This window comes from Rhinichthys klamathensis, unplaced genomic scaffold (genome assembly GCF_029890125.1).
Source record: "Rhinichthys klamathensis goyatoka isolate OS25496 unplaced genomic scaffold, OSU_Roscu_1.1 h1tg000011l_1, whole genome shotgun sequence".
Lineage (NCBI taxonomy): Eukaryota > Metazoa > Chordata > Actinopteri > Cypriniformes > Leuciscidae > Rhinichthys > Rhinichthys klamathensis.
The window spans coordinates 6,850,561-6,994,739 of NW_026606564.1; the positions used below are offsets into that span (position 1 = coordinate 6,850,561).

At 44.3% G+C, this 144,179-nt stretch overlaps 1 protein-coding gene across 1 annotated transcript; it reads left to right on the forward strand.

Moving 5' to 3' along the window:
• The first annotated feature begins 43,408 nt into the window (after positions 1–43,408).
• On the forward strand, positions 43,409–114,285 carry gjc2 (gap junction protein gamma 2). Its single transcript, XM_056264796.1, has 2 exons — positions 43,409–43,648; positions 112,864–114,285. Exon 2 carries the CDS (start codon positions 112,893–112,895, stop codon positions 114,150–114,152), a length of 1,260 nt encoding a protein of 419 aa, XP_056120771.1. The 5' UTR covers positions 43,409–43,648; positions 112,864–112,892; the 3' UTR covers positions 114,153–114,285.
• Positions 114,286–144,179: the final 29,894 nt, after the last annotated feature.

A 144,179-nucleotide genomic window follows, 5' to 3' on the forward strand; every position in this document is an offset into this window, starting at 1 on the left:
GCGTGGCTAGAGTGTATATTAGTGAGGTCCGAAGGCTGCATCCCTGGTTTTCATAGAATGAAGCGAAAATCGCTTGTGGCGCGAGCACGGCAGGCTACGCAATACTCGTTCCCTCATCTAGAGAGAACCGAGGTTACGTTAGGTAACCGATTCGTTCTCTTACGAGAGGTTCTCTCGTATTGCGTAAGCTAGCTTACGCTACGGGAACCCATTGTCAACGCCGTGCGCGCCAAGCATCCACAGCATGAGCCCAGGGGGAGAAAACCCCGGGGAGCCCTATGAGTGGGGAAACATTTTGGTCAGCAAGAGTGCGGGCCAGTGTGTATGTAATAAGAGACAGAGCGGCAGTGTCGGTCTGTGGAGAGTTTCCCATCAGTGCAGCTCACCAGGAGAGCTGTAGCGTATTAGGCCGCTAGTAATTTTGCCTGCAGGGCGGGTACTTCCAGATTGTAAAATCTGACAAAGGTGGAGGGGGAAGCCCAGCCCGCTGCCACACATATGTCGTGAATGGAAATCCCGCTGGACCACGCCCACGAGGAGGCCATGCCTCTAGTGGAGTGAGCCCTAATGCCTAACGGGCATGGCAGGTCTTTTGACGCGTACGCAGCAGCAATAGCGTCCACTATCCATCTAGACAGCACCCTTGGTGCGCCCTCCGGACGAAATGAAAAGCTGCTCAGTGCGTCTGAAAGAGGCAGAGCGCGCAGTATACAATCTCAGTGCTCTCACAGGGCAGAGGAGATTGGCGTCACATTCGCTATCGGATGTTGGCAGAACCGATAGGGAAATGATCTGCGCTCTGAACGGGGTACCGATCACCTTGGGGACATAGCCGTGTCTAGGCTTTAAAACGACCTTGGAGTCATTTGGTCCAAACTCAAGACACGCGGTGCTGACAGACAGCGCATGAAGGTCTCCCACACGTTTAACTGATGACAAGGCAGTCAGAAAAACGGTTTTGAGTGAAAGGTATTTCACATCCACGGATTGAAGTGGTTCGAAAGGAGGGGCTATCATAGCTTCGAGCACTAAAGAAAGATGCCAGATAGGAACCGATGGGGGGCACGGGGGGTTCATCCTTCTAGCTCCCCTGAGGAAACGGATGACCAGCTCGTTTTTTCCCAGTGACTGGCCGTGCAGGGGTTCAGCGAACGCCGCGACGGCCGCCACGTATACTTTGAGCGTGGATGGGGACCTGCCCTTATCCAATAGCTCTTGTAGAAACACGAGCAGCGGCGAAACCCCACATGTCCGTGGGTCCAGATCTCTGTCGGTGCACCATTTTAAAAACACAGACCATTTGGACGCGTAGAGTCTTCTCGTGGAAGGAGCTCTAGCGTGTATGATAGTGTTCATAACTCCTTCTGGCAAAGCGACGGGTAGTCGTTGATCACCCACGCGTGCAGCGCCCAGCGCTCTGGGTGGGGATGCCAGATCGTGCCGCGAGCTTGAGAGAGGAGATCTGATCTCACTGGAATGGGCCACGGGGCTGTCAGTGACAGCTGCGTAAGCTCCGGAAACCATGTCTGATTCTCCCAGCGCGGGGCTATGAGGAGCACCGAGCAGCGCGTTTCCCTGATCCTCTGCATTACCTGTGGCAATAGCGAGACGGGAGGGAAGGCGTAAAGCGGGCGTTTGGGCCAGTCCTGGGCCAGCGCGTCCTCGCTTTTCGAGAAAAATACTGGGCAGTGAGAGTTCTCCTCTGACGCAAAGAGGTCTATCTCTGCTCTGCCGAATAGGCGCCATAACATCTGGACTGTTAGAGCGTGCAGGGACCATTCCCCTGGGGGAATATTGTCTCTGGACAGTCTGTCTGGGCCGTCGTTCAGGTGGCCTGGCATATGCGTCGCCCTCAGCGAGCGCAGATGGCACTGGGACCAACTCAGTATGCGTTCTGTCAGATGGAAGAGGTTCCTGGACCTGACACCGCCTTGACGGTTTAGATAGGATACCACAGATCTGTTGTCCGAACGGACCAGGACGTGGTGACCCTGAATGACCGGGAGGAAGCGCATGAGCGCGTGCTCGACCGCTATCATTTCCAGACAATTTATGTGAAGGAGCTTTTCCTGCACTGACCATAGGCCAAACACCGGTGAGCCCTCGCAGACCGCGCCCCAACCCGTGTTGGACGCGTCTGTCGAGACGACTTTTCGGCAAGATACAGCTCCCATCATCACTCCCCGCTGATACCATTCGGCTACTGTCCAGGGCTGCAGAGCTGAGATACAGGTCTGAGTCACTCTGATCGGCTGGTGGCCTGTGGCCCAAGCCCGGCGAAACGCGCGGGTGTTTAGCCAATGTTGAAGGAGGGATATCCTCCCTCTATTCCAAGGAAGGAAATCGCTCGACTGGGCTGAAGTGAGCTCTTGGTCCAATTGATTGTGAGACCCAAGCTGTTCAGATGACTGAGGAGAACTGTCCTGTGAGACAGTAGCTCCGTGTGTGATTGTGCCAAAATCAGCCAATCGTCCAAATAGTTCAATATTCGCAAGCCCTGGCTCCACAGGGGTGCGAGCGCCGCGTCCATGCACTTCGTGAAAATACGGGGTGCTAGGGACAGGCCGAACGGAAGGACGGTTTATTGATAAACCTGACCGTCGAAGGCGAATCTCAAGAATGGCCTGTGACGGGGATTTATCTGAATCTGAAAATATGCATCTTTCAGATCGAGAGATATAAACCAGTCCCCCTGGTGCACGTGCGCAAAGAGTTTCCTGACTGTAAGCATTTTGAACGGTCTTTTCACAAGCACCCTGTTCAAAAATCTGAGATCCAAAATCGGTCTGAGGCCGCCGTCTTTCTTGGGAACAAGAAAATAACGGTTGTAAAACCCCGACTCGCTCAGAGAAGGCGGCACTCTCTCTATGGCCCTTTTGCACAGAAGGTTTGCTATTTCTGAACGAAGCATGCAGGCTGCTGCCGTGTTCACAGTCGTTTCGAGCCGCGATCGGAAGCGGGGAGGGCGGCGATCGAATTGTGTGACAGAGCGGGCAGAGAGGGGGCGCGCGCACGGGCTCGTGGGCGCGTTTATTGACTCTAACACTCGAGCGGGCTGTGCCCGCTTTATGAGAGTGGACTCTGACAGGGACACGGGCAGTGTAATGCTTGTGTGTAGGGGTGAACACTGGGTTGTGGGCACATTTTCTACACATAAAGCATGTTTGCTCTTTAAGAGAGTTCTCTGGGTCGCCGTAAAAACGGCGTTTGGATGCAGGCAAGCGGGTAGTACCACCGGCTTGTTGGCTGCTGTATACACAACTGCAGTAGCCTGAGAGAAGGGGACTGACAGGGGGCGAAGCTTCAACGGCGGTCCGGCCGCGGCGGGACTGAGCCGTCGTTTTCTCAACGTAGCTAGGAGGACTTTGGTTTCTCAGGTTTCAGCGCGATCCGAGGCCCGCGGGGGGGCGGCGGTCTGCGGCGGCTGTCTGAGCGCGATCTAGGGCGGCCGCCCTGTTGACGCTGAGAAGTCTGGCTGTGTTGAGCTGGGCGCTGTGCAGGGTCTCGTGCAGGAGGCTGGTCACGTGGGCGGCCTGCAGAGGAGCTAGCGCGACGAGGCAGGAAAAGGTTCATGGCTTGGGTGGCTTTCTGGACTTCTGAGAAGCGGTCGATAATGCTACTCATCGCAGAACCGGAGAGAGCGGCGCGTTGAGGAACGTGGCGCGTTCAGTTTCTCCCATGTCGGCAAGCGTTAGCCATAGATGTCTCTCGGTCACAGTCAGCGAGGCCATGCACTTCCCCAGGGCTTGGGCTGCAGCTTTTGTGGCGCGAAGGGAGAGATCCGTCGTGCTCCTTAGGTCTGACACAGCCTCTGGGTGCCTGTTTTTCTCATCCCACTCCCGAAGAAGGTCTGCTTGGAGGATTTGCAAAACGGCCATGGAGTGCAGAGCGGATGCGGCTTGGTCGGCGGCGGCATAAGCGTGGCCAACACAAGCGGAAGTGGTTCTGCAGGCCTTAGACGGGAGCGCGGGCTTAGACCGCCATCTCGCAGAGGGTGGGCAAAGGTGCGCTGCGACCGAATCCTCGACCGGAGGGATGGAAGAATAGCCCTTCTCGGCGGCGCCATCCACCGAAGAGAGAGAGGTGGAGGCATGGGAGCGGGTCCTGGCCGAGAGAGGCGCGCTCCACGACTTAGTGAGCTCGGCGTGGAGTTCCGGCAGGAAGGGCGTGGCCCGGCTCTGTAGAAAGCAGCCGTCGAGTCTGTTGGGGGCCTGCTCAGGGGGCGGTGACCACTCGAGTCCGAGGCGGTCGACGGCCTGTGTGAGGAGGCACATTAATTCCTCTTCGACTCCGGCGCGAGTCCTGCTGGATTCGTGGGCCAAGGAGGAGGCGAGGGAGCCTGACCACTCCTCGCTGTCCGAAGCCATGACGGAACAGCAGTCCTTTACCTCCGCCTCGTCATCCGAGACGGCAGCAGTGCGGCCGCTCGGCGGCAACTGCGCGTCCGGGGAGGGCGGGGGGGGTGAAAGCGAGGCTCGAGGGAGAGGCTCCGGCGAGACAGTCGCTTCCAGCACCGGTTCCGGCGGCCTTTGGGAGCGGCGCTTTTTCTTGCGCGGCGAGACGAAAGGCGGCGCGGTGGCTTCGGCTTTGAACGCTTAGAGTCGAGCCCGCAGGGTCGACATCGGAAGCTCAGAGGTCGCATCCGCCGTCAGCGAGAGCGAGCTCTGCGTGCTCCAGTCCCAGGCAGAGAGCGCAGATGAGGTGGCGGTCTCCGGCACTGAGAGGGGCGCGGCATGAGCCGCAGGTGGTGCGAGGCATCTTTACAAAGACGCTCGTGCTCTTTTGTGATAGTTCACTGAGGAACTAGCTAGCTCTAAAAAGGATACGTCACCGGATGGCGTAGCTTGCCGGATGGCTGAAGGTGGCGAAGACGGCCGGCTTCTTCAAGTGCTGTCCAAGCTCGCTAAAATGCCCCTCAGACGGCGACGCGGCTTCTGTGGATCAGATGCGAAGAGCTTCGCTGAAGAGATGAAAATCAGGGATGCAGCCTTCGGACCTCGCTAATATACACTCTAGCCACGCCCAGTTTGGCGGGCTGTGACGTGATGAAGGCGCGAGCGCCTCTCATTGGACGCGAGTTCATTCTGTCCGTCCATAGGCTGCAGCAGTTGCCACAGAGCAACAAATGAGCTCGCTAGCTAGCCCGCTCAAGGTCTGCAGCTGCTGCACTGCGTTGACAATGGATACAAAATTAAGGATAATTTTTGGCTTCAATATTTCAGAAAAGATTAATCTTTCCCGTAGCGTAAGCTAGCTTACGCAATACGAGAGAACCTCTCGTAAGAGAACAACATTTTTAACAAAAACAAAAGACAGTTATGTCCTATGGCTATGATTTTATTAATACAGTTGTCAGATTTATTTTATACTCTCAAGCATTCAGAAATCGTACAAAATAAAATTAAGCAGTTTTGTTACTTCAAATAATAATTTACAAAGATGAAAACACTATAGGTCCTAATAATAACACACCACACCACAGACCACAAATATTTGGTCTGTCACTAAGGACTATTTTGGTAATCAAGTAATCACTCAATTATTTTGACGATTAAGATAATATTCAGAGTAATATTAGAGTAGTACCGATATTTAGATAATATTTGTGTGGTAATAAAAATAGACCCAAGTGAACAACAGCCTTTAAAATGACTTAAAATACAATATATATTAACAGTGTTAAAATACATAATGTAATATAAACATAATTTATGTACATTACCAAATGCCTGCACTGGGCGCCAAAGGCCTGGCGATTGTTGTTGTGACACTACAGCAGAAGATTAGCCAAACAACATTTCATTCAAATTGTACTGTTCTCCTTGCATGTACCTCCAAATCTGCTTCCATTTTGGCCGTGTCCAGTTTATGGCTCATTTCTAATTTAATCTTATCCAGTTTGATTGCATCCTCTTTCTTTACAAACAATACACGAGTTCGTGCCGCTTCTGCTTGAGCCTGGGCAGTGGCTGCAGCCATGCTAGCTGACATCCTTGATGATCTCGATGATCGTGATGATCGTGATGAACGTGAGCGCTTTGAGCCCGCCTCAGAAGCTCGGTCTTCTGTGCTCATGGTTTTCTCTGCGTTTTCTTCAGCAGAGACTGTAGGTTTCTTGTCATGGTTCATGGTACAAATATGACTGCAATCTTCTGCCATGTAACTTGATTTGCTTGTAGGATTAACATCTTTTTACTGTACGGTTCTCCTTGCATGTACAGATGCAATTTAACAGCCAGCCAAACTCCATCCATAAAGTACAGATGAGCCAGGATTCATCTTAGTCTTTGCCGTTTAATAAGATGCTAGGTACATTATGAATTAGGAGTAAAACTGTAAATAATAGCAAATAAACAATAATCAGAACAATAATACAATGACTAAAGACCATTCATGTAGTTCTGAAACTCTTATCTGAAAATACCCCAAATGAAATCTGTAACATCAATTTACTTAAATGGAATTATCAAGTAACAAAGAAAATAGCAACAAATACAAATATTGATTCATATAGTGAAGTTATCACATCAAAGTAGAATGGAATAACACATTAAATGCTATATTGAAGAAAGGCTAGGCTAATAGCTAAAGGCTATCACAAAAATAACATTAAGTCAAAGCTTCAAATAAACCTATCACAAATATATGCAAATATATATCATCAAGCATTATGTAATGAAGAATTAACTTACAGATGATGCTTTTACAAACGCAAAACAAAGGATGGCTTCCGAAGATCGAGGAGAAGCTGACTGCATGAAATGCGATCACTTATATTTCTAGAGAACTACCACAGGGGGGCGCCAGAACTAAACAACTATACAAAACAATACAAGTGACAAGTAAACTTGAAGCAGAACACAAATGTCCACTTCATCTTTAATATTTGGCTACTTCCTTAAATGCTCCAGTTAATTTCTTAATTTCTTGAACAAGAACATGTTAACATCACAACATGCAAACTTAGAGGGAATATGGCAGATGCGTTGGTTGGTGGCGGTGAAACACCTGGAGTGAGTGCCTGGACACTTGTTCTAGGGGAACACCTGCCCGTAGGAACGAAGGGTCCGACCACAAGCTGAGAGTTTGGCGACAATGCGGGGTTATTTGGACCCGGCATGAGCCGCTCTGCCACGCCCATCTCGGGACTCGATCGTGGAGCCAGTGTTGGAGCGGTCTCATATGAAGCAATCCGAGCGGCGTTACCGCGGCTGCAGATGCCATATGCCCCAGGAGCCTCTGAAATAGTTTTTATGTTGCTAATTATGTATTCCGCGTTATGTACAGAAAAAGACGGTGAAAGCGCGCTTCTATTTCGTGCTGAAAATTCTCCGCCTCTTAAAAGCAGGTGTAACTTAGGAAGCGGGTTTCCTGGCATATGCTTCCTGGTGAAATGGCAGCAGTAATCCGAGCAAGACGAAGACATAGGCTAAAAAATATTTTTGCCACAAGAATCACACTTTTTCAGTTGAGTGAAAACGTTAACGTTAAAATCATTAAGCGTTACAGATTAAGCAGCTACGCAATATTACAGTTACTGGAAGAAATCAAAGAACACATCGAATCTCTGACTCAGCGTTCACATTCCATTCCAGCAGTTGTTAAACTCCTCGCTACATTACAATTATTGGCATCAGGATCATTTCAAACAGTCATAGCATCAGCAGTGAGAGGAGGAGGCCCATTCAATTGCACGTTTAAATACGCGCAATTTACGGTATAGTCGGTGGGGACAGGCGCTGATTACCTGATGAACTGCAGGTTTGGTACATAACACGCACACTGCGCTTTTACATCAAGCGCTTTCTGCGTCTTGGCCATGGCACTATTAATGCTGCGTTCGCAAATGTACGTACATCTGGCCCTGAGTGTATACGGGACAAACAGGTAAATTGATTGTAATACTAATCTACAACATTAAGTTAATTATATTAACTGATCCAAATATTCATATTCAATTATAACAAGTTATGATTGATTATTAATATTTCTTTAGAGCTAATTTGCTACACCCCCCTGGGAGTTGGTGCCCTACGCAAACTGCGTAGGCTACTCTGCGCATAGGTCAAGTCAAGTCATCTTTATTTATATAGCACTTTTCACAATACAGATTGTATCAAAGCAGCTTCACAGTGATAACATGAAAATAATTACAAGAAGTTTGTTTCTAGAATAAAATTGCGTCATAGTCCACATGAAGTAACGCAGAACAAAAATATTGCTGAATAATTAAATGTCCCCAACTAAGCAAGCCAAAAGCCAAGGCAACAGTGGCAAGGAACCAAAACTCCATCAGACAGAATATAGGTAGTGGCGGTAATCACTTAATGAGATTAGTCTCGATTAGTCTCATTAATAACTATTAACTAACTGACAAATTATAAAAACAGTATCGTCTGTCTGAGACATAATCAGTCATCTTTACTCTAGATAAAGTCATAAAATGCATCAATATTTACTCAGGTGTTACCTAGTCACTATGCAGGAACTAGGGGTGAACTCAGGTTGATTGGGACACTTTTCCCAAAGGCAAAAAGTGTCCCAATCAACCTGAATTCACCCTACTAGTGATCTGGACCATTGTTTTAAAGTAAAAAACATCTTTCATTTTAAAATAATGGTCCAGATCACTAGTAGTCCTTGAAGAGTGATTCTTCAAGGACTACTTGAAGATTTAAATTTTATTAGTAATTCTATAATTTGTCATAATTACCAATTAGTTCTTAATGATGCCAATCTCATTAAGTAATTATTGATTACCTAATAAGGAACTATCTTAGTCCTAAATTCGATATTACTTACTGATTAGTGAAGCTTGTTTCCATATTAGTTAATAGTAGTAGCTGAAGTGTTAATGTAGTACTACTCATTAGTCCTGCATTACTTCCCCGCATAGTTACTTATTAATGACGGACCATTATTCTAAAGTGTTACCGAAAAACTTACTTTACGTTGAAATACCCACCGCATAATACGCTGTGTCGTGCACTTTTCACGACAGTTTCAAAGTGAAATGTCCAGTGAGTGGCGTTAAAAGCGTGTTTCCTAACTGGGCAAGTGGGCCCTAACTCCCAAGGGGCACGTCAAGTCCATGGGCTTGTAAGCCAGCGCTATCGCATCCACAAACCATCTGGAAAGTGTCTGCTAGAGCACTCAACATACACCCTAAGGGCCCTGTCGGGAAAGAGTGGGTGAGGTGCCTGCTCGTTTTCCGCAAGCGGAAGAGCTGACAGTGCTATCACCTGCGTTCTAAATGGGGTGAAAAGCACTTTTGGTAAGTGTCCTTTCCAGCGGGGCCAGTAGTGCCCTAAGGACTGTGGAAAGGTCCCGCCCCGGGACCGAACTTAAGGACTAAGTCGTGCATCCCAATTGACCTATAGCCATAGGTCAATTGGGATGCACGACTTAGTCCTTAAGTTCCTCAGGGGGGCTTGGAGGCTGAACCCTCCACTCTCATGTTCGGTTGAACCCTCCACTCTCAAGCCACGCCCCCAAACGCGATGAGCCAATCAGTGCGCATAGCTAACCCAATACAATCGGACATTCTCTGCTTCCACGTCCATTGAAATGCATTGCAGTTTGTCAGTTTTCATCCGTTGTTATATGTTTTTTCTTGTCATTTTAAGTTTAAAATGGTCAAACGGTGTGCTGGGCGACGGTGTTTTTTTTTTACCCTTTCCCAAGCCACATCTCAACCGAGATAAGTGTCTGCTCTGGATTAAGTTATGCGGTAAAGTTAGACCACAACACCAACTAAACGTGGATAAATTAAACAAGAATTAAACAAGGATGTCTACATCTGTTCTAAGTCAACAGCGTATTTGAACATTATCTTTAACATCTCTAACGTAACGTTAGCTTAAAACGTTAACATTAGCTTCTAGTTGCGTTGTACATCATGTCACTTAGCTTCATTACCGTATCTGTAAATAACTGAGATAACAAATGTTAGCAATGTTGTGCTGAATGATTCATGTAAATACTGCAGTGCATGAACAATGCTGATCCTCTATCTTGTTGTCTGAGATGGTGATGGCAACGATATGCGGTTTATCAAGTTTACACTGTGACCTGTACATTTTTGCCTGGAGCTGAAGCTTTTCATCGACCTTCTCAACAATAAAATTATTAATATAACCCTCCAATGCATAGGTAATGCCCTTTTGGTGAGTTCGAGATGATATATAATCTTTCTGTCTCCAAAAATCATCAATTGCCTCCTGTGAAATGTCTCCTACTGTGACAGCTGCCATAGCGCCTGTCACCGAATGTTGACTGTTTGTCCGAGTGAGTGGAGGGGGCGTGGCTTAGCCATAGTTCAATTGATTGCCCGGCTATCGGGGTTTGATTTGCCGTGATGGCCGCCACATAAACTTTGAGTGTGGAGGGGGCACTCCTACGTGAGAACTGACACAACATTGCATTCAGCGGAGTCTATTTTCAGAGCTAGGCACCAGCTTGAGAAAAGGGACCATTTCTGGGAGTAAAGACACCTTTAAGAAAGGGCCCTTGCCTCTGAGATTGTTCTCATGACTTCCCGGGAAAGACCTGACGGCTTGCAGACATGCAGGTCCCACAACTCCAGTTGGGGGTGCCAGATTGTTCCTGCTGCTGCTGACAGTAGCTGGACTAATTTTGGGAACCATGGCTGGTTCTGCCAGCGAGAAATAAATTTGGCAGTGGGAGTTCTCTTTGGTTGCAAATAGGTCCACATCCGCCTGACTGAAGGTGCGCCATATCGCTTTGACCGCCCGGGGGTGGAGTCTCCATTCGCCTAGGGAAGGTCCGCCGCATGACAACATGTCCGCTCCCACATTCGAGGAGCCCGGCACGTGAACTTTGTTGAGGGCAAGACCTTATAACTCCTTGGTGGTTTATGAAGGCAACCATCAGCGGCCAATTTACCAATCCACAAACTGACACACACATTTTACCAGCAAACGGACACATTCTACCCTTCTTCTCTCTACTTTCAGAGGCAGAAGTCTCCAAACTCCTCCTTTCCAATCGCCCTACCACCTGTCCGCTTGATCCTATTCCCACTAATCTACTTCAAGCTATTCCTTCCTCAGTTGTACCCACACTCACGCATATCATAAACACCTCTCTTCACACTGGTACCTTTCCCACAGCTTTGAAGCAGGCTCGGGTAACCCCACTGCTTAACCCTCTGGGGTCTAAGGTGTTTTTGGGGTCCTTGAGATGTTTTGACATGCCCTGACATTTGTGCTTTTTTCAGTTGCTTATAAATATATTAATGGCACAGGTGAAATTACACTCTATTTAGCACAAACAGGGCTACCATAATATGTGAGCAACATGTATGTACATGTTTGTATTTTAGAGAGAATATTGTTTATGCATGGTTATTGAAAAAACTCAAAATTAAAGTTTCTGAAATAAGGCCACAAAACACATACTAAATATGTGTTCACAAGACTTTTGACTAATGGATGTTGCCGCCAATAGATTGTTTTAAATTATGAAGAAAAAAAATTTGTTTGGAAAGGCAATATGCGAATCGGCGTGAACGGCCCAACCCCCTCATGAATAATTAGGTGGTTCTCACCTGAGAAGAGAAAGACCCGCTTAATGAGCCTTTCATTCAGGTGTGTCACACAAGAAAGAATGTGAGCACAATATATATACATACACACACACACACACACACACACATATATATAATCAAAATATAAATGAAAGTCAAAAGCACATTTTTAGTCATACCTGGAAATAAATCCTGTTCAAATAGGTTATATGGGCCATTCTATAGAATTGGTTCAAAGTTAGAGTTGGAAACATCTTGAAAAGAAAATTCTCTTTTTCCATAAATCTCTTATAAAGTATTATTTTTTAAAGTAGGCCAATACATTTTATCATACATATTTCAAAGTTAAGGATTCACTATTTTGATATAGCCTAGCTTGCATTGGAACACTATAACAGTTGATTAGTTTATTTTTGACAAAACATATGAGTAGAAACTGTCTAACAAAAGCTTATTTGATGTCTATTTTAGAGTAAAAACTTTATAATCTATCCAAAACTAGTCAACGAAATGTTGTCATTACAGACACTATTCTATATCGCGATTAGAACAAATCTCAGTAGGCTATAGCAATATAGTTTGGATGTGTTCATGTAAAAATAACTTTTACTAATGTAGGAGCGAGAGTGAATAAACGCACAGATGCGATGTACATCTGTAGTAAACATCGCGCGCGTGTCTGTGCCATTCATTCACACACAGACACGCAATTCATATTTAAACAGTCTTTGTGCAGTTTACAGACACTATTGAATAACGTGATTAGAACAAAGCACTTAAGAATAAATAACGTCTCTGGTTACTCACGTAACCGTAGTTCCCTGAGAGGAGGGAACGAGACATTACGTATGGGGAAATCCATTTTCCTCGAATCATGAAGTCTGATAGAATAACTCTTTTGCTTGCAAATAGCCAATGGCGGTCCCGCCATCACCTGATTGGCTGACACTGCTCAATATAGGTGACGGCGGGCGCCAAAAACCTCAGAATCTTAGCTGAACGAGAGTAAGGAGACTGAGAGTCCCTCCCACACGGCAGGTTACGTAATGTCTCGTTCCCTCCTCTCAGGGAACTACGGTTACGTGAGTAACCAGAGACGTTCCCTTATCGAGTCGGTCTCTCGACATTACGTATGGGGAACAATAAAACCCCCGCCGCGTCGGAGAAACCCCGCCCAGCTCTCAGGAACAGACACCGGACCTGGTTGAAACATCTATTGGCACAGAGCCAACTCGGCATCTGCACCAACGAAGGCCCCTCCCATCAAGCTAAGCACGCTGAACTGAATGGAGGGAGATTGCAGCAAGTGATTGGTGCTTAGGAAAATACTGCCGGCTATGAATGCGGACATAACAAAGGGCACAATATAGTGAACATGATAGCTATGCTAATAATAACTCGCACTGTCTGACGACTAGTCGAACCGTGGCTAGAGCGCGCGCCATCAGGGCAGTCTAGCCTAGTCCAACGACAGCTCAGCTTTCTCTCCCTGCACTGACAGACATGTGGTGCGAATGAAGGGATATTCAAATTATAGAATCTCGCGAAGGTATTACGAGTCGACCAACCTGCCGCGAAACAAATGTCTTGAATAGACATGCCTTTCGCCCACGCCCATGATGACGCCAAACTCCTAGTGGAGTGGGCGTGCACCCCTATAGGGAAACGGCTTCCCGTGAAGCATAAGCCAGCCAGTGCACAGCCTCCACTATCCAGTGAGATAGCCTCCGTTTCGACAGCGCGCCGCCTCTTAGCACCCGAAGAGCTGCTCTGAAGTTCGAAACTGGCTAGTTCTGTTCACATAAGCACGCAGGGCACGCATGGGGCACAAGCGTACTTCTGAGACTCTGAAACACGGACCTCATCCGGGCAAAATGCTGGAATTGCAACCACCTGGGCTCTGATGAATATACGCAGTAGATAATAGCCCCATAATAGCATAGCACCTCAGTAAACAACAAACACATAGCCGTAGCTACAACTGTGAGTAGACGAGTTAGCACAGAATAGCCAGTTGTACTGAAGGAAACGGGGCAACATAACAGCATAGCACATGTACGTAACAGCATCGGTCGCTGTAGCGCATCCATGCATGTACATAACGCAGCATAAGTCGCCGTAGCGACGGAACTGCGTAGAGACAGAAACTGAGATGTACAGTTCGATCAGGATGGCTAGCTGCACGGAAACGGGGCAGCATTACAGCATAACACATGGTAAATTGCACATCCGTGTACGTAAATACATTCAGAAACTGTGAGTATGCACAGTAGATTAAGATAGCTAGTTTTGCACTGAAAGAAACAGAGCAACAAAATAGCAACACGCGTCCTTATACGTACATAAGTGCAGTGTAGTCGCTGTAGCGAAAAACTGAATATGCAGTTAGATAGGATAGCTGGTTGTTGCACTGAATGATAGAGGGCAACATAACAGCATAACACATCAGTGTGCACATTTTAAACATCTGTGTGTATAATGCAGCTCAAGTTGCTGAAGCGACCGAAACTGCATGAATATGCGTACACAATGGTCCATTACATTGAAGGGCAGCATAACGCTTCAATATCTACACAGATGCAATGCAAGTCGCTGTAGCGACGACTGAGACTATGCACAAGCATAGTTACATTTTTGTGTACAAAAAACACAGCGTCAGAGGCATAGCGACATCGACTGTAAATACGTAGTTAATCGGAATAGCCGGCTGCACTGAGGATACAGGGCAACATATAACGGCATAAGTCATAGACACATATCAATGTACATAACACAGCGTCTGTGGCATCGCGCAACAACTGTGACTACACAGTAAAAGAGTAGCCAGTTGCACTGAAGGATACAGGGCAATATATAGCGGCGTAATAGTTACACATATCAGTGCGTTGTGTGTACACAGCGTCAGTTGCATCGTACAACAATTGTGAATACGTAGTGATCAGAATAGCCATTTGCACTGAAGGATAGGGCAAAATATGACCGCATAGATCATAACACATATCAGTGTGTAGTGTGCACAAACACAGTGTTAGTTGCATCGCACGACAACTATGAATACGCACTGCGTAGTAATCAGGATAGCCATTTGCACTGAATGACACAGGGCAATATATAATGTCATAAATCATTACACATAACAGAGTGCGGTGTGCACAAACACAGCGTCAGTTGCATCGCACGACAACTATGAATACATAGTAATCAGAATAGCCATTTGCACTGAATGACACAGGGCAATATATAAGGCATAAATCATAACACATATCAGTGTGTAGTGTGCACAAACACAGCGTTAGTTGCATCGCACGACAACTATGAATACGCACTGCGTAGTAATCAGGATAGCCATTTGCACTGAATGACACAGGGCAATATATAATGGCATAAAACATTACACATAACAGAGTGCGGTGTGTACGTAACACAGCGTCAGATGCATCGCGCACGAACTGTGAATACGTAGTAATCAGAATAGCCATTTGCACTGAATGACACAGGGCAATATATAAGGCATAAATCATTACACATATCAGTGTGCAGTGTGTACAGCGTCAGTTGCATCGCACGACAACTGTGAATACATACTGCGTAGTAATCAGAATAGCCATTCCACTGAAGGATACAGGGCAATATACAACGGCAAATTCATATAGTGTGCAGTGTGTACATAAACACAGTGTCACTTGCATCGCGCAACAACTGTGAATACGTACTGCGTAGTAACTAGAATAGCCATTGCACTGAAGGATACAGGGCAATATACAACGGCAAATTCATATAGTGTGCAGTGTGTACATAAACACAGTGTCAGTTGCATCGCGCAACAACTGTGAATACGTACTGCGTAGTAACCAGAATAGCCATTGCACTGAAGGATACAGGGCAATATACAACGGCAAATTCATATAGTGTGCAGTGTGTACATAAACACAGTGTCAGTTGCATCGCGCAACAACTGTGAATACGTACTGCGTAGTAACCAGAATAGCCATTGCACTGAAGGATACAGGGCAATATACAACGGCAAATTCATATAGTGTGCAGTTGCATCGCGCAACAACTGTGAATACGTACTGCGTAGTAACCAGAATAGCCATTGCACTGAAGGACACAGGGCAATATATGGCATAAATCATTACACACAACAGTGTGTAGTGAGTACGTAACACAGCGTCAGTTACATCGCACAACAACTGTGAATACGTACTGCGTAGTAACCAGAATAGCCATTGCACTGAAGGACACAGGGCAATATATGGCATAAATCATTACACACAACAGTGTGTAGTGAGTACGTAACGCAGCGTCAGTTACATCGCGCAACAACTGTGAATACTTACGGTGTAGTAATCAGAATAGCCATTGCACTGAAGGACACAGGGCAATATATAATGGCATAAATCCTTACACATAACAGCGTGTAGTGAGTACGTAACACAGCGTCAGTTGCATCGCACAACAACTGTGAACACGTACTTGCAGTAATCAGAATAGCCATTGCACTGAAGGACACAGGGCAATATATAATGGCATAAATCCTTACACATAACAGTGTGTAGTGAGTACGTAACACAGCGTCAGTTGCATCGCACAACAACTGTGAACACGTACTTGCAGTAATCAGAATAGCCATTGCACTGAAGGACACAGGGCAATATATAATGGCATAAATCCTTACACATAACAGTGTGGTGTGTACGTAACACAGCGTCAGTTGCATCGCGCAACAACTGTGAACACGTACTTGTAGTAATCAGAATAGCCATTGCACTGAAGGACACAGGGCAATATATAATGGCATAAATCCTTACACATAACAGTGTGGTGTGTACGTAACACAGCGTCAGTTGCATCGCACAACAACTGTGAACACGTACTTGTAGTAATCAGCATAGCCATTGCACTGAAGGACACAGGGCAATATATAATGGCATAAATCCTTACACATAACAGTGTGGTGTGTACGTAACACAGTGTCAGTTGCATCGCGCAACAACTGTGAACACGTATTTGCAGTAATCAGAATAGCCATTGCACTGAAGGACACAGGGCAATATATAATGGCATAAATCCTTACACATAACAGTGTGGTGTGTACGTAACACAGCGTCAGTTGCATCGCGCACCAACTGTGAACACGTACTTGCAGTAATCAGAATAGCCATTGCACTGAAGGACACAGGGCAATATATAATGGCATAAATCCTTACACATAACAGTGTGGTGTGTACGTAACAGCGTCAGTTGCATCGCGCAACAACTGTGAATACACACTGTGTAGTAATCAGAATCGCCATACAGGGCAATGAATGCTGCGGCGGGGGCTGGGCGCCAGCCACCGGGAAAGCATTGACTCCTATATGAAATGGTATAGCTCGTCCGCGGCATCATGCACGGGGACATAGATAGCCATCTCCTCGGGTTTCCCCGAGCTTCCGCTCTGCGATGCGTCTCCCGTCTATGAGGCGGGTAATAATGTTGGGGAGAGAAGCTCTTTTGCTGAGACATGTAATGTACCTTGTTATTGAAACAGAACACAGCGGTTTCAGAAACAACACATTCTCGTCGAACTCTGGGCGGGAACACGCCCTCTTCGCACCGGTCCGACGAACACGTCCCGCGCTCTTTCCTCCTTGACACGCACATCAGGAGCGCTCTTTTTTTTTTTTTTTTTTTTTTTTTTTTTTTCGACTTCCTGAACTGCCTCTCGCTTCAGCTTTACGGCCCGCGCCGAGGCCACCTTTCCGACGGCGGCTCCTTGGGCGCTGTCCACTCCAGCACCATATCTGCCACCGCCTCAGTGAGAATGGCCATAAGCTCCGCATCCAAAGAGGCGAGGGCGCCTTCAGACGGAGACTCGGACCATTGGCGTCGTCATCGTCGTAACCGAACGAGATAATTCCCGTGCTTCCTCAAGAGGGCGGTAAATGGCCTCAAGAGTAACTCACGGGCTCTGCCACGTGAGGATGGCGTGGACCTTGGGCCGACGTCAGCGCCTCAACAGAACCCGCGAATGGAGATCTCTGCCGTCTCCCGGTCCGCGGCTCGAAGGCGGCAGACTGGGGAGAGGCAGGAGACACAAGGTCGTCGCTACGTGTAACGGCCAGCCTTGCACGAAGGATCTGATGGGAAGCTCCTCACAGGCGGGACATCCCGATCCCTCGAGTGCCGCCTCTGCGTGGTCCCGACCCAGGCACAGCACACAAGTTGTGTGCGTCCGGTGATTCAATGGGTCCACCACACGGGCGACAAAGAGACATAATATAATCCACCGGAACGCGAGAGGGGGATTAAAACTCCTTAATATACTCCGCTCTGAATGCGTACATCAACGGTGAAAACAGACTCGAGTGAAGAAAAAAGATTCTGAGGTTTTTGGCGCCCGCCGTCACCTATATTGAGCAGTGTCAGCCAATCAGGTGATGGCGGGACCGCCATTGGCTATTTGCAAGCAAAAGAGTTATTCTATCAGACTTCATGATTCGAGGAAAATGGATTTCCCCATACGTAATGTCGAGAGACCGACTCGATAAGGGAACCTACTACATCAGCTGAATCCGTGCTCCTCGAAATGAAACTACCAGCACTTCTGAGGTAACTTTTCCAGGATTATTACGATAGTATTATTCCTCACAGCGCAGCAAGACAAGGTAAAGTACAAGATTCTTATTAAACTGGATGTTTTATCCAGCTGATGTGGGCGTTTTCATGGTTTGCCTCAACATTTGCGTTTGAATAGCGCACGCTCTCAGTGGGTGTGGTCACATTAACACGTCATACGCTATAATTAGCTGAAAGGAAAAAGACTGACATCTCTCTCTTTTCATACAGATTACATAAACTGAGAATATTTGTTTTTTATATAAATTACTTCATTTAAAAGAAGAGAATTTCAGCTTCATAACGAAAAATATTTCGTGCCTGTGTGACAAGTATTTACTTAGTTACAGTTCATTTTCGGACGCGTTTCAGAATGAACTTCACTGACAGAGAGAAGGCAAAATTCGCATCATGTTTATTTTTCTTTATTTGACAAAAAGAAGAACACTTTGTTTTTATTGCGAGTATCCACAAAAAAATAGACACTTAACAGGATCTAATGATGTACAACACTTATATGTAAGATCAAAATCAGCAGAGTAATTTGAGTCTCTTTTTCACTGATTGTTACGTACTCATAAAAAGAAAAAAGTGAGCTCGTCACGCCGGCGCGATAGCCGACCCCAGAGGGTTAAGAAACCCACTCTAAATCCAGCACATCTGGAAAATTACAGACAGGTATCCCTTCTTCCATTCGTCGCGAAAACACTTGAACGAGTTATTTTCAACCAGATCTCTTCCTTTCTTACACAGAACAACCTCTTGGACAACAATCAGTCTGGTTTCAAAAGCGGACACTCAACTGAGACTGCCCTGCTCTCAGTAAATGAAGCTCTGAGACTGGCAAGAGCAGCTTCCAAATCCTCAGTTCTCATCCTGCTGGGTCTGTCTGCTGCCTTTGACACAGTTAACCACCAGATCCTCCTGTCAATCCAAAAGATAAAGGGCATCTCGGGAACTGCACTCCAATGGTTCAAGTCTTACCTCTCAGGTTGGTCATTTAGGGAATCGTGGAGGGGTGTGGCGTCTAAGACCCAACATCTAGCTACTGGGGTGACTCAGGGCTCAGTGCTTGGACCACTTCTCTTCTCCATCTACATGACATCACTAGGATCTGTGATTCAGAAACATGGCTTTTCCTATCACTGCTACGCTGATGACAAACCTCTCACACCTCTCATTCCAGCCTGATGATCCGACGGTAGCTGCTCGTATCTCAGCCGTCCTGACAGACGTTTCTGGCTGGATGAAGGACCACCACCTTCAACTAAACCTTGCGAAGACAGAGCTACTTGTGGTCCCGGCCAACCCAACACTTCATCACAACTTCTCCATTCACCTAGGCTCGTCATCCATAACTCCATCAAGGTCAGCCAGGAACCTTGGGGTTGTAATTAATGATCAATTGAACTTCACAGACCACATTGCTAGAACTGCCCGGTCGTGTAGATTTGCCTTGCACAACATTAGGATGATCAGGCCCTTCCTAACAGACCATGCGACACAACTCTTTGTCCAAGCGCTTGTTCTATCCAGACTATTGTAATGCTCTCCTGGCTGGTCGTCCAGCTTGCTCTGTCAAACCTCTGCAACTGATCCAGAATGCTGCAGCCAGAGTGGTCTTTAATGAGCCGAAGAGAGCACACGTCACTCCTCTCCTCACAAAACTGCACTGGTTGCCAGTTGCCGGTCACATTAAATTCTGGCACTGCTCTCTTTTACCTAAACTCATTACTTCAGACATATGTGCCATCCAGAAACGTGCGCTCTGCAAGCGAATGTCGTCTTGTGGTACCATCTCAAAGAGGCGCAAAATCTCTTTCTCGGACCTTTGCATGACTGTTCCCTGCTGATGGAATGATCTGCCTAACTCAACCGAGCTGCTGAGTCCGTAGCCACTTTCAAGAAACTGCTGAAGACACATCTTTTTCGGCAGCACTTGATCCAGTAATACTAACACTTTCTCTTCTCTTCTCTTCTATTTTTTATTTATATAAAAAAAAAATTACATGGACTGCGTTAGATTAAACTGAGAGGGGTCATAGCACTTGAATATTGTTGTCCTACTGTTAGTTTAACTGCTTCTATTGTTCTCATTTGTAAGTCGCTTTGGATAAAAGCGTCTGCTAAATGAATAAATATAAATGTAAACCACTGTTGTCCAAGTGGACCAGGACATGATGACCTCTGAGTTCCGGCTGAAACTCCTTGAAGGCCAGAATTACCGCCATCATTTCCAGGCGGTTGATTCGTCCATAAGCCGAAGGCTATCCTGCTGTTGCTCAGGGCGCCCCAGCCTGTCTTGGAGGCGCCTGTCATGACTACTTTTCTCCTGGCAACTGAACCCAGCAGCACCCCGTTTTGGTAGAAGCGGGGCGATTTCCAAGGGACCAGGGCTCTGACACAGCCGTGAGTGACCTTGAGAATATGTCCCCGGGCCGAATATGCACAAGGATTTGTTTGATAGTCAGCATTCTGAAGGGCCATTTCATGAGGGCGTGAGACCTTTTTAAGACCTGAAGAAATCAAAATTAATACCGTACATTAGGGGTGCGCAATATTGACAAAAAAATATCTCGATACTTTCAACGTTTTGTTGATAATAATTAGATGATATTTTTGTACTGGTACCATTGCTGGTTTACATTTACATTTACATTTAGTCATTTAGCAGACGCTTTTATCCAAAGCGACTTACATCTGAGGACTAAAGCAAGCGAGACATCGTGAAGAGGGAAGAACGACGCAAGAAGTGCTCAAAATACAAAGTTCAGGCATTGCTCAGAGTAGCAAAAGCCAGACAAGGGAAGATTTAAAAGGGAAGGAAAGATTTAAAAGAGAAGAATTATTTAAAAAAAAAAAAATTTTTTAATGTTAAATACTCACGGAAGAGATGAGTTTTCAGTCGTCTTTTGAATGCTGTCAGGGATTCTGCATTACGGACGAGGGTGGGGAGATCATTCCACCAGCATGGAACCGTGAATGAGAATGTTCTGGAGAGTGATTTAGTGCCTCGCTGTGATGGCACCACGAGCCGTCGCTCCTTGGCCGATCGTAGGCTTCTGGTAGGGACGTAGACTTGTAGTAGGGAGTGAAAGTAGGACGGAGCTGAGTCTGTGGTAGATCTGTAAGCAAGCGTCAAAGCTTTGAATTTGATGCGAGCAGCGAGTGGTAGCCAATGCAGGGAGATGAACAGCGGAGTGACGTGGGCCCTTTTGGGCTCGTTGAAGACAAGGCGTGCTGCAGCATTCTGGATCATTTGTAGAGGTTTAGTAACTCATGATGGAAGTCCAGCCAGAAGAGCATTGCAGTAATCAAGCCTAGAAATAACCAGGGCCTGGACGAGAAGGTTTAGGCCTATTGTTGACAGCAGACTCACGAAGATATTAATATTTTTCATAATCTATGCAGTGCTCAGTTCACAGCAGTGACAGAAATATATTTTTTTTATTAAGGGGCAATATTTGCCACCTTAAATTGATTTCCAGGGGCATTTTCACCTATATATGGACATTTAAAAAAAAACTTATTTAGAGGTATGCATCCCCTTTTATGTCAAATACTAACATTTAAATTAAATTATTTTAGAATAATAATACAGTACCACTGTTACCAGTAAAATTAAATAAAAATCCATATTTGCAGAGCAGAGGTGACAGAAGTGGCATTATTATATTTACACCATTTGCAATTGCATAAATAAAGTTATGATAAAGTTATTTTTAATCAATATTTAAATTTGAAATGATTTCTAATTTTAACGTTTTAATTAAAGGATACTTTAAATATGAAACTAAAACCGCCAGTAGGTGGCGGCAAGTCACTGGGAGTTGAGGGAGTCATTCATTCAACCGATTTGTTCAAACGGCTGATTGTTCATTGAATCATTAAACTGATTTGTTCAAAACGTTTCATTTTGAAATTCTCGTCGGCAATATTGACAATATTGTGTCTAAAAAGAAACTCACTATGTTAACTTGTATAAAATAAAGAACACATTTGCAATTGTGCATGGGAAAACGACACTCTTGCTCATGTGATATAAGAACATAATATGATATAAATATAAGACAAAAACTAATTTGGCGACATACCTATAACTGCACACATCCCGCAGTGAAAGCAAAGCACGAGAGACAAATGCGATGTCAGCTCGCAGTAACTCGCACATCGTTAAAACAATGACAATACATAACGCACAACCCTAAGCACATAAAGAATGAACCTATAACTGAACTGACATTTACTTTCTTCTCCTTCTCTCCTCCTGTTTTACGTGCAGGACACAGACGTTATATGCTGCCGTGAATGACGCGAATTGTCATGTGAACAAGCAAATCCACAAAGATAGAATAATAACGTATGCTAATTAGATCGTTTTAATTTGGAAAGCATTTAAATATGTCTATGTCAAAGTGTCATCTAAAATTTAAGACCTTTCATGAGTAAAAATAGAACTTTTTAAGGATCCAGGGAACCCTGGGCTGTAAAAGCCTGACTTGCTGTGTTCCCTGGAGACCTTCTCCACGGTACCTTTTTCAGCAGGGACTGAACTTTGGCTCTGAGGACATGAGAGTTGCCGCCTGAGACTGATGTGTGAACTATGCCCCTGAAGGACGAATTGGAGCGAGTAACCTTGTTCCATTATCCCCAATATCCAGCTCAACACTCCGGGGATGGCCCGCCATGTCTGGAGTCGAGTGGCAACAGGTTGAAGTGCTACAGGCTGCTTCTCACACTGGAGCACTTGTTACAACATTGACTGGAGGAGAAATGCTTCATGTTCGTGAAAATGTAAAAATATTTGTTTGGTTTGCTGTGACAACAGCGATGGGTGGTTTGGGAGTGCACACTGGTAGGGCGGGCCCAGAATCGGCAACAATTACATCGTTTCCAGTGCCCTAAGCTGAAGAGGGGACTGGGAAACGAGCACGTTTTGAGGGTGGTCCGGCCTCGGCGGCGGCACTTAACCCTTTTCTCCTCCATCCTGCGGGATCAGGACTGCTTTGGCTGCACTGGGTCCAGCTCTAGCTTGGGGCGAGGCCCTTGATGTTTCGGGAAAGGGTAGCATTTATGCGAGCGGAGGCTTGGCTTGACTTGTGGCTCTGCTTTCGACTGGGGCTGGACGGCTGCTGAAACTGGCCTGGGTCGCTGCTGAGTCGGCGGGGCCGCCTTGGAACGACTAGAGGCAGTGATGGAGCTGGCTCTTTTAGGCAAGAAGTGAAGCATATCCTGCGATGACTTCAGTGCCCGGTTGCATAAAGCACCTAAAGTTTTTTCGTGATTCCCCTCAGCTAAGGGAATAACTTAAGGGTGTTGCATATAATCCCTTAAACAGTTCTCTTAGGTAAGGGAAACCGTTAAGTGTTTCACTACAGCAACCCAGGTTGCATGGACACGTTATTTGTTAATGCAGATAGCGGTACGTTTCACACAAAACAGCATAACATGGATAAGGAAAACAAAAAAGAAAACCAAATATGAAAGAGAAGGACCAGACGAGACGAAACCCAAATTGATAGTTTACTCAAATATTGAAAATTCTGTCATCATTCTCACCCTCATGTCAGTCTAAACCCATAAGACTTTCATTCATCTTTAGACACTTTAGACAAAAACATTATTCATCATTTCTGTTGATTTATTGAAAGACATAAAAGTAATCCATATGATTTAGGCTGTTTCGGTAAGGTCAAACGTGTGCACAAGCGCGAGAACCAATGCGGCTTGTTCTTGCGCGTGACGCACGCCCGTTTCCGCTTCCATTAACTATGTAAGATGTGCTTTGTGTTTATATGTGAAAAAACGTCAACATTTAAATTAGTTTATAATTTAAAGCGGCCGATCGCGTCTCGTTAGAAGATGTGGCAGTATAGATGTTTAGTTTCGGGCTGCTATTGGTTGCGTCGGGTTTATTTATTAAGCCTATCAGGGCTAAAGGCGGAGCATATATACCTGCGTTGCATAGAATTGCATCACAGATCTTCTTCCTTGCTTTTCCGGTTCCGCATGCTGAGGAGCATGTGGGAAATTTGTCTGTTTGGTCCCTCGTGTGGCATGTAGGAGATCGAGTGCTGTTTCCCACGGCTGGCGGTCTTGTATAGACTTTCCACAGGTAGGAACGTGGTTGTTTATAGTTTGTATTTGTCCTTTTATAATAAAGGGCAGTGGGTGAATTAAAATCCCTCCTGTTCTATTTACAGCGTGCACATTGATTTCGCACCTCGGACCGCCGTGACTGGATTCCTTGCACCCCAAGTATGCAGGTTATTTGTAAACGTGTCATGCTCTATGAGATTTCTTTTTTTAATTATAGTTGTCGTTTCAGAAGTGCAGTATATTTTGCCGAGTAGCGGGGAGGATTCTGTTGCTGGGGTAACCTGTCATTCGTCGTTCATCACGGAGAGCTGCTGTTCCCTTTCGTATGGGAACTCCTACGTCTCGTCGGAGGAGTTTCCAATGAATTGGGATCCCGCTAGGGAGACCAATTGCCTTCGAGTGAATTAAAACGAGCCAATAAATATTGGCATGCGGGATTTGTATTCCGCGTCCCGCCTAGCAATGCGGGTATAAAAGCGGAAGCGAACGCACATACCATTGCTTTTAGCTTCGGAGCCGACCGGTGTGTCCTCTGAGTGGATGAGCTTCAAGATTAGTAATTTATCTTCACGCTCAATGAGTCTGCTGTTTTCTCCGAGACCTCTCTGTGTTGGTTTGACGGCGCTTCAGCGATCTTCGCGATCTCCCGGGTACCGGCTGCTGCTTCACGCGATCTGCCTTTTTTTGAAAGAGCTGTTGTCACAGCTGGTATTCGGTTGAGCGCGCACAGCGGGCTTGCAGTTTCCCCGCTGTGTTGCCGCGTTTATCCCTGTGTGCTTCAGCACAATAAGAGAGCGTTTTCTGTGAAAAGAGCAACACGGGTGAAGATCGCGTCCTTTTCAGGATGACGTTTCACCCGTGTGTTTCTGGATGCGGTCGTTTCCTGTCCTCATTTGACGGCCACGATCACTGTTTCGCGTGCCTGGGCTTAAGCATGTTGAGACTGCGTTCGTGGGTGGTTTATGTTCTCTCATGAGAGCATGATCACGTCGGCGCGTTGTTCGCTTGCCTTTCTCGAGGGGTTGAGCGCTCAGCGTGCCGTGTGCCATCAAGGTATGGCCACGTTCACTGTTTTGCATGCCTGGCAGGTTTCGGGTGGAATCTCTGGTCCTTCTCATGAGGGACCAGCTATTTCATTCAGGGCACCAGGGGAGGATCAGATGTCGATCGCTGCATCGGAGAGAGGGCTGTTACACTCTGGAAATGATGACGCTGAGTTCCCACTGTAATGGTGTGTGTGCTCATGCTGAATCAGATTCAGACTTGACAGCCACACTTCCCGGGCTACTCTGGGGGCGCAGTGCAACGCATAATTGCCTTGCCCCGCCCCCGTGCCTGCCCGGATGCGTGTGAAAGAGCTTTTAGCAGTATGGAAGCATGTTGGTGCTGTGGAAAGCCAAACGTGCCAAAATCTGCAGAAAGTTTTTTCCTCTCTCACTACCCTTAGTGGTTTGACTACACAGGGGTAGTTCTGAGTCGGGGTTGAGCTGTGCAAGTTATAGCACTGGCCCTCGGTCAGACGATGTCCACACTGCTGGTCCAGAAGCATCCCACGGCTAAACCTTGTGGAGTACGAGAAATCGCCAAAGTTCGCTTTCTCGGTGCTCCAATCCTACAGGGTTTGCCGTTTTCGGCGACACTGTTGGAGACTGTGCCTAGCGGATCTCCACAGTTCAGAAGCAGGTTGAGGAGCCCAGGAGCTGACCCGATATGCTGTCGACTCATTCCTGGTTTCTCCTCAGTCTGTTTGCCGCCAAGGGTGTCAGCCCCCTGTGAAAAAGATGTCAGCCAGCTTTATGGTGACGTCTAGCTTTCGCAGGAGGACGGCGCCACCTGTCTCAGCAGCCCTGAGACGGGTGACACAGGGTTGGAGGAAGTTGCTCTCAGGGAGATGGTGTCCTCACCTCTCCCGCCCCCGGAGGAGGGCTGGGTGGAGAATTTGTTCAGTTTCTGTTCCGCTGCTGGCTCCCTGAGTCCAGTGGTACCCACTTTTTCAATAGAGCAATTTCTTCCATCTCTGGGTTACAAGAGGTGCGGACTGCAGTGAGCGACGCTCCCATGCCTCGCCATTCCTTCCCCCCTCTTCCAGCACTCAGATGGCAGTGACGCCGCTACGGCCTCGTCACTCTCGTCTGTCGCTGGCCAAGGAGGCGCGGAAGCCAGGACTCGATGCCCCCGGGCCTCGCTCCTGGTTTCCCCTCCTAGAGGGTGAGAATGACAGTGCGCGCCACCACGTTGCCTCGCTGCTCTCATTCCCCTCGCCCCAGCGCTCAGATGGCAGTGACGCCGCTACGGCCTCGTCGCTCTCGTCTGTCGCTGGCCAAGGCGCTCAGATGCCAGTGTCGCCGCTACGGCCTCGTCCCTCTCATCTGTCGCCGGGCAAGGAGGCGCGTAAGCCAGGACTCGACACCCCCCAGCCTCGCTCCTCGTTTTCCCTCCTGCCTCGGGACAGTCAGCAGTCGAACGCCCCAGAGAAAGATGGGCCTTCCCTGCTGTTTGTCCCCTGGTGGAGGCAGGTAAGTGTTGCACCACACACACAGACCCCACCTTCGGCCGCAGCAATGCCTCCGAGGGCGGGTCCCTGCCTTCCACCTCGCTGCCCCTCCGCGGGTACGCCGGTGGTCCGAGTGGGCTCGTTGGTTCAATCTCTCGAAGCCTGGCTAGCGCTTCCGAGACCGTCCAGGTGGCTCATTCGCACCATCCGGTTCGGCTATGCAATTCAGTTTGCCCGTCGGCCTCCCAGGTACAGGGGTGTCCTCTTCACCCAAGTGCGGAGAGCAACGCCCCTGTCCTGAGGAAAGAGATCGTTGCCCTGCTGACGAAGGACGCGATCAAGCCGGTCCCTCCAGCCGAGATGAGGTCTGGGTTCTACAGCCCTTACTTCATTGTACCCAAGAAAGGCGGTGGGTTACGACCAATCCTGGATCTGCGTGTTTTGAATCGGGCCCTTCACAAGCTCCCGTTCAAGATGCTTACGCAGAAACGCATCTTCGAGTGCATCCGTCCCCAGGATTGGTTTGCAGCGATCGACCTGAAGGACGCATACTTTCATGTCTCGATTCTGCCTCGGCACAGACCGTTTCTTCGGTTTGCGTTCGAGGGTCGGGCATATCAGTACAAGGTCCTACCCTTCGGCTTGGCCCTGTCACCCCGCGTCTTCACGAAAGTCTTGGAGGCGGCCATTGTTCCCTTGAGAGAACATGGCGTTCGCATTCTCAACTCTATCATCTCGACGACTGGCTGATAATAGCTCACTCGTGAGATCTGTTGTGCGATCACAGGGACCTGGTGCTCCGGCACCTCAGCCGGTTGGGACTTCAGGTCAACCGGGACAAGAGCAAACTCTGCCCCACGCAGAGGATCTCTTATCTCGGTATGGAGCTGGACTCGGTCAGTCAGACTGCGCGCCTCACCGAGGAGCGTGTCCAGTCAGTGGTCAACTGCCTCAGGTCCTTTCGAGGCAGGTCAGCAGTTCCACTGAAGCAATTTCAGAGGCTCCTGGGGCATATGGTAGCCGCAGCCGCAGTAACGCCGCTCGGCCTGTTGCATATGAGACCGCTTCAGCGCTGGCTTCACGATCGAGTCCCGAGATGGGCGTGGCAGAGCGGCACGTTCCGGGTCAACATTACCCCGCACTGTCGCCAAACCTTCAGTCCTTGGTCGCACCCTGCCTTTCTACGGGCCGGAGTGCCCTTAGTCCAGGTGTCCAGGCATGCTGTGGTTTTCACGGATGCCTCTGCCAACGGATGGGGGGCCACGTACAACGGGCATGCAGTCTCAGGTCTGTGGACGGGGCCTCAGCTGCATTGGCACATCAATTGCCTAGAGTTGCAAGCAGTACACTTAGCCTTGTGCCGCCTCAAGGGGCTGCTTCTGCACAGGCATGTACTGGTCCGTACGGACAGCACTGCGACCGTGGCGTACATCAACCATCAAGGTGGTCTACGCTCCCGTCGTATGTCGCGACTCACCCGCCATCTCCTCCTATGGAGTCAGAAGCATCTGAGGTCGCTTCGGGCCATTCATATCCCTGGTGTGCTCAACCGTGCAGCCAACGAGCTCTCACGGCAGCCGCCCCTTCCGGGAGAATGGCGACTCCATCCCCAGGTGGTTCAGCTGATATGGGGAATCTTCGGAGCCGCTCAGATAGATCTGTTTGCCTCTCCGGACACGACCCATTGCCAGTTGTTCTATTCCCTGACCGGAGGGTCCCTCGGCACGGATGCACTGGCACACAGCTGGCCCTGGGGCCCACGCAAGTATGCGTTTCCCCCAGTGAGCCTTCTCGCACAGACACTGTGCAAAGTCAGGGAGGACGAGGAGCAGGTCTTGCTAGTTGCGCCGTACTGGCCCAACCGGACCTGGTTCCCGGAACTCATGCTCCTTGCGACAGCACCTCCTTGGCCCATTCCTCTGAGGAAGGACCTGCTTTCTCAGAGACGGGGCACTCTTTGGTACCCGCGTCCAGACCTGTGGAGACTTCATGTCTGGTCCCTGGACGGGACGCAGAGGTTCTAGATTGCCTACCACAGGCTGTGGAGCGAAGGCTGTCTCCCTCCACCCTCAAAATATATGTGGCCGCAATAGCTGCCCATCATGATGTGATCGACGGGAAGTCGTTAGGGAAGCACGACCTGATCATCAGATTCCTTAAGGGTGCTAGGAGGTTAAATCCCCCTCGTAATTTGCACCCTGTACCCTCTTGGGACTTAGCCCTGGTGCTGAGAGCGCTTCAAAGGCCCCCATTTGAGCCCTTAAATGATATAGAGCTAAAAGTTTTGTCTGAAAAAACTGCTCTTCTATTGGCTCTAGCTTCCTTCAAGAGGGTCGGGGATCTGCAGGCTTTTTCGGTCGACGAATCGTGCCTAGAGTTCGGACCGGGCCTTTCTCACGTGGTTCTGAGACCCCGGTTCGGATATGTGCCCAAGGTTCCTACCACTCCATTTGTAGATCAGGTAGTGAACCTGCAAGCGCTGCCCGTGGAGGAGGCAGACCCAGCCCTGGCTTTTCTCTGTCCCGTACGTGCACTACGTTGTTATGTGGACAGAACGCAAAGCTTCAGGACCTCAGAGCAGCTCTTCGTCTGTTACGGAGGCCAGCAGAAGGGGAAGGCTGTCTCCAAGCAGAGGTTAGCCCACTGGCTAGTGGATGCTATCGTCCGGGCTTATGAATCCCAGGACGTACCTTGCCCACCCAGGTTGACGGCTCACTCCACTAGGAGTGTCGCTTCCTCTTGGGCTTTTGCGCAAGGTGCCTCACTGACAGATATCTGCAGAGCTGCGGGCTGGGCGACACTAACACGTTTGCCAGGTTTTATAGCTTACGTGTTGAACCGGTTTCCTCCCGTTTACTCGCTACGGTCAGTGGCGTGAGGGAATAGGTTCTGTCGGCTTGCTGCGCCATTCCGCCTTATGAGCTGGATCCGTGCGCCTTTTTGCTCCTTGGTTCCCCAACAAACGGCTAACCTTCTGAGCTCCTCCATCACCCCTCGGCATCAGGCGTGGCGGACCGCCTGACGCTAGGTCTATTACCTCTCTTAAGAAGTTGCTAGTAGACTGAGTGACCTTCACGATGACTTCCTCGTGATACATTTTCCACGTTCCTGCTACCCTACGGGCTAGCTCCGTGTCTTCCCCTCGACAGACTCACTCTGTCGTCCTTGCTGAGTATGCTCCCCACCCTACGGGCTGGGACTACCTCGAGGACTCCCATATGTTTTACTACCCTACGGGCTAGTTCATATGTGTATTCAGTGCCTCCCTTCGGGCTGGCCGGGGGCTCCGCAACGTTCCCACATGGGCACGTTTCCCCAGTGTTATCCAAATCCACTGAGCGGGTCTTGCGGAACAGCAGTGTGATTTCCTCTTAGATAACTCCCGCTCGAAAGAAACTGAGAAACTGCTTGGCGGGCAGCTTAGCTGGGCGCTGGAAGGGGCCAGCATCATGGCGTTTTATTTGGGATCCCAATTCGTTGGAAACTCCTCCGACGAGACGTAGGAGTTCCCATACGAAAGGGAACGTCTCGGTTACGTATGGTAACCCTCGTTCCCTGAGTAGGGAACGGAGACGTCTCGTCCCGTCGCCATGTTTGCTGTACCTTCGCGGGGGACTGGACACCGTCCGGCTCCTCAGCGTAAAGCAATGGTATGTGCGTTCGCTTCCGCTTTTATACCCGCATTGCTAGGCGGGACGTGGAATGCAAATCCCGCATGCCAATATTTATTGGCTCGTTTTAATTCACTCGAAGGCAATTGGTCTCCCTAGCGTGATCCCAATTCGTTGGAAACTCCTCCGACGAGACGTCTCCGTTCCCTACTCAGGGAACGAGGGTTACCATACGTAACCGAGACGTTTTGCTGCTGTTTCAATTAGATATCAAAAGTAAAGGATTTGCGTCAAGTTCATTCCACTCTGGCTGTGGCCGAAACGAAACTGAAAACGTATGCAGGTTGATAAGAGTATTACCTCCCTGCTGTTTTAGTGTGTTTGTGCGTGCGAGTGTGTATGTGTGAATGGTTACAAGGAGAGTGTGGTGTTAGTTTGGTAATTGTATTGTTTCTTTCTAATGTTTATTGTTTAGTTAATTTATTTTGTATCTGTTTCTATCGTGAACTGTGTATTTAATTATTTTCGGTAACACTTTATAATAACTACACGCTAATAATCATTAGTTAAGCATGAGTAAACAGTTAATTCATCATTCATAAAGCATTAATAGACATTAATAAGCAGTTTATAAATACAGCTATAAATGCTTTCTTCTTGATTTACAAGCATATCTATAATTTATTTATTAATTGTATTTTCATCCTTTATTAATGATCAATTTATTATTTCTAAATGATTAATTGCATTTTTTATAAACCAGTTATTTAAGAGTTTTCAGTGGTTCACAAGATTACTTAGAACGTGTAAGTAAATGATTAATAAACTATTTAAATGTACATTCATACATCTTATTATTCAGACATAGTGATGGTTACTTAGTGTGTTAATAAATGCTTTATTAACATGTATTTTTGCTGTAATTCAGGGTTAATTCGGGTAGTTATAAAGCATTTAGTAGTGGTCAGTTAACTATGTTTGTGAGCTCATCTAAAGTGAGGACTATTCATGCCTTGTAAAGCATTTATAAAGGAGATTTAAAGGCTGTTAAATATTTCTATGTTCTGTATCACTGTGTTGTGTTTGTTACATTTTACTGTTTAGAAGATTGATGCGCCTTTAAATCTCCTTTATAAATGCTTTACAAGGCATGAATAGTCCTCACTTTAGATTAGCTCACAAACATAGTTAACTGACCACTACTAAATGCTTTATAACTACCTGTATTTACTACATTTACTTACACTTTCTAAGTGATCTTATGAATAACTGACAACTCTTAAATAACTGGTTTATAAATAATGCTATACTTCATTTAGAAATTATTAATTGATCATTAACAAAGTATGAAAATACAATTATTAAACGCATTATAGATAAGCTTATAAATCAAGAAAAAAAGTGTTTATAGCTGTATTTATAAACTGCTTATTAATGTCTATTAATGCTTTATAAATGATGAATTAACTGTTTACTCATGCTTAACAAATGATTAATAGCATGCAGTTATTATAAAGTGTTACCTTATTTTCTGCTTATTCTGTTTTTTTTGTTCATTAAGAATTGAGTGTCTAAAAGCAAAGGGGCGGGGCTTGACTTGATTTATTTTTGTGCGGTGTAACTTCTGACACTGTGTGTGGAGGTCATACTAATCTTGTTATTCTTTTTTTTTGGTTTTCTTTTGCATTTCGTGTGCTACTTACTGAGTGTTGTGGTGCTCATTGAGTCTCCCCCTGCTGGCCACACTCAGTCTTGTTGTCTGATTATTTTTGAGTGTTACTCTTTTGATTAAGTGTATTTCTTTTGTATTTATTTGTTTGTGTTAGTCAGTGCTGTAGTTCTTTTGAACATTTTCCTTGTATTGTCTTTGTCTTGACTTATTTATTACTATTGCGACATTTAATAAAGCAATTATTTATTTATCTACGTATCTTGTCCGATTAAGGGAATAAATCTGTGCATCCTATTTATTAGGCTTGTATTCCTGGGTTAAGAATTCCCAGGTGGCGTAGTCATTACATTAGACTTATAGCAATTTCCCTTCTCGCCACAGAGGACTTGGATTGAACCTGCTCGCTACGTGTAACACTTAAAGGGGTCATGAACTGGCTTTTTTTATAATATATATTGTTGTCTGAGGTCAACTTATGACGTTCGCTTGATTTTTACATTCAAAAACATCAAAATGAATAAGTAATAGGCTATTTTCTACCCTAGTTTTGAGCCTAGCTCAAAAACGCTCGGTTTTTATGGGCGTCTCGCATTGAAGACTTGGAAGTAAACGCCCAATGCTGTGAGTGGATAACAGTTTTGCATATTATAATGAGTTTCGTGTAATGCGCGAATCGGTGGGCGGGGCTAAACCGGCCGTGTTGAAGTAGGCGTTGATCTTCTTCTGCAGGGGTGGTGTTTTATCCTCTTTGTCGTCATAGTTCCCCACTTTGAAAAACGAGTCGTTTGCTGAGCCTGGTGTCAATAAAAGCTTTTATTGGACTAACAAGGACGTTTTCAGTTCTGAAACTTACAGGATATTCTTATAATATGATGACCTCTTAGATGTCAAAAGCTCAAGGAAAATTTGATTTCTCAGTTCATCACCCCTTTAAAACCTGTTAAGCTTCACCAGAGCGTGGGCGCTCTGAAGCGTTTTTTTTAAAAATAGTTCAAAGTTACTATCATAATTAATGTTATTAACTTGACAAATTTTACATCATTAAAAAGATATAAGACTCAAGTTTCAGTAGTTGACCACTATTGTATTCTGAGAAACTTATAGTGACAGTTATGTCTTAATTTGTGTCAGGAGTTATGAAATTAAAAAATGAGCCGTTACCTTTCATATTAATTATGAGCGTTTTCTTCTCTATTTAAAAAAAAAACTCCCGTGCGATCGTCATGACAGCGCTTGACAAAACAACGTCCCTCAGGGCTTTTAGCTCAAACATGTGCAGATTTGGAGAAATATTGATAGATTCTCATCGGTTTACATCAGATTTCTATAGACAGGAATAATGTTTATTGAATTTATACCCAAATGCGTCGATGTAATCATTATGAGCGCTGGATAGTCTGATGTACTGTGTTTTCAATTCATACTGGCAGTCTGAGGGCGCTGTTTGTTCAGTAAAGTCCATATATGGAACACATGAAGAAGAGCCATAATCATGTGACAAGGAAGTCTTGCCACCATAGACATCTCTATATGATAGGGGGCGCGGCAAGATGGCGGCCATGGTGGATGTTATTTCTTAGCTGCGAAAGCCTTGGGGTGTTTTATTCCAAATATCCGTGAAGGGAGAAATTCATTTACACAATTTTATAGACTATGCTGCATGTATTTTAAGTTGGATTACTATCGAGGATAGATTTTGAAATCATTCCCCCTCAGTTCTTGGATATTGATTTCCTCTCACAAAATGAAGTCGAGTAATGTTAAGAGCTCTGATGGTGCCACTAAACGATCGGTGAAGACAAGTAAAAGTCAAGAAGAAGGGATAAGCAGTGAGATTGCGATGGCAGATCACTCGTCGTACTCCATCGTGAAAGATAGTGTGTGTGTACCACTGCCAGATACGCCAGAAAAACCTTGTTCCAAAAAAAAGAAAGACGAACCGTCGCTTCTTGAGATGCAAGATAATATTGTAGATCTCTTATCCAGAAAAATCAATGAGAGTTCGGGGCACCTGGAGAATATGATTCGGGAAAATACGCTCAGCATTGGAACCTTGAAAAAGTCAATTGACTTCGCGCTGAATGAAGTTAAAGACTTGAAAGATGAAATGAAAGTGGTGAAAGAATTCACTAAATCGCACGAGCAGAAAGTTGCTGAGCTTGAACGAAAAGTTAATGAAGCAGAAAGATATCGAAGAAGATGGAATCTGAGGCTCCACGGTGTTCCCGAGAAAACGGATGAAAATCTCAAGCATCAGGTGATTGGAATTTGCGGCTCAGTTGATCCAGAGTTAAAGGAGAGATGCCAGGTTGATGTGGACATTGTTCATAGACTGGGTCGGAAAGAACAGGGAAGAAGCCCAAGAGCGACGATAATTCAGTTCACGAACAGGTCTACTCGGGATCTACTCTGGAAAAGAGCGAAGAACTGTGAATTCCTTCAAGCACAGCGTTTACGGTTTACAGAAGATTTGATGGCGCTGGATGTGGAGAGACGAAAGCTCCTGTGGCCCATGGTGAAAGATGCCAGAGAGAAAGGTCGTAAAGCTTATTTTGTGGGGAGCAGAGCCTTTGATGATGGCGTTGAAATTTTCCCCGAATAAAGGTTTGGTTTTGTTGGTCTCTGACCTAATATTTCAATTGAGGATTTGTGAATAAGAATGATCGAGGGGGAATGAGAAAAATAAAAAAATAAAAATAATAATAATAATTTCCCAGGTAAAATTATAAACGAATAAGGAATGTGCACCCTTTTGAGTTACATATACCTAAGCTTCTAAGAATTTTTCTTTCTTTCTTCTGTAGTTGTGTTCATTAAAAGTTCATGTCTTTATCTTTTTGTTCTTTCAATGTGAGGGGTATTCGAGATTTAACTAAACGAAAGGCTGTTTTTTTGTATTGCAAGAGATTTAATGTAGATTTTTATTTTTTACAAGAGACTCATGCTTGTTCTACAGATGTGAGTTTTTGGAAATCTCAGTGGGGCAGCGAAATCTGGCATTCTTTTGGAAGTAATCACTCAGCAGGAGTTGCAATTTTAAAGGGTTCATTTAAAGGGAAAATAGTTAATAGCAAAGTTCACAATGAAGGTAGATGGATAATTCTAACGGTATCCATTGATGGTAAAATGTTTTTGTTAGGTACTGTATATGCTTCAAATATAAAAAAATATAATGTTGATTTGTTCTCTGAAATTGAAAATGAGATAAACAAAATAAGGAAAAGATTTCATGATATTGAAATTATTCTAGGTGGGGACTTCAATACTGTCTCAGATGTTAGGATGGATAGAATTCCTATTCCAATTAAACCACCTACAAATAATTCAGAGCTATCAATATTTTGTGAAAATGTAGGGTTAATTGATATATGGAGATATAAATACCCACATTTGAAAGAGTACACGTGGAGTAATGGGGATAAATCTAAACAGTCAAGAATCGATTTTTGGTTAATTTCTAATTCATTAGAACAAAATACAAACAAAGTATCAATTGAACCATCAGTATTGTCTGATCACAAAATTATTTATCTTCTCATTAAAATGAATAACGAAACATCATATAAAAGTTCTAAGACTTATTGGAAGTTTAATAATAGATTATTAGAAATTGAAAGTTTTCAACATGAAATTAAGAAAATAATACAAACATATTGGAATGAAGCTAAACGAACTAATTTATACTGTAAAAATTGGGAGCTCATGAAGTTTCAGATTAGAATTAGTGCAATTAATAAAGGCAAAGAAGTTGCCAAATCTAATAGATTAAAGGAAGAGGAAATTATTAAAGCTATTTGTAACATTACTAATAATGACAGTGATGGGAACTCTAATTTGTTAACGAATTTGCAGGCTGAGTTAGATAAATTATATATAATCAAGGCAAAAGGTTCATTTGTTAGATCACGAAGACGTTGGTTGGAGGAAGGAGAAACTAATTCCAGATACTTTTATAATTTGGAGAAAAGGAATGGAGAATATACATCCATTAGAAAGCTTAATATTAATGGCCATGAAACACAGGACTCTACTATTATTTCAAAATATGTATCTGATTTTTATGGTAAATTATATTCCAGCAATGCTTGTTCTGCAGACAAAATAGAGGATTTTTTAAAGCCCCTTAAACAAAACATAACTTGTATTGATGAAGATTTTAAAGCTCTTTGTGATAACGAAGTATCCATTTTAGAGATAAAAACAGCTATAAAAAAACTTTAGTTAATTAAACAAGTCCCCGGGTAATGATGGCTTAACTGCTGAGTTTTTTAAAACATTTCAAGATGATCTATCCGAATTTCTGTTAATGGTCTTTAAAGAGTCTATTGATCAGGAAGCTTTGCCACCATCCATGACACAAGGTCTATCATTAATTCCAAAGCCTGATAAAGACCTATCTTCACTAGATAATTGGCGACCTATTACATTAATAAATAATGATAGTAAAATTATTGCTTCCATATTTGCTGAAAGGCTAAAGTTAGGATTAGAACTTATTATTGATGAGGGGCAGTCAGGTTTTATAAAAGGTAGACATATTTGTAATAATATAAGACTTGTATTAGATTTTATAGATTATAACGAAATTATTAATGAAAATAGTTTTATTTTGTTTGTCGATTTTTACAAGGCCTTTGATACAATTGAACATGACTTTATTTTTAAAACTCTTACATTTTTCGGTTTTGGAAACAAATTTCAGAAGGTAATTAGAACCCTATATAATAAGATTAATAGTTCTGTAAAATTGGCATATGGAACTTCTCATAGATTCGAAATTAAAAGGGGAATTCGACAGGGCTGTCCAATTAGTCCATTGCTTTTTTTGTTGATTACACAAATTATGGCCATTCATATTAAGAAGGACAATTTTCGTGGTATCAAAATAGAAGATACAGAAATTAAATGCACACAATTAGCGGATGACACTACTCTTTTCTTAAGAGATTATACTGAAGTTGAAAAAGCAATAAAGTGTTTGCAGTTATTTTCATCTGTATCTGGTCTTTCCCTGAATATTAATAAATGTGAACTTATGGCTCTAGGTGCATGTGACTTTACCACAATATGCAATATTCCCGTAAAAGAAGTTGTCAAATATTTAGGTATTAAGATATAAAAAAATCAGGAAGTTAGGAATGAGCTAAATTTTATTCCTATAATTCAATCATTTGAAAAAAAAACTAAATTCTTGGCTGATGAGAGATATCTCTATAACTGGTCGTGTGTTATTGGTTAAAGCTGAAGGTTTATCCAGGTTGGTTTATAATGCTCAAGTGTTAGAGGTACCCCCCTCACTAATTAAAAGTATAGACACTAAACTCTTTAAATTTATTTGGAAGAACAAATCACATTATTTTAAAAAAGAAAATATTTGTAGATCAAAAGTTAATCGAGGATTGAATGTTTTAGATTTTAAAACCTCTAATATGATATTTAAAATAAAATGGCTTCAAAATTATTTAAAAAATAAACAAAGTATATGGTATACGGTACCTAATTATTTCTTTCAAAAAGTAGGTGGTATAGAATTTATACTAAAATGTGATTATGATGTTAACAAAATACCCGTTAAACTTGCAAGTTTCCACAAACAAGCTTTACTTTCATGGACTCTAATGTATAGTCATAATTTTTCCCCTCATAAATGTACCATTTGGAACAACAGGTGTATAAGGATTAGAAACAAATCAATTTTTTTTTTTAATTTGTTCGTAAAGGGAATTATTTGGGTTAAACAGTTGATAAAAAATGATGGTGTCTTATACAATTATAATGAGTTTGTTCATAAATATAACTTTTCAGTTGATCCTGTCCAATATTTTTTGGTTTTACATGCAATACCCAAGGAAATTTTGAGATTATTGGAAGGTCATAATAATTGTTCTCTACAAACAACAGTAGAAGAATTTACTTCTTGTATTAAATTGCAGGGTAAGGATTTCACAAGTTCTGGATGTAATAATATTTTTTTGCGGTCCCTTCTTCAATCTAAATGTATACTTGCTGTTACTATTCACTGGAATTCTTTATTTAAGAAACATATTGAGTGGAGTAAAGTTTGGATGACACCTCACAAGTATTGCATTACAAACAAAGTAAAAGAGGTTTCATTTAAAATTTTCCATCGAATTTACCCAGTTAAATCACTTGTGGTACAACGTTTTAAAGTGAACATTGAAGATATTTGTGCTTTTTGTAAAACCACTCCTGAGACTATTAAGCATTTATTTTGGGAATGTCCCAAGACCCAAATGTTTTGGAAAGAACTTAGTAATTACTTGCAAAGTAAAGTTATGACTCCTGTTAACTTTGAAGAAATTGATGTAATGTTAAAATGTTTCTCATTTGAGGGTGAAAAAAACATTTTGTTTATTTTTGATTTAATTGTTATAATTTCCCGTTACTACATTCATAAGGTCAAATGGAATGGAAAAATACCAAATTTTGAACATTTTAAAATTGATGTTAAGATATATTTAGAAACTATTTCCAAAAGTAAAAACCTGAAAGCTATGAAAACTAAACAGCTGTTTGACAAGTACAAGCTTTTTTTGTAAAAAGTCTTTCAGTAGCCTATTTATTATTATTTTTAATTTATTTACTTTCTTTATTTTTTTCTTTTCATTTCTTCTCTACCCCTGACATGTATGGTTATATGTACTCTTGTGTGTAAACTGTTTTGTTATCATTAAAATTCAATAAAAAAAAAAAAAATAATAATAATAATAATAAAAAATAAAAAATCTCTATAATTATGATATCTTTGCTTGCCACAACAAAGCTTCCAGAGATCGCTGTAAAGTGCAGATAAAGATGTTTTGAAGACAATAAACATGATTGCAATGATATTTGAGTTACCTGTGTTCTTCAAGCCATGCCATTTCATAATAATAGATTATATTTATAATGTTATGCTAATCGATATAGATTTCATCATCGTGCAGAACACTATAAATACATTTTCGGTCGGATTTTTTTTTATCTGAAGCCAAATCAGATCACAGAAGATTATTTAAAACACTCGACTTGCGTTATAAAGTAAGTTTGGAGAACAGACATGGTTTTAATCTCATAAATGGTCGTGTATTGATGGTGTGCTAAGCTAACATGCTAGCTAGCCCAGGTGCACCTGCTATACCAGCAGTTATTGTTTTATGATTTTTTTCTAAATAGGAATGCTTACTGAATTGTTTCAGTGCATTTGATACCAGTTTCAAATATTTAGTGAGAACTTTGATAAAATAAATTAGGGTTTGAAACCCTATGAATAGCCTGTGAATAGCCAGTCGTTAGTAGCTATAATGCAGACAAAAGAAATGCATATTTAGAACCATAACCAGTCTGGAGAGGTGTAAATGTGTGCAGGGGAGACTGAGACTGAATGGGGCTCGTTTTGCACCACAAAAACAATAGAGGCAATAGACTGAATAGATGACTAAACATCAGTTTGCATTGAAGATACTAAATCAGTCTAATCAAAATAAAGTAATTTGACATGATCTTGAAAAACATTTAACTAAATACAGAGTTTTAGACTTATCATTTTCAGATTTGAAATAAAGTGGTCACACATATGGCTTTAGCTTCATATGGCTTTCTAGATTGCTCCAGGGTCAACTTCAATTTTATTTTCATGAAGATGTTTCATAAAAATAAATTTCTAATAACTTTACAAAACTTTGAAGCTATTTTTTAAAAAAAATTCATTATGACAATAATTAATTCTACATTAATTATTGTCATAATGGGTGGTGATGGGACACATGCCTTTGGTGTGAGAGGCCCGGGTTCGAATCCACTGCGAGACACCAATGTGTCCCTGAGCAAGACACTTAACCCCTAGTTGCTCCAGAGGCGTGCGACCTCTGACGTATATAGCAATTGTAAGTCGCTTTGGATAAAAGCGTCAGCTAAATGAATAAATGTAAATGTAATGTAAATGTAAATGTACATTTACAATAAACTACCAGGTGTAAGCTTTCAAATGAGATCATACTTGTGCTTTTAGTCCAAAGGGTTCATGAACTGTATCTGTTTCAGTTTGGGAATGCCATTTCTGGGGATTTTTCAAAAGTGGGCTTGCAGCTTAACAGGTTAAGGGGAAGTTTTCCAAACCTTAGGTTATGCTTAGGAAAATGACAGTTAAGGGGCTTTATGCAACACATCATTTTTTAAGAGATTGATTAAGGGAAAAATAGATATGTAAGGAAAAATCTTAGGGTGTATGACGTTTCACCTAAAGAAACCGTTAAGTAACATAAAATTACACTTAAGGTGCTTTATGCAACCAGGCACTGGGCCTCAATGTAGCGTTCCGCGAAGCTGTCTACCACGTAGCCAAATAACCCAACGGGGAAACGGGGGAATCAAGAAGAGCCGTCAGCCTGCTTAGACATTAGACATTTGGAGAAAATGTCACAGTTAAAAAATTGCAGATTTTTAAATCACATACTGTACTTTCGGAGGTCCTGTGTGGAAATGCAGGTAAGATTAAAGGGAATGTTAACAGATTTTTAAGACCTCCTCTGCCTTTACAGCAGGGCACAGGATTTATCAATGTTCTTTTGCAATTCAGTGTATAGCAAAAGAGTTTTAGGGAAATTTTTTAGTTTGTTTTCTTGCAGTTTTGTGCTCAAACAACAAGTTTAAAGTGTGAGCCCACCGATTTTTGATATGAGAATGCATTTGCTACACTGTATAGCAACTTCATAGCATGCTGAGTTGGCTGCAGCCGTAGATATGTAGTTTGTGTGATGTTCTAGTGAGGTCCTTCTGCACTTGATTACAGCGCTAGCCGAACAAGAGGCTTCATATTTTAAGGGAAGTTTCTTTGGCAATGTTGGCATGAACCTTTGGGCAGTTGTTCTAAGTCACCTCAGTGGATTCATGTTTTCATCAAACTCTGTGTAAGGGCCATTGGCCCAAAGGCAGTCGAAGCCAGGCTCAATGAGAAGATGTAACCAAATGAGACTGCCACAACAAAAACTGCCTATAGGTTAGCCGCCACACTAGCTGATGGGTCAACCCAATGTGTCTGTGTGTGTATGTGTGTATTTGTCTGTGACTGAGAGAGAGACAGTATATGGAGTGGTTCTTTGGAAGGACTTTGGAGTTACATGCTTGTGTAGATTGGGGTCTTCTGTCAGTGTTTCTCTGAGGGCACTTCTCAGTCACATGGCTGAACTTGATCTATTACATAAACCCAGACATCTGTGACCCAAGACTACCCCCATCAACTTAAGATATTTGGAGAAACTAAAGTTGACATTACAAAGAGCAAAAACTAGCTGCTCACTTCAGCAGCCACTCCAACTGCATCATCCTAACAATGCTATATCTAGATTCTGGGTAATTTTTTTTGACATTATTCAACTGCTTAAAAAAGCAAAAGCAAAATGCATTCAATGACTACTTTCAAATTACATAAATTCTTTTCTCACTAAGACCAAAATTCTATGTACCTACAGGGCAATTTGCATATTTACATACTCATTTCATAACCTAATACAACATAATACAAAACTAAATCAGACAGAAGTTTGCTACATTTCTGCAGTAATACCATATTGAAATATATTCCAAATTTTTTTTTTTTTATATTATCAAAACAATTAGCTGTAGCTGAACACTTACACAGTTGGAGAAACCGTAGGAATAATTTTGTACTGTAATGTAAACATTCTGATGTAACATAAATTGAAGTGAAATTGTCATTGTGTAGCGCCTGTTGTTAGTGTTTTTAGGTCATTGTTTTATTAGTTTTATGAGTTTACAGTGTGTCTTTTGGGTGACAACCTTCTATTGTTATGGAAGAATTAGTTTATTTAAGATATGTATGAAATGTTTTGGTAGTTTTCTGGGTATTCAAAGCGCTTTACATATGGTAAGGGGGAAATCTCCTTAACCACCACTATTGTGCAGCATCTACCTGGATGATGCGACGGCAGCCATATTGCACCAGAACGCCCACCACACACCAGCTTACTGGTGGAGAGGAGACAGAGTGATGAAGCCAATCAGTATATATATGGGAATGACTATAATGCCATGATGATGGACAGAGGCCAAAGGGCAAATTTAGTCAGGATGCCTACTTTTTTTGAAGGATATCCTGGGATTTTTAATAACAGAGAGTCAGGACCTCGGTTTAACATCTCATCCGAAGGATGGTGCTTTTTGACTGTGTAGTGTCCCCATCACTACACTGGGGCATTAGGACCCATACAGACCACAGGGTGAGCACCCCCTGCTGGCCTCACTAACACCTCGGTTTTCCCAGGAGGTCTCCCATCCAGGTGCTAACCAGGCTGAACCCTGCTTAGCAGTCGGAAACGAGTCTTGGGATACAGGGTGATAGGTGCGGCTATATCTGTGATATGTTCTGTGCTGGAAGTGGGCAGAGAGGCATGGCCTTTGGAGGATGGAAGCCAACGGACCTTTGAATAGGTCAGCTGCTCATCCAGCCCACAGAGGCTTATAAAAGACACGCATGTCCATGGAAGTCCACCAGTAGTTTTCTGCTCACTGAACAAACATTGCTCTGTCATGGCATATCTATAGCAAAAGCAATGGTTGGGCACTCCCTCTAGACAACTGCCTTTCTTCTGTAGAGCTGTGATAAGCGGAACAAATTAAAACCAGAAAGATATTTTGTCTCTGTCTTTCTGGATTCATGATGAACAACAATTTACTGTTGGAGTTAGGGTTTATACAGGGCCTTAAGAAAGTTACTCATAGTTAATAATATTATAGAATGGCTGAAAAGTACAATTATCATATGTAGTCAAGTAAACAGAACACAGTCCTCTAAAAAATTCAGTTCTCTGCAGAGTCGGAAATTAATGTGGGCAAAAAAAATTGCACATTTAAAGAAAAAATATTACAAACATTGTGATGCAAGTAAAATGTTGTATAAGTAAGGGGTTAATTGACTGCTTCAGAGATGGGGAATGTTCTTTGCTCACTTTATTCCCAGTTTGAAACATTAAAAAAGGGCACATCTGATTAACAAAAGACACTATAGGTGAAGTACTAGGCTACGTCACATGACAATGAGTAAATGGCAGATTTATTGAAGTATTTCCAAATTGTCTTTATAAAACACAAATGCATACTTTATATAGAATGCACTTTTTTAACGAAGTAAGTTCTTGATCAAAAGCAGTACATACTCTATTACCCGCCTGCAATGTTCTACAAGATCACTGTAGAGTGATCATTTACAACAATTATTTTGCTGGAACACCACAGCAGTCAGTCTTGGAGTTTAAACCCTTGATCCAAGGCAATTATAGCCAGAGGAACTATTTCTCTGGCCTCCCCCCTCTTTATACTTCCTCTCTCAACAGTGGGTATGCAAAACAAGCTAGACTCAGAGATGAGTGTGAGGCTTGAGTGAGACAAACGGTCTCTCATGAGCTGTCTACAATGGGCTTGTGGGATGCGGAGCTGTCTGTCTCTTGCGCGCTGCAACTTTTAGATACTAATAAATCACAATTCCATTTGACTGTGGACAGGCGACCACAAGTGGAATGCTGAGACGCTTCCGCAGTTTTGCGGAAAATTATGACCGGATGGAGCGTGAGTCTTCTGAAGGTGTTTCCTTGGCGCAACTTCCTAAGGTCTGTATGTAGTTTTTCCTCTTGTCTATAACAAGTTTAAGTGGCAAATGATATAGCTAAAATTGTTATTTTACTTACTTTTGTAACAGGAATGATTGCATTGGTTCTTAGTATTTGGTAATTCCTCAAGTTATTTTACATTTTGAAATTATTCAAGTAGAAGATGTGTTTTAAGTTTTTATTACAAGACATATTTGAAGGTACATGAACAAATGTGTGAAATGAAGCCTACAGTAGTATAATATCATAATGACTTATGAATGAACATCATTATAATCCATTACCATAGAAATTTGGGTAACCTACATGCATTCACTTATTTATCACAAAATGCATAGCCCTTTAATTTGTTTAAATATGCTCTGTACTAATAAATATCATTTAAATTTAGCTAAATCTGCTGCTTTGACTCCTGCAAAAGGACATTCACACCAAGACAGTGTTGCCAACTGTTTTAAATGGAAAGTAGCTAAAGCCTGCTCGAAAAGTCGCTGTCGCTGTCATTACTTACAAATTGTAGTTGGTTACTGATTCCAAATTACATGACAAAAATTGTAGTTAATAATGTAATCCATTACATTACACATTTAAGGTAATATATCAGGCTACTTTTTTGATTACTTTTAGTAGGTGTGGGCGAAATGACACAAACTTATATCCCGATATGAGTAATTTTATAGTTATTTTTTTGACAGCATTGAAATTTCCTAGTCCAATACTACTAATGCTAATACAGGCAGGGCTGGAAATGGCTGAGATTCACTGCGGACTCTAGTTGGGAATTTTGTTGCTCAGGTTGCCCGGGCAACTGCCCATATGCCCTTCTCACTCAAGTTGCCCTTCTCACTCAAGTTGCCCTTCCGAGAAAAAAATTAAATCGTACAATGGATGCAGAATTTCACATAGGCCTAGATTAAAAAAAAAATCGCAAAGCCTCATTCACTTCCATTCGGGCACCGAAAGTGAAAGTCAGTATGAAGGGCAAACGCTGCACGCGACCATAGACTGCACGCGACCGGCGTAGGGCCACGCAAATTACTTAAGGCCACGCCTCCATCTCGTGTCATAGTCATAGCGCGCCGTCAAATGTGTAGCTACAACATCCACGACAAAATGAAGCGAAACTTCACGAAAAGAGGAAGAAGAAAAAAACCATGAGAGTGAATTGCGGGAACAACAATCAGGTAAACTTGTGTTCTCTCCTCTCTAAGTTTGATGTCAGCAAAGTTTGATGTTTTTCGGTCTTGCTAACCTAGCTGGGCAGGCAGTGCATCTCTTGAATCACTTTGTGGCTGACAAAAGTGAGAGTAAAATACAATTATTTATTACGTTTGATTTTGATAAACGACAAAGTGCAACGGTGTTTGTTTACTGCAGCTCGGAAAACATAACCGCGTCGCGTGTGTTATCGTGCGTTCAAATGCGCGTGCACGAAATGAAACTCGCATTTTTCAAGCAGAAATATGTGGAGACCAGACATACTGTACAATACATGCACGTGAATGATGGCACTCCCAATCAAAGTACACATTATACTTTTAAAACAAGACACTGATTATCTAGTCTCAGTGTATTTAAAAACTCTAAACAACTGCACTAATTATGCAAGATAGAAAGCAATTTATTGACAATTTGACATTGATTGACTATTGATTTATAGCCTATATTGAATTTAAAATGTTGATTAGCTGGACATGGTCAATATGGATGCACATCCCTCAGTAAATAATAACCATAAATACAATAACATGCATAATAAAAAATTAAAAAATCATACTGATGCCGAAAATGCCCAGGCTGTAGAAAGAACCAAAGTTAATCCCAAAAGCCAAAGCTCAGGGTTATAATTTATTATTTTCTTCTTATTTATGTTTACGTTAATATTCACTTACTTAATAATATTCATTTATTATCTTAACATTCTATAGAAAATACTCTATTCAATAAATATTGTGTGTTTGAACCTCATTCTGTTCTATATTGTTGTACTTATTCTTTGACTGTTTTGTTTAAAGGAGGGAGGATTGTATGGGAGCGCTGAAGTGTCAGGTGTGACTGTGGCAATGGCAAATGGTTTACATAGCTCACGACATCACAGGTCAGGTAGAGGGCCCCTTAGCAGAATTTTGCTTAGGGCCCCAGGGAGGTCAGGATCGGCACTGGGTGTAGCAGTCGATTCTGTTCCTTACCGGAATTCCTGTTCCCTTTACGCAATCATATTACAAATCATGCGTAGTTGCCCAGATGAGCAAAAAGCACAATTGAATGTACGGGAAGCCAAAAGGTTAAAAAAGGATTGTATTTTTTCCGAAATCTAAGCGTTTTTTTGTTTTTGTTTTATTAGAAGTGAGTTTTTCCCCATCTGTCAATTCAATCCAGATTATTTATATAAAAAATAAAAAAATAAAAAAAATCATAATAATAATTAAAAAACAATAAACAATAATATGAGCAACTCTTTTTCTCATGTGTATTTTGGTGACATTTAACATATTGTTAATACATTTTGTATACTGTTTACAAAGTTGTATATCATAAACCTGTCATCTTTGACGTTTGCAATCTTTATAAATAATAATAAGACCATAATATGAGGCATTGCGTTTGGACATAAACACGATCAGATAAGGCAATTTGTATGGGCAAAATTCAACTGAATATATTCCTTCATATAGCCCGTGAGTTTTGGGGGTAGTGCCCTTTTTTCAGGTCAGAGCAACTGCCCCACAAAATTCCTGTGCACGTCCCTGAATATATATATAATTTCAATGTCTTTTCAGGTGTATTTAAATATAAAATCTTCTAGAATCTATAATAACATTAAACATATTTCATGTTTCCTCCAAACAACGTTTTCTTAAGTATCAAGACACATGAAATATGAAAGGTTAGTGAACAACATTTGAACAACAATAATGAATTGTGTGTGGAACAAACACATTTAACTGAATTTCTCCTTGGAGATAGTTTGATTTTGGCCAAATTAAAGATACATCGAGTAGGAATCTGCATGTGTGGTGCATGAGGAATTTAACAGGTCACACAAACATTTTAAATACATTTATCCTCAGCTTTAAGAAAATTGTAGAAAGTTTTGGATGGCAACCTCTCAGTTTAGTGCTTTGAAAATCAACTGTTATTAAACTATTTAAAGGTGAATCCTGTTTTAAGGGAAAGGGAAGATAATGTGCATTCTAAAAATCAAAATAATTTGGATAATAATCTATCATATATAATTGACTCATCCCTTTTCTTAAACAATGGTTAAAAGGGTTGAAATGTGATGTTTTTCATTTTATAAAACTTTTTGTTTTGAGGATGTTACCTTTGGGTTTTTTTTAACCAAGTTGCTACCCAATCATGTAGTTCTATTCTAATACAAGAATTGTCTAAAATAATTTCAGCTGCTGCTTCTATTTTCCCCCCAGAAATTAAAGAGTAGCCTATTAATGAGTTGATCCTCCCCGAGTTCTTCCTCACTTTATTTATTTAATTATTGTTTAAAATAGAGATCACAATTCTCCCACGATTCTGAACAGACAGCTAAACAAAAGAAGATATGTAATTAACTAGAGATTCTGACTAAATGAAAATTTACTAGAGGTTCTGACAAAATGTTAGTTGATGTGTGTGTGCGTATATACATATATATTTAATGAATTATTTTCATTTTATATTTATTTATCGATTTAAATGAATGATTAAATGAATCACTCATAGAGACCTCACTTTTTCATTACTGGATGAATCAGTGATTTTGAACGAATTTCTTTAATGAATGATTCAATGTCAAATGTATTTTTAACAGTCACATGTCACCACCTACTGGTGCAATGATGTAACCGATACTGTAACACAGAAATAATGATCCTGTGTGGTTGAAAAGACTGTTCGTGAAGCTGTTTCATAGGCCTATCTATACATGACAACTGCTGACTCAGTGGCCGAGCCAACACAGATCTGAATGTTTGCTGTGATCGTACTTGTCAAAGGTTTAATAGACACTGTCATTTAGGAGTAAAATTGCATGGATGTTTGAATTGAGATTGTGATCTTTTAATGATTAATCATTATATGTAATATATATGTATATGTAAATAAATAATGTTTTTGTTTAGTGGACCCCCCCCCCCATTCTTTCTCAACGTTTTACATTAATTTAATACATAAAGGACTGTGTTTACGAGGATACTAGCAAAGACTGGCATTTTGACACATAATTGTGTGTATTTGACTATTCAAGCCCAATTGGTTGGCAAAAGGAATTCAGCTTAGTACTAATGTGCATTATGAGCAGTGGCTTCATGTGTGCGCTCTCAGACAGAGCTCAGAAACCATCTCTTAAAGGAGTAGTTCACTTTAAAAGGAAAATTAGCCCATGATGTACTCACCCTCAAGCCATCCTACTGTAGGTGTATATGACTTTCTTCTTTCAGACGAATACAATCGGAGTTATATTAATAAACACCCTGACACTTTCGAGCTTTATAATGGCAGTGGATTGCAACCATTGCAACCATCAGATTGAAGCTCAAAAAAGTGCATCCATCCATTATAAAATAACTCCACAAGGCTCCGGGGGGTTAATAAAGTCCTTCTGAAGCGAAGCGATGCATTTGTGTAAGAAAAATATTCATATTTAACAGGCTACAAAGTAAAATTCTAGATTCTGTCCAAACGGCCATACGTATAAAGTGCTACTTATGACGCCGGAAGTATCGGAAATATCAGCAGTACGTCGTATTACTCGCATAAGTTGCGCTTTACACTTAAGTCGAATCCGTATGTTCATTGGCCAGAAGCTAGTTATTTTACTTTATAAAGTTTGAAATATGAATATTTTTCTTACACAAATGCATCGCTTTGCTTCAGAAGGCCTTTACTAACCCCCCGAAGCCGCGTGGAGTTCTTTTATGATGGATAGATGCACTTTTTTGAGCTTTAATCTGACTGCCATCATAAAGCTCGAAATCGTCAGGGTGTTTATTAATATAACTCCGATTGTATTCGTCTGAAAGAAGAAAGTTATATACACCTAGAGGCTTGAGGGTGAGTAAATCATGGGCTAATTTTCATTTTAAAGTGAACTACTCCTTTAAGGGAGGTTCGCACTCCGTTTGCAGTGCGTATGCGGTGCATATTTTTTTCCGTGCCCATGTTAAGCATTTAAAGATTTCACACTGCACACGGTCGAGAGAGGTTGGAAGGAGGTAGTTCTGCACAAAAGTGGTTTTTTAAAGGCATTCCGCTGTTGTTTCTTATTTACTCACCTGTGCTGTCAAACTGCTGTATAAACGCAATAACATACTCGTAGCCATGCAATATGGCTGTATATCAGCACGCCTGTGATTCAGCCAAAGGCACGAGGCCGGAGGTAATCACAACGCGCTGATATACAGCCATATCGCACGGCTACAAGTGTGATGTTGCGTTTATACAGCAGTTCGACAGCACAGATGAGTAAACAAGAAACAATAACGGAATGCTAATATAATATATATTACGGTAATGAACATGCACAATATTGTTATCGTGGGCACTTCATAATACAGTGAATAATTTCAGTATTTATTACAAATCTTTCAGATTATTTGAATGGATTTTAAGAATACTTTTCTTGAGTAGTTGCACTACTTTCTGTTTCTGAACATTATTTAAATATTTTAAGCAGCCATTCAGATTTTTGTATTCACAATGGTGTTCATCGCAGCACCGAATATTAAAATACTTTTAAGACTTTATAGGCTATTTCTTTTCAAACTTTAAATTTTTTACATTTTAATTGGACTACAACTTTATGTCGTTTGAAAATGTTTTGTTTCTTTATTGTTTGGTCACACTTTACATTAAGATTAGTTAACATTAGTTCCCTTTCAAGGGAACTTCGAGCTGCGTTTGAGACGCGGTGGGAACGCTCTGCGTGATTGCGTCATGAAGCACGTGTAAAATCAGTCCAATGGAAGCCCGATACGCCATGGGTGACGTCATAGACCAGGAAACTATAAAGCACCTTTGAAAACAGACCGCGACAGCTTCTGTTGTCTTCAGCAAGCGCTCTCTGTGATTCTGTCCTTGTCTATTTATTGTTGTTTGTCAAGCCCAATATATATATCACTATCTATCATTATGGCGAGCAAAGCAATATTATAGACGTTGTGTTGTTCCCTGCCCTCGTTACATCACGGGTGGGGACACACATCAGCTTTTTGTTGCTGTTTGGGAGTGGAGCATGCAACAGTCATTTCTCGAGGGATCTGACTGTGCATTGCGAGAAGCTGTCCGTGAGGACGCTCCGCTCCCGCCGGGCGTTCTTCGAGGAGGACGGTTCGGTTCGCGTTCCCCGAGCGGGTCTCTCTGTTGCCGAGGCTCGGAGACGGCTCGTATTTCGGGGTTCGAAAACGGATCTGACAGCGGGGGTTGTGACGGGCTCCGCCCTTTCTCAGCTTTCACATGCCAGATCTAGTGTGCTGCGATTTCCAGTTCCGAGGAATTGGTATCGTTAGTGTTTTGTTTAAAAAGAAAGAGAACAAAACAAATACAAATCTTTATAAAAAGGCAGATGTTTGAGTTTTCAATGAATAAATTTTCCAGCTCATAACTCTGTTGAATAAAGAGGAGCTTTTTTAAAGAAAAAAAGTAGGTTTTATCTAGTGCTGTTGCCAGTTAAATATTTACTGGCCAGCTGAACATTATGAGATTGAAAATAAAGAAGAGTTTGTTAGATGAACTGTATCTTAAAACAGGAAAACTCTGTATCTCAGCCTCCTCGTCGGGGACTGTGGTTTTTCCCTATCTCCACACTGAGGTGTCGAGATCATGGAATAAACCGGTTTGTATTTTATGTGTTTAATCCCCAGATGTCTGACTATAGTAATGTTTGGGTATTAAGTATCATAGTATGACATTGCCTCGGGTTAAAGAGACGCTTGCGAGCTTTCTCTCTCCCGAGTCGGCGTTATCGTTATTAACCCCGACGTTACCCACCAGCCATCTTAATAATGAATACATTTTTATTAGGCAGCGCTGGTGGGTAGAGTATATAAGGACATGGATGAATGTGAGGGGCGACTCTCTGAGGAGGGTCGCAGCGCTGCCAGTTCGGTTGTTTCCTGCTGGTGGCCGCAGAGTGATATATATGTATATATATATAAGTTTTTTCTGATATAAAGATAAAGAAAAATAAAGATATAATTATGTCTGTTCTTCTGGACGCTCCGCTTTCAAGAAAACTAAGAAATAAACCATTCAGCGGCGTTCCAGAGGTTTCTTCCTCACCAATCTAATGTTCCTGAGACGGCCTATTATGCTCCTCTCAGCAAAAAAAAGTGCAAAACAGAGCGTCGCCATTCGGGCTCCTCCGCAATTGAGGGGTACCTGGGTGGCGGTCGCAGTCTAGCCAGTTAGAGACATGCAAGATCTGAGGACTGTTTTATCTCTAAAATAGCTTTGACAAAGAAGAAGCCCTGATGCCGAGGCGATCAGGCTTCTAAGGGTGGTCCCCTCTGGGGTAGGGACGGTTTTGAGAAATCGTTTCTCCTCAGCGCCCTTTGGGGTGCGACTCTCTGAGGAGGGTCGCAGTACTGCCAGTTCGGTTTCCCTGCCGGTTCGCCGTTTCAGGGCACCAAGGTGTCAGTGTCCCCAAACGAGCCTTCAAATAAGAAAAAAGAAGAGCAGTCAGTTCGGTTTCCCTGCCGGTTCGCCGTTTCAGGGCGCCGAAGTGCCTGCTTTTTTCAACGATCCTCCGAGGAGGGTCGTAGGAACTAAGCTAGTTAGAGGTAGGCAAGATCTGAGGACTGTCATCATCTCTAATAAAGCTTAGACAAGAAGTCCTGTCGCAAGAAAACGAGGCTATCAGGCTTCTGAGGGCTCCTCCGGGGCAGGGACGGTTTTGAGAAATCGTTTCTCCTCGGCGACCTCTGGGGTGCGACTCTCTGAGGAGGGTCGCAGCGCTGCCAGTTCGGTTGTTCCCTGCCGGTTCGCCGTTCAGGGCACCGAGGTGTCAGCGTCCCCATACGATCCTCCGAGGAGGATCGTAGAGCGGTCAGTTCGGTTGTTCCCTGCCGGTTCGCCGCTTCAGGGCACCGTAGTGACTGTTCAACCAAGGGACGGTTTTGAGAAATCGTTTTTCCTCTGGGGTGCAACTCTTTGAGGAGGGTTGCAGCGCTGCCAGTTCGGTTGTTCCCTGCCGGTTCGCCGTTCAGGGCACCGAGGTGTCAGCATCCCCATACGATCCTCCGAGGAGGGTCGTAGAATGGTCACCCTGCCGGTTCGCCGCTTCAGGGCGCCGTAGTGACTGTTCAAACAAATCCAGAGGCCAGTCTTGAGAGACTGGTTCCCCTAGTAAATTTCTGGCAGCGTGGAAACTACTGCCACATATTTCTCAGTGGGTCCTGCACACTATAGAAAAGGGTTTCAGAATTCAGTTCGGTTCTCGTTCGCCCAGATTTCTAGGGGTCCTCCTCTCATTGGTGGACCCCGAGCAGGCTTTGGTTATGGAGCAGGAAGTACTGTCACTTCTGCAAAAGGAGCTGTAGAAGGGGTTCTTCCTCCCAGCAGACAGCCATTACTTCATTGTTTCCGAAAGAGGATGAGGGAGGTTCCCGAGGTTTGCTTTCGGGGGCGAAGCATACCATTATCGGGTTCTTCCATTCGGCCTAGGTTTATTACCCCACACCTTTACAGTATGCGTGGATGCAGCTCTGGCTCTTCTGAGACTCCAGGGCATTCGCGTATTATACTACATCAATGATTGGTTGTTCCTAGCTCAATCTGAGTTTATGGCAGTTCGGCATCGAGATGTCGTTCTGTCTCATTAAGGATGTTGGGGTTGCCTCTCAACGCCAAGAAGAGTGTGCTCTGAGGACCACTTTTCTAGGTGTAGCAATTCTTACAGCCGTAATGGGGTATATCTAGGCCAGTCACTCACTGTGAAACAGTTTCAGACGGGTGGGTCTCATGGCAGTTGCGTCCAACGTATTACTTTTGGCCTTCTGTTCATGAGACCCCTGCAGTGGTGGCTCAGGACCAAGGGGTTTTCTCCGAGGGGAAATATGTTTTCGCATGATCAAGGTCACGCGGCTATGCCTTCGTGCTTCGGTCATGTGGAAGAACCTTGGTTCCTCGCCCAGGCCCAGTGTTGGGGGCTTCTTGTCGACGCATATTGCTATCGACGGATGCTTCCCTCACAAGTGGGGGCGATCATGAGTGGTTGCTCGGCGAATGGCGGACAACACACTGATGGTCTCGTATATCAGAGCAGATATCCTGTTGAGGCAGGGGCTGAGGCCCAGGGGATTGGAGACTTCACCCCAGGGTGGTGGAGCTTCTTAGGGAGAACTTTGGTCTAACTTAAGTCAAGTCGACCTTTCACATCGTTTGTACAACGCATTGCTCTATATGGTTCCCCCTCACGCAGCCAGCTCTTCTCGGACTGGATGCGATGGTTCTGGTGTGGCCGAGGCTGCACCTGTACGCATTTCCCCCGATATCTATGCTCCCGGAGGTTCTGGAGAGGGTTCGCCGGGAAGGGGCTCATCTGCTACTAGTAGCCCCATACTGGCCGACTCGAGTTTGGTTCTCGGACTTTGTCTCTTCTGGACGGCTCTCACATGGAGATTCCGTTCAGGAGGGACCTGCTGTCCCAGGCAGGGGGCACGATATTTCACCCTCAACCGGAGTTGTGGAAACTGTGGGCCTGGCCTCTGAGGGGGCCAGGCTCATAGAATCCAGTCTCTCGACTGAGGTCGTTGAGACATTCTCCATTCCAGAGCTCCTTCCACGAGAAGACTGTATGCACTGAAATGGAAATTATTCTCCACCTGGTGTGGTGAGCGTCAGTTAGATCCTGTTAACTGCCCTGTTGGTTCAGTTCTCGATTTTTCTGCAAGACCGTTTCTCTGCTGGATTATCTCCTTCCACCTTAAAAGTTTATGTGGCGGCTATTTCGGCCTATCATACCCCTCTGGGGGGTACTTCTATTGGGAGAGATCCTCTGATTACTCGTTTTCTCCGTGGTACATTGAGGTTGAGACCTGCACTGCACTCTAGAGCACCGGCTTGGGATTTAGCCATTGTACTTGAGGGTCTGGCTCTGGCTCCCTTCGAGCCTATTGAAGAGGTTTCAAAAAAATTCCTCACTTTGAAAGCTTTATTTCTCCTTGCTATTTCATCTATCAAGAGAATTGGAGATTTGCATGCCCTGTCGGTTGCTCCGTCATGTCTGGAATTTGCACCTGGTATGGTGAAAGCATTTCTATACCCTAGATCGGGTTATATTCCTAAGGTCCCAGTTAATGTTGGGGGCCCAATAGTGTTGCAGGCCTTTTATCCTCCACCTTTTAATACCCCAGATCAGGAAAAACTGAACCTGTTATGTCCAGTTCGGGCATTGGATGCCTACGTTCACAGAGCTGCCCTGTGGCGTAAGTCAGAGCAGTTATTTGTATGTTTTGGGTCACTCAGAAGAGGGTGCCCTGCATCTAAACAGGTTATGAGCAAATGGATAGTCGAGGCTGTATCATTGGCTTATGAAGCGGCCGGTCAGCCTTCACCTATGGCTGTACGGGCCCATTCTACAAGGAGTATGGCGGCCTCTACGGCCTTAATTTCGGGTGTTTCCCTTCTTGACATTTGTAATGCGGCAGGTTGGTCCTCTCCACATACATTTGTCAGGTTTTATGACCTTGACCTCTCCACTCCTGGGGCGAGGTTGCTTGCTTCTTAGTGTGCGCAAGGACTTCACACAGAACGGGCATTTGTCACTATGGCGTAGTGGGTATGGGGTTCCCACCGCGTCTCAAACGCAGCTCGAAGTTCCCTTGAAAGGGAACGTCTCAGGTTACGTATGTAACCCTGGTTCCCTGAGAGGGAACGAGACGCTGCGTTTGCCTGCCATACTTCCTGCATGCCCTGATCGACTTGCTTCAGACTTTTTCAGAAGCTGTCGCGGTCTGTTTTCAAAGGTGCTTTATAGTTTCCTGGTCTATGACGTCACCCATGGCGTATCGGGCTTCCATTGGACTGATTTTACACGTGCTTCATGACGCAATCACGCAGAGCGTTCCCACCGCGTCTCAAACGCAGCGTCTCGTTCCCTCTCAGGGAACCAGGGTTACATACGTAACCTGAGACGTTATTTTATTAGTTAACATACGTAAGCTGACAATTAACAATACTTCTAAAGCATTTATTAATCTTAGTTCATTTTAACATTTAATAACACATTATTAAATCAAAAGTTGTTACTGTATTATTTAATGAACCTGAGATATAATGAACTAACAGTTGTATTTTTTATCTAACGTTAACAAAGATTAATAACTTCTGTAACAAATGTAGCACTTGCTTATTTTTAACGTTAGTTAATTCATTAAGTAACATTAACTAACGAGACCTTTTTGTAAAGTTTGTGTACTGCTTTATTGTATTTTTAATGTTCAGTTATTTTTGTTATAAGAAATAAAGTAATTAAACCTGTTATTGTATGACCAATTTTTTTGCTACATATTTCAATATCGTGACAATACCGTATACCCTGATAAAAGCTTCAGCAATTATTGTAAAATATACATTTTATGGTAACACTTTAGAATACTGTATCTTACTTACTGCATAACTAATAAGGAATTATTGAAGAACTAGTAGGTAATTCTTCATTAACTACTTCTTCACTGCTGTTAACTACTAAGGAAGATGTGTTAACTAATCAGTATGTAATAGAATTTTATGATTGTGTTAAGTTACAGTTAGTTAATCAATAACTAATGAATTCTGGCATACCTCCTGAAGAACTACCATTAATTATCTACTAATTAAGGTTCAAGAAAAATAACTACTTAAATAAACCACTTAAGTAGTAACTAATGAACAGTCATACAAAACTAACCTCAGATTAGTTTTTATATTTTATATACAGTACTGTGTGTGTCTGTTTTCCTCAGCATAGAATGCCATTGAGTAAATTCATGTATTTTAGGCAACAACTGAGGGGAACTGAAAATATAGGGAACTTATTAGTAATTAATAAATAATTATTAGATAATTCTCCAGGAATTATTTATAATCTGGAACAGTATTCTAAAGTGAAAATACAGGGAACCCATTAGTAATTAATAAAGAATTATCAAATAATTATCCAGGAATTAGGCTACTTATAACCTGAAACAGTGTTCAAAAGTGAAAATATAGGGAATTTATAAGTAATTAATAAATAATTATTAGATAATTCTTCAGGAATTACTTAGAACCTGGAACAGTATTCTAAAGTGAAAATATAGGTGTCACGGAACGCACGACAACGCCTCCTCCTGGTTTCACTAGATCCCTCTCTCCTGCATACTAGGACTTCATTTCCCTAATCACCTCATCATGCTTTCATCAGTCTCACCTGTGCACCCTCAGCCACCCTTTATCTGGACTGTTCTGTTCTGTGCCCATTTGTGAAGTATTGTTTTACCCTAACCCTGTCTCAGTTTGTATCTCGTGTTTCTCTGTGCTTGGACTTGATCTTTTGTGTTTGAACTTGGACTCTGAATTCATTGTGTGAACCTTTGCCGCCTGCCTCTGACCTTTGCGAGTTTGACTTCGATTCTGGATTTCCCTTGACTACTTTTGAGTTTCTGTTGGCTTGTTCTCAGTTTGTCATCACCTTTAATAAATATCTGCAAATGGATTCGACCGTCTCCGCCTCTACGTCACAGAATACTTCACCACATCAGGATCCAGCAGATTTCAGTCGACTAACCTCTGAGGTATCTAATCAAGCTAATGTTCTCACTGCCCATCAGCAACAGCTGGTAAAATGAACCGCTCTCACAGAGAAGCTCGCAAGAACGGTTCAAACCCTATCGCAGCCAGACGTGACTGCGGTTCAACCTGCTGATCCAGCGGCACCACCTGTTGTGAGTAACACCTCTTCTCTACCCAATTTATCTCTCCCGGAAAAATTTGATGGCTCACCCTCTGCTTGTAAGGGCTTTCTGTTGCAGTGCAGTTTGTATTTCGACCAGCGGCCACAGTCCTTCTCCACTGATGGAAGCCGCGTGTCCTTCATCTGTTCCCTACTCACGGGTCGAGCTCTGGAATGGGCTACTGCACTCTGGTATGGCAGTCAGCTCTCCTTCCCATCTTATAATGAATTTCTGACTCAATTTAGAGAGGTGTTTGAACACTCAGCGGGAGGAAAGGATCCAGGTGAACTGCTGCTCACATTATGCCAGGGAAATTCGACTGTAGCCGACTACACGCTCTCTTTCCGTACCCTGGTTGCCCAAACTGGATGGAGGGAAGAAACCTCTTAAGCTCATCTATCGCCAGGGACTTAACCCAAACCTCCAAGGAGAACTGGCGTGTCGCGACGACGGTAAAACCCTGAATCAAATTATGGAGCTTGCTATCCGCCTGGACAATTTGTTACGCGCTTGACTCGCACCTCTCAGATCCAGCCTTCTTGAGTGTACATTTCCCAGAGCGGAGTCAGAACCTATGCAGATTGGCTACACACGCCTCTCCACGGGCGGAACGGGAGAGGAGACGCCGTAATCATCTCTGTATGTACTGTGGAGAAGCAGGACATCTGCGGGCCACCTGTCCGGTGAATCCAGCTCTCAAGAATTCGACGGCGGTGAGTTCTAATTCCTCTTCTAAACTGTTTACTGTGGAGAGTGTTTTAAAGATTAACGGACAAGAGTTTAACCTAAAAGCCCTGATTGACTCGGGAGCAGCAGGAAACTTTATCGATCTCACTTTTGCCAAAACTCATCGTGTTTCTCTCCTCGCATGTGAGTCCGGTGTCACGGTAGAAGCCCTGGATGGACGCCCTCTAGGGTCTGGAGAGGTTCAGTACATCACCCAACCCCTCACGCTTGGCTTCGGGAAACACTGAGACCATCCAATTCTACACAATTCACTCACCCGGACATCCAGTAATTCTAGGACTTCCATGGCTGGAGAGACATAACCCCCAAATTTCATGGTCGGAGGGGAAAATCTCCCGGTGGTCCGAATTTTGCCAGATCAATTGCAGGGCAGCTGTCCAAGGTACTGAACAAGGGAGTGGATTTTCTGAAAATTCCCTCTGAATATCATGATCTCGCTCTAGCTTTCAGCGAGACTGAGGCTTCTCAACTTCCTGCTCATCGCGCTGGTGACTGTGCTATCGAGTTTTTACCAGGGGCGGTAATTCCACGCGGAAGAGTTTACCCGCTGTCACAACCCGAGACTGAGGCTATGAAGGCGTACATTGACGAACAGCTGGCAAAGGGTTTCATTACTGCCTCGACATCCCCGGCCTCCGCTGGATTCTTTTTCGTCAAGAAGAAGGATGGGGGTCTTCGACCGTGCATAGATTATCGTGGTCTTAACGAGGTAACAGTCAAGTATCGCTATCCTCTTCCTCTAGTCCCAGCAGCTTTGGAGATGCTCCGCACTGCTCGCTATTTTACCAAGCTGGATCTAGGGAATGCATACAACCTGATTCGCATACGGAGTGGAGATGAATGGAAGACGGCGTTTTCGACTACATCCGGGCACTATGAATACAGGGTAATGCCTTTCGGCCTGTCCAATAGTCCTTCCGTTTTCCAGGCTTTTGTTAACGAGACTTTTCGGGACATGTTGCATCGTAAAGTTATTGTGTACATTGATGATATTCTGATTTTCTCTGATTCCCTTGAGGAGCATGTTCAAGATGTTCGTGCAGTTCTCAGGCGCCTGATTGAGAATCAACTCTATGCCAAGCTTTCCAAGTGCGAATTTCATCAGACACGCATCTCCTTCCTGGGTTATGTCATCAGTGCGGACGGTGTCCTTATGGATGACAACAAGGTCAGAGCAGTGATTAACTGGCCCCAACCATCCTCGGTTAAAGAGCTACGGCGCTTCCTGGGCTTCTCTAACTTTTACCGCAGATTTATCTGCAATTTCAGTGTGATTGCAGCTCCTCTCACATCTCTGCTTCGAGGGGGAGGTAAATGTTTCAAGTGGACAGCGGTTTGTACCGAGGCCTTTCCTCGACTCAAGGAACGGTTTACGTCTGCTCCTATTCTCCATCACCCTGATCCAGAAAAGGAATTCATCGTGGAAGTGGATGCGTCTAGCACAGGTGTGGGGGCAGTGTTATCACAACGGCATGGTGAGCCAGCTAAGATGTTTCCTTGTGCCTTCTATTCTCGCAAACTCAATTCTGCAGAAAGAAATTATGACGTGGGTGATCGCGAGCTTCTGGCCATGAAGACCGCCTTTGAGGAGTGGAGGCACTGGCTGGAGGGAACCCGTCAACCGTTCACAGTGCTCACGGATCATAGGAATCTGGAGTATATCAGGTCAGCTAAACGTCTGAATTCCCGCCAGGCTCGCTGGTCACTGTTTTTCTCAAGATTTGATTTCAGGATTACTTACAGACCAGGCTGCCAGAACGTCAAAGCTGACGCTCTCTCCCGTCAGTTCGATGATCCAGCCATCGAAGCCAAGCCTGAACCCATTATTCCCACTGCTCTCATCGTGGCTCCCGTACAATGGGACATTATCTCCGAGATCACCACTGCACTGAGTCGTCATCCCGCTCCACCAGCATGTCCTGCTGATCGTCTCTTTGTTCCACCAGATCTCCGCCACCGTGTGCTTCAATGGGTTCACTGCACTCCCAGCGCAGGTCATCCAGGTATTACCGCTACCATTCAGTTGGTCTCAAACCGCTTTTGGTGGGCTTCTCTTCAGTCTGACGTTATCAAATTTGTTCACCAATGCTCTGTCTGTAATACTGTGAAATCCTCCCATCTCAAGCCCGCAGGATTGCTGCAACCTCTGCCAGTCCCACAGCGTCCCTGGTCCCACATCGCTGTGGATTTTGTAACGGATCTACCTCCATCTCAAGGATTCACTACCATCCTCTCCGTGGTGGATCGTTTCTCCAAATCCTGCCGCTTCATTCCTTTAACCGGTCTGGCCACGGCCCTACAGACTGCAGAGGCGTTATTCAATCAGGTTTTCCGTCTGTTTGGCCTGCCCGATGACATTGTAACTGACCGCGGTCCCCAATTTACTTCCCGTGTCTGGAGAGAATTATGTGCAAAGCTAAACATCAATGTCAGCTTAACCTCTGGTTACCATCCTCAGGCCAATGGCCAGGTTGAACGTCTTAACCAGGACCTAATTCGTTTCCTGAGAACTTACTGCCACCAGAATCAACGGGATTGGAGTCGTTTTCTGGCCTGGGCGGAGTATGCCCAGAATTCTCTGATAAAGCCTGCCACTGGTTTAACACCCTTTCGATGTGTTCTAGGTTTTCAGCCTCCCCTCTTCCCGTGGGCCGGGGAACCCTCCGACCTCCCAGCCGTAGATGCCTGGCTCCGGCGTAGCGAGGCCACCTGGGATGCTGCTCACGTCCAGTTGCAGCGCGCCGTTCGCCGTTATCAGCATCAGGCGGATCGAAGGAGGCGTGAGGGTCCCAGATACCGACCTGGCCAGTGGGTGTGGCTTTCCGCTCGAGATCTTCGTCTCAAGCTCCCATGCAAGAAGCTCTCTCCTCGTTTCATTGGACCATTCAAAATACTCCGCCAGATAACTCCTGTTTCTTTTCGTTTGTCACTCCCTGCTCAGTACAAGATCTCACCCACCTTTCATGTGTCCCTTTTCAGACCCGCTATTGCCCCCAGGAGTGAGAGGAACCGGGAGGAGGTCGCTGCTGTTCAGGCTCCCCCCATTGAAGTGGACGGTGCGGAGGCTTTCCGGGTGCGAGAGATCCTGAGCTCCAGACGTCACGGCGGGGTTCTACAATATCTCATTGACTGGGAGGGGTACGGTCCTGAGGAACGCTCCTGGGTCAAGTCTCAGGACATATTGGATCCCACATTAACTGCTGCATTCCACCAGGACCACCCAGAACTACCTGCTCCAAGACCCCGTGGACGACCCCGTCGTCGACCAGGTCCTCGCTTCCGGAGCCGCTCGCAGGGGGGGGGGGGGCTCTGTCACGGAACGCACGACAACGCCTCCTCCTGGTTTCACTAGATCCCTCTCTCCTGCATACTAGGACTTCATTTCCCTAATCACCTCATCATGCTTTCATCAGTCTCACCTGTGCACCCTCAGCCACCCTTTATCTGGACTGTTCTGTTCTGTGCCCATTTGTGAAGTATTGTTTTATCCTAACCCTGTCTCAGTTTGTATCTCGTGTTTCTCTATGCTTGGACTTGATCTTTTGTGTTTGAACTTGGACTCTGAATTCATTGTGTGAACCTTTGCCGCCTGCCTCTGACCTTTGCGAGTTTGACTTCGATTCTGGATTTCCCTTGACTACTTTTGAGTTTCTGTTGGCTTGTTCTCAGTTTGTCATCACCTTTAATAAATATCTGCAAATGGATTCGACCGTCTCCGCCTCTACGTCACAATAGGGAACCCATTAGTAATTAATAAAGAATTATCAAATAACTATCCAAGAATTAGGCAACTGATAACCTGAAACGGTGTTCTAAAGTGAAAATATAGGGAACTTATTAGTAATTAATAAAGAATTATTAGATAATTCTTCAGGAATTACTTATAACCTGAAACAGTATTCTAAAGTGAAAATATAGGGAACCCATTAGTAATTAATAAAGAATTACCACATACTTCTGACTCAAATAAAACTTACTGTTAAAAAAACACTATTAACGTAATCACCTTTGTAAAATACACGACAATGACTCGTTTAAGCTACATGATATCTTCCTTTATTTCAGATGATATTTTGTTTTAACATGTATACTGCCTACATTTAAACTTGTTTAACAAACATTTATAATCAAAAGTTAAACCTTTAAAAGTAATTCAAGTAATCAACTGTTCTCGCGTCTCCACGGTAGTGTTGCTGGATCTCTTGCGGGAGCTGGGCTCTGTCACGATACAAAAGGGGAGAGAGAACTCAAATGCAGCATAAGGATTTATTTAACAAAAGAAAACAAAACACAAAGCAAAAACCCACAAGGGGGAAAAAACATAATCGAAGAAACATGAACAAAAACTGAATACGCAAAACAAACACCGACTAAAAACACGCAGACCAAACCAGGAAACATCTGACAATGAACCGACAAAGACTGCAAACAAGAGGAGACTTAAAAAGGGAACAAATCAAGAGGGGACAGGTGGAACAACTCAAACACTAATCAGATAACGAGGGGGAGGGATCAACAATCAAAACAGCACATGGCACAACATAACAAACACCCATGTGCAACACAAGACAGGCATGTGACATAACCCCCTCCCTACGGAGCGGCTACCAGACGCTCCATCAGGCTAGGGCGGGGCAGGAAGGAAACATCAGGGTGGAACGGAAGGGACTGATTGGAGGGACTGAAGGGATAGACCAGGGCGGGACGGGAGGAACAGACCAGGGCGGGACGGGAGGAACAGACCAGGGCGGGACAGGAACATCGGGCGGCCAGGGCGAAACAGAGAGTCCATAGGGCGGTGAGGGAGAAACACAGAGTCCATCGGGCGGCCAGGGCGGTGAGGGAGAAACACAGAGTCCATCGGGCGGCCAGGGCGGTGAGGGAGAAACACAGAGTCCATCGGGCGGCCAGGGCGGTGAGGGAGAAACACAGAGTCCATCGGGCGGCCAGGGCGGTGAGGGAGAAACACAGAGTCCATCGGGCGGCCAGGGCAGTGAGGGAGAAACACAGAGTCCATCGGGCGGCCAGGGCGGAGCAGACCCCTCTGGCGGCCAGGGCGGTGAAGACCCCTCGGGCGGCCAGGGTGGAACAGACACCGGCTTGGGAACAGACACCGGCTCGGGAACAGACACTAGAACAAAAACAGTCACAAAGACAGACACAAACACAGACACAAAAACTGGGTCCGGAACCGACATGAGCTCCGGCTCAGGAACAGGCACTGGCTCTGCCTCCGGCTCAGGAACAGGCACTGGCTCTGCCTCCGGCTCAGGAACAGGCACTGGCTCTGCCTCCGGCTCAGGAACAGGCACTGGCTCTGCCTCCGGCTCAGGAACAGGCACTGGCTCTGCCTCCGGCTCAGGAACAGGCACTGGCTCAGGAACAGACACTAGGTTCAGCTCCGAAACACCGGACACCGGCTTCTCCAATATCCGAGCCAGCCGCTCCAGATAGTCCTGGCTCAGGAAGGCAGACGGGACGTGGACAGTCTCTCGCTGGGCAGACGGGACGTGGACAGTCTCTCGCTGGGCAGACGGGACGTGGACAGTCTCTCGCTGGGCAGACGGGACGTGGACAGTCTCTCGCTGGGCAGACGGGACGTGGACAGTCTCTCGCTGGGCAGACGGGACGTGGACAGTCTCTCGCTGGGCAGACGGGACGTGGACAGTCTCTCGCTGGGCAGACGGGACGTGGACAGTCTCTCGCTGGGCAGACGGGACGTGGACAGTCTCTCGTTGGGCAGACGGGACGTGGACAGTCTCTCGCTGGGCAGACGGGACGTGGACAGTCTCTCGCTGGGCAGACGGGACGTGGACAGTCTCTCGCTGGGCAGACGGGACGTGGACAGTCTCTCGCTGGGCAGACGGGACGTGGACAGTCTCTCGCTGGGCAGACGGGACGTGGACAGTCTCTCGCTGGGCAGACGGGACGTGGACAGTCTCTCGCTGGGCAGACGGGACGTGGACAGTCTCTCGCTGGGCAGACGGGACGTGGACAGTCTCTCGCTGGGCAGACGGGACGTGGACAGTCTCTCGCTGGGCAGACGGGACGTGGATGGTCTCTGGATTGGCCTCCAGGAGAATGGCGGGCTGCTGAGGACCGGCTTCCGGGCACTCAGGGAGGTTGGAGATCTTTCCCCTACTCCGCCGTCTCTGATGGCGACGTGCCGATTTGGTGCTGGATGAGATCGTCGGTGGATGATCGAGGAGTGACCGAAGCGGAGAGTCGTTCTGGAGCTCACCTCTGGCACCTTCCCTCCTGCGACCTCCACGGTTCCCCGAAACCTTGGCCAAACGCTCCGACTCCTCCCTTTGACTGGCCATAAAAGCGAGAGCCTGAAAAATGTTCATTCTACCGGGTCCGTTGGAGGCCGGAGTCATTCCGTCATGCCAGATCCTGGAAAATTGAGTAGATCCAAAAGTTGCGATGGTATAGTCCGGGCAGTCCAAAAGATCGTCATCCATGCAATCGTCGACCTCCATCTCTGTCCCAGTGTGATACCCATACTGCTGAGTCCTCCAAAGTGGGCGGTTCATTCTGTCACGATACAAAAGGGGAGAGAGAACTCAAATGCAGCATAAGGATTTATTTAACAAAAGAAAACAAAACACAAAGCAAAAACCCACAAGGGGGAAAAAACATAATCGAAGAAACATGAACAAAAACTGAATACGCAAAACAAACACAGACTAAAAACACGCAGACCAAACCAGGAAACATCTGACAATGAACCGACAAAGACTGCAAACAAGAGGAGACTTAAAAAGGGAACAAATCAAGAGGGGACAGGTGGAACAACTCAAACACTAATCAGATAACGAGGGGGAGGGATCAACAATCAAAACAGCACATGGCACAACATAACAAACACCCATGTGCAACACAAGACAGGCATGTGACAGGCTCGTGTTCGGCGGGGAAACTGCTTAACTTCAGACCGCCGCCCTGCGTTTCACTGCCCATAAACAAACAGTGCACAGGTCTAAGAACATATTTAACATCTGATGTAAATAGATTTACTATATTTATGAATAAAATAATTTGTTTTATGCAAGGGATCAGGCGTTTCCATCACGCAAAAAAGACAGACTCAGCTAGGTAGGCTTACTGACATTGCGTCCTTGTATGTTGCCTTGCATAAAATAAAATGATTTACAGCACAGTAATGATTTTACAGATTAAATAAAACGTACACAAACCTGTTTTTCGCAGAAGAAATGCACCAAATCGGTGGCGCTGAGAACTCTCCAGAAGAGGATGCAAATGCCCGCGCTCTTGCATCACCAAATCACTGTAAAATGTGGGCTACCGTGATATTGCCGGAACTTGAATGGTGCAAAATAAGTTTAAAATGTATAAGAACTAAGTATAATAATATGCTTTTTACTTTTTAAGTACTTAAAAAAATGTATTACCTTTGTACTTTTACTAAGGTAATTTTGAAAATGGCCTAATTATAATTGTACTGGAGTAATATTTTATTGGGGTATCTTTACTTTTACTCAAGTACTTGATTTGTGTACTTCTTCCACCACTACAATGCTAAAAAAAACTGGATTATTGTAGTGACTACTGTGTATGACTGTTCATTAGTAGTTACTTCATAGTTATTTTTCTTGAACCTTAATTAATAGATAATTAATGGTAGTTCTTCAGGAGGTATGACAGAATTCATTAGTTATTGATTAACTAACTGTTACTTAACACAATCATAAAATTCTATTACATACTGATTAGTTAACACATCTTCCTTAGTAGTTAACAGCAGTGAAGAAGTAGTTAATGAAGAATTACCTACTAGTTCTACCAGAAAGACTCGGGAGAATAAATACTGTACAATAAATACATTTATTAATAGCCCAGCAAGCAATAAAGTTCTTTGGCGTAGCTCGCAATCCGAGGGTCCGGACTCTGCATTTCCTGCCTGAAGACGAAGGCAGGGGCGCAGCCGACCCCCTGTGAGGTATAGGAAGGGACCATCCTGGTGGTGGTGGGGAGGATGGAGGGGAAGGGACCATCCTGGTGGTGGTGGGGAGGATGGAGGTGAATGAAAGCGTCAGCATCTGCGAACTCAAACATGTGTAAGTACTGGTCTTTTATACCGCAAGTATTAGACGCGATTGGATAGATGAGAAGGTAATAAGTGACGTAGCAATTGAGTCTTCCTGACAGAACTTACGCTAAAGCTTACATTTCTACCAGAAAGACTCGGGAGAATAAATACTGTACAATAAATACATTTATTAATAGCCCAGCAAGCAATAAAGTTCTTTGGCGTAGGCCCCGTCCATAGCTCGCAATCCGAGGGTCCGGACTCTGCATTTCCTGCCTGAAGACGAAGGCAGGGGCGCAGCCGACCCCCAAAAATAGGTGGAAGATAATTCCACCAGGACGGAGCCCACCCCCAAAGAACGGTAAAGAAAAGTATATCCACCAGACATGCATCCTGTAGAGCCTAAAATAGAAAGAAAAGGGAGTTAATAATGGGCATGAACATGAAATGTGGAAAGCCTCGTAGCCATTAACTAATTAGTGAGAGACGACTTCATAGTGAGCCTGAAAGGTACTATGAGAAGACGTGAATAAAGCATTTATGCATTTATGTTCTGCTGCTGTATGTACATTAGCATTTTTCCATGCTGACGCTTTCATCCAGAGCGACTTATGTTTTGAGACGCACTTACGTCTGATCGAAACCAGTTTCCCTGTGAATGAATTGGAGGGAAGCAAGTGTTGTGGAATAGTGACTAACTGAGATGAGGCTAACTTAGGACATGGGGACAGGTCATGGGACACAAGCTGTTATAGAACCACAGAGAAAAGGCCACCTTGGCCATACAGAACCGGCCACATGGGACGAGGCCGTAACAGACCGCACGGAGACAAGGCCTCGATGGACCACACAGAACAGAGCCACATTGGGCCAGGCCACCTTGGGCCACGCAGAGACAAGGCCGCGATGGACCACACAGAACAGAGCCACATTGGGCCAGGCCACCTTGGGCCACGCAGAGACAAGGCCGCGATGGACCACACAGAACAGAGCCACATTGGGCCAGGCCTCATTGGACCACACAGAGACGAGGCCACGATGGACCACACAGACAATGCCACATTGGGCCAGGCCTCATTGGACCACACAGAGACAAGGCCTCGATGGACCACACAAAACAGACACATTGGCCAGGCCTCATTGGACCACACAGAGACAAGGCCGAGATAGACCACACAGACAAAGCCACATTGGGCCGGGCCTCATTGGACCACACAGAGCAGGCCGCCTAGGGCCGTACACAGAGCAGGCCTCCTTAGACCGCAAACTGGCCACATTGGACCACACGGCCATGATAGACCACAGACACAAGGCCGCCCGGCCACATGGCCTTGCTAGACCACAGAGACAAGGCCGCAATGAGCCACAACGGCCTCTAATGCCGCACATAGAACGAGGTAGACTGGACAAGGCCGCAAGGCCACACAAAACCAGGCCGCAAGGACCACAAGACCACATGGCCATTTTTTAGCGAGGCAACAATGCCTCAAGGCCGCTTGGCCACACAGACAACGGCCGCTTGGCCACATTGAACCGCGCCACTAAAGGCCACAGACCACTGGCCATTTTTTACATACAGGACAAGGCAACTTGTGCCACAAGGCCACTATAGACCACACAGAGCAAGCCACACAGACAACGGCCACTAGGCCACATTGAACCGCGCCACTAAGGGCCACAGACCACTGGCCATTTTTTACATACAGGACAAGGCAACTTTGTACCACAAGGCCTCTGGACCCACACAGAGACAAGGCCCGCTGGGCCACAAGGCTGCTAAAGCCATACAGAGACAGAACCACTCATAGACAAGGCCTTAGGCCACATAAAACCAATGCCATAACTGGCCACAAGACCACGGGACAAGGCCACATTAGGCTACACGGTCACAGTAGACCACACTGAACATAGAATGAGGCCGCAAGGGCCGCGATATCGTAAGCCCACACTGAGACGAGGTTACACAGGGACAACGGCCACTAGGCCACACAGAACCGAGGCCATAAGGGCCACAAGACCATGAAGGCCACACATAGGACAAGGCAACATAATGCCACGGGGCCTTGAGACCCGCACAGAGACAAGGCCCGCTGGGCCACAAGGCTGCTAATGCCACACGGATACAAGGCCAACGAGACACAGCCACTAGGCCACACAGAACCATGCCATAACTGGCCACAAGACCACGGGACAAGGCCACATTAGGCTACACGGTCACAGTAGACCACACTGAACATGTATATCATGCACTTGCATGATTTTTATTTTTTAAAATGTTTAAGACCATATAGACCACATGGAACAAGACCACAACGGCTACTACTGCCACATAGAGACAAGGCCACATTAAGACAAGGCCACTAGGCCACATATAGACGATGACTCATAGACCATTTGTAAATGCAAGCAGAATTTAAGACCAATTGTGAGAATGGATTATCATGGCACCACCACCAGTAGTTGCAAAGGTTATTTACCTGAACAGTTTTAGTGAAGAGCTTGCTGAGCTTCGAGGATGATTTTGAATCGGGTCTTATATAGTCTTTAATTCAGAGGAAGACCATCTGCCCAGGATCTTAATAGCTGAAGTAGAAATGCCATGATCAGCTGCTGTAGTGGCTGCCCCGATCCTGAAGGAATAACCAGTATACTGGGAGGGAGATAGACTGCAGCTTTAGAGGACAGAAACTGATGAGTCCTGAACTAGCTTAGAGAGAAGTGCTCCAGTTAGAATAAATGGAGAGGAATTTAAAAAAATTAATCATAGATGAGAAGGGACAGAATTTATAACTAATTAATACATTGATAATGTGAAACAGAGCCTTGAGAGTCATTCTTAGAGTTCTTAAGAAAGAGAGTAAAGAAATTAGGTGAGAAACGCAATCAGAAAAAGACCATGGGGAAATCAGAGTATTTAGCTCCTGGAGTGAATCCCCTGGATGCATGAGCCATGACGCTGTAACAGACAGCTACAATCTGAAAACCAATAGAAAGAGACCATTGCAGACAGGAAGTAATAAAAAAGGGGGTTGGATGAATTTTGCTTTTCTAACTTACTTAGTGTGAAATGTTGCCGTATAAGCATAACCAACATCTTCAAGGTTACAATGCTCAAAGTTCAAGCAATGGGAGAAATTAATTTAAGAATTGCTTTTAAAGACTACAACAGCGCTGAGAGGAGCTAACGAAATTCCTCCTGGGTTAGTGCATCACAACCTAAATTTACATGAATCCCGCCCACAGGACATGATTTAAAGAATATCGAGACAGAATAAGCTAATTAGTGACTAGAGATAGCTACGATGAGCTACATAATTAATCAATGACCATTCGAATGTTGTCTATATGTTGACACTTCTTGAGTCTCTCCATCTTGAATGATTCCGGTTGATCAAAGTGAAAAGTTTAAAATTGTTGGTGAGAGGTAATCTAAGCTGCAAAATGAGCTGTTGAAACTCCGACCCCTGTGCCGGGAGTAGCAGCCCTGCCACATCCAAAGGGATAGACAAAATGATATGCTTAATCACCTCGAAATGACCATTCCAACATGCTATTCAAAATTATCTGTGGGGCATTCCGAGCCAAACCCCGCATACACACCGGAGACCCACCACATATCCTGCAAAAAGGGCAGAATTATACACTTTTTTTTTTTTTTTTTTTTGTGATACAATGTGATTGGCAGGCGTTTATCGGAGGTTTACTACAGGTCTTGGCTATGCCTTGAGTAGCAAACAAAGAGAAGGAACGGTGAACAGACTTGGATAATTAGTATTAAAATACTTGCGTGAATTTGAATGCCTGCGAGCAAACTATGGATGGAAGAAATATTAAATTACGATTCGTAATTGTAGATGAGGAAGGAACAATCGGCCGTGATCAGGATGTGAAAACAGGAATCTGAAAGAAAAGCAAACATTACTAATTTAACAAACTCTGTTAGAGGAGGGCAGGGTGATGGATCCGGGTTGCTGAAGGCCGAAAGCCGTCTGAAAGCCTGTAACGAAGGGTGAAAGCGCGTAGCTATGGCTTTGCATTGGAAGGAATAATCGCAACCTTAATTATGAAATTGAAGACGATTGATAGCCAAATTAACGTCTCAGGAATGGCATGATCGCCTAACAATAAGATCTGCCTTGATGACAACCATGCTTTGTAGCACAACGATATAATATATTTTGCGACCACGTCAAATCCCTAAGGACGCTAACGACCACTATAGGATGATTTTGTGAAGATGTGAAGAGCGGACGAACCTTGAGTGAGCTTAGAAGATTCATCTAGCCTTTACTGACCTAGATATCCGAATCTGAGATTGGACATGCACCCAATCTAGTGTGTTTTTTTTGTTTTTTTTTTACCGGCTAAATCTGACTTCTTAATACGGTACTTACCTGAAGTAAGGTGACGGCGTCCTGTCAAGAAGCTACTATCATTACCTAAATGATACTTGATTTTTTTTTTTTTTTTTTTTTTTTTTTTTTGAGCGTAGAATCCTTTTCTCAGATGCGCAGCATATGCCTGACATGGCTCCCAAGTTGCTCTTGCAGACATAGCCCCATTCATGGCTGGGAGATCGCTGGCCACAACAACAGTTGAGACTCTTGAATAGAAAGATACATGAGCATGTAAATCAAACAGTTGAGCAAAGACAATGCCACTCGAGTCTCCTTCACTGATTAGTTCTGTTGATTGGTTTGACTTGATAAAACTAATATGACTGTTAGTTCTACAGAGTTAGCAGTTTTTGCTAAGGATATGTGGCCTTTGACAGGAGCATCCTTAGTCTGCATTTTTCTGTACATTAATGTGAAAATACCCATCACATAAAATATTTCTATCACACATATCAGTGGATTAAGTAGTCACCAGGAAAGGTTAAATATTACAGCAATTGTACACATTTCCAATATTGTAGATCTAATTTTCATTAAGGGACTTATAATATGATTTTAAAGTAGGCCTAAATATGTTGAAAATGGTTGTTTGCGAAATTACAACACTTATGTAAGTATGTAATTAACTGCCATTGTAGAGATATCCACTACAGAATGCATAACAGCCAAATGAACAACTTGCTTGCAACTTGCTCTTTAGCTCAGTTTTTTTTTTATTTTTTTTTTAAAATCAGTTACTCAGTTGTTAGTGGGTATTTGCAAACAGCCCACGAGAGCGTGGTATCGACAACGCTGATATATATATATATATATATATATATATATATATATATATATATATTTTTTTTTTTTTTTTTCCAACAATTGCACAGTTTACAGGAACGTTCATCTCCATTGTAAAAATAATACATTGTGCAGTTTCCAACATTGCGGGTGTTTTGACAACGCTGATATTATTAGATCACTGTACTGTGGCGGTGACGCGAAACTTGCTTACACTTGCTATGACATTTCCCCTTTAAGGCGAGCTAACCGGCCCCATTGCAGTCTGCAGATCAGTAACGTTAGTAATTATGAACACGTAAGCCACGTCACCGTGGACACCAATTTGAACTCTGCCGCTGGTGTAGGAAGCAACGGAGAAATACTTACCTGGATGAAGTTTAATCATGATAGAGGGGACATATTAACAGTGGCTGGTGGAAGCGCCTACCAAACTTGAAAAACCGACTTGAAAGCCTTGGTGGAGCTTGAACTTGAACCAGCGAGAGAAGATCGCCTCTCGTGATTTGCAGAGTTGTTGATTCATGTCGCTGGATCGTGATCTGCGGGATAATGCACCCGTGCAGACAGCGAGGTTCTTTTGCTGGACAAGTTGTTGAGAATGACATAGTTCTCTTCCTGCCGGATTATCCTGACTGAGCTGACGCTGTTGAGGCGTTTGATGACGTGAAAATGGAAACTGATTGGTTACCCAGGGTGTTTTAGGCCTAGAGAGCAGAACTTCTCATGAGAGGCCTTGGCTGATCAAAAACTCTCCGAAGACCACTGTGCATACAGGGAGATGCGGCACTGATCGCGGGAACCTCGACGTGTAGCAGGAGATACGGCGGGACATATCCATCGTCGGAACTCAATAATAGAACAATATGCGTGTCCTGAAACATGTTGGCTGGCGACTAAACGAGAGCATGAATGAAAGCGTCAGCATCTGCGAACTCAAACATGTGTAAGTACTGGTCTTTTATACCGCAAGTATTAGACGCGATTGGATAGATGAGAAGGTAATAAGTGACGTAGCAATTGAGTCTTCCTGACAGAACTTACGCTAAAGCTTACATTTCTTCAATAATTCCTTATTAGTTATGCAGTAAGTAAGATACAGTATTCTAAAGTGTTACCCATTTTATATGTCACATGCCAAGTTTGTAGTAGGCATGTGACGGTATAACATTTTTATGTTGCGATAATTGCTGAAGTTTTTATCATGGTATAATCACGATATTGAAATAAGTTGCAAAAAGTGTTGTTATACTATAACATAATAATTCGTAATGAATAATTATTCAAGGTATTTTGAAGTGCCCACGATAATAATATTGTGCATATTCATTATCGTGATATATCGTATGCTGCACATGTCTAATTTGTAGTATACAGCCCCGGATCAGTTGCGCACTGCAAACGCGTCATATGTGAAAGCACAATGAGCCCGTGTTGCTTCTGAACCGCATACATACTGCAATATGCACTATCATGTGAGTGCATAACCGCGATAGAGAGGATAGTCCAAAATCTCTAGTCAAGTCAAGTCACCTTCATTTATAAAGTGCTTTTAACAGTATGGATTGTTTCAAAGCAGCTTTACAGTGATAATAGGAAATTAAAGTAACAGATTGTTTTGGCTTTACAGCAGCTCTAGAATAAAGTTATTGTCCAGCTAAAGTTAGTTTTGATTGATTCACTTCCGTCGCAACGATCATTAGTTCCCTTTCAGTCGCTCACGTTCGACGTAGTCGACGTGTCGACTGATTGGGATCACGCTTAGAGAGCCTGTCATCTTCGAGTATTATTAAAACGAGCCAATGTAATTGTCGTGCGTGAAATGCAGTACACACTCCGCCCCCGCGGCGCGGGGTTTAAATACGGAAGTGGATGCACGAACTAGTTGTCTTTCACTTCGGAGCTGATCGTTTGATGTCTCTGAAGAGTGCTGTTGTTTACAACGAGCGAGTGTGTCGGTGTTCTTCTGGAAAACTCTCCCAGTGCTGGTGGAGTGCACCGGTGATCGCGAGCTTTGAGCTCTCAACTACTGTTTTAACAGCAACAAATTCTAAAGGTTTGTGTGTGTTGACGGCTGGTTAGAGGGCGGAAAAGTGAGTGCTTCACTGTTTCAGTTCACTGTTCAGTGTTGCCGCGGTCATTCCCCTGTGTGCTCCGGCACTGGTGATGGGTCCTGTTTCCTGAAAGAGCAACACGGGTGCAGTTGCGTCTTTTTCAAAAAAATGAAAAAGATGTCATTCCACCTGTGCATTTCTGGATGCGGTCGTTCCCTTTTCCTCTCTGACGGTCAGAATTGTTGCATCACGTGTTTGGGCTTACAGCACGCTGAAGCAGCTTTTGTGGGCGGTACATGTTCCCACTGCGGCAATATGACTGTCGCGGTGTTGAGATCGAGATTTGCCTTCATCCGCGAAGCGCGAGTCCCCATTACCATGCCCCACCCCCGGGTGCCGTGTGGGATGGGTGAACGGAGGATAGTGATGGAGGTCTCGCCCGGTAACCATTCCCTGTGGGCTCACACTGCAGCCGATGGAATTCCTGTTGAACGTGCTGGTCCCTCTGAAATGGACCGATCAGCCGTTTCAATTGGGGTTCCCCCAGAGGATACGATGTCGATAGCAGCATCGGAGGGTGAGCTGGCCTCTGGAGATGACGACTCGGCTGTGTTTTCTCCCTCTGGGAGTTTAACATTGCCCGAGCCAGATCCAGAAATGTCAGCTATGCTGAAACGGGCCGCCGAGGCTGCCGGGCTCGAGTGGAACCCTCCACCGTGTCCCGTTCAGTCTCGGTTGGAGGATTGGTATCTCGGGGGGGGGGGGGGGGCGCGCTGGTTCTCAGCTTGCCGCCCCAGTGCCTTTTTTTCCCGAAGTGCATGGAGAGCAGGTTGTCGATGGCACCTTTCTGTGCCAGAAACTGCCTAAATAGCTTTTCCCCCTCACTGCCCTTGATGGAGGAGCGGTGAAGGGTTGCGAGGTTATCCCTCCAGTGGAGCGGTCTGTCGCGACACAGGTGCACCTGTGTCCGGCTGCTGCTGCCTTTTGGGGGGATCCTCGTCTCCCCCTAAGGCCTGTGAGTTCTCGTCCGTTCCGACGGGCAGAGCTTACAAAGCCTGTGGGCAAGCCGCCTCTTCTTGCATGCCATGGCGCTGCTACAGTTCTGTCAGGCCAGGACACCCATGGACATGCACGAGGGTAGCCCAGACCGTGCGCTCATAGGTGAGCATCGCACTGCATCTGACCTCGCATCAACGAGTGTTGTGGCATGCGTGATCGGTCTGGCGGTGTCCACCTTAGTGGTCCAGGAGCGCCATCGTTGGCTCAGCCTGGTGGATATAGCGGATGCGGACAAGGTTCGGTTCCTGGTCTCCCCAATTTCCCAGGTTGGGCTGGTCGGCGACGCGGCGGAGAACTACGTCGAACAGTTCTCTGCCGCCCAAGCGCAGACGGAGGCCATCCGGCACATCCTGCCTCGGCGGCCCGCTGCTGCCTCCACCCCGCCGCCGGTGGCAGTTCCTCCGCCTGCTCGTCGCCAAGGGCGTTGCCAGGCGCTGCCAAGCCAGGTGGCAAGCCACAGCGAAAGCATTCCGGAGCGGGCCGCTCAGGGATGGAGGAGCATGCTCTGGGAGTTGGTCACCGATCCACTCCCTCCCCCCGGGTCAGGGCCGGGTGGAGTCTTTGTTTGTGTGTGTGTCTGTTCCTCAGCTGCTCCCAAAAGAAGCGGAGCAAGCGGTACCCACACTCCAAAGAAAGAGCAAATTCCTCTGTTCCTAGGTCCCAAGAGGGCGAGTCTGGTGGTGTGCGACCATGTAAGCCTTGCACCCCTCAGCCCCCTCTTGTTCGCCAGCACGGCAGCTGGGTGCGGTTCGAGGACCCGGTCATCCACCTTCTCATGCATCCCTGGCCATCTCGTGGAGACAGGTAAGTGTCGTACACCACACTCAGACCCTGCTTCGGGCCGCCTCCGGGCCTTCCGAGCCGGGTCCCTGTCCTCCACCTCGCTGCCCCACCTCGGGTACGTCTGTGGTTCCCTGGCCCCTGGCACGGTGTGTGTAAGCCTGAAGATGCTTCCTACCGCTCCAGCTGGCCCCGAAACTACCAGCAGACTCGCCTTGCGATTCATTTCGCTTGGCCTCGCCCTGGCTCAGTGATATTCATCATACCTAGGTGTTGAGCTGAGATTCTCCTAAGATTAGTGATATTTATCACACCTACGTGTTGAGCACTGCTCCTGTCCTGTGTGCGCACGTCGCAGTCCTACTGGCGAAGCATGCGATGTAGCCTCTCCTCCAGCCGATATGAAGACCGGTTTCTATAAACCCGTACTTCATTGTACCCTAGATATGTGGTGGGTTATGGCCATCTTGGACCTGTGTCAATTGAAACGGGCCCTTTTTCGAAAGCCTCCGTTCAATTACTACACAGAAATGCATTTTCAAATGCTCTGTCCCCAAGGTTGGCCTGCAGCATTCGACCTGAAGGACAGTACTTCAGGGACGGGGCATGATGGCACCTGCGTTCAAAGAACTGGACGGGGAGGTTCAGGTCGCTATCACAAGGATATGTGGTAGCGACCATCACTTCTGCAAGCACCCCCTTAAGATAAGGCAGTTTTGCTTCGCTAGTTAGTAGTGGAACCTATTCGTTGAATGAGTCTTCTCTCCGTGAGGAGATCCTGAGAGCATTCGGTCATTTCAGTGCTCTCTTTCCTGCAAGTTGGGTTGGAGTAGGCTGCTCCTTCACCCTCAATATGATACAAACATCATATGCAGAAGTATGGGAAGCACGTCCTGATCGTCAGGTTCCTGAGGGAGCAAGGGTCATCCCTGCGCCCCTCTTTATCCTCTTGGGCCTATCTCTGGTGCTACTGCAATACAGAGACCGCCCCTGAGCCACTGCAGGCAGTGAGTTAAAAATTCTGTTTTTTAACAGTTCTCCAGCTCGCATGGTCTCTACTAGAGGGTAAGGACTTGCTCGCTTTCAGTCAACGACTTGTGCCTGGAATTCAGGCCGGCTATCTCTCACGAGCAGAGACCCCGGCCTGGATATGTGCCCAAGGTTCCTACCTCTCCCTTAAACTGGGACCAGGTTGTGAGCCTGCTTCATTGCGGTTTACGTGCACAGAACGCAAGGCTTAGGACCTCAGACCAGCTCTTATCTGTTAAGGAAATCAGCAGAGCGGGAAGGCTGTTTCCAAGCGAGGTTGGCCCACTGAAAGTGGCTGCCTTCATCTTGGTGAAATTCCCGAGATGCACATGTCCACTTAGGTGGTGAGCTCCACTCTGTGTCAACGCCTAAGCGGGAGTGTGTGCTCCCGCTTAGGCGTTGACACAGAGTGCTTCGCTGACAGATATTCTAGAGTTGAGGGCTGGGCGACACCTTAGTCGAACCGCTGCTTCCCGTGGGCTCCCTTCACATGAAGCCAGTTTCACTGTAAGCCCGGTTCATTGTGTCGGCTTGCTGCAGCATTCCCCTACCTATGGACTGGATACGTGCGCAATTCTTGCTCCAGTTGAGTTCCCCTTTTTAGCCGAACCCTGTTGAGTTCCTCCATACCCTTCGGCAACGGACATGGCGGAACGTCCGAAGCCAGGCCTATCACTCGTATGCACTGATGGAACCTGTGTTAGGCTGGGTCCATATGCTGTGATCCCTACGGCGATCCCATATGTGTATTCTTCCACGGTACGGCTCCCTGCGGCGAGCCCGTGTCTTCCCTTGGCAGAGCCTGCTCTGCCGTCCCTGTTCGGTTGAGTCTTCCCCTGTTTAGGCGGGAGCCACCCCAGTGACATTCCATATGTTGTACTGCCCGGTCTTCTGCCCAGTTCATATGTGTATTCTCCACATGTTATCTCCCTTCGGGCAGGATGTGGCTTCTGCAGCGTCCCTTCCTTCCATGTTCAGGGAACGCTTTCCCAGTGGTCCTGTAGGAACAGCAGTGACTTCCCTGGCCTAAGCCCTGTCCCTTCCCCGCCTTAATTGCGGGGGGATCTGGAGGCTTTTGTCTAGGCACTGGAAGGTGGCAGCACTAGATGGCGTTTTAACCCATAAGAACCCGGACCAATTTTCCCTTATAGGAAAATTATGGGGCATATAAAACAGACTAAATGGACCACTTAAAACATGTTTCTGCCGTTGTTTTTTAAATACAACCACTCCTTGTCAAAGATCTGTAATGTTACATATATGTCACATTGGGCGTTTATGACACATTTTTTGTGTTACATATGTCACATTTGGGCTTTTATTTCTCATTTGGATTTTTTTATTTTGTTCAGTTTTCTTGCTAAATAACAGTTTTTTTTTGTTTATTTTCTTTTCCACAACATTTTCAAAATTATAACTTTTCTGGGAAGATAAATTTAAAAAAAAAAACTTTTTCAGAAGTAATAGTTTTTGCATTTTATTTGCTTTGCCACATATTTCAAAACCACATAACTGTGACCATAACTGTGACCTTTTCAGATATACGGTTTAATCAGAAATACATTTTTTGATTATTTTTTCACAACTCGAAAATGTGCAAACTGAATAAAAATAAATAACTACCTCACACTGGAGGTCAACATGTTGAACATGCATGTAGTGCAATAACATTGCAAAATTCTACCTTTTCAGGTATACGGTTTAACCAGAAATAAATTCTTTGATTATTTTTTCACGACTCGAAAAATGTGCAAACTGAATAAAAATAAATATGGTGTTTTATACCATATGTTGCATACCTGTTTTAGTTACAGTTATGCAAAATATTTTCAAAATACATTTCATTAAAGGGTAAACCCTAAACCAACTTTTTTTAGTTAATGATCTGTAAGACTGGGGCTTTATTATTGCTGTTCATTGATTCAAGTAATTTTTTTGACATTTGGGTATAAAGTGTTTTAATTCTACAATATATGGTGTAAAAACGTCTGAGTGCTGCCCTCTTCAGGTTGAACAGTGGCTACTGCAGTTGAATTTTCCTATTGGAATTTGTGGTGCCCTGTGATGTAAGCAGGCACCAGCTAACCACACCCCTTTGCCTACAGAGAGACCTGTCTCAGGTGCACGTCCCCCCTCCGCTAGGCTCTGCCCACTTTTACAGCATTTTTCAAATATTGCCAGTGGGTGGAGTCAGGCTCTGACCAGGGGTTTAGTTACCCTTTAACAATGTTATTAATTTGACATTTTTTTGTTTACATATGTTAAAATATGCTTTGAATTGAGCAGCAGAATATATATAACACTAAAATAATTGAATCAGCTAAATTATTTGAGCAGCTCATTACCATTTTTCTTAATGTGACACATACGTCACATCAAAATTCCACCTACTGTTTTAAGGTTAACAGCCCGATGTGACACATATGTCACCACCACATTTTCAAAACTTGTTTTATATCAATTTGTACAAGACATGTTTTAAAATCAGGTCAAGTGTAATCTAGGATATGTTATTAAAACATTAGAATTGTTGCATGGGTTGAAACATACCTTTAATAACAAAAACAAGTGTTTTTAAAAATTGCTGACACTGCAACATGTGCACACCAGACAGGCCACCATTTTGGAAATGTTACCATGGCAACAAAAATGCACACATTGTCACATGACTGAACCTGGGTGTTCCTTAAATGCCCCTTAGGGACTTCCTGGGTTGAAAGTGAGGTATAATGCTTTAAAAAAACCTTTCCAGATAATCACCAGTGTTTGTGACACCCACGTCACAGCGGGTTCTTATGGGTAATTGGGATCCCAATCAGTCGACACGTCAAGTTACGCTCGGCTCCTCAGCAAAAAACAACTAGTGCGTGCATCCACTTCCGTATTTATACCCGCGCCGCGGGGGCGGAGTGTGTAATGCATTTCACGCACGCCAATTACATTGGCTCGTTTTAATAATACTTGAAGATGACAGGCTCTCTAAGCGTGATCCCAATCAGTCAACACGTCGACTACGTCTCCATTCCCTCCTTCAGGGAACAAGGGTTACATACGTAACCGAGACGTTATTAACTTAGTTAGTATTGTTATTATTGGACACCGTTCTAACAGAAAACCCTTAATGCGCTCCAGCCGCTCATTTGCACAAAACAGTGCCTGGTGGCTCGAGAACGCAAACCATGAAATAGATTCCAAGGTACAAGCCTTGAAAAATTTTAAAAAAGAAAAAAAAACTTTAAAAAAGCACGAACCTGTGAGAACGCTGACGGCGTGCACATGCGTATTACGTGTTTAGTCTATAGGTATGCGTGACGTGTTGGAATATATATTGTATGCTTGGTCAAAGAGATGTGTTTTTAGTCTAGATTTGAACTGACAGAGTGTGTCTGCTTCCCGGACAATGTTAGGAAGACTCTTCCAAAGTTTTGGTGTTAAATAGGAAAAGGATCTACCGCCGGCAGTCGATTTTGATATTCTATGTAATATCAACTGTATTATTGAGATCGCAATAGACATGAAGGACTATAATGCGTTAAGAGCTCGCTCAAGTACTGGGGAGCTAAACCATTTAGTGCTTTCTAAGTAATCAGCAATATTTTAAAATGTATACAATAGGGAGCCAATGCAGTGTTGACAGAACCGGGCTAATATGGTCATACTTCCTGGTTCTGGTAAGTACTCTAGCTGCTGCATTTTGGACCAGCTGTAGTTTGTTTATTAAGCGTGCAGGGCAACCACCCATAATAGCAGTACAATACATTCACATTCATACAAGTTGCAGAAAGAAAGAGAGGAAAGAATGAGTTTTAAGTGAGTGAAATAATTAAATCCCAAGTTTCTCGCAATATATGCAGTTTATAAGACCTGACCTGAACGAACTATCAATTGTTAATTTAACCCTTCAATCGTTTCTTAGACTGAGTTAATACATTTTATATCAATGCACCAGTTCGGCTAGAATCTGGAGGCGTTACTTGCATTTGTTGCTGTTCTTTGAATGGGGATCCCAGAGGGCTTTTCCCAGGTTTTCCGGAGGTCTCTTGTATCTGCAGTGACGTCATGGGAAGCCAATCAGCGTTGGTGTGTTGGCCGATGAATAAGCGGAGTCTCGTGTTTGAAGATTGAGGTTTGAGGCAAGCAAAGACGTAGACTGCAGCTTTTCAGAAAAAAATTAATTCAGAAATCGAGACTCTCAACAGAAAAGAAACTAAGAAAAAGAAAGAAAAGGAAAGATGTGAGGCCAGATCAATTAAATGGCTTGTTCCTTCATGATGATGTTAGCAGCTTAACTCTAACCCAATGCGTTGTTTGTGTCCTGAGTTTGTCCAACTCTTGATGTTGTTCTGATCAGCTTGACATCGGGTCTCATTTACTCATTTACAAATGCACACACACACTTTCTATAAATATATAGATATATATAGTAAGTGTGTGTGTGCATGTTAGTAAATATATATATACTGTACAGTAAAAGAGTAAGTAAAGGTATGTGTGTTACAGCTCGAGGTTTGAGTTTCTGCATAAAGATGCAGATTCAGGTTATCTACAGAATCAGTGTAGTGAAGAATCAGTGGTTAAAATTCATCTTTACCAAATACCACAGCAGTATAATCCCAAACTTTTGCTGTGTTCCCTTCATTTTACTAACGACTGCTTCTCAAATCAAGCAGTCAACGCCGGGATTCGCAAAACGTTTGCTCTAGAAAGATGGATCAGTACCCAGTTTATTTGGACTAACTTGCTCTTCAGAATCACAACCTAAGTATTGCTATTTATTGATGTATATATTTTCTACCGGTGTTCAAATTAATTAATGCAGATTATCTGTCGTTCTCACTACTTTGAGTAAAGATAAAGGATGGAGCAAGATTTGTTTTACCAACGTTTGTTACTTCAATCATTCACATTAGTGCTTGGCTAATGTATGGACCGTTATTGATTCAGTTCTCAGATGTTCACCACAATAAATTTGAAAAATACACATCGGTTTGTTGATGGACATACACTTGTTAATGCTGATTGTGAGGAATTACAGTTGCAACATCTCATAATGTACCTCAAACTGAGTAGTGTATCATTAGCTGCGTTTACATGGACACTTATAATCGGATTGACGCCTCAATCGGACTAAAAAACCGTCATGTAAACACCTTAATCGATCCGATTGAGCTCGATCCGATTGAAATTTTGATCAGATTGAAAGGGATGGTTTACTCCTTTTGTAATCCGATCGAGAGAACATGTAAACACTTGATCGGATGAAAACCGAAACTAAAAGGACTGCGCATGTGCAATGACGTTGAAATAGCGTAATGGCGTATGACGCGCGGAACGAGCTGTTCTTCCTGTTGAATAAAGTGAATATAAATGAGTGTTCCGTTATTAAAAAATTCTCATTTCACTCAGCGTCTGTGAAGTGGAGGAGGACAACGTCCCACCAGTGCTTGTTTCAGATTATCATCCATGGACGACTGGTTTTGGGCGCGTGGCTTTACTGCGTGATCAATAAGCAGCACGGCAAAACGGTTCATGCTCATCGTCTCCAAATCATGACCATGCAGAGAAGGATAAATATTAAGTCTGCTGTTTAAAAAAAATAAAGAACCAATAAAGGAGAATAGTTATGGAACAGCGGCATATTCGTGCAGTGTGCGCATGTCAAAAAATCAATTCCGATTTGAATCTTGTGACATATAAACGCGCACATTACTTTATTTATAGTCCATGTAAACACCGTGTTCGGATTCATCAATCCGATTGATTTCATTCCGATTAAACCATGTAAACGCAGCTACTGAGAAACGTCCTGCTCAAGTTGTGCTTGCGATGGAGGTTCGGGTTGAATGATTAGTTCTTCCAGTGTTTCATCTTCGGACTTGCGCTCATATTGATATGGTAAAATCTACGTCATCGTTCGTTACTGTCTTTTGTTTACGGTGTACAATCGCTGAGCTGTAGGAAGCCTCGGGATCGAGCTGAAATGTAAATGGTTAAGCAATGGGCGTTTTTGTTTTCCACATGCGCTGTGCACGGACCAATCGCAACAGACTGAGCTGTCTGGCCAATCAGTGCAGAGTAGCTCGCTGAAAGGAGGGATTTAGAGAGATTGATTCATCCATGGAGTTGTTTGAGAAACATTGAAAAATGTGGTGATGTGCAATGTTTATTTTGAGAAAATGAAACAGTTTTTTGACCTTTGATGCATGTAAACCTGTTGTAGGGGCACTTTAACTTGTTTTGAGAATGGCACACTTGCATTGCTCTGGGATCTTGCTGCGTGTTCTCTCAGCGCATCTTTAGAGAGCCTCATGTTTGCTGAGGGCGACGAAAGGCAAAGGTGTGCGGAAAACCCTTACATGTTCCCTTTCGAAGGGAACTCAACAATACGTCATCGACGTTATGGGGAACGCCTCAGGCGTGACAGGTGTCTGAAATCACTATCAAATCACATCAATCACATTGACCGGCGACAGCCCGTGAATCATTAGCGTGAATGATTAACGTGCGACCTGGAAGTATATAAGGGCGCCTTGCAAACATGACAAATCATCTTTTCGTCTTCAGGGACTGTTTTGTCTGTAACTGCTTTGAAAATCAGGTAATTATGAAATGCTGTGTGCAGACCCGTGCTCAAGATATCTGAAGCCGGGTGACACAGGCGAACTGTGCATTTTTCTGTCTGGGAAGGAAGACGCGCACAGGCAGTTCTCGAGGGAACTGCCTGTACAAATTGTGATCGCGCCTGTCCCTCTTCTCGAGAGAAGAGGGTTCAGCGTCTGGATGTCACAGATGAAGCTTGCCGATCGCCTTGAGAGGGGTGTAATCCTCTCAGACGATGCGGCGGCTGACGAGAAGCTGCAATTGGATGAAGTTATAAAAAAAAGAAAAAAAAGGGAAAACTTAGTCCGGCAGCAAGCGCTCTCCCGGACAAACGAGATGGCTGATGAGGGTGGTAATAAGATATTTTCCTGTATCTTCTCAGCCACCCTGCCTCGTGTATGCTGAGCTGGTTGGTATTATAGAACGCACCGCGGGCAGGCTGCAGCTGCCGTGGCTGCTCGTTGGGGGAGAAATCGCTCGCGATGAGAGTGGTTTTTCCCCGGTCATAGAACCACCAGCTCAGGTGAGCCTTTCATGTCTTCCCGATCTCATACTGAGATCGAGAGGACATGGAAGAACCCATACTCTGCCTGTATCCACCAACATCAGCAGGCTAGTCTCGCTGATGTTGAGAGGATAGGACAGCGTGGGTATGCGTCGATGGGAAAACAATCGACACTGAGAGCTCAAACCCTGCCAGTTGAATGGCAGAGCATACACGTCAGCGGGTCAGGCCGGTGCTAGCCTGCACATCATGGCGGTGTTGCAGGTACACCAGGCCGATCTGCTGGGGGATCTCGACCAGGGGGTGGGGCCCCTGAGGCGGTTACTGAGCTGCGCCGCAAATGAAAAAATGTATATATATATATATATATATATATATAGCTCTCCGGGATGGCGACGATACTGGCCACGGAGAGACATTTGTGGTTGAACCTGGCCGACATCGGGAAGAAAGAGAAAGGCTTTCTCCTCGATTCGCTGGTTTCGCCCTCTGAGCTTTTCGGCACCTCCGTGTTGGCGGTGGTTGGAAAGTTCAGAGAGGCGAAGGTGCGCTCAGCTGTATCCAGGACATACATACCGCTGAGATCCGTGTCCACGCCCAGACAGATGGGAGGGCCTGGCCTATCATGGTCCGAGGACCTTAGATGAGGCCAGAGAGCCAGTGTCACCTCTCGTGCGCCTCCTCCGTGGAGTAGTAGGTCGCAGAGGAGGCGCGACTCCCGCAAGAAGAGGGATCTGAGGGAGGTGATCCGGCACAAACGCACGTTGCGTTGGTCATGGATCATCTTCCCTGAGGGCGTGATTATATCTTAGCCCTTTCCTCTCTTCCCCGACTCCCCAGGCGCTTCTTACATCAGGCCTGAGGCTGGGCTCATGGTTAGAACAATGTTCTGATGGCCCGCCTCGGCTTGGTTAGTGAGAGTGCCTCTTTCAGGTATGTAAAGGTGGTAGACCCCATGTTCATGAAGAACTGTCTGGTGAGTCTTCACTTCGCACGCCGCAGGTGAGCTGCTGGTCTTTCAAAGAGTATTTTTTGTGATTAAAAAATAACATTTCTCTTTACAGACCTCGTTCCCTGTATAGAGTTATGGGGCCATGTCAAGGTAATAAGGTAAGAGAACTTTTTTGGATTATCAGGGCCCTGAAGTTCCCCGTTAGGTGGCCAGAACGATAACTATGTTAGCCTTCGGGCTATTAGCCACCTCAGGGTAGAGTAGTTGGTCTCTCTCTGATAGAATGTTTTACTTAGAGTGTTGACTGACACTAGAGCTTCAGATAGATCTTATGTCCAGCCCATGGGACCGTTTTGACTTTTCTGAGTATTTCGCCCCTTGAGCTCTGTTGAGTTTGCATTAGGTTGAGCGTTCTGCAGCCCTTTGTATGGAATAATACAGACTATATTCTTTAGTAGGCTGTGGCTCCTCTGAGCCCTCAGATAGATCTATGCTTACAGGTTGGGCCTCACCAGGGCCGCCTCTGTAGCTGGCCTAGGCTGTGCCAGGGATATTAGAGGCGTTCTGCTAAAATTAGCATTTCTTCCTCTGACCCTTCACTTTGTGAATGTAGGTTTTTGGCATCCCTGTATAATCAGCCTCCTCCCATGGGAGTCATTAGGCCAAGGCCCGCCCCCTTCTATACATTCTGGGGTGACTAGAGTAATGCAGCGTGGTGCAGAGGATGGTTTATAAGGACATGGTAGGCCTCAGTTAGGCCTCCGTGGTATATAAGTCCTTTTGAGCAGGGTTAGGCCGTCTTTCGCTTCACGAAGAAGACTGAGTCTCCTGCCCGACCCTGCCGTGCAGAACTGGCCTACGGATTTAGGCCGCCAGTATGGGCTTCACTTACCTCGCTGAGCTACTGCTCGAGCGCCGGGTTGTAGGTGGTTGGCTTTCATTCAAGCCCCACTCCCCTAGGTTGGGCACAGATACATTTCTGTCACCCCTAGAGCCGCTGGCAGGCCCGCCCCCTGGTAACCTCAGGGTGAGGTGTGAGTATTCCCCTGTGATTCAGGGTAGGTCTGAGTACTTCACTCCCAGTTCTGTTTATCCTGCCTCGCACCACTATGGCTCGGGTCGAGTATGAAGTAAGCCTTCACTTCTTCTTTGGTCGAAGTACGCTCCCCTGTAGCCAGAGCATTGCCCTGAGCTGACGCCCATGCATAGATGGTAGGCCCCTGACTAACTGGGGCCTCCGTTGAGGCAGAGTGGCGTATGTTGTACTCCCCTTGTTTTTTAGGGTGCTAAGCTCTCTTGCTGAGTACACTGCCATGGGCAATGTGATTAGGCACCAGGATGCTGTAGGCGCTGTGTAAACAGCTTATCTGCCAACGAAGGCTGCGCCATTAGGTAGTAGGCCTCAGCACGCCTCCTTGTATGAGCAGCCCCCAAGAGGGCGCTATAGGCTACTTCTCGAGAGAATTGTTTGGCCTTGGTGGTTCGGGCAGTTGACTCACCGGTGGGTAGTAGGCCTTAAACAGGCCTCCTCGGAGGTGAGTCCCAACGTTGTGGGACATACTTTATAGCTGCTGCAGGTAGCTAGCCGTACTAGGCCTCCTGTGGGTGGGCCCAATAGTTACGTTGGTGTAGTATGGTTCCCAACAGTGTTCCTTTGTAGCAGAATTGACTTGCTATTAGCTAGTAGGCCCAACCGGGCCTCCCTGATAGGCGAGTCCCCAGCTGGTTGGCCTTAGCAGGCCGCCTTGGAACTGTCACCCGAACTCAGCTACCAGTTGCTATCAGGTAGTAGGCCACTCAGGCCTCCCTGAAGGTGAATTCACATTTAAGATGGTTATCAGGTAGTAGGCCTCACCAGGCCTCCCTGGAGACAAGCCCAAGGACAGACAACTGAATAACTAGCCTGACTTTCTATCGGGTAGCAGAAAATGCTCCCAGATATTATGGCTGTCAGGTAGTAGGCCTCTCCAGGCCTCCCTGAGGGTGAGTTCCCCACGTACTATAGTTAGCGGGTAGTAGGCCTCTCTAGGCCTCCCTGTAGGTGACCACATACTGTTGCTATCAGGTAGTAGGCCTCACCCGGCCGCCCTGAAGGCGAATTTCCACCTACGTTGGCTATCAGGTAGTAGGCCTCTCTGGGCCTCCCTGAATGTGAGCTCCCAAATATTTTTTGGCTGTCAGGTAGTAGGCTTCACCAGGCCTCCCTGAAGGTGAGTTCCCACATGCTGTGATTATCAGGTAGTAGGCTCCTCCAGGCCTCCTTGAATGAGAACGGTCAGGTAGTAGGCCTCACCAGGCCTCTCTGACGGTGAGTTTCCACAGATTGTGGTTATCAGGTAGTAGGCTCCCCCAGGCCTCCTTGAGTGAGTACGGTCAGGTAGTAGGCCTCACCAGGCCTCCCTGAGGGTCCCCACATACTGTGGTTATCAGGTTGTAGGCTTCTCCAGGCCTCCCTGAGGGTCCCCACATGCTGTGGTTATCTGGTTGTAGGCCTCTCCAGGCCTCCCTGTGAGTGGTTTCCTAGCGGTGCTGGGTTCAGGAAGCTAGTGGCCTCTTGCTATCATTTCAGCTGGCCTTATCAGGCAGCGGCTGAAGGCGAGCTTGCGCCCTGGCTCGACTAAAGTGTTCATTCCCTGCTACTGGTTCCCTCCTGGAACCTCTTTCCTGCCTACAGCCTGGTTTTCCTACCAGGCGGACCATGTGCTCCCCTCACAGAGGGTCACTATGAGCACGCGGACTCCTGAGTCTGGTCAGACGGTCGTAGGCCTCTCGTGAGGCCTCCCAGTTAGATCAGCCCTTAGGCCTTTACAGGCCTCCTCAGTGTTTGAAACACAAGCACTGGGTAGATCCATGGATCGAGTAGAGAAACTCCCCTCGCTGGTAAGGGTTGGAAAGCACTTGCTGAGTCATACTCTCCGGGATATCCCGTCTCTGAGATCCGGGCCGAGTGGTTCACTGCCAGCTTCGCAGTCCCTCGGGTTGGATGCCTTACCTAAGGCAAGTGTCCAGAGGCTCTGTCTTCGGACAGACAGGAAGTGGCCAGACTAAGTGTCTATGCTCTGACGCCAGGTCAGGCCGTCCTGGTGGCACTTCGGGGTGAGTACGTTCCCCCTGAATAGTGACTGGCTGGGGTTCCTTCGGGTTCCCTAGCCACATTCCCTAGAAGGGACCCCTTCTAATTGAAGTTGTGGTCCTAGGCCTTTGAGCAGGCCCAGGTAGGCCTTTTCATTTAACCATGTTTATGGAGGTTTTCCTGCTAGGCTTATAGCTTGGGCTATGACCGTAGGGAATGCTGTCACTGACAGCCCAGTGTGACCTGAGGGTGAGTGGTTCTAGCATTTCATTTGAATTTGCTGGTTCGGACAGTTGTCACTGCCTGAGGGCATGCACTCCCCTCAGCATGGCGGAGTGGGTATTTCGTTCCCCATAACGTCGATGACGTATTGTTGAGTTCCCTTCGAAAGGGAACGTCTCAGGTTACGAATGTAACCTCTGTTCCCTGAGAACAGGGAACGAGACAATACGTCTCCCTGCCATGCCTCGGGGCTTGCCTGCCGTACAGTCCCTTCAGACGATAAGGTGATTTGTCATGTTTGCAAGGCGCCCTTATATACTTCCAGGTCGCACGTTAATCATTCACGCTAATGATTCACGGGCTGTCGCCGGTCAATGTGATTGACGTGATTTGATAGTGATTTCAGACACCTGTCACGCCTGAGGCGTTCCCCATAACGTCGATGACGTATTGTCTCGTTCCCTGTTCTCAGGGAACAGAGGTTACATTCGTAACCTGAGACGTTTTTTGCAAAATACTAACCTAGTGTACGTGATCGCTCATTTAGAATATTCCAAATTCATTAACGTTTAGACAAGGTTAGGAACAAATCCATGTGCGTATACACATTTTGTGAATTAGGCGGAAACTTTTTGTGAGAACTGACAATTGAGACTCATTGTCTTTAGTCCGGAGTGTGACCATATTCTCATTCCCCCACATAAATCAGCGTTATCTTATCAGTCACATGGTCCCTAACTTTCCCACTCTTGCAGAGTATAATTTAGACATGATTACTATAATGTGAATACAATGCATCTTACACAGACTTGATACATATCATCATTCGTGAAATTAAATATCATTCAAAATCATACCTCGCACGATACACTTCTAATAAACTATTCAATAGTTAATAACAATTGCATGAATTATATGTGTATTGGATATGAACCAAGATATTGGTTGCAGACATGATATAGAATAATGCAGTTGAATGATGTTTGATTTTAAGTTCTTCTAGCTATTTTTTGTTTTTGTTTGGAATGATCTGATGGATTTTGATATTTAAAGGCAGACTCCGTAGGTTTTAGAGAGGATTTCAGTCCTATTTTCAACAGTTACGTGCGGTGATGTCTTAAAGAGGCTAGGCACTGAGTTATGAAAGCCAGATTACCTGATTTATTGTTTAGGCTAATAATACGTAATAACAGTAAACGTTACGCACAAACGCAGCATAACAAGAAATGTACAAATCAGGATGTATATCGTGTACTCTCACAGTCTCAGTCTCTCTCTCTCTCTCTCTCTCTCTCTCTCTCTCTCTCTCTCTCTCTCTCTCTCTCTCTCTCTCTCTCTCTCTCTCTCTCTCTCTCTCTCTCTCGCACACACACACACACACACACCACACACACATACATACACGCACGCACACACGCAAGCGCGGCACAGGCAAACACCGGTAGTTAATGTCCACTCCAGCATCAGAATACAACCATTCCTAATCCTTAATTTTTGCACAGCGGCCAATTATGTCTGTCAGCAAAAGTAAAATCACACACTGCTCAATTGAATATGAAGGCAAATGGCTTGCACCACATTTATCAATTCAATATTAAGCCCAAAATAGTTTTTGACTTTAGATATAGATTATTTGTACATACAATCCATCCGCCGCTCTTTCCTCGTAAAGACGTCGATCACAACTTTGTAAAACTCGTCTTTACGGCCTTGCTGCACTAGTCCATCTAAGGCTGGCGTAGACCTCCCTCTTGCTATTAACTCAGATTTTGAATTAAAATCGAGCTTGAAAAAATTTCTTAACTCTGTGATCACGGTGTAACAGTTTTACAGTTACATTTTGAGTCCCATTAGCTTGCAGTATGTGTATTAATTAATCCTGTCACTAGGGGCGCTCTAGCCCGTGAGATGCCTAGTGGCATAAAAAGGGCAGAGATTAGGTATGGAGTAGGAAGTTTGTGTTAACCACATGGAGAAGCTTTCTCACTGATGCTGTCTTGCTTTTTTCCCCTCATTTGAGGAACCTGAGGTTCTTAAGCTCAACTGTAAGTACTCTTATTGGTAATTAATTTGTATATATGATGTTGGGTAAGCTTTATGTAAATATGGGATGAGTAAATGTGTTAACGGTGGCACTAAGTTAATTTGTTTGTTTGATGCAGAGGGTTCAACGTGCAAGGCTGAGCTGGTAGCTCAACTACCAATAGGACATTGGCCAAAAAGGGATTAACTGTCTTCGTTTTGTCCACAACATCTTTGTGCCTTCTATGATTCACAAACTACAGTTCACATAACTGACAGTTACTTGGAATCTCAGAGGTGGCCTCATCAACAGGGCACTTAAGTACTGTTTCATTTTACTTCTTCACTTAAGGCTGAATTTTGAGTAACCAAAGACACTGCTACAAAAGACTGAACTGTCTGATATTTTCCTTGCAAATGAGTGACTATATGTACATTACAAGTTACTGACTGTATGTTGTTCTGTGTTGTAAATACACTTGGCTCATTGAAATGAGAAAGTCTCTGGTCCCTTAATTGTGTAGCATTAAAAGCAAGTGTTACATAAAATGGTGCCCGAACAGGGACTTCAAAAAGAAAAAAACAGAGCTTAATTGAATCTTGAAGAGAGACGCAGATTCTACTTTCAATGAGTCATGCCACATATGGGTTTTCACTGTGACTATATGTTTGAGGTGTCATTACATTGCAATCAACTTGGGTGTTTAAAGCTAAGGTTACTTTAAGTGGTTTGTTAGTTGCAAAATGGCCTACATACGAAGAGAGGCAGAGGGTGATGATCCTTTAAGCCCAGACTATTCTTCAGAAACTTTCACTAGGCATCGTGAGCCTGTCCAAGACCTTATTCATTCTCTCAATAATTTATATCTGGAAAATGAACAGGAAAATGTAGACCAAGAAGGTGATTTCGATGATTCTCTGTTACCTCCTCCTCCTGAAAATGAGGAAGATGAGAGTTTAATAACTATGATAATGGCCTCAAGAATGCATAAAGTTGAAAGTAGAGTGGAGGGTTTAGAAGGTACCTCTGATGTTCATTTTAAAGATATGCAACGCCAGTTGAATGAGCAAAGTAATCGGATGACCGCCATGGAAGGTCAGTTGCAACACATATTAGATCTGCATAAGGACTATCAGACAGAGATGCAGAATTTAGAAAACTCACTCTCTACCAAATTTGAAGCTGGATGCGGCCAGGTAAAAGTCACCTTGGAAACTAAAGTCCAGGAGTTGGAACAAGCGACCATGGATTGCTTGAAACGGAGAGATGTCCAGCTGAGATCTCTAATTCAGTCTTCTGGGGGAGCCACTTCTACTCCAGGTTTTAACCACACTGGAGCAACCCATAGTTCTTTTCGACCCGTACATTGCCATACTCCCATCAAATTAGAGTTTCCAAAGTTCGGAAGTTTAGATGGAGAAGATCCCATTACGTATCTGGAGCGATGCGATGAGTATCTGGCTATACAGCCTCTGAATGATGTTGAAATTTTATCCATGCTTCCTTCTGTATTAACATACACAGCCAAAGACTGGTGGCTGGCGGAGAAGAAGAAAGTAAGAACATGGGCACAATTTAAGTCTGCTTTTCGTCAATCCTTTTTGTCTGATGATCACGAAGTTGAGGTGGAGAGAAGAATAAGAGAACGGAAGCAAAGAGGTGATGAAAGCATCCGGACGTTTGCGTACCAGTACAGAGCATTATGTCTGAGGTTGAAGCCAGCTATGACAGAACGTGAGATTCTCCAAGCAGCACTCCGGAATTGCAATCCAAGAATAGCCAGTATTTTAAGAGGTACTGCAACTACTGTGGATGAGCTGGTACGTGTAGGAACACTCATAGAGAGAGATATTGGTGAGGAGAGAGCCTTCTGGAGACAAAGACACCAAGAAAACACTTCTAAGCCTCCTGAAACCAATCAATTTCCAAGAGGACGACAATCTAATCCACATATTGCTGTCTTTTCAGAGAACGACGAAAAGCTGATAACTACATTAACATTGCCCATAACCATTAAAGGCCACCAATATCAAGCAATACTGGATACTGGAAGCACTTATTCATTATTGCAAGAGTCTTGCTGGCAACAGTTGACATCAAGACATGAAGTCATGCAGTCAAGTAGAGGACAGTCGTTTTCCCTTGCTAATGGTCATGTACAATCAGCCTTGGGCAAGGTATCTTGGCAAAGTACAATCCATGGTCATAACTATCCTCTAAGAGCCTATGTGATGAGAGACAGTGACTTGACTTTCCCAGTTGTATTGGGGCTTGAGTTTCTGATGACCTCAGGAATCATCCTGGATTTTAAAAACTCTACGTATACGGTGCCCGAAGAAAGCAATACAATCTACACCTTCAACATTTCTTCACCCTCACCAACAGTTAGTTTGCACCTTGCACTACCTTTAGTGCTAATGACTTCCCCTACGCTTGCCACCATACAGGAGTTGGTAGACCGAGCTGATGCTTCTAAAGCACAAAGACGTCAACTAGAAGGTCTAATGCTGGATTGGCCAACAGTATGCACGGATAATTTGGGACAGACTACTTTAATTCGCCACCGGATCCATACCATCGATGAAGTTCCTGTGCGCAAGAAAGCCTACCCTGTTTCCGTCTCCAAGCAAAAGTTTATAGACGAAGAAGTAGTAAATATGCTTAACAAAGGCATTATAAGACCTTCTGTATCTCCTTGGGCAGCACCAGTAGTCTTAGTGCCAAAGAAGGATGGTAGTACCCGCTTCTGTGTTGACTACCGAGCATTAAATTCCAAGACTCCTCTTGATGGATTCCCAATGCCACAGATTCAAGATATCCTAGAATCCTTGTATGGGGCAACCGTGTTCAGCACATTAGACCTTAAGTCTGGTTACTGGCAAGTAGGAATGGATGAAGACAGCATACAAAAAACGGCATTTGTCACCAAGAACAATCAATTTGAATTTATTCGTCTTCCTTTTGGCCTCAAAAACGCTGCTGCAACCTTTCAAAGGCTAATGAACAATGTTCTGAGAGATTATTTAGGGAAGTTCTGTTTTGTGTATCTTGATGACATTGTAATATATTCCAAAAACATTCAAGACCACTTCCAACATCTCAAACAACTCTTTGCAAAACTGGAAGCTTCAGGATTAACACTTAACCTCAAGAAGTGTTCCATGCTGCAAAAGACCATTACATATCTAGGACATGTCGTTTCAGAGGAAGGGGTCCGTACCGAAGCCGCTAAAGTCAAAGCAGTTCGTGATTTTCCTGTACCCAAGAACGTCAAGGAGGTACAAAGGTTTGTGGGTCTTGCAAGTTGGTACCATCGCTTCATTTCTCACTTTTCTGAGCGAGCAGCACCTTCATTTCTCACTTTTCTGAGCGAGCAGCACTTCAGCAGCACTGAAGGCTAAAGACACTGCTTGGGATTGGACCATTGAATGCCAAAATGCTTTTAATGACCTTAAAAACGCCCTCCAACAAGCACCAGTTTTAATGCCCCCTGACTTCACTAAGGATTTCAAAGTACAAACTGATGCTAGTGACATAGGATTAGGAGCTGTTCTGACCCAAGACGTTGATGGTTTAGAGCATGTCATTGCTTATGCTTCAAGACTCGTACAGGGAGCAGAAAAATCGTACTCTACAGCAGAAAAAGAGTGTCTGGCTGTGGTGTGGGCTGTAGAAAAGTGGAGGCAGTATTTGGAGGGAAGGAACTTCGAAGTTCTCACAGACCATTCAGCCCTGACTTGGGTATTCAATCAGCCAAAACTATCCTCCCGGTTGACCAGGTGGGCTTTAAGGCTGCAAGGTTTTAACTTTACTGTTAAGTACCGTAAGGGATCATGTAACGTTGTACCTGATGCCCTATCCCGAGGAATACAAGAGGTAGTAGGCCACATTGCCCTATGTCAACCCACAAAACCAGACCCTAGTTTACCAGTCAGTTGGGATGAGATTGGGAAGGTCCAAAAGCTTGATTCTTCTTTACAGTCTTTGTGGGAGGCAGCCAAGCAACCCAACATTGATCCAAACCGCATTGCTTACGTGGTACAAAATGACTACTTGTTTCGCAGGGTACCCGACAAGCAACAAGGGAGCACCAGCCAATTAATCATACCTGTGTCACTGAGGGAAGCGTTTTTGCAATTTGCTCATTCAAACCCATTAAGTGGACACTTGGGAAGAATGAAAACCTTACGGAGGCTACTGGACAATGTTTATTGGCCGGAGATTCGTAAGGATGTGTGGAGTTTCTGCACCCAATGTAAGACGTGCCAAACCTACAAACCAAGAATCTCTAAGCTATCTGGATTGTTGCAGTCAACCCCAGTAGTGGAGCCTGGCTATATGCTTGGAGTGGATTTGATGGGTCCTTTCCCAAGAAGCCGACGTTCCAATGAATTTTTATTAGTCTTTGTGGATTATTGCAGCAAGTGGGTAGAACTCTTTGCTCTACGGTCTTCAAAAACTCACCTGATAACCAACATTCTGACCAAGGAAATGTTCACACGATGGGGAGCTCCGGCATACTTGGTTTCTGATCGTGGGCCCCAGTTCACTGCCCAGCTACTCAATGATACCTGCAAACGATGGGGTGTAGTTCAAAAACTTACTACAGCTTATCATCCCCAGACCAACTTAACTGAGAGGGTCAACAGGACATTGAAAACAATGATAGCATCTTACGTCCATGACAATCATCGTGACTGGGACAAGTGGATACCAGAATTCAGGTACGCTATCAATTCAGCATGGCAAGAGAGCACGGCTCTTACTCCGGCAGAGATTGCACTGGGACGCAAGTTAAAAGGTCCACTTGAACGGTTAATCCGTAAGCCGCCTAATCCTGATCATATAGCCTACAGCACTGTTGAGAGACAGAAAGCGCTTGTTGACCAAGTGAGAGAAAGGACCGCCCAAGCCCAGGAGAGGCAAGGCAAATACTACAATAAACGTAGAAAGGCTGAATTCTTCGAAGAAGGAGATTTAGTTTGGATCCTTACTCACCCTCTGTCTCGTGCTGCTGACTATTTGATGGCCAAGTTAGCTCCAAAATGGAGAGGTCCTGCAAAAATCTTGAAAGGGTTAATAATGTCAATTACAAGGTTGAAATGCTTGACAACCCGAACCAAAGTGATACTTACCATGTTGAAAAGCTAAAGAGATTTTTTGGGACTAATTGAAACTTTTTTTTTTTAGGGGAGGGGTGTGTAACAGTTTTACAGTTACATTTTGAGTCCCATTAGCTTGCAGTATGTGTATTAATTAATCCTGTCACTAGGGGCGCTCTAGCCCGTGAGATGCCTAGTGGCATAAAAAGGGCAGAGATGAAGTATGGAGTAGGAAGTATGTGTTAACCACATGGAGAAGCTTTCTCACTGATGCTGTCTTGCTTTTTTCCCCTCATTTGAGGAACCTGAGGTTCTTAAGCTCAACTGTAAGTACTCTTATTGGTACTTAATTTGTATATATGATGTTGGGTAAGCTTTATGTAAATATGGGATGAGTAAATGTGTTAACGGTGGCACTAAGTTAATTTGTTTGTTTGATGCAGAGGGTTCAACGTGCAAGGCTGAGCTGGTAGCTCAACTACCAATAGGACATTGGCCAAAAAGGGATTAACTGTCTTCGTTTTGTCCACAACATCTTTGTGCCTTCTATGATTCACAAACTACAGTTCACATAACTGACAGTTACTTGGAATCTCAGAGGTGGCCTCATCAACAGGGCACTTAAGTACTGTTTCATTTTACTTCTTCACTTAAGGCTGAATTTTGAGTAACCAAAGACACTGCTACAAAAGACTGAACTGTCCGACATTTTCCTTGCAAATGAGTGACTATATGTACATTACAAGTTACTGACTGTATGTTGTTCTGTGTTGTAAATACACTTGGCTCATTGAAATGAGAAAGTCTCTGGTCCCTTAATTGTGTAGCATTAAAAGCAAGTGTTACAACGGGCGCTGTCATTTTGACTTTGAATTTGGCGGGGATTAGGCATAGGCTAGCTGTGGTGTAATGACGTTAGCTACGCAAATGTGTCCAGTAATATCTCGATTTTAATTGGTCCGTACATGTTAAAGAATACAGGACCGAAGTGCGCATGCGCAACATGGGTTTTTCGCTTGTCGTCTGCAATGAATGGACCGTAAAAGCACTGCTTATTCTACCATTTGTTTTTTATTTGATTATGCGTAACTGCTACATTTGCCATCATAACGTCTAAACAATTGGAATAACACCCATATTGCATATTATATAAATCACAAGAATAAACAGTAAAAATACAAATACAAGTTTATTATTTCATAAACATTTTTATTTTTGAATTTTGGCAGGGTAGGCAGTGCCTAGTTTGCCTACCCACACCGCACGTAACTGATGTTCAATGAAGTGGTCAAAAAGAGGTCTCAAAAGAGATGTCTGTTTCAGCTCTATATCTTGGGAATCCCCCGAAGATAATTTTTGCCATATACTCATTGCAAAGTTCTTTTTCGTTCTTTGTCTATGGATAAAAAGAAATTTGAAATACCTTAGCAGCACTATACTGTTAACAAACATCCTGACATCCACACTGATGAGAGTGTTTAGACGAATATGCAAATATGTGCTGCATTCTTACCTCTTAACAACAAAATAAACATACAACAGTGGCTGCATGCTACTGTCGCCTTTGGCTTGCTTTGTTAGGGACACTTAAAGGTGGGTTAAGCGTTATTTGAAAAACGCTGTTTGGAAGTTAGTCGGACTGACATACGAACAACAACAACAAATGTGTGTAGCCAATCAGCATTAGAATATCAATGGAAAATGAAGGGTTATGATCAGCAAATAGCTTTCCAGCGCTGGAGAGCGCTAAGCGGGAAGGCGTAAAAAACAGACACGGACGTTTCTTTGATTCGCTCCACACGTGAGTAACACTGGGATTGAGTCTCATTATTTGTCTGGAGCTGCTGTGCTGTTGGCAACTAACAACAAACTTTTGTTTGCAATTATGTTTATTGTACATTAATTTTTTTGTGCTTTCTTGTCATTCGTTCATTATCTGCGCTTTATTTTTTGTGAAGCATTATTTTGTTGCGCTTCTGCTATGATAAACAGACATCCACTCTTGAATTGTGTGCGTAACGGAGGCCAGCTAGTAAGAGTTGCGCTGACAACTGCTAGAGAATACAGTGTTTTGTGACTCGGAGCAGGGCGATTAGGATTGAAGGCTGAGTTTTGGAGGCGGAGCATTGAAGAGAGGGGTGTGTTTGTTTGAGTTGATTTCAAATACGACGTCCAACAGCATTTTAGAAATATAGCTTACCCCACCTTTAATATTCAGCGGTATTACTGATATGTCTGCTCTGACACTATCAGATGAGAACTGAACTGAGTTGGATGATGACATCGCTGTTTTCTGCAGAGCTGCTTTATAGCTGAATTTAACTAATTTCATAATTGATGAACTTTACACAGTCATTAAACTGAACTGAATGGACACCAAACTTTTTTTTCAGCTGAACAATGAAACTGTCAATTTAGAGTTGTTACAGCAGAATTAAATTCTGTTTTCATGTTTCATGTTTATCACTGCTTTGAAACAATCTGTACTGTATAATACGCTGTATAAATAAAGATACAAACAAAACAAAACAAGAGCATACAGTGAGGGAACAAACACCCCGACAATGTGCTCACAACAAAAACATAGGGTACGTTCAGACTGTTGGTCCAAATCCGGTTTTTATGCATATGATCATTTTTAGCAAGTGTGAACGGCAAAAAAACACATGAAATGTGATGTTAACTAATCCGGTTCGAGCTACATTCTTATGTGGTTTGAAATCCTATTCAAATCTCTCAAATCTTGATCAGATTTCACGTGGTTTATGTGACTTTATCATGCCATGTAAAACGTAAACTTCAGACGTTGTTATAGGAAACATGCTGAAAGTCATTGCAGAAACAAGTTTGTGTTGTTGCAAAGTGCCGGACGAGCAGGAAATAACAATATAACTGAGACGTTTTGAAACCTCGGAAATGACAGCGTGGAATAAAGCCACGCATACCACCCTCCTACGTTTCTGCCGCTACCTCATAAGATGCAGTAGTCCAGCGCAGCGGCTACACATTTTCATGTTGTAAAAAGACAACATCTGTATTTCAACCCCCCACCCTGAGAAAATAAAAATAAAAATGAGATCTCTTTAACATCTCAAACGTTTCTCCTAGACAAATATGAGGTTACTTTAACATCAAATGGAAACTTTTGCTTGCTTCTCACACTTGTCTCCTGAGACAAAACTCTAACATTCTCACAATGGTCTCCTTTAAAGTTTTAGAAGAGATCTCTACAACATCACAGACTGTGCTCAGATTTTTCTCTTTACCTAGAGACACTGGTTGCTCATTTGTTTCCTCTAAAGTTTCAGAAGAGATTTCATCATCACTAACCTAAAGACACAGGTGGGCTCACATTTTTCTTCTCTAAAGTTTAGAAGAGATCTCTACAACATCACAGACTATGCTCAGATTTTTCTCCTTAGCTAAAGAAACTGGATCGCTCACATTTGTCTCCTCTAAAGTTTCAGAAGAGACCTCAACAACATCACTCGCCAGAGTAGGTTGCTGTTCAGGCCATGGGACTGGCAGAGGCAAATGAAGAAGTCATAATGGCTAATGGCAACAGTGACTGACGGACACCGTTTGCCAGTTCAGCATACGGATCCTGCTGATGTTACTCGCTCGCTTCTGCACCACGCTGCATGTCGGTCTGTTAGAGCCCAAAAGGATACAACATGGGTGATTCCATTCACATGGTTTATTAATAATGCAGAATGCAAGTGGCGAGAAGCAACAGGATGGATGATCAGAATGAACTTAGCTGAGTAGTAACGGTCTCTGTATGGTTGCAGGTGGGTCACGGATGTTCTTGTAAGGATTGCCGAAGGATGAAGACTGATGATGACGGTCGGGAATTCTCAGAAAGTTGAATAGAGCAGGTTAGTAGCCAGGTGAGTTGATCAGCGGTTGTGAACAACAAGACTAGACAAAGGTGAAGTAATAGGTGACTGCTTAAATACTGTGAGGGGCACAGGTGTGTTGAGTTAGAAGTCCGGTGATGATGAGAGAATGGGTGGAGCTGAGAGGTCTGGTGTTGTCTATGGTGCTGACTCTGTGACTGGCTCTTATGTCTTCGTACTGCTTGTTGGAGATGGATATGAGCTGAATCCCAGACCCTCTCGATCTTTTGAAACCAGTAGTTGACGGCTGGGTAGTGATGTATGTCTCGAGACCGGTCTCGAGACCACTTTTACGTGGTCTCGGTCTTGTCACGGCCTTGACGGTCTTTGGTCTCGGTCTTGTCTTGGTCTCGGACCTCTCGGTCTTGTCTAGGTCTCGCTGTCTCAGACCGACATAGTGGTCAGGGGATTGAGCAATACAATACTACAATATCCACGACGATATCCGCAACGGATTGAAGCGCGCGTCCGAGTGAAGACAGTGCAAAAACGACCAACTTTCGGATCCTGCACTTAAGCCTATAATTTCGTTTTTAAAAATATAATTATGTATTTAAAAGTTGCAGAATGGATTCATTTGGAGACTTCGAAATCAGCAGAGATAGGCAGGCAAATGCAAAACAACATTTGACAAGTTATTGCTTAGCTTCAACACTAATGTTTTTTTCCCCTCCGGTCTCGACTTGGTCTCGGTCTTAGTCTCGACTTGGTCTTGGTCTCGACTTGGTCTGTCTTGGTCTTGGTCTTGGTCTTGTCTTGGTCTCGATACCATCTGGTCTTGGTAGTGTCTTGGTCTCGGTTTAGGCGGTCTCGACTACAAGTCTACGGCTGGGACATCTGATGGTTCCCCTGACCAGGAAAACAGGGGAGGTTGGTAACAGAGTATCCACTGGAATGATGTTAATCCGGTGGTGGTTTGACAGAGGGAGTTTTGTGTATACTCGGCCTAGGTATGGAAACAACTCCAGTCATGCTGGTGATAGTGGCAATAGGACCACAGGAATCTCCCGATCTCCTGGATCTTACGTTCAGTCTGGCGGTTGGTTTGGGGATGATAGGCTAACGGAGATCCCCAGTAGCTGGAAGAAGGATCGCCAGACTCGGGATATAAGCTGAGGCAACCGGTCGAAAACAATATCCTCTGGCAATCCGAAATAACGAAAGACATGGTGGAATAGGGATTCTGTGCAGAAGGTAGACCTCTTAGTGGTATTAACTTGCAGGATTTTGACTATCGTTTTACCACTACTAAAATGCAGATGTTGGAATTTGAGGGTGGTAGGTTGGTGTCAAAATCTATTCTGATGTGTGACCATGGTCGATTAGGAATGGGCAAGGGAAACAGTTTACCTTCCGGCAGATGACGGGGAGTTTTGGAGATGACGCTGACTTGAACAGGCTTTAACGTATCGGGAGACCTCCTGGGTCATGCCAGGCCACCAGTACTTATTACAGAGGAGTGAGTGGGTTTGCAGGCTGCCTGGGTGTACAGAGCCCAGAGATGTATGAACTGAGTCCATGGTATGTAGACTCATCCCTCTGGACCTCCCTGTGGAGCTATTTCAGAACGTAAGGCTTCGGTAATTTGGTCGTCTACTGACCACTAGATGGGACTTACAACAATGGCTGGAGACTCAAGACTCAAGTGGAGAGAGGTCCTGCTCTGGATGATACAGGTGTGTAAGAGCATCAGCCTTCAGGTTCTTACTTTCTGAATAGCGCCCAGCGAGCCCGCTTTTTATGAAGTTTGCCGCGGGTTCATCCATTTGGCTTCACGGAGATACTCCAGGTTTTGATGATCCGTAATTTCCTTGAACTGATAGTTAGCTCCGACCAGCTATTGTCTATTTGCAATACAGTATATTGTTTGTTGATGACATACCCCAGAAAATGGATGGTGTTGCAGTGAAACTCACACTTCTCTAGTTTCAGATAGAGGTGATGTTCTCTCAGCTTCTGGAGGACCTGTTTCAGGTGTAAGCAATGTTTGGCATGTTTCCGGGAGTACATGAGGATGCCGTCGACATAGATGATGACAAAGCGTTGGAGGAACTCCCGGAACACCTCATTCATGAATGCCTGGAATACGGAGGGTGAGTTGGACATCCCACATGGCATAATGAGATATTCGTAGTGGCCCACTGGTGTTATGAAAGCGGTTTTCCACTCATCACCCTCACGTATTCGAATGAGGTTATAAGGACTCCTCAGGTCCAGGTTGGTGCTCCCTGCAACTGCTTCAAGGCGCCTGGGACCAGAGGAAGTGAATACCGAAATTTGATTGTCTGAGTGTTCAGGGTACGGTAAACAATGCACAGCTTCAAGCCTCCATCCTTTTTGCTCACGAAGCTCGAAGTGGCAGGGAATGTTGATGGTTGGATGAACTTCTGCTTCAGTGCCTCCTCTATGTATTCCTTCTGCTTCGGGATGGACAGCGGCTAGATTTGACCCTTTAGTAAGGTTTCCCCAGGTAGCAGGTCAATAGTGCAGTCCCATGGTCAATGAGGTGGTAACTCAGTAGCCAACTGCTTGCTGAACACATCTTGGAACACCCTGTACTCAGGTTTGATGTTCATCTCAGGGCTCTGGATGGAGTTGGAGTTGAGTGCAACGTCCTGGGCAGATGAGGGTTTGGTTCGTCGTTGTGGTCGTGAGGAAGATTTCCGACAGAAGATAGACAGTTATCGTGACAATACTCACTCTATCTCAATATTTCCCCTGTATTCCAGTTCACCCCTGATGATGTCGGTACAGCACCAGAAATGAAATATGCTCCTCATGCAGACAAACGATGCGGAGCGTCACTGTGGGGTGCAGTGTTTGATGTAGCCACGGCCCAGCGGTGTTCCGAGGATGGAGTGCAGATTCAGCTGGTGTAAGCATGGTTTTCTTTAAGACTGAGTTTTTGAAGGAGATTGAGTGAGATTAAATTTCTAGCAGATCCTTCATCTATGAGAGCTTGCGCTGAAACAGAATGTGTAGAAGTCATTACTATAACAGTAGTACGTCCCAGCAATCCTATGAGAGGAGGCAGATAAATTGTACTCACCACTGGGTGTGGTGGTCATACTGGACAGTTGGGAAGTACATGTACTTCACTCCCACAATATAGGCACAGCCTATTTTGTATACGTTGCTGATGCTCCACACGGGAAAGATGGAAAGGGAGTGTCTATTTGCATTGGTTCTTGTGCTAGAAGGGCGACAGATGTTTTGGCAGGAGGTTGCAAGATGGGTGTGTCCAACATGCATGCAGTGAGGCGCTGGGAGATGTGGATAGACTGCTGAATAAAGCTCTCTAATCCAATAACATCGTCGTAGATGGCCATCTGTTGGCAGATGTTAGGATTCAAGATTCAGGAGTAATGCAGTCTCATTCCAGCCGCTAACAGCCACTAGAGTCCGGAATCTGAGGGCATAATCACTCACGGATGCTCTATCCTTGTCGCATACGGAAGAGTTAATCATGCACTGATAATGAAGAAGCGGTGGGACTGAATACCTCTTTAAAATTATTCGTGAAGGCCATCTGCGAACTAGTTGCTGGTCTATTGGATTCCCAAATTGATTGTGCCCACTGCAATGCATACCCGGAAAGAGAAGAGATGAGGTAAAGGATTCTCCCTTTCTCCGTGGGAAACAGCTGTGGCTGCATTTCGAAGAAGAGTGAACACTGCAGTAAAAATACACTGCAATCCTCCTCCTCGCCAGAGTAGGTTGCTGGTCGGGCCATGGGACTGGCAGAGGCAAATGAAAAAGTCATAATGGCTGATGGCAACAGTGACTGACGGACAGCGTTTGCCAGTTCAGCATACGGATCCTGCTGATGTTACTCGCTCGCTTCTGCACCACGCTGCATGTCGGTCTGTTAGAGCACAAAAGGAGACAACATGGGTGATACCGTTCACACAGATGGTTTATTAATAATGCAGAATGCAAGCAGGTGTCTCAGGTGAGAAGCAACAGGATTGATGATCAGATTGAACTTAGCTGAGTAGTAACTGTCTCTGTATGGTTGCAGGTGGTTCACGGAAGTTCTTAGAAAGAATTACCGAAGTATGAAGATGGGTGATGACGGTTGGGAATTCTCAGAAGGTTGAATAGAGCAGGTAAGTAGCCAGGTGAGTTGATCAGCAGTTGTGAACAACAAGACCAGATGAAGGTAAAGTGATGGGTGACTGCTTTGAAGGGGTCATATGATGGTTCTAAAAAAAACCTTATTTTGTGTATTTGGTTTAATGCAATGTGTTTACGCAGTTTAGGTTAAAAAAAAGTTACTAGTTTACACACACTGTACATTATTGTTGCTCCTTTATGCCCCACCTTTCTGAAACTTTTTTACGAAGCTCATCGTTCTGAAAAGCGTGGTGTGCAATGATTGGCCAACAATCCAGTGTATTGTGATTGGCCCAAAAACCTTTGGCGTGTGACGGAAATGCCACGCCCCTTACCATATTTGGAACATCAGCTCCCAAAGCAATAATCACAGGTGATAATGTCAGTACTACCTTATCAATTCGAGCCCGAATCTGATCTGGAAAATGCAGATGACCAAGCTGATTGATCAACTTTGCCAGCGCGACTGGACCAGAACTTATCCGGTAAGGTTTTATTTCATTGGGGACATAATTACTGATTATAATGACTTATAATGTCTTTTTACATGTTTCACCGTGCTACGGGTGTGAGAACACTATGTAAACATAAAACTATGTCTGCATTTGTGATAGTAGAAACGACAAGCAGGCGCTACTCTATACTGCTCAAAACTCGCGTTTGAATAGTCAGTAGCAAATTCTTAAAATATGAAAACATACTTGCAGGCTGTGTCTGTGAGTCAGAAGCACCAGACTGTACTTGCAAAGATGGAATTGCCCCACTTTTTAGAATCAGCCTTTGTGCACAACACCGGCCTTGTACTCTCCCAGGTTGTGGAAACAGTCCTCCGAAAAATGCGCAGCACACAGTCGAAAATTTTTGTTGTACTGTTCTGGAACAGTGTTGTAAATAAAGCATAAAGGGTTAGTTCACCAAAAAATAAAAATTCCGTCAGTAATTACTGTCAGTAATTGTTGTTCCAACCCCGTAAGAGTTTCGTTCATCTTCGAAACACAAATTAAGATATTTTTGATGAAATCTGCGAGCTGTCTCACTCCTTCATAGGCTGCTTAGTAGCATCTGCCGGCTCTCATGAACTCACGTCAGAGGCCCACACGGAAGAAAATGAATTACACAAGAAGTATTCTTGTCGCTTGATAAACTTAAGGTTGAGCCACTGTAGTCACTTGGACTATTTTAACGATGTCTTTACTTACTTTCTGGGCCAGTAGATGCAATTACTAAGCAGCCTATGAAGGAGTGAGACAGCTCTCAGATTTCATCAAAAATATCTTAATTTGTGTTCCGAAGATGAACGAAAGTCTTAGGGGGTTGGAACAACATTCTTTTGCTGGTGCTTTGCATCAAGCTTTATGCATGCGCATGAGCGCGGAATAGGCTATATTACTTTCTTATTAAATTCTCATTATGGTTTAGTATTCTCCTCAGTATATATTTAAGTAATTAAATTAATATAAACGTGTGATTAGTCGACTAATGGCTTAAATGAATGACTGATAGTCGACTAAAACAAATCTTTAGTCAGGGGCAGCCCTAGTTTACACTTAATCTCTAATTTAAACAATGTCTACACTTTGTTATAATGAGAGGATTTGCTAGCGTGCAGAACGCAGCACTGGACAAAAACTCTGGCTTTGAGCGGTTCAAGAAATCAACACATATGTCTGTGATTGGCTACATTGCTCAAAAATCCGTTGTAAATAGAAACCTTTGATGCTCTGCAGAGCACTGGATCAATTGCCAAATTGCCAATATGCTATCATTACGGAGATAAATGATCCTATACCAGCAGTTATGAGCAGCTTTACCCTCTATAGCAATCAGAAGCAGCAGCAGGCAGTGGTTTGAGTGAGAAAATTCAATGCTAGTCTCAAGTCCATTGCCAGGGGAAGGCCTTCCAATATACACGCTATGATTATTTTCCTTTGTTTATTGTTCTTATTCTGCTCATTGTTTGTTTTATTTTTGAATGGAGTTTGTTTAAGTGGAGCTGACAATAAATTGCATTAACTAATCTTAATTGTCAAATTATTTTGATCCCATGTATTGTAAAATGATATAATTTGAGAGTTGGCATTTGACCATTTGACCATTTGACCATTTGACCTATTTCACCATGGTCCACTCATTTTAAAATTTCTGGCCTTTCCACTGAGCTGATATATTCATCTCTATGATGTAATAAAAGCCAGAAAGGGGAAAACAAGTTGTTTTAGCAGCTTGGTTTTAATAAAAGCAGTTTTGAATCATAAAATAATATGCTTAGATGCAGCGTAATCCGTAATCCCTCCGACTGCAGGGAGAAACTGCTGTCTTTTCACAGATATGTTATCAAAGCTATATTAATGCTGAATTTGGATTTTCATGCATTAACAGCCACTATATCTGCTTGAATCAGGCAGCATTGTAACATGTGTACATGATGTTTACCATATATAATTTGGTAACACTTTACAAGTAGATAAAAAAGTTTGTAGACAAACTTTAAATTGTCTTGAAAGAGCCTAAACAGAAAGTTTGAAAGTTTTAGTTTAGTAAGACAGACAGACAGATAGATAGATAGATAGATAGATAGATAGATAGATAGATAGATAGATAGATAGATAGATAGATAGATAGATAGATAGATAGATAGATAGATCTACACTAAGGCTAACTTGGAAATGAGGCCCGATTTCCAAATTTCTGAACCACCCCTTTAACTTATCCCTCACTGGGCTGAGAGGACAGGCTTATGATGGTTCTGCGAACATGGCAGGAAAGTATTCTGGGGCACAGGCCATCATCAAAGAGAGTCAGCCACTTGCATTATATGTCCACTTTGGTCCACACTGTGTAAATTTAATTACACAGCATGCTTGTACAGCATCTCCTGTTATCCGTGACTCTTTGCAGTGGGTTCATGAAGTGGGTGTTTTGTTTGGCCAATCTGTGAAAATGAAGTCAATTTTCCAGGATATTTCAAAATCAGAGAGGGGATCTGTCAAAGCCATCAGACCTTTGTGTCCTACAAGGTGGACAGTGCGCACCTGTGCCATCTGTGCTGTTCTAAACCAGTATCAGCCGATGTTACTTGCTCTAGAGGAAATGGTGTGTGGTCATTCAGAGTCAGCTTGCAGGGCAAATGGTTTGTTTGATAGATTTCAAAAAGGCAATGTTTTGCTTGGCCTTTTACTTGCCTAAGGCTGGAGACACACTGGCTGCGTGGCGAAAGCGTCTCAGCTGCGTGGCAGCTGATATTAATAAATTATTAATAAATATTAATAAATTACATTTTGATGGTTGAAAGTCTAGGTTTTTACATAAATTCAGATATAATTTAAAAATAAATAATGATAAATTTTCAAATATTGCACCTGTCAATACAGAACGAAATATTATGTAGTCTATTTTGCTGTCAATACTGCTGACAGTGTCTTTATCAGTAGGCTTTATATTTATGCTTAACATAAAGTATAGGGCTTCCACAATACGTCCTCCCTGTACGTCACCTAGCAGCAGCAGCGCCGCGTCAGACACGTTTCTGGTGTGCAAAAAAAAAGGAAACGTGACGCAGCCGCCACGCAGCTGACACGCAACAGAAACGCCACGCTCACGCCACGCAGCCAGTGTGTCCCCGGCCAGCAAGTGACAGAAGAGCTGGAGTGTCTCAATGCTTCTCTTCACAGCCGCACTCAGACAGTAGATGGAATGCTAGCTGCTGTCAACTGTGTGAAGTACACAGTTGCAAAAAAGAGAACAGAGGAATCATTCCAAAGTGTCTACAACAAAGCAACACAAATGTGTAACTCCCTAAATCTGTCTCCAATTGAAATGCCCCATGCACGGAAGCCTCAGAAACTCCTGTCTGGTCAGGGTTGTACCTAGTTCCTCACCAGACTACTTCGGGACAGAATTTTTCAAGGTCTTGGATGTTGTCAATATGCAGTTTCAAGAAAGATTTGAGCAAGAGGGGCTGCTTATGATCAGTTCTATTGAAAAGGTACTGTTGACAGGAGAGTCTGATGGTGGTCTGTTGGAACAATATCCAGAATTGCACTGGGGTAGCCTGACTTCGTCATACTCATATTCTAGTCAGAATGTGAGTCTGATACTGTTCAATAGGGCTTTGACTATGAGGCGTGTCTTAACCGAACCAGGAAAAAAAAAAAACTCTGCACTCAATTGGATAGATCTACAACCAATCAGAGCAACGCAGTAAGTGTTTTTTTTATGAGCAACGCAAAGTTGTCAACAGAACTCAACTAAACGCACGCTGGAAGAAGTAGTAAAATAATGAGTGTTGCTTCTTTTACTTGGTCCTCCATGAGTGTGACCAAAGGAGAAACCACAACGACCACAGGGTTTTCATTGCGTCCCATCTTCTTAGCGACCATCGAAGCCAGCTGATAAAATAAACTTTTGCCGAATCCCGTAGGAAAGACGGCAAACACATCTTTCCGATGGACAAATGCCTTGATTGCAGTTCGTCTTTTAAAATGAATGCGCTGTCGATTTCTTTTACAACAGACGCAATAGCGGAATCTATACATCTCAATTCTCCAGCTGCAGTCATCTTTGAGGGAAACCAGTTCAACCCAAGCGCTCTTTGATAACGTGATGATTACGTAACTGCAGATCATCTGTCCATCATCGTATAAAGCCCGCACTGGCAATTTGATTGGCCCAACTAATTCTGAACCGATCATAATTACTCCTCAATGGATCGAGTCCAGACTGAACTTCCCGACCAAAAAATGTTGTGGGCGGGAATCAGCTGGCATCCAGGCTAGCACTGGGGTTCACTGAGGGTGCAATTAGCAATATTCAAGTCCAAGTATAATTATCAGTCAACTACTGAGGCTGCAAACACTCTTCAGAATATGTTGCCAGAAGTCCGCCAACTCTTTGACCAAGTGGAAACACTTGAAAGGTTGCTCCTCCTTGTTTGCCCTGTTTTTTCAGCAGAGGCTGAAAGAAGCTTCAGCTGTCTTCGAAGATTAAAAACCTGGTTCCGAAGCACAATGACACAGTCTCGTCTAAACAGTGTTACTGTGTGTCACATCCACGGTGACAAACTGGACAGTATAGATAGGGAGATGATTGCTCAACAATTCATAGATGGGAATCAACGTCGCAGAAACACCTTTAGCAGTTTCAAGTAGCTTAAAATGCTGAGATATATGTTAGCTTTAACTCTGTATGAATAATCTGATGCTTTTGAACAAACCAGCCTAAAAAGAAAAGCATGCGGAGTGGTAGGAACGGAGTGGTAGGAACGGAGTGGAAGGAACCTTGGGCACATATCCGAACCGGGGTCTCAGAACAACGTGAGAAAGACCCGGTCCGAACTCCAGGCACGATTCGTCGACCGAAAATGCCTGCAGATCCCCTACCCTCTTAAAAGAAGCCAAAGCCAACAGGAGAGCTGTCTTCATAGACAGGACATTTAACTCAACCATCGGTAAGGGCTCAAAAGGGGGCCTCTGGAGTGCTCTGAGCATTAGAGTTAAGTCCCAAGATGGTAGGGGGTGCAGATTACGAGGCGGATTTTGCCTCCTAGCACCCTTAAGGAATCTGATGACCAGGTCGTGCTTTCCTAATGACTTACCTTCTACTGCATCGTGATGAGCGTCTATTGCGGCAACATACACTTTGAGGGTGGAGGGAGACAGCCTTCGCTCCAACCCATCATGCAGGAAGGAAAGCACGACTCTGATCGGGCAAGTTTGGGGGTCTTCCCGGCGGGAAGAACACCAATTGACGAACAGGTTCCACTTCAACGCATAGAGGCGCCTCGTAGAGGGGGCTCTAGCGGAAGTGATGGTGTCTACCACAGCCTGTGGTAGGCCACCTAGAACCTCCGCGTCCCGTCCAGGGACCAGACATGGAGTCTACAGAGGTCTGGACGCGGGTGCCATAGAGTGCCCCGTCTCTGAGAAAGCAGGTCCTTCCTCAGAGGAATGGGCCATGGAGGTGCTGTCACGAGGAGCATAAGTTCTGGGAACCAGGTCTGGTTGGGCCAGTACGGCGCAACTAGCAAGGCCTGCTCCTCGTCCTCCCTGACTTTGCACAGTGTCTGTGCGAGAAGGCTCACTGGGGGAAACGCATATTTGCGAAGGCCCTGGGGCCAGCTGTGCACCAGTGCATCCGTGCCGAGGGATCCTCCGGTCAGGGAATAAAACAACTGGCAATGGGTAGTGTCCGGAGAGGCAAACAGATCTATCTGAGCGGCTCCGAAGATTCCCCATATCAGCTGAACCGCCTGGGGATGGTGACAGTGCGGGGTAATGCTGACCCGGAACGTGCCGCTCTGCCACGCCCATCTCGGGACTCGATCGTGAAGCCAGCGCTGAAGCGGTCTCATATGCAGCAGGCCGAGCGGCATTACTGCGGCTGCGGCTGCCATATGCCCCAGGAGCCTCTGAAACTGTTTCAGTGGGACCGCTGACCTGCCTTGAAAAGGCTTGAGGCAGTTGAGCACTGACTGGACGCGCTCCTCTGTGAGGCGCGCAGTCTGACCGACCGAGTCCAACTCCATACTGAGATAAGAGATCCTCTGCATGGGGCAGAGTTTGCTCTTGTCCCAGTTGACCTGAAGCCCCGAACGGCTGAGGTACTGAAGCACAACAGATCTTGCGAGTGAGCTATTATAAGCCAGTCGTCGAGATAGTTGAGAATGCGAACGCCATGTTCTCTCATGGGAACAATGGCCTCCTCCACGACTTTCGTGAAGACACGAGGCGACAGGGCCAAGCCGAAGTGTAGGATCTGTACTGATATGCCCGACCCTCGAACGTAAACCGAAGAAATGGTCTGTGTCGAGGAAGAATCGAGACATGAAGTACACGTCAAGAGACAAGAGACATCAAAACACGCAGGTCCAGGATTGGCCGTAACCCACCGCTTTTCTTGGGTACAATGAAGTAAGGGCTGTAAACCCAGACCTCATCTCGGCTGGAGGGACCGGCTCGATCGCGTCCTTCGCCAGCAGGGCGTCGATCTCTTTCCTCAAGACAGGGGCATCGACACTCCGCACTTGGGTGAAGCGGATACCCCTGTACTTGGGGGCCAGCGGGCAAACTGAATTGCATAGCCGAGCCGGATGGTATGGATGAGCCAGCGGGACAGCCTCGGAAGCGCTAGCCAGGCTTCGAGAGACCGTACCAACGAGCCGACCCGGACCACCGGCGTACCCGCGGAGGGGCAGCGAGGTGGAAGGCAGGGACCGGACTCCGGAGGCATTGCTGCGGCCGAGAGAGGGGTCTGGGTGTGCGGGGCAACACCTATCTGCTTCCACCGGGGGGCAGGCAGCAGGGAAGGCCCGTCTTTCTCTGAGGCGTTCGGCTGCTGGCTGCCCCGAGGCGAAGGAAGGAGGGGAAACAAGGAGCGAGGCCCGAAGGCGTCGAGTCCAGGTTTCCGCACCTTCTTGCCCAGCGGGAGACGAGAGTGACGAGGCCGTGGCGGCGTCACTGTCATCTGAGCGATGGAAGAGGGGGAGAGGAGTGGCAAGGCATGGGAGCGTCGCTCACTGCAGTCCGCACCTCTTGTGACCCAGAGATGGAAGAAATTGCTCTATTGAAAATGTGGGTACCACTGGACTCCGGGCAGCCAGCGGCGGAACAGAAAATGAACAAAGATTCTCCAACCGGCCCTCCTCCGGGGTAGGGAGAGGTGAGGACACCATCTCCCGGAGAGCAACTTCCTCCAACTCTGTGTCGCCCGTCTCAGGGCTGCTGAGACAGGTGGCGCCGTCTTCCTGCGAAAGCTAGACGTCACAGTAGAGCTGGCTGTGACATCTATTCCACAGGGGACTGACACCCTTGGCGACATACAGACTGAGGAGAAAGCGCGAGTGACTCGGTAGCACATCGGGTCAAGCTCTTGGTCTCCTCAACCTGCTTCTGAACTGTGGAGAGCCGCAGGGCACAGTCTCCAACAGTGTCGCCGAAAGAGGCAAACCTTGTGAGATAGGAGCACCGAGAAAGCGAACTTTGGCGATGTCTCGCACCTCTGCAAGGTTTAGCCGTGGGACACTTCTGGACCACCAGTGTGGACATCGTCTGACCGAGGGCCAGTGCTTTGACTTAAACCATTTTCTCGGTCAGTCACAATGCACAGCTCAACCCCGACTCAGAACTACCCTTGTGTACTGCGTGTTTTGGCCTCACACAGACTTGTAGTGGGGAAGAGGTGGTCTGCCATTAGCAAAGCCACCCCACCACCAAGGGTAGTGAGAGAGGAAAAAACTTGCTCTGCAGATTTTGGCATGTTTGGCTTTCCACATTGGCACCAATATGCTTCCATACTGCTAAAGTTTTTTCACACACATCCGGGCAGGCAAGGGGGTGGGGCAAGGCGATTACGCGTCGCACAGCGCCCCCAGAGTAGCCCGGGAAGTGTGGCTGTCAAGTCTGAATCTGATTCAGCATGAGTACACACACCATTACAGTGGGAACTCAGCATCATCATTTCCAGAGTGTAACAGCCCTCTCTCCGATGCAGCGATCGACATCTGATCCTCCCCTGGAGCCCCGAATGAAATAGCTGGTCCCTCATGAGAAGGACCAGAAATTCCACCCGAAAGCTGCCAGGCATGCAAAACAGTGAACGTGGCCATAACCTTGATGGCACAGGGCACACTTGAGCGCTCAACCCCTCGTGAGAAAGGCAAAACGAACAACGTGCCGACGTGGTCATGCTCTCATAAGAGAGCATAAACCACCCACGAACACAGTCTCAGCATGTTTGCGATGCGCTAGAGGAGTGAGGGGTCCGAGGAGGTGGTCTCTTCGGAGAACGCTCACTGTAATCCTCAGATCACCAATCCTATTAACCAAAGTAGCCCTTTTCCGGTGGCCACCAGAAAAGGAACTACATCGGGGAATAGGCAAAGGGACTCCACCTCGTTTGAGGCACTTGAGTCTTGACCGCGCATCTAGAGTGCCGAATGACGCTCACTGGGTTGCCGTGACAACCCGCGCTGTCAGCCGGCAGCTCGACGGCACACGGCACGCTGAGCGGCTCAAGCCTTTACGAGAAAGGGTAGACGAACAACGTGCCGACGTGGTCATGCTCTCATGAGAGAACATAAACCACCCACGAACGCAGTCTCAACATGCTTAAGCCCAGGGACGTGAAACAGTGATCGTGGCCACCAAATGGAAACGGACAGGAAACGACCGCATCCAGAAACACACGGGTGAAACGTCATCCTGAAAAGGACGCGATCTTCACCCCTGTTGCTCTTTTCAAAGAAAACGCTCTCTTATTGTGCTGAAGCACACAGGGATAAACGCGACAACACAGCGGGGAAACTGCAAGCCCCCTGTGCGCACTCAACCGAATTCCAGAATCACTGAAGGAGAAAATCAATTTTTAAGACACCATTATGGTGATCAGTGTTCGCTTTAGTTGGGCTCTTGACTCTTAAGCTGTTAACATTAGATTTTGTTTGGCTGCTGTATCTGAGCTATAACTGCCAGATGAACAAAGAGAAAAGTTGATCAGATGGTGTTGGTTATGTTTTGACATAATCATAATTTGATCTGAATCACAAATCTCATTTAGAGAGTTATGTCTATCTTGTTGATTACAGCAGACTGTGATTCTACGGTAAAATGGTTTTCAATATAATCCAAAATATTTCTTAAAAGTTGTTCCGATCAGAAGACTTTGAAATAGTATTTTATTTAGACACACTGATATCAATAATCAGCCTGTGAATCTCAACAATGGTGACAATAATAAAGCATGTTGCAGTGCATTCTGGGTGCCACCAATCAAAACTCATTCATGGCTCCCATCATGCATTGCGGTATGAATAAATTATTATCTGAATTGTCTTAGTAATTTCCTTTCCCTAATGGCATATTCTTTTTGTCACCATTGTTGAGATTCATACACTGATTCTTGATGTCTGTGTGTGCCTAAAAGAAAGATTTTGTTTTATCAGAACAACTTTTTAGAAATCCTTTAGATTATTTAGAAAATTCTGGATCTTATGCTGTAGAATCACAGTGATGCTGAAATCAACAATATACATTTAAATCAGAGATTAGACTCTAAATGAGTTCAGTGATTCAGGACAAATTATGATTATGTCAAAACATAATCAAAACCACCTGATCAACTTTTCTCTTTGTTCATCTGCCAGTTATAACTCAGATACAACAGCCAAACAAAATCTAATGTTAACAGATTAAGGCCCAACTAAAGCAAACACTGATCACCATAACGGTGTCTTAAAAAAATGATTTTCTCCTTCAGGTGTCTTCAATAATGGTCAATCATCACTCAATGAATCACTTAATGAGCTCATTAACTTTAACACTCTTGAATGTTAATTTAACACTCTTGAGTCTGGAGCCATATTTAACACTAGAGTTTTTTGCTGTGTACAATATCAAGAGACAGACTCTGCTAAGCCATTTTTTTTTGTGTAAAAGTTGTTGTTTAAAGGTTTTAATGATACCTTAATTATTTAAGGTAGATTTTAACTTATCACTATATTTGAGTAGCCTTGAAATAACCTTGAAATAAAGGAAATAAAAGTTTTGGCACAAGGGTACAAATATGTACCCTATGCCAAGGGTACAAAATCTGTACCCTTGAGTATACAGCCCCAGTGACAAGCCATTGTACCCCTAAAGGTACAATTATGTACTTTATTTTCTGAGAGTGTATCTTTCAGCATACAAACATCCAAAAATTTAAGTTTTGTACCTGTAAATATTATGTATTAATACCTATTTACAATAAGACTCGGCTGTGCCAACATCATTGACATTTTTTTATCAGAATGTTACCTTTAAGCAGCAATATTATGTCAAGGCAAATAAGCCTGTTTAGTCTCAAAAATTTGTATTTTCCCTATATATTTTATATACTTTTTCTTTGACTTACTTTCCTTATTTTTCTCCTATCTGCAGATCATAAGTAAAGAGTCTCTGTCACCAACATGAGTTGGAGCTTTCTCACTCGACTACTGGAGGAAATCCACAACCACTCCACGTTTGTGGGGAAAGTTTGGCTAACTGTCTTAATCATTTTCCGGATTGTTCTGACTGCAGTGGGAGGTGAATCAATCTACTCAGATGAGCAGACAAAGTTCACCTGCAACACTAAGCAACCTGGCTGTGACAACGTATGCTATGATTCCTTTGCCCCACTCTCACATGTCCGGTTCTGGGTGTTCCAGATAATAATGATATCCACCCCCTCTGTCATGTATCTGGGTTATGCCATCCATAAGATCGCCCGTACCTCGGAGGAGGAATGGCGTAAAAGCCAGATTTATCAAAAGAGGAGCCGCAACACTCAGTGGAGAAATGGACATCACCTAGAGGAGGTCTGTGGAAATGTAGATGATGAGGAGGAGGATACAGAGCCAATGATCTATGAAGAAGACACTTTGGATGTGCAGGAGGTCAAACCAGAGACGGACAAGGGCAAAGGCCTAGATCCAATAAAGCATGATGGCCGCCGTAGGATAATGCAAGAAGGCTTGATGAGAATGTATGTGCTTCAGCTTTTGTCCCGTGCCATCTTTGAGGTGGCATTCCTCACGGGTCAGTATCTCCTTTATGGCTTCCGTGTTAACCCTTCTTATGTCTGCAATAAGATCCCATGTCCACACAGAGTAGACTGCTTTGTTTCACGACCCACTGAGAAGACCATCTTTTTACTCATCATGTATGTGGTGAGCTGTCTTTGTCTGCTGCTCAATGTTTGTGAGATGTTCCACTTGGGGATTGGTACCTTCCGTGACAGTCTTCGTAAACGTCGAAACCAGGGCCAACAAAATTCTTACGGCTACCCTTACTCTAGGAACATTTCTAGTTCTCCACCAGGGTACAACCTTGTGGTTAAATCTGACAAACCAGGTCGCATTCCTAACAGTATCATCTTACATGACCAGAACATGGGCAGAGTTGTTTCAGAACAGCATTGCACAAGTCCTGATGAGAATATTCCATCTGACCTGGCTACCTTGCACCACCATTTACGAGTTGCACAGGAACAACTTGACATGGCATTTCAGACATACAACACAAAAAATGGTCATCTTTCCAGAACTAGCAGCCCAGTATCTGGTGGCACAATGACTGAGCAGAACCGGGTCAATACAGCTCAGGAGAAACAGGGTGCACGACCTAAAGCAAGCACTGAGAGGGCAGGGACAATAGTAAAAAATGGAAAGACATCTGTGTGGATTTAATGGCAAACTCTTACCTGACTAGTTGAACCATTATCCTCAGAAAACATTTTGTCCCAGTAAATGGAAACTACAGTCAGAGAGGGCATGATTGAGCATCATGTCCCCAGGTTGAACAATAAACAAAAATGAAAAATAAATATTGTAGAAGGGTAGTATTCATTTCTAAAACTCTCTTTACAATGCCTTAATGTATTCCCCCTTTCAGAATAATTCTTAATGTGCTTTTATTTAATGCTCTATATATTAAGTGTTATGCTTCTCTATATTCCAAAGCATGCACGTGTATTGACCGTCTTGGAAATCTGTTAAACAATTTAGTCTTTAATGGATCATTGATTTAATTGAACTATATAAGAACAACCCCTATGTATCTACTCCATTTAAATAGTCCTCATACCTGTAAGACACATGTTCTTCTTCTCCTAGTGTTATTAGTCTCTGGCTCTGTTCCAAACCCAAATGAGCTGACCACCTAGCCCTAAGTTTTAAGGTATTTGCATGCTGGCGATGCCAAGGCTGTTCCAGTCAGTAAGCAACAAGATTATGCTCCTACAATTCCTAATTTAACATCAGCATCACACGTATACTTAAAGCAATATAATTGCTTGGATAAAGCAATCCCTGAATGCATTGTAATAAAAGTGTGATCAAATATGGCGGATGCAAGTTGCAAGAAACTCAACTATAAATATACTTGCTGTACATCATATACAAATTTATTAATTAAAATGGTTATCTTATAAAAAAAAATGCATTTTCACACAACAAGTGTCTGTGCTATGTATTTTTGGCCTTGTTACAACATCTTTATTATAATTTAAAAAAAAATCTTTGGCTTAGCAATATATGTTGTTTACACCAAACTCAATTGGAATCAATTGTGAGCGTCAATTTTCTTGTATGATCACATGAAGAGTTGTGCTGATGAGTGATCTTTAACATTGTTGTTATGTAAAGTGGTTTCACATTGTATGGGATACTGCCTTAAAAGATAGCAGCCTTTTCAGACAAGGTTTTGGAACAGAGCCTTTAACTCAAAATTATGAGAGAATTTAAATTTTGGGGTGGAGTATCCGTTTAATTAATCTTAAAAAATATTATGATGATTTCCAATTTTTTCAGTTTCTTCATTCTGAATAAACATGTAAACAATATAAATGTGCATTAATAGCTTCTGTATGCATTCATATTATGTGGCACTAAAATGATGCATTAAGTTTGCAATGATAAATTGTGCAATTGTCTTATGAAGGTATTTTAAATGTGCAGTTCACCCCAAAATTTACATTTGTCATTATTTATTTATCCTCATGTCATTTCAAAACTCTAACTTCTTTCTTCTGTAGAATAAAATTTAATTTCAGTGAATGCGGACAGAGGGTTCCATGCTACAAAAAGGATGCTTCAAAAAACACATTAAAAGTATTATAAAAGTGGTCCAAATTGTGTGCTATATTCCAAGTTTTCCCTAGCCATACAACAGCTCTGTTTAAATCATTATTCACTGAAAACCTTGGCATTCGAATTTATGACAGTTCATGAGTGAAGTAGCATGTTAATGAGGTGGCAGTGTGCAATTTGGTGTCAGATGTTTTTTTAATTGATCAATGTAGTTTACAAGTCTGAAGTTTGACTGTTTTTGAGTTTGACTGACTCAAAGACTTTTGACTTAAAAGGTTGTTGGAGAAGATGTTTGTCAATAAATAGCAATTTCAATTTCATTCTGTCTCTCACACAAAACTATCATATGACTTCTGAAGACTTGAAACATAAAGCATGAGTCATATGGACCACTTTTAGCTGTATAAGCGACTGTTGTGAAGCTTAATGTGACCATTTATTGTAATTGCATGGACAAGAGCAGTCAGTACAAAAGCTGCTTCTTTTGTGTTTCATTGAAGAGGAAAAAGTCACACAGTTGTGGAACAACATGAGGGTGAGTAAGCAACAATTTTTAGTTTTGGGTGAACTATTCCTTTTGAATAAGATATATATATATATATATATTTTAATTATTAAAAAATTAGCTGGTATTATTTGCATTGTTCTTGTTCCTTGTCAAATTGGGAGGTGTCATTACATTATTCATCAAATAAAAATACATAAGCCTGAATGTCAGCATTAAGTTGGGCAGGTAATCTTCATCAATGCACACCTCATCAGGGACGCGGTATAGCCATTCTGGGACTAGGGTGTCCAAAAAGGTGACTTAAAGCAGCATTACTTGTGATTAAATTTATTTACTATTGTTTCCAAGACCATTATGCATACAATTTATCTCTGAGCTGTCTGGAGTAAAATATATCCACTTTACCTTTTGGCAAATTGGTGAAAAATTCTTATGAATACGTATAATTTGATTCTTACGAAACAGTATAAATATCCACCCATAAACCTAACCCTTAGTGGGGTGTAAGCAGATGTACGACAATGCAGGAATGAGATTTGCACCAATTCACCAAAACATACAATAGTTTTGAATTGCCATGAAGTGTGTAGGGTGTAACTAATATACTGTTTTTTTAAGGAACTATCACGAAATAAGACAGTTGCAGCTGCTTTAACTTTGATGTTTAATAATAATCACACTTAATAATTCTTGAATAGGATTTTTGAAAGAAGTTTTGAAAGCTCTGAAATATTTATTGTATATTATGGAAATGGATTTGAGTACTATGCAGTAGGTCAGGTCTTCAACATTTATTTTAGAATCACTGTTCCAAAATGTGCCTTTACCAATTACGATTGTACTGATGATTTGTTTGTGGTTATTAAGAACAATAATAAATGTAGGATTCATTTATCAAGATTCTTTGCCTGTGAGAGTGTTTTGAATCACGGATAAACGTAATTTTCTTCTAGTATATACTGTTCACAAAAACAATATTTCAGAGATATGTATTATTAATGCTCTAGCTAAATATTTAAGGGGGGTACCCACGAGACTGAGCCCCCCCCCCCCCCCCCCCCTCCTCTCCTCTCCTCCCCTCCCCTCCCCTCCTCTCCTCTCCTCCCCTCCCCTCCCCCTCCTCTCCTTCCCTCCGGAAGGACCAGTCACGGCGGCCGCTGTTGAAGATTTTATTATTCAGAAAACAAGTAATTTAGCCATATAAGAATACACAATTATTTCTCTGTCTAGGTGACTTTGAAAGCTGCAAGACCTTCTGTAAAAAGACCCTGAATGTCAATTCTATTCTGAGAAGTCACATGGTACAAGACCTTCACCCAAAACTATCTATAAGTGTATGACCATCTTTGGAAAAGGATATATGTATATATGTGAGAAGCTGGGCACTGATGAGGAGTGATCGCCTGCAGGAGGAAGGGATCTCCTGCTGGAGGGAGTGATCCCCTGCAGGTGGATGCTCGGCTTTGTTTGTTAATAAAGTCTAATATTTCTGGCATCAAAGATCTCTGCGAAGTTATTTTACAGAACAATTGAAACCACTTCAAATGGCGTAGTCGGCAGGATTGGCTTAGGAGCTGCGGGAGCCACGAAAGGCGACACTGGTGACTCACAGACAACAGTGGCCACTGTAATTTGAGGTGAGCAATTTTTTGCTTTTGAAAAAGTATGTGTTGTCACCAGTGAGCCAGAGTGGTAAGACCCTTTAAAAAGCTTCTCCAAATTTAAAGAACTGAAAAATTGAAAGGGAAAAAAGTATCTTTGATTCCAGAAATAATTGCATGCATTGTCTCTGTAGATGTCAAGTGGTTTGTAATAGCGCGGGGGAGCTCCCACTAGTCTTTGCCAGTGCTTAAATAATCCTGTGTGGATTGTTTGAACTACTGGTACTGATGATTTAGCGCAAAGGTTTTGTCGTACGTATGCAAGGATTTGCTGATATAGGATATCAGTGGTTTATCTGTGTTTACTTTGAGTATAGCATGCACACAGATGTTTAGCTTCCGGTTACCGTTTTGTTAAATATTTAACAGAAGCTGCTCAGGGAAGCTATGTTTAGCTTAACAGTTACCGCCTCGACTAGCGAGGGACTGCTCGGGTTAAGCTAAATCCTATGGAATAGGGGAGTTAGAAGTTCCCCTTCAGTCGCTCACGTTCGACGTGACGTCGACGTGACGACGTTAGGGGATCACTTCAGGGAGCCCTATCAACTTCGAGTATCTAAGAACAAGCCAATGAACGTTGGCGTGCGTGAACGCGTCACGCGCCCCCGCCCCGCAGCGCGGGTATAAAACAGGAAGCGGGCGCGAGCACCCACCGTCTTTCATTTCGGAGCGCGAGTTTCCTGTGACTGATGTCTAAAGATTCAACGCCTTTGAAGACTTCAAGGAAGATCTCTGTTCCAGTGTTGGTGTGACGGCGCGATCAGCGGTGGCCGCGAGCAGTGCAGCTCTCAACTGCTGTTCTCACAGCACTATTGTTTTTGTGTGTGTGTGTGTGTGTGTGTGTGTCCACACAGTGGCTACCCCTGGGCGCCTCAGCACTGTGAGAGTAATTTCCTTTTTTGTTTTTACTAAAAGAGCAACACAAGCGGACCCTGCGTCTTTTTCAAGATGTCATTCCGCTTGTGCGTTTCTGGATGCAGTCGTTCCCTGGCGCCAGCAGATGGTCACAATAGCTGCATCTCGTGTTTGGGCATTCGGCACGCTGAAGCAGCTTTTGTGGATAGTTCATGTTCCCATTGCGGGAATATGACTATCACAGCACTTAGATCGAGACTCGCTTACCTCAAGGGAGGTGCAGTCCCCTCGCCTATGCCCCGATCTAGTGCTTATTCTGCCCCGCAGAATAGGCCTACTTCGGCGCATGACCAGGGTGATCTGAGGATTACCGTGAGGGCTTCCCCGCCGAGGCAATCTCCGCGGGCCCCTCACGCCTCTCATGTGCTGTTGCCATCGGCGCCCCTTTGCGAACGGCTCGGTCCTTCTCCGGAACGACCAGTCGTTTCCTTTGGGGCACCAGCTGACGATCAGATGTCGATCGCAGCATCGGAGGGGGAGCGGTCATCTGGAGATGACGACTCGGCTGCGTTGCCCCCTTCGGGGTGTGTAGCGTTGTCCGAGCCGGATCCAGAATGGGCCGCTATGCTATCCCGGGCCGCCGAGAAGGTCGGGCTTGCGTGGAATCCTCCACCACGTCCCGAACCTTCTCGGCTGGACGATTGGTTTCTCGGGGCGGGCCGTGCTGGTTCTCAGTGCGCCGCCCCGGTACCTTTCTTTCCGGAGGTGCATGAGGAGCTTTCTAAGACATGGAAGGCACCGTATAGTGCCCGAAGCCGTCCTAGTGGCTCCTCTCCCCTCGCCACCCTCGACGGCGGGGCAGCTAAGGGGTATGTGGGGATCCCCCCAGTGGAGCGGGCTGTCGCGATGCTGCTGTGTCCGGCATCCACCTCCTCCTGGCGGGGTGACCCACGCCTCCCGTCCAAGGCCTGTAAGTTCTCGTCCGGTCTAACGGCGAGGGCTTACAAGGCCTGTGGACAGGCTGCTTCCGCTCTTCATGCCATGGCGCTCTTGCAGGTCCACCAGGCCCAGGCGCTCATGGACATGAACGAGGGTGGTTCTGACCCAGAGCTCCTCCGGGAGCTCCGTGTGGCAACCGACCTCGCCCTCCGGGCGACGAAGGAAACCGCACGTTCAGTCGGTCAGGCGATGTCCACCTTGGTGGTCCAGGAGCGCCACCTTTGGCTCAACCTGGCGGACATGAGGGACACCGATAAGTACCGGTTCCTGGATGCCCCTCTCTCCCAGGTTGGGTTGTTCGGCGACGCGGTCGAGAGCTTTGCCCAGCAGTTCTCGGCCGCACAGAAGCAGACGGAGGCCATCCGACACATCCTGCCCCGGCGGACCGCTGCTGCTCCCACCCGCCCGCCGGCCGCAGCTCCTCCGTCTACTCGTCGCCGAGGTCGGCCTCCTGCGGCGTCCTCCGCTCCCGCTGAGCCCCAGCAGCAGCCATCATCCAGGCCTCGGCGTGGAGCAAGCCGCAGGAAGTCGACCCCGCCCGTCCAGGCCGCTGCCAAGCCAGGAGGCAAGCGCCGGTGCAAACGTCCCTGAGACGGGCGGCCCAGAGGTGGATCAAGTTGCTCTTCAGGAGATGGCGGACGTGCCACTCCTTCCCCCGGTGGAGGGCCGGGTGGAGAATCCTTTGAGCAATTTCTGAAACCTCTGGGCCCCAAGAGGGCGCGCTTGGCAGTCGATGACGCTATGCCTTGTCACTCCCGAGCCCCTCTTCCATCGCCAGCGGGCAGCAGTGGCTGTGTCCTGGACGCACTGTCGCCTCCGCACACTCACTCTGCCCTCCGACGGAAGCAGGTACGTCTTGCACCACACGTTCAGACCCCACTCCGGGCCGCTATGCCGCCCGAGTCGGGTCCCTGCATTCCGTCACGCTGCCCCACTCCGGGTACGTCTGTGGTGCCGTTGGTCCCGCTTGCTCGGTCTCTGGGAGCTTGGCTAATGCTTCCCAGTCCGTCTCGCTGGCTCATCCGTACTGTCAGACTCGGCTATGCGATTCAGTTCACCCGGCGCCCCCCTGTTTTCAGGGGCATCCGGTTCACCCGTGTTCTGGCGGACAGTGCCCCTGTTCTCAGAGCGGAGATTGCAGTCCTACTGGCGAAGGACGCAATCGAGCCGGTCCCTCCAGCCGATATGAAGACCGGCTTCTACAGGCCGTACTTCATTGTACCCAAGAAAGGAGGTGGGTTACGGCCAATCTTGGACCTGCGCGTCCTGAATCGGTCCCTTCACAGGCTACCATTCAAGATGCTTACGCAGAAACGCATTTTCAAGTGCATCCGTCCCCAAGATTGGTTTGCAGCGATCGACCTGAAGGACGCGTACTTTCATGTCTCGATTCTCCCTCGACACAGACCGTTTCTTCGCTTTGCGTTCGAGGGACGGGCATATCAGTACAAAGTCTTACCCTTCGGGCTGGCCCTGTCGCCCCGCGTCTTCACGAAAGTTGCGGAGGCGGCCATTGCTCCCATGTGCGAGCGTGGTGTTCGCATTCTCAACTATCTCGACGACTGGCTTATTCTCGCCCAGTCGAGAGAGCAGTTGTGCGAACACAGGGATTTGGTGCTCAGTCACCTCAGCCACCTAGGGCTTCGGGTCAACTGGGAGAAGAGCAAACTCACCCCCGGGCAGAGGATCTCTTTTCTCGGTATGGAGTTGGACTCGATCAACATGACAGCGCGTCTCACCGAGGCCCGCGTCCAGTCAGTGTTGAACTGCGTGAGTACGCTCAGACGCAGAACAGCGGCACCACTGAAACTGTTTCAGAGGCTCCTGGGGCATATGGCATCTGCAGCCGCGGTAACGCCGCTCGGATTGCTTCATATGAGACCGCTCCAACACTGGCTTCACGATCGAGTCCCGAGATGGGCGTGGCAGAGCGGCTCGTGCCGGGTTCCAGTAACCCCGCACTGTCGCCAAACTCTCAGCTTGTGGTCGGACCCTTCGTTCCTGCGGGCAGGGGTTCCCCTAGAACAAGTGTCCAGGCACTCTGTGGTGTCCACGGATGCCTCTATCACCGGCTGGGGGGCCACGTACAACGGGCATGCAGCTTCAGGTCTGTGGACGGGGCCTCAACTGCATTGGCACATCAACTGCCTCGAGTTGTTAGCAGTACATCTTGCGCTGGGCCGCTTCAAAACGTCGCTACAAGGCAAGCATGTACTGGTCCGTACGGACAACACTGCGACTGTTGCGTACATCAACCGTCAGGGTGGTCTACGCTCCCGCCGCATGTCACAACTCGCCCGCCATCTCCTCCTTTGGAGTCAGAAGCATCTGAGGTCGCTTCGTGCCGTTTACATTCCGGGCCTGCTCAACCGTGCAGCCGACGAGCTCTCACGGCAGCAGGTGCTACCGGGAGAATGGCGACTCCATCCCCAGGTGGTCCAGCTGATCTTCAGGCGCTTCGGGACCGCACAGATAGATCTGTTTGCCGCCCCGGACACGTCTCACTGCCAGTTGTTCTATTCCCTGACCGAGGGGACCCTCGGCACGGATGCTCTGGCACACAGCTGGCCCCGGGGTCTTCGCAAGTATGCGTTTCCCCCAGTGAGCCTTCTGGCACAGACCTTGTGCAAAGTCAGGGAGGACGAGGAGCAGGTCTTGTTAGTTGCGCAGTATTGGCCCAACCGGACCTGGTTCCCGGAACTAGTGCTCCTCGCGACAGCCCCTCCCTGGCCCATCCCTCTGAGAGAGGACCTGCTCTCTCAGAGACGGGGCACCCTGTGGCACCCGCGTCCAGACCTTTGGAAGCTTCATGTCTGGTCCCTGGACGGGACGCGGAGGTTCTAGGTGACCTACCCCCAGCGGTAGTTGACACCATCACTTCCGCTAGAGCCCCCTCTACGAGGCGCCTCTATGCATTGAAGTGGAACCTATTCGTTGAATGGTGTTCTTCTCACGAGGAGAACCCCCGATCATGCTCGATCAGAGCCGTGCTTTCCTTCCTGCAAGATGGGTTGGAGTGAAGGCTGTCTCCCTCCACCCTTAAAGTGTACGTGGCCGCTATTGCCGCACATCACGATGTACGGTAAGTCCTTGGGGAAGCACGACCTGATCGTTAGGTTCCTGAGGGGAGCGAGGAGACTGAATCCTCCTCGCCCACTCTCTATACCCTCTTGGGATTTGTCTCTGGTCCTTTCGGCTCTTCAGAGACCACCCTTTGAGCCTCTGCAATCAGCTGAGTTAAAAATCTTGTCCTGTAAGACAGTTCTCCTGGTTGCATTGGCCTCTATCAAGAGGGTAGGGGACCTACATGCATTTTCGGTCGACGAATCGTGCCTGGAATTCGGCCCGGATAACTCTCACGTGATCCTGAGACCCCGGCCAGGATACGTGCCCAAGGTTCCTACCACTCCCTTCCGGGACCAGGTGGTGAACCTGCAAGCGCTGCCTTTGGAGGAGGCAGACCCAGCCCTGGCTTTTCTCTGTCCCGTCCGCGCTCTGCGTTTGTACGTGGACAGAACGCAAAGCCTCAGGACCTCAGATCAGCTCTTCGTCTGTTACAGAGGCCAGCAGAAGGGGAAGGCTGTCTCCAAGCAGAGGATGGCCCACTGGATAGTGGATGCCATCGCCTTGGCTTACGAAGCCCAAGGCGTGCCTTGTCCGCCCGGGTTGAGAGCCCACTCCACTAGGAGTGTCGCTTCTTCTTGGGCGCTAGCACACGGCGCCTCGCTGACAGATATCTGTAGAGCTGCGGGTTGGGCGACACCTAACACGTTCGCTAGGTTCTATAGCCTACGTGTTGAGCCGGTTTCTTCCTGTGTGCTCGCTTCAACCAGCCGGTAACACCGAAGTTCCCGCTCTAGTGTCGGCTTGCTGCGCCACTCCCCTCTACGGAGCGGATACGTGCGCTCTTTGCTCCAGTCGAGTTCCCCACCCAGGTGAACCCTGTGAGTTCCTCCACACCCCTTCGGCAGTTGGACGTTGCGGAGCGTCCGAAGCCAGGCTTACTGCTCGTATGCTTGTGTAACTTGTACTAGGCTGGGTTCCGTATGTGTGGTCCCTGCGGCGATCCCATATGAGTATTTTCCACGATCAGCTCCCTGCGGTGAGCCCGTGTCTTTCCCTTGGCAGAGCCCGCTCTGCTGTCACTGTCTGGTGTAGCCTCCCCCTCCTTAGGTGGAGCCACCCCAGTGACATTCCATATGTTGCACTGCCCCAACCGGCCAGTCCATATGTGTATTCTCCACATGGTACCTCCCTTCGGGCAGGATGTGGCTCCGCAGCGTCCCTCTCCCCTGGAGAGGCACGCTTCCCAGTGGTTCACTGCGTGGGTATGTGGAACAGCAGGTTCTCCCTCTACGCAGGTCTTCCGCCCCAGCTTTGGGGGTCTGAGAGTCTTGCGTAGGGCACTGGATGTGGCAGCAACCGATGGCGTTTTCCATGGGGTCCCCTAACGTCGTCACGTCGACGTCACGTCGAACGTGAGCGACTGAAGGGGAACGTCTCGGTTACTGATGTAACCCTCGTTCCCCGAAGGAGGGAACGGGAGACGTGACGTCCCGCCGCCACAGTTGCTGACCATCGCTGTACGGCCGTCATTAAACTCGGCTCCTCAGTGAAAAAAGCTGCTTCAGCGTGCCGAATGCCCAAACACGAGATGCAGCTATTGTGGCCATCTGCTGGCGCCAGGGAACGACTGCATCCAGAAACGCACAAGCGGAATGACATCTTGAAAAAGACGCAGGGTCCGCTTGTGTTGCTCTTTTAGTAAAAACAAAAAAGGAAATTACTCTCACAGTGCTGAGGCGCCCAGGGGTAGCCACTGTGTGGACACACACACACACACACACACAAAAACAATAGTGCTGTGAGAACAGCAGTTGAGAGCTGCACTGCTCGCGGCCACCGCTGATCGCGCCGTCACACCAACACTGGAACAGAGATCTTCCTTGAAGTCTTCAAAGGCGTTGAATCTTTAGACATCAGTCACAGGAAACTCGCGCTCCGAAATGAAAGACGGTGGGTGCTCGCGCCCGCTTCCTGTTTTATACCCGCGCTGCGGGGCGGGGGCGCGTGACGCGTTCACGCACGCCAACGTTCATTGGCTTGTTCTTAGATACTCGAAGTTGATAGGGCTCCCTGAAGTGATCCCCTAACGTCGTCACGTCGACGTCACGTCTCCCGTTCCCTCCTTCGGGGAACGAGGGTTACATCAGTAACCGAGACGTTTTTAGCCTACGGTTACCGCTGTTCATGGTGAACAGGTCTGCTCGGGTAGGCTGTTTTATATAGTTATTTTTCACTGTGTTGGGGAAGTGTATCAGTGAAGTATTGTTTGTAAAAACAGTGAGTAACACTGTAAGTAGAATATAGCTTTTGTCTGTGTGTCTGGGGATCCTGTGTCTGCTTGACTGTGACTGTGGTTAAAAATAGGAGACAAGGAATGTGTGAATGAGCTTAAGGGACAAGTACTGTATAAATGATGTGTAAAAGTAAAGGAAAACAATTGTTTCAAGATATTAACCTAGAAGATTATTGTAGTATGAAATAAGTTAAAATAATAAAATATATATTTAATAAATAAATGTAATAGATATATTATTAGATAAATATAAATAAGATGTACGTGCTTAAAATATTAAATCTTGTATCTGAAGACGTCTGGAATTTGTATCTCATTATCCCTGAAGACAAAGTGAGAAAAATGATTCCAATGCAGAGTTTGAGTTAAGAAAAAATAACTTGTGCAGTGTGCTAAAAGTGAACAAGATTGGGTGACCAAGTTTTAGCAGTCAAAAATAATTTACAGCAATCTTAGAATTGTAGTAAATGGGAATTGTTGGGAATGGCTGAGGAAAAGTTTATTCACCATGTTAGATTATTTTGAACACAGCATGCAAATATAGGAGAAAGATTGAAGTCTGATTTTATAATAGGGAAAACTATTTGATTGGATTATATTCAGATAGTCAAAGTTAGATTATTACTGCATATTGTAATGAAGAAATAGCTTGCTCTTTTCTGCAATGAAGAACTTGCTTTACTAAAAACAGAATGGGAGAACTGCTGTTGTCAACCAGTGATTATTATATAGTATAAAAGAACTAGGGTAAAGATGGTTAAAAATGGAATTTAGATAAAGAGCTAATTGCTCAGGAACAAATATTTATAAAGTTAATTTGATTCATGCAGTTCTCTGAGTGTTCAAATTTCAGATGGCTTCAGTGTCGAATGGAAGAGGGCAAAGGGCAAAGACACGAAAGAGAGAAAACATGACTGCAGAGAGAAGGAGTGGGTGAGGGGCGTTCAGCTCCCTCCTGAAGATGACCACTTTCTGGAAACTCAGCATGGAGAAAGACTGATTTAATGCTGGAAAAGGTGAAACTTTCACTTGAGACTTTTCCTGAGGACAAAGAGACAATCCTGAGATGCAAAACTGTGGCAGGATCTTTCAAAAGCCCAAACTGAGAATAGGCAGAGAAACAACAGCCTATTCCAGTCTACGACACCAGGCCTTTGAATGACAGGCTGACGACACATGCAGAGCGACAGCCAAGAAGCTTCAACAGACTGATGATCTAAAAACAGAGAAACTGACTGACATCCTTCCCTTACGGGCAACACAGGTGCGACAACTCCAATGATCACTCTAGAGAGACTGCTTCAAATTTGGTTAATTATTATATTAACTTTATTCTTCTTGATTATTCACTGGTCTAATAGCACTTCTTTATATTCTCTGCTCAACTAACCCTCTCTGCTTTATCAGTAGGTACAAGTCCAGCTCTATAAGAAAAAGAAAATACACTGAAAGAGACAAGTGGGTGCTCAACTCACTAAATAGTTAAAACTGAGGCTGGATTTGGTATAGTGAGGGCTATTATATGAAACAACTATAGGGCTAAAAGCATGATAGAATTATTCTCTGGCAAAGAAAAAAGATTGACACAAAATGTCAAAGAATAAATATTATTGTTGACAAAACAATGATACTGGTCACTCCATTTTGTTTTGGTAATTTTCTAAAGATAGATTGGAGGAAAAAATTACTCCCAAAGTCCAAAATGATGAAAACGCAAAGGATGTCAGAACTGGGATAATGAGATGGAAATGGTGTTGGCCATGGATCCAAGATTATGCCGAGATCTCCAAGTTTATTCTTAAAGCAGCTCATGAGCAAAAACAAAAAGAATATAAAAATTAGACAAACAAATGACAAATTGCATTTGAAATATTAAATGGCAGGCCTATTATTCTGAAATATTTAATCTATTAGAATTTGTGAAAAGAAAAAAGGGTTTACAACAGCGGACTTAGACTAAACCTTATGATCACTGACACTTCTCAATAGTGTTTAACATAGTTGTGTTGACCTGATCAGACCTTGTGGCTAAAATTATAAGATGCCACATTTAGAGCACAACTTGCAAGAATGAATGCTGGCCAGTGTGAGAGTGACTGATGTGAATGGGGTGAGAGATGGTGTTGGAAGAAACACTGAGGCAAATCAATTATTTTGCCAATACAGCTGTATCTAAATTTAATATGTGGGCCCACAGGGCAAATTCTGCCCAATAAAATAATGACCATGGATGAATTTGGTTAAAATTCCTGGTTGAAATTATAATGAAAAGAGAAAAATAAAAATAGAAAAACCAGTGCCACAATTGCGCAGTGCATAACACATCTGACTTTCTTTGCAGCATATCAAGAGGAGCTGATCTTTGTCAAAAGTATGAAATGTTGTCTGGTAACTTTTGTCTTGTAACAAAGTGGGTTGAGTGTTATCCAAGATGCCTAATAAATAGTGTGCAGATAGTGGAACTCAAGAAAATGAGATAACTGAGTTGAATTGACTAATTTTAAAAGTACATTGAAATTTATTGTGAGAAAAATGTACAAAAGTTGCAAATATAATGATGAAAAGTCAAATTTATGAAAAAACAAATAGGAATATATGGATTAAAGTCCTGCTGTTAATGAAAGCAGAAAGGACACCACTCAGCCCTACATGATCTTTTCTACAGGAAACACCAAGAAGGACAATAGGCCAGATGAGCAGATTATTGAAATTACATGTTGTTGTCACTAACAGAAATAATGAAGCTTCAATTCACAGATGAAGGAAACTAAATTCCAGGAAGATTTCTGGGACGAGTCTAACAAAAAGAACCATTGACTATGTTTTGTAATTTCAGAAGAAGCTTGTGCATTGATCAACAGAGTGACAACTAAGTCCATTCCTCTCAACTTAAAATACACCAACCAACTTCAGCAACCCCCCACAACAGGGAGTGAGGGATCAAGGACGCTGACAATGACAGAAAAGAGTCAATTGCAACGAACGACTCAAGAGTCACACTGGTAAAAGATGTAAAGATGACAAGAGAGCTAACAGAGTGATCAACACATGAAAGGAAAAAAGGAGACAAACTTGACCAGAAACACAGGAATGAGAAGTTGCAGAATGTGGGAAGCTCACAAAGAGCTGTGCAAAGAAGAGAGAATCAACAGAGATGAGTACAAGCTCAAACAACAGTCAACATCAACCAAATTTCCTAAAAGCCCTTGAATAGATTCAGTAGCAACTTAATAATAACCCCAAAGAACAAAAAATGATTGAAGAGAAAAATATATTAAAGCAATGTAAAAACAATGATAATGACAAATTAAGAAAAGAAACTAAAACAATGATAACGACTAATTTTAGAAATTGATATAGCATAGTGGAAATTAAGACAATTCATGAAGGAAAAAATTGAACTAAAAATAACTTTTGAAATATAAATCTTGATGGGTACTCAGATGCAATTGGGCAATACAAGGGTATACAAAATTAATTTAAGGCTACAGTTGAAATTAAAGCAAATATTAACATTGGGTATTAACAAATATTAGATTTGACTAATTATATCAAGTAGTGTTTATAGAAAGTTTATAAACTTACAGGAAGTTATTGAAACAATAACAAACAGGCCCTTCTGAACAATCTAAATGGTACCAGAGGGGGGGTAAAAATAAATATTTGGCATTCACATATAGGATAGATTATTGAACCAACAATACTTTGATTATTCTCAATCCAGATGCACATGGTATTAAAAAACCATGCGCAAGGGGGGAATAAGGGAAGGCAGAATAAACAAAATTAAGAAAAATAAGAAGTTAAAATTAAAGGCATTTTAAATTAAAAAAAATTTTTGCAAAGTTTTGTGAAATTTGTGGCAAAAACAAAGTTAAGAAAAGAACAGCGACAAAAATAGGCCATATGTTAGTATACCAGAAGAACTATTAAAACATTTGGTAAGGAATATGTGGACATGATATAGATGGGTAAAAAGCAATGAAATCAACAGAGGAGGGGCAGGAACAGAAATGGAAGTCTATCAGAAAATAGGTCAGATAATGGGTCAGCTAAACAGAAGTATTGAAGATTAAAAATAAGTTGCAAATGAACACGTTTTAATAATAAGGAAATTATGATGCTAATGGTTTAAATGGTTGATATAAAAAACTTTTAGATCGTTAGATATACAGAAAAAGAAATGTACATATAAGGAATATGTAAGAGTGCAAAAAGTTGTTCTCTAGAGTTATTTTTCTAATTGTCTACAGAGTTTATTGAATGACTGTTATGATGTAAATGTAACATTGCTCTGAAGCTTTCTTAGGTAGAATGATTACATGAGGCATAATTAGTTTATTCATGATGGTTTATTTAGAAATTAGTAGAAAAGAAGAAAAGGTATTCAGTTAAGGTAGTCTTGAACTGAGAAGCTACAATACGGGAGATTAAAAAAGTCAAAAGGGTATTTATTGTTTAATTTGGAAATAAAATTGACAGAATGTGAAATGTAAAACTTTATAACAACTATTAAAGCGTATTGCGATTAATTAAATAGAAGATTCACTAAAGTGTTCTGTTCGTTCATCAACTAAAAATGACTGACTAAAAAGATTGATTCTTCGAATTTAAGAATTGATATTCCTTCATAAAAATAAGAAGCGATTAAAAATAGGAAAGAAGTATTTTTACCCAGCCATATTTTGATCTCATATTAATATGCATAATGCGAAACAAAAATGCAGAATGAATCAATTAGAATACTATAATAAGAAGAGATTTATTATAATGCTTTGTCTACATTAGGAGGAAAACAATTATGAGGAAAAAGTAGAATGACTTATGTTTAAAGATCAGTGTTGCACTTTTACTAAATAATACTGCGCAGGGAAAATTTGGCGATTACGATTAAGTGGGAGAAACAAACTTAAGAGCAGAAGTTAAGGAAACCTCAATGTAAAGTTGGGAGAATTATGGTTTGCAAAATTAGGAATGTTCTTAGGTGTTGCAATATTAATTGAAAGGGTTATTATTCTGTTGTGTACTTTGCATATTAAGATCACTAGTTGGAAAACCACGGTTAAACGAATGGAAATGCAGGAAAAAGATAATGAAAACTAATTTGAGAGGGCAACCAAATTGATATTTACAACCTCTGGATGTTGATTTAAGTTCCTCAAATGAGGATGAAGAAGATGATTGATGAGCCAGACCCTGGGTGTGTGTGCTAGCATAACCTCTCCCCAGAAGGGTGACCCTCTACGATGCGCAAAGTGTCTGGGTCGAAGAAGATGTCTACACTGCAAGAAACTTTTAATAGTATAATGTATTTTTATGTTTGACATATTTTACATAACTGTGACAATAACAGGCAATGCTGAACCAACTTTATACACACACTTATAACACTGTCTTATTCTTGGTTTAATTTTGAGTAGGGAGAATTCCGAGTCTTTTACTCTTTTCATTGAAAGAAAAAACAACTGAAAGAAAATGGAGAGAGATGTTTGGCTCGAATGCTCCTCCGGAGTATGGTGGCATAATTCAGTCATTGTAAAGGATGGGTGACGTGATTTAGTCACTAGGTAGCATAACTGAGGGGGCTGGATTTTGAAACTACACTCTGGAAAGGATAGTGAATGTGAGGCTTAAATAAGCCCCAGAGGAGGGAATGTTGAAGATTTTATTATTCAGAAAACAAGTAATTTAGCCATATAAGAATACACAATTATTTCTCTGTCTAGGTGACTTTGAAAGCTGCAAGACCTTCTGTAAAAAGACCCTGAATGTCAATTCTATTCTGAGAAGTCACATGGTACAAGACCTTCACCCAAAACTATCTATAATTGTATGACCATCTTTGGAAAAGGATATATGTATATATGTGAGAAGCTGGGCACTGATGAGGAGTGATCGCCTGCAGGAGGAAGGGATCTCCTGCTGGAGGGAGTGATCCCCTGCAGGTGGATGCTCGGCTTTGTTTGTTAATAAAGTCTAATATTTCTGGCATCAAAGATCTCTGCGAAGTTATTTTACAGAACAATTGAAACCACTTCACCGCAGCACCTGGGGGTAAGGACAGACGAGGCGAGAGTAAAGGAGACGGAAGCATGAGGGACGAGAGAGGGGAGAGAGGAAAAAGAAAAAATCTTGGTCCTCCACCAGCTGGTTGATCTTCTCCGTGGTGCCTGGCGGTGGCGCTGGATAGTCCTCGGTGGACGGCTCGACACTCCTCTGCCGCACCGGAGGCAGTCAACCGTGAGGTCCTGGTCGGCAACGGCTCCTCCAGGTTCAGGCAGTCGGCAGAAGTCCCCTGTTCCCTGCTCCTCCCCATCATGGCGGACGGTAGCAGGCTCCGGCCCACGGCGAACGGCGGTGACTCCTCCGCTCCCTCACGGAAGGCAGCCGCCCCTCCAGCACCCAGGGGGCCGGCAGCGAGCTCGTCCGTCCCCCCGGCAACTCACTCCAGCCCACCGCCTCGAGTGTCCATGGCGACAGTTTAAGTTTATAGTTCAGTTTAATTACGGTCATTGAGTGTAGCCACTATTAATACAAGCCTGCTGTAGGACCACGTCTGAATGATGACACAAAATATACTGGTGAGTTTAATAAAGTTTATTGTTTGTCACACAAAAGATGAAGCGTCAGTTTTACTCCAGAAAATCACTGTAAGAGCTGAGTAAACACAGTATAAGAAGTGCGTAAGTACATCAACAAATTTCGGTAGAGTTGAGGGAGCCTCGTCTTCAGCGTCTGGCTCAGATTTCAGGTGTAAATAGAGAGAGCTATGTGAATGAATACATCCAGCCACAACACCTTCAACGATTGGGAGACATTCTTATCAGAGCAGCAATGTGTACAACTCGCTGTGAACTCGATCAGGGCGGGTCTAAGTTAAAACGGCAGTGTCTGTCAACACTCGTGGGCGGGGCCTGTGGCTTTAGTGACGTCACTAAAGCCGCATTCTGAAAACAGGTCGTTGGGAGACACTGCTTATGATTTATGGGGATTTAAAAAAAAGGAGTGAGTGGATTTTTGAGTGGAGACCCCTGCTCTAAAACAATGTGAGAATAATCATTTTGAGCTTGTAATATGTGTCCAACAGGTTGATAAGAAGGTTTGCTTTGATTTGTGCAAAGTCAGTAATTTGCCTGAGACACTATACGTGTGTAGAAAGAATTCAATAAGATGGGCAGACATGACTGCAAATATTTGTAGGCTATTTCAAAAGCAATAATTGTTTTTCTAATAAAAGGAAATGTGCCTTCCAAAAAACATTCAATATCATATTGAAAATAAAAAGGACATGAGCAAATATAAGTATCACAAAGATGTGTTATAGGGAAAAGACAAAGAAAGTTTGTAAAATGAACTTCAACTGTCAGAAGGACAGCTCATTAAGAACCAATCATGTACAGAAAGGAATGTTCAAATTCAGAGGAACAGTTCAGAAGAAACGTTAATAATTAAGATTGAGAAGATTGGATCAGTTGTGCTCCTTTTTTGGAATACTTGAATACTATTTTTTTTGTGGAATATTTGATGCGGCTCAGCCTGACCCAGACTCTACCTCCAGCGGCCCCCAGTTAAGTTGAGTTTGAGACCACTGAGCTAAGGCCTATTCAGATTTTTTGCTTCGGAGCCAAGTGGTTGTGCAAAGTGATCTCTCTCTTCCAATCGCCTAACAAAGATCATTGTTTCTGATCGAAAGAGAATTCTTCCTGATCTAAAAGAGCTTGCCTACGATAGGAGGTCTTTCTTCCCAGTGAAAGGGCACATTCAGCGGTGTTTTGCTATTCATAAAAGAGCTTTTGCACAGTTACATGCAGTGATTCACCCCTCGGCACTTTGCTGCAGAAGAGCAGATTTCCCTAAAAGAGCAAGCACGGGCTGCAAGATTCTTTTTAAAGACATGTCTTCATCTTATGGCCATGATCACTGTCTCACATGTCTGGGGCATAAGCATGCTGATCTTTATCTTTTCTTTTTGTGTTTTTTTTTTCTCTATTCTTGACGTTTATTGTTTATTGTATGCAGGCTAAAGATTAATATAGGTTTCTAATAAGTAGCGTGCCGTTGCTTAAAATCCTGTAGTGTGAAGTGTCACAGGTCGGGGCGGGCCAATCGGGCTGCACCCACCCCTCAGGAACAGTACCACCCTTGGGGAGTCGGACAGAGGCCAGGCAAGGAGGACAGACAACAAGACTTAAAAGGAATAATAATTTATTGAATATAAAATAGGATAAAAGATTTGAAGGTTGAGTCTTCTGCACAGGGTCGTTCCGTCCGAGGACAATCCAGGTGCACGTTTCAGGTATGTACTCTTCTTCACGGTGACAGACAGAGAGCTTATGGCTGGAGGCTTCAGGCTGGAGAGCTTCTCTGCAAAGCAGACAGGTGAGCATACGGGCACATAATCCTCTTCTTCACAGGTGACAGACAGAGAACTTACGGCTGGAGAGCTTCTCTGCAAAGCAGAGAGGTGAGCATACAGGCACGTAATCCTCTTCTTCACAGGTGACAGACAGAGAACTTACGGCTGGAGAGCTTCTCTGCAAAGCAGACAGGTGAGCATACGGGCACATAATCCTCTTCTTCACAGGTGACAGACAGAGAACTTACGGCTAGAGAGCTTCTCTGCAAAGCAGACAGTTGAGCATACAGGCACGTAATCCTCTTCTTCACAGGTGACAGACAGAGAACTTACGGCTGGAGAGCTTCTCTGCAAAGCAGACAGGTGAGCATACGGGCATAAATCCTCTTCTTCACAGGTGACAGACAGAGAACTTACGGCTGGAGGGCTTCACTGCAAAGCAGACAGGTGAGCATACGGGCACATAATCCTCTTCTTCACAGGTGACAGACAGAGAACTTACGGCTGGAGAGTTTCTCTGCAAAGTCAAGTCACATTTATTTATATAGCGCTTTTCACAATACAGATTGCATCAAAGCAGCTTCACAGTGATAACATGAAAGTAGTACAACACAGTTCAATAATATTGTTGAATATTAAATATCCCCAACTAAGCAAGCCAAAAGCAAGGCGACAGTGGCAAGGAACCAAAACTCCATCAGATTGGATGGAGAAAAAAACCTTGGGAGAACCCAGGCTAGTCAGGGGCCAGTTCTCCTCTGGCTAACAATCATAGGGTTTTAAAGAAGCTTTACAGTAAGTCCATATCAGAGAGTACCTGGAAAAAATACATTTAGTTAATCATGTAATATTTAGGGGATAACATATCGCCGGCGTTGAGTCGTCTCTTCGCAGGCGTTGAGTCGTCTCTTCACAGGCGTTGGTCTTCTCATCACAGGCGTTGAGGCATCCGAAATCCCCGTGAGAGGCAGGATACCAAACTGGAGCCTACGAACGCCATTTTTCTCGGGACAAGCGTCCCGAGATAACAGCAGAAAGGCAGATGGGAAATAATTAGCATAGCTGATGTTCATAATGATTTCCATTACACGGGAGTAGGTGTTAGAAAACCATAATCTCACAACTCTCCGTAACCCAAACTCTCCGCAACCCAACCGCAACCATACGGACCGACCCGTTTGTCTATAAGGCTGTCGAGCCCCACTGGTGCGTTAAGCAGTTTCAGTGGCAAACGGTTCCGTATGGCATAGCAGAGGACTAAAAGGTAAGCATTATGTGAATGCTTGACTAAAGAGACACGTCTTTAGTCTAGTTTTAAACTGTGTCAGCGAGTCAGAGCATCGGACCGTATCGGGAAGGCTATTCCAGAGTTTTGGAGCTAAATGCGAGAATGCCCTCCCTCCTTTCGTGGACTTCGATATCCTAGGAATGACCAGAAGCCTTGAATTTAGTGATCTTAGAGAACGCGGTGGATTGTAGGGCAAAGCAGACAGGTGAGCATACAGGCACGTAATCCTCTTCTTCACAGGTGACAGACAGAGAACTTACGGCTGGAGAGCTTCTCTGCAAAGCAGACAGGTGAGCATACGGGCACGTAATCCTCTTCTTCACAGGTGACAGACAGAGAACTTACGGCTAGAGAGCTTCTCTGCAAAGCAGACAGGTGAGCATACGGGCACGTACTCCTCTTCTTCACAGGTGACAGACAGAGAACTTACGGCTGGAGGGCTTCTCTGCAAAGCAGACAGGTGAGCATACGGGCACGTAATCCTCTTCTTCACAGGTGACAGACAGGGGACTTACGGCTGGAGAGCTTCCACTGCAAAGCAGTCAGGCTGAATATACAGGCACATATTCCTCTCGTGGGGCCGGCAGACACAGAGCTTGCGGCGGGAGAGTTCCGCTGTGAACAGACAGGTGAATATACAGGCCCGTAATCCTCTTCTTCACAGGTGACAGACAGAGAACTTACGGCTGGAGAACTTCCACTGCAAAGCAGTCGGTTAAGCATTCACCTTCGTGTCCCTCTTCACAATTGGCGGATCAGATATTACACTCAATTGTCTGTGGAGTACAACATTGTTAGCCTCTTCTTATGTCTTTACAATTTAATGTAAATTAAAAAACAAAGAAATGTATTTGAAAATTGTGTTATTTGTTAAGTAGTGTATCCAAATTTGCTTAATGTTACCGCTGTTTTTTTATTGAAATGGCTTGTTGATGGAGGTAACATAGACTCCTCTCCTGCTTTGCTTTCTCTGCCTCCACTTCTCTTTCAGGATACGGTGTTCCTATGAAATTAAATATATAGTAGACTTCTTATATATGTGTACAAGTTATTTTTTGTGTAGTAGACAGTTACAGTTAATTTTATGAAAGACTTGGAATTTTTGTCCAAATGTCATGGTAATGAGCCAATAAGGCCAATATAATTTTTATTTTTTTTGCATTACATTAAGGTGGTGAACAGACAGACAGTTGGACAGATGCAGGGATGGAACATGCATCCTTAGGCCTGTCTTACCAGATGAGCAATTTTTTTATGTGTCTGTATTTTGTGAATAAAAAAAATAAATAAAAAAATAAGCATAACACTTACCAAGACACATAAATACAATATAATGTTGATTGTTTTACCTTTCTTTTAGTGATACGTTCCGCATCGTTAAATTCCCTTAAAAGTGCAGTGTGCGTGTCTTTGTAGGTCATTATGAAGTCATCAAGTCTGGTCAGTCGTCTTCCTTTAAAGGGATAGTTCACCCAAAAAATGAAAATTCTGTCAGTAATTACTCACCCTCATGTTGTTCCAACCCCGTAAGACTTTCGTTCATCTTCGGAACACAAATTAAGATATTTTTGATTAAATCTGAGAGCTGGATCACTCCTTAGGCTTCTTAAGGGATCGAAACTGGCCGGCCCAAAAGTTATGAAAGACATTGTTAAAATATTAAAATAGTCCGAGTGACTACAGTGGCTCAATCTTAAGTTTATCAAGCGACGAGAATACTTTTTGTGCGCAAAAAAAACAAACAAAAATAACGACTTTATTCAACTATTCATTTCCTTCTCTGTGGGCCTCGAGTGAGTTCACGTAGTGATATTGCGCAAAGCTTCTAGGTTGTACGTCACACGCATCACACACATGACCAGCGTCGGCCAATAGTGAGCCTACGTGTAACGTGCAACACAGAAGCTTTGCGCAATATCACTACGTGAAATCTCAAGGCCCACAGCGAAGGAAATGAATAGTTGAATAAAGTCGTTATTTTTGTTTGTTTTTTTGCGCACAAAAAGTATTCTCGTCGCTTGATAAACTTATGGTTGAGCCACTGTAGTCACTCGGACTATTTTAACGATGTCTTTCATAACTTTTGGGCCTGCCAGTTTCGATCCCTTAAGAAGCCTATGGAGGAGTGATCCAGCTCTCAGATTTAATCAAAAATATCTTAATTTGTGTTCCGAAGATGAACGAAAGTCTTACGGGGTTGGAACAACATGAGCGTGAGTAATTACTGACAGAATTTTCATTTTTGGGTGAACTAACCCTTTAAAGCGAATTTTCTTCAAGTCCCACTGACTCTTTTCCATAATTCCTTGTGTCTTGTCCTCCGTGAAATTCTGATAAGAAAATAAAAAGGCCTATAGTATCTTATCTAATGACTCAGAGTAAAGTAATAGTTTCAAACATTTAAACATTAGATTGCATATATTCATCCAAATGAATCTACACCTGGCATTTTTTTATTTGAAATCTTTGAAAATTTCTTTGAGAATAGATGGTATGGGGGTCCTTCACCATGCCTGCCCAGGTCCCCTGAAGATACAGTTTAACATATTATTTTTTACATCTGGTTTGGTCATGTTTTAAGGAAACTTCTCTCCATACTCTACATCATATCTATACAGTACTTAACCCCCTGGGGTCGGCTATCGCGCCGGCACGATTGTCTCGCTTTTTTTCTCATCAGTGCAAAAGAGACTCAAAATACTCTGTTGATTTTGATCTTAAATATAAGTGTTATACATCATTCGATCCTGTTAAGTGTCTATTATTTTTCTGTATACTCACAATAAAAACAAAGTGTTGTGCTTTTTGTCAAATAAAGAAAAATAAACATGATGCAAGTTTTGCCATCTCTCTGTCAGTGCAGTCCATTCTGAAACGCGTCCTAAAATGAACTATAACTCCGCAAATACTTGTCATACAGGCACGAGAGATTTTTCTTTATGAAGCTTGAATTCTCTTCTTTTCAATGAAGTAATTTATATAAAAAACAAATATTCTCAGTTTATGTAATCTGTATGAAAAGAGAGTGATTTCAGTATTTTTTTTTCCCAGCTCATTACACTTCATTACGCGTTAATGTGACACGCCCACGGAGGACGCGCGCTATTCAAACGCAAGCCATGACAACGCCCACATCAGCCGTTCCACCGCGGCGGTAAAATGTGTGGTGTATTTGCTGCCTTTTACCGCTAAGAGGCGCTACAATCATAGACTCTGAAAAGTGTTCGTTTATTCTCTCTATTGCGTAATCTGCTACGATTGAAAGCTGGTAGCAGATGAATTCAACAAGTGAAACGTATTTAAAATAATTAATAATCACAATACTGAAATTAGGCTACTAAAATTAAATTGAATAAATAATGAAAACATTTCAACATAAAACATTGCAATAAAAACATTTAGGCTACATCAATGAGGCTTTGCAAGAGCATAAGACAATAACTTTTACAGCGTACAGGCGGTAGCTCAGTGGTCACTGCAACAACATGAGCTTCGAGGAGCTTCAATCGACCCGAGATCGAATCTCAATGTAGCATGCATGTTGTTAACCGATGTTGGCCTACAGCGTTTATATTTTACCACCTTGATGCTTAAATAGGTAACTGTTTATAACTGTTTACTTATTTAAAGTCAAGAGTTTTGTTTAATTATCATTACAACATAAATTTGCTACATTCCATCCTGTAGAACCGCAGCTGCTGCACAAACGACAAAAACTGATGAAGGAAGATTGTCAGCCGATTGCATCAGAAAATAAAAATGAAGAAGCTCGTCTTTAGTCTGCTAAATTATTGTGTAATGTAAAAGAACACTAAAATTACTTAAGTTTGAAACCAAGTTCGAACATTTCAAGGTTTAAATAAAGTGTCGGGACAGTTTTGTTTTTTTTTAAACAGGGTTGCATCGAGTTTAGAGTTTATTTCTTTTGCGATGCAAAATAAGAAACACTAGGCAAATCTTATTCTTGCGACATTTTAAATTTGTATTGCCAAAGAAATTACAGCTAAATTAAACAATTAAAACAGTACAAAACGAAAATTGTCCAAAGCAGCATAATTAAATTAAAAACACGCGTTTTTCTTTGCCTCTCTCGCGCTGGATCTCTTTTTAGCACGTTTATTTAGTCTCCCTCGCTGCGCGCGCCGGGTCTCTCTCGAAATTAAACATTTCAGGGTAAAAACACATCATACAGCTGATAATACTGTATATGTCGCTGCGTGTCAGCCATACAAATCACGAAAAAAATATTTAGCCTTTAATTGTTGCTTCAAAGACACAGCATGCCTTGTTGAATTCACCTTACAATAACTTCAATTGAAATTTTGTGTGAAAAAAAACTTTAAATAGGCTACAATAAATAAACTACAATATTTATAATTTAATAAGATATGGGGCATTTGGACACATCGAGAAATTTATCCTTACAATAATTTTGCCTGCTCATCGGCTGGCTATCCGACACTCTCCATATGAAAGAGGAACATTAACACCTTTGTCCAGCAACTGTCCCTCCAACCCCCCACAGGCTATCTGAGTCTGAGGCTGACTTAACACAAAGAGAAGTCGCAATTCACACTTAAATCGCTATTCTAGACAGTGTTGATAATGAAGGAATTAAATGATTTAAGATCTATTTCGACCTCACTCAGACCGTCACCACGGTCTTACCTTGAATGACGCCATTATTCCGCCTATCCTCGAGACCTAATATCAACAATGTCAGGTGACTGACCTTAGGGGTTGGCTATATAACATCCAGGTGAACCAACCACTTCCTCTTGCCTTTCTCGCCTCATCTGAGACCGTCGCGGTAGAGCGAATTTTTGATTACAGGAAAAACTAGTTCCAATCCGTCACATTTTCGTGCAGGTGCTTCACGTCCCTGAGGATTGGGGTGGTTTTCTCCTCATTTAAATTTCTCCGCGCGTCGTCGGAACGCATGTCGGTGAGTGGTTCTTTATTTTTTTTTTTTTTTTTAGTTTGTTTACAGGTATTTATTATGGGTTCTTGGGTCAGCTGTTCGCAGCAGGAGAGAGTTTTTCCATCGTGTTTACTGCGTGTGCGCACGTAGAGTGATGGATATATTATTTTCTAATAGATTATATGATTTTCAAGGAGTTCTGTTCGCAGACTTATTTTGAAAGATGAGTATGAAGTGATTCGTCACAATCTATATATTAAGGATATCATGTTAACCATGTTTAACTAATACCTGCAGTTTAAGGAAGTGTTTGATTTGATTAATGATTGGTGATTCGTCACAATCTATGTTAATGGCATTGTCGCTTGTGTTTTTCAACTAAATGCCGGTAGTTTATTTTAAAATCTTGCAGTTCAACTCCAAGAATTAATTAAAATACTGTGATTCGTTACAGTTAATCTGTCTATTTATTTAATTTTCTTATCATAGACCTTTATTATATGAGTGACTTGACCTCTGGCTTGTTGTTATGAGTCACTCAAGATGTCGGTTTTGCCAAACTGGCATACAGTCAAGAGATGGGCACCGTGAATGTCCCTCCTGTTTGGGTATGCAACATCTGTTAGATGATATCGAAAACCCATGTGCAGCTGCAATAGAGCTAACTTTGCAGGAAAGAGTGCAGAGAGCCAAACATTTAACTGGTGGCAAAGAAATGATTCCCAGTAGTTCCTCTCACAAACGCAAGAGGCCTGATGAGTCGATCAGGTCTCCAAGTTCTGACATGCCTCAAGATAAACGGGAGAGGGCCACGGTAGTGCAAGAGCCCAAGGACGATACTCAGTTACAAATATTGGCAGCATTACGTGACTTAGCTGGTAAGCTTGAAACACGTAACACTTCAATAAGCACGCAGCCATCTGCAGTCCCCATTGCACCCTCTCCTGGAGATGAGTTAACATCACATCAGGAAAAGAGGGATGATTCTATGGATGCCGTGTCACTGCATGCAAATAATTCCCTTTATGGTAGTGAGAAGGATATTGGCGAAAATGAGGAAGATGAATCCAGGTCCGAAGTTTCAGAAGGAAGCCTGCATTCTGACATTCTTTCACGCATTTTAAGTGCAGCAAGGATCCTGGGCCTTGATGCTCAGGAAGAAGCTTCAGCTCCAACCCCCACACAAGGTGTATGGACGAGTATTTCCCCTGCACAGCCTACTGTGTCCATTCCTGTGGCTGAGGATTATTCCCAGATGCTGAGGAAAGCCTGGAATAATCCAAAGGCTGCACCCCAGTTTAACCCTCTGGGGTCTGAGGTGTTTTCGGGGTCCTTGAGATGTTTTGGTATGCTCTGACATTTCTGCTTTTTGCAGTTGCTTATAAACATATTAATGGCACAGGTGAAATTACACTCTATATAGCACACACAGGGCTACCATAATATGTGAGCAACATGTATGTACATGTTTGTATTTTTGAGAGAATATTGTTTATGCGTGGTTTTTGAAAAAACTAAAAAATAAAGTTTCTAATATAAGGCCACAAATAACATACTAAATATTTGTCCACAAGACTTTTGACTAGTGGATGTTGTCGCCTAGAGTTTTTGCTTCAAATTGATCTGAAAATCATTCTGCCTAATCATTCACATAAAACAATAGATTGTTTTAAATTGTGAAAAACATTTTTTTGTTTGCAAAGGCAATATGCGGATGGGCGGAACGGCCCAACCCCCTCATGAATAATTAGGCAGTTCTCACCTGAGCAGACTGCATACTAATGAGCCTTTCATTCAGGGGTGTCACACAAGAAAGAATGCAAGGACAATATATATATATATATAAATAAATAAATATTTATACACACACACACACACACACACACACATATATATATATATATACAAATATATATATATATATATATATATATACAAACAATCAAAATATAAATGAAAGCCAAAAGCACATTTTTAGTCACACCTTTTAGCCATCCACATACCATTTTTAGCCATCCACCGCGGTAAAAATAAACCAGTCGCATTTCAAAGTCGTTCGCGAAACGACCGCCAGGTGGCGCAAAGGGACATTTAGTGGGGCTAATGTCTGTAGCCTAAGGATGAAATACTACAAGTTATGGTAATTTCCAAATAAGCCTACAACAAACATTTATAGCCTACTCCGTAATTGTTGGTCATACAGATAAGATATAATCTTTTAAAACTTTAAAAGGCTAAAGTATAGGCCTACACTCACAGGCTAAAGACAAAACGTTTTCTCGCTCATGTGAGAAACAGACGTTTGGGTATTTCTCAGTGAGAAAATTCATAGCCGAGCGGTAGAACTTACGGTTCATCATCAAGATGTCACGGGTTCAAATCCCGCACAAACATGGTCTGCTGTAAATTTTATATTTATTTAGATTTGTCTAGCTCTAAAACTCTGTTACACCATACAGTTTTTTTTGCTTATATTTATAAAATACAAATATCATGCATTTCCATTTTACACTAAGGAACAAAATAGTATCCAACAGAACGACTTTGCATCTGTATAATAATAGGCTACCAATCGTCACGGCCGCATTAACAATAGGGCTAGGCGGGGCTAAAGCCCCGGGGCCCGAGCAAGGAGGGGGCCCGTGATTGACTGTGGAGCAGATTGACTACTTGCCTTACCACGCCCCCCACAAATTAGCCCTGTTATTCAGTGGCGCTTTGCCGTATATTCCATGCATTATCATGGAATCATTATCATTAATATTATAGTGACCGTTCGCAAAGACCCGCCTTTTTTAGTTACTGTGTGACAAGCCAGGCGGCTCTCACGAGTCACGCACATCATGTTCTCACTCACGCAGTGAAAAATACTTCGCGGGGCAAAGACTAACGTTACACTGAGTGACTACGCGCCGACATGCAAGAGAGAGCTCAGAGCAGCTTACTGTCAGGGCCGGATTAACCATTAGGGCAACTGGGCACTTGCCCAGGGGCCCACGACATCTAAGGGGCCCTGGGCACCAGGGGCGGAGTGGCAATCGGGAGAGTCGGGAGTTTCCCCGGTGGGCCGGTAGTGTTTCGAGGCCGCGAGGGCCGGTCTGATAAAATGTATTCATTGCAAGTTCGCCATGCGCACTTGTGGCCATTGGCCAAAGCGAGGGGAAGAAAAAATTATTTTAGATAACGGAGCGTATATTTGCACTAAGTGCCTGTCTTTGTAGCAAAAAGACGCCCGTCACGTATTAGCTACAGTGGCGTAGGTCGTAACGCGTGAATTGCTTGAATGCAGCTTTTGATGCGCTCGACCCGAGTTCGAACCCGCCTTTTGCCGAACTCTCTCTTCTCCCTTTTCCCAACACATATGAGATGTAAAATGTATAACCTAACATAAAGGTCTCTAGCGTTATATTTGGCCAACGAACTAAAATCGAAACCATGATATGGTGTTGTGCCTTTGTAAAACAGCACAAGACTTTAAGAATAGGCATGTGTGTGCTGGGTGATTTAAAGAAAAGTGCGCTCTTTGCTCACGCGATCAGCATGGTTATCTGGTGTTTTCTCCTAAATAAAAGCTCAAAGGTTTATTTCTTGCAAGTGAAGAAATTAGGACAAACGTATTTAAATTTTCCTGTATTATAGTGTAATGTAGACTAAAATATACTTTTGAAATATTCATTTTCATTTATAGTACATTTATAGGCTATATTATGGATTTTACGTCATAGGAATAATTATATAAATCATTATTACATTATTATAATAATTGTTTGGCATCCTAAAACACCATTGATAATGTAATGTAGACTGAGACTCTCATAACTAAAAAGATGTTTGAGCCCTGGTACAAGTCAATGCTTTTTCTTTGTTCAACGAGCAGTTCATGGGTTGAAGCTCTTAATTTTGACCTCTCAAAGAGCACCAGATTGATGCATTTAACCTTAAAATGTACAAAATTTTCTTGCAGGGGAGCATGCCCCCGAACCCCCCCTAGAGGCACAGAGGTCCACCCAACATAGCTTTACAAAATCCTATGGGAAAGAACAACCATTTATGAACTTTAATCCAGCATAGCAACAAAGTTCCTTTTAAGTCAGTAAAACTGTAAATGCCATATTAAAATGTCCTTGGACAAAATATACATTTGGCCCTGCTTACTGTTGATATGAAACAAAGTCTCAACTTTCAAATATTGTCATTTAAGTAATTTAAACAATACCGTTTTTCAAGTTCAAGTCCACCGACGTTAGATTCTACTGACAGTTTTGTTGTCGGACAAAATTGTGTATTCTGCGTTATGATTGGTCAGGTCGCTTGTCAATCAAACCCCCGTGGGCAGCAGGGCATGGTGAATTGAAACGTCACGTTTTAATTTGATATACCATTCAAATACATTTATTCTATATTTAACTTGAACGACCGACCTGCTGCTGTACGTAGGCCTATCAGATGATGGCTAGCTGCCTGCGCCTTATTAGAATATACGCAATCATTCGCCTCCACTCTTCACTTCATTCTAGACTATTCTTAAAATTGTCACGCATTATTTTCGTCTAAGATAGCATAGATAAAAATGTCATCTTTTAAAAAAAACATGTGCGAGTGGGGCTCAAAAAAGGAATTTTTTAAAAGCTAAACAGCAGAGGAAACATGAGCAAAACATGAACCAATTTTCGGTAAGT

Bases quoted from the DNA above. Each gene is read 5' to 3' on its own strand.
- gjc2 (XM_056264796.1), top strand. From the start codon at position 112,893: ATGAGTTGGAGCTTTCTCACTCGACTACTGGAGGAAATCCACAACCAC.